Source organism: Branchiostoma belcheri, unplaced genomic scaffold, assembly GCF_001625305.1.
Source record: "Branchiostoma belcheri isolate BF01 breed outbred unplaced genomic scaffold, Haploidv18h27 scaffold28, whole genome shotgun sequence".
Classification (NCBI taxonomy): domain Eukaryota; kingdom Metazoa; phylum Chordata; class Leptocardii; order Amphioxiformes; family Branchiostomatidae; genus Branchiostoma; species Branchiostoma belcheri.
In genome coordinates, this window is record NW_017803887.1 from 2,077,140 (window position 1) to 2,196,083 (window position 118,944).

General features: G+C 41.3%; 13 protein-coding genes and 1 pseudogene across 16 annotated transcripts; 4 read left to right on the plus strand and 10 right to left on the minus strand.

Annotated features, from left to right (window-relative positions):
* Positions 1–2,854: 2,854 nt before the first annotated feature.
* On the minus strand, positions 2,855–12,962 carry LOC109472645 (glutamate receptor ionotropic, delta-1-like). Its single transcript, XM_019772478.1, has 10 exons — positions 12,498–12,962; positions 8,698–8,726; positions 7,776–7,964; positions 7,168–7,332; positions 6,801–6,954; positions 6,196–6,420; positions 5,457–5,599; positions 4,663–4,781; positions 4,150–4,360; positions 2,855–3,586 (listed from the first exon to the last, which is right to left on the minus strand). Exons 1-10 carry the CDS (start codon positions 12,586–12,588, stop codon positions 3,455–3,457), a joined length of 1,458 nt encoding a protein of 485 aa, XP_019628037.1. The 5' UTR covers positions 12,589–12,962; the 3' UTR covers positions 2,855–3,454.
* Positions 12,963–15,049: 2,087 nt separating this feature from the next.
* Positions 15,050–17,577, minus strand: LOC109472691 (glutathione S-transferase kappa 1-like). The gene is made up of 5 exons (XM_019772538.1): positions 17,473–17,577; positions 17,097–17,178; positions 16,874–16,953; positions 16,200–16,315; positions 15,050–15,910 (listed from the first exon to the last, which is right to left on the minus strand). The coding sequence occupies exons 1-5, from the start codon at positions 17,548–17,550 to the stop codon at positions 15,592–15,594; spliced, it is 675 nt and encodes a 224-aa protein (XP_019628097.1). The 5' UTR covers positions 17,551–17,577; the 3' UTR covers positions 15,050–15,591.
* A 1,979-nt stretch (positions 17,578–19,556) lies between these two features.
* Positions 19,557–24,568, plus strand: LOC109472683 (uncharacterized protein C1orf158 homolog). The gene is made up of 5 exons (XM_019772528.1): positions 19,557–19,766; positions 20,977–21,087; positions 22,922–23,102; positions 23,626–23,813; positions 24,218–24,568. The coding sequence occupies exons 1-5, from the start codon at positions 19,662–19,664 to the stop codon at positions 24,392–24,394; spliced, it is 762 nt and encodes a 253-aa protein (XP_019628087.1). The 5' UTR covers positions 19,557–19,661; the 3' UTR covers positions 24,395–24,568.
* Positions 24,569–26,316: 1,748 nt separating this feature from the next.
* LOC109472702 (collectin-10-like) lies at positions 26,317–27,447 on the minus strand. Its single transcript, XM_019772556.1, has 2 exons — positions 27,226–27,447; positions 26,317–26,894 (listed from the first exon to the last, which is right to left on the minus strand). The coding sequence occupies exons 1-2, from the start codon at positions 27,314–27,316 to the stop codon at positions 26,440–26,442; spliced, it is 546 nt and encodes a 181-aa protein (XP_019628115.1). The 5' UTR covers positions 27,317–27,447; the 3' UTR covers positions 26,317–26,439.
* A 923-nt stretch (positions 27,448–28,370) lies between these two features.
* LOC109472686 (galactose-specific lectin nattectin-like) lies at positions 28,371–31,368 on the minus strand. The gene is made up of 3 exons (XM_019772532.1): positions 30,737–31,368; positions 29,642–29,762; positions 28,371–29,341 (listed from the first exon to the last, which is right to left on the minus strand). Exons 1-3 carry the CDS (start codon positions 30,857–30,859, stop codon positions 28,869–28,871), a joined length of 717 nt encoding a protein of 238 aa, XP_019628091.1. The 5' UTR covers positions 30,860–31,368; the 3' UTR covers positions 28,371–28,868.
* Positions 31,369–35,597: 4,229 nt separating this feature from the next.
* Positions 35,598–39,483, minus strand: LOC109472674 (nucleoside diphosphate-linked moiety X motif 8-like). Of its 2 annotated transcripts, none has more exons than XM_019772516.1 (5): positions 39,324–39,483; positions 37,092–37,531; positions 36,678–36,810; positions 36,281–36,361; positions 35,598–35,831 (listed from the first exon to the last, which is right to left on the minus strand). In XM_019772516.1, the coding sequence occupies exons 2-5, from the start codon at positions 37,499–37,501 to the stop codon at positions 35,601–35,603; spliced, it is 855 nt and encodes a 284-aa protein (XP_019628075.1). In that variant the 5' UTR covers positions 37,502–37,531; positions 39,324–39,483; the 3' UTR covers positions 35,598–35,600. The 2 variants fall into 2 exon arrangements, with proteins under 2 accessions (XP_019628075.1, XP_019628074.1); XM_019772515.1 differs by having other exon boundaries at positions 36,281–36,370.
* LOC109472703 lies at positions 38,020–39,415 on the minus strand (annotated as a pseudogene).
* Positions 39,484–39,730: 247 nt separating the features above from the next.
* Positions 39,731–42,542, plus strand: LOC109472689 (glutathione S-transferase kappa 1-like). The gene is made up of 5 exons (XM_019772535.1): positions 39,731–39,805; positions 40,416–40,497; positions 40,778–40,979; positions 41,289–41,412; positions 42,172–42,542. The coding sequence occupies exons 1-5, from the start codon at positions 39,731–39,733 to the stop codon at positions 42,370–42,372; spliced, it is 684 nt and encodes a 227-aa protein (XP_019628094.1). The 3' UTR covers positions 42,373–42,542.
* Positions 42,543–43,032: 490 nt separating this feature from the next.
* Positions 43,033–48,235, minus strand: LOC109472698. Of its 2 annotated transcripts, none has more exons than XM_019772548.1 (8): positions 48,206–48,235; positions 46,253–46,336; positions 45,914–45,980; positions 45,329–45,411; positions 44,824–44,940; positions 44,360–44,434; positions 43,927–44,016; positions 43,033–43,748 (listed from the first exon to the last, which is right to left on the minus strand). In XM_019772548.1, exons 2-8 carry the CDS (start codon positions 46,316–46,318, stop codon positions 43,665–43,667), a joined length of 582 nt encoding a protein of 193 aa, XP_019628107.1. In that variant the 5' UTR covers positions 46,319–46,336; positions 48,206–48,235; the 3' UTR covers positions 43,033–43,664. The 2 variants fall into 2 exon arrangements, with proteins under 2 accessions (XP_019628107.1, XP_019628108.1); XM_019772549.1 differs by having other exon boundaries at positions 46,253–46,331; positions 48,206–48,221.
* A 1,117-nt stretch (positions 48,236–49,352) lies between these two features.
* On the minus strand, positions 49,353–67,745 carry LOC109472615 (malignant fibrous histiocytoma-amplified sequence 1 homolog). 2 transcript variants are annotated; one of them, XM_019772421.1, is made up of 8 exons: positions 65,772–67,745; positions 52,978–55,237; positions 52,623–52,762; positions 52,227–52,489; positions 51,573–52,054; positions 51,299–51,367; positions 50,967–51,167; positions 49,353–50,575 (listed from the first exon to the last, which is right to left on the minus strand). In XM_019772421.1, exons 1-8 carry the CDS (start codon positions 67,575–67,577, stop codon positions 49,359–49,361), a joined length of 6,438 nt encoding a protein of 2,145 aa, XP_019627980.1. In that variant the 5' UTR covers positions 67,578–67,745; the 3' UTR covers positions 49,353–49,358. The 2 variants fall into 2 exon arrangements, with proteins under 2 accessions (XP_019627980.1, XP_019627981.1); XM_019772422.1 differs by lacking the exons at positions 49,353–50,575; positions 50,967–51,167; positions 51,299–51,367; ... (2 more) ...; positions 52,623–52,762; positions 52,978–55,237 and adding exons at positions 60,913–61,464; positions 61,669–61,778; positions 62,119–62,346; ... (1 more) ...; positions 63,177–63,350; positions 63,552–63,604 and having other exon boundaries at positions 63,755–67,734.
* Positions 67,746–72,444: 4,699 nt separating this feature from the next.
* Positions 72,445–85,706, minus strand: LOC109472718 (mitofusin-2-like). Its single transcript, XM_019772570.1, has 17 exons — positions 85,581–85,706; positions 84,526–84,751; positions 83,145–83,280; positions 82,468–82,630; positions 81,534–81,658; positions 80,919–81,027; positions 80,327–80,434; positions 79,564–79,717; positions 79,195–79,262; positions 78,734–78,855; positions 78,148–78,274; positions 77,362–77,569; positions 76,025–76,260; positions 75,513–75,674; positions 74,535–74,731; positions 73,803–73,937; positions 72,445–73,403 (listed from the first exon to the last, which is right to left on the minus strand). Exons 2-17 carry the CDS (start codon positions 84,719–84,721, stop codon positions 73,325–73,327), a joined length of 2,325 nt encoding a protein of 774 aa, XP_019628129.1. The 5' UTR covers positions 84,722–84,751; positions 85,581–85,706; the 3' UTR covers positions 72,445–73,324.
* A 313-nt stretch (positions 85,707–86,019) lies between these two features.
* LOC109472711 (gamma-aminobutyric acid receptor-associated protein) lies at positions 86,020–90,263 on the plus strand. Its single transcript, XM_019772564.1, has 4 exons — positions 86,020–86,226; positions 88,626–88,704; positions 88,946–89,064; positions 89,445–90,263. Exons 1-4 carry the CDS (start codon positions 86,137–86,139, stop codon positions 89,508–89,510), a joined length of 354 nt encoding a protein of 117 aa, XP_019628123.1. The 5' UTR covers positions 86,020–86,136; the 3' UTR covers positions 89,511–90,263.
* Positions 90,264–92,211: 1,948 nt separating this feature from the next.
* Positions 92,212–109,843, minus strand: LOC109472559 (myosin heavy chain, non-muscle-like). Its single transcript, XM_019772342.1, has 26 exons — positions 109,643–109,843; positions 107,926–108,108; positions 107,236–107,356; positions 106,942–107,066; positions 106,062–106,214; positions 105,470–105,596; positions 105,085–105,197; positions 104,353–104,484; positions 103,820–103,933; positions 103,177–103,214; positions 102,595–102,763; positions 101,657–101,779; positions 101,195–101,320; positions 99,979–100,083; positions 99,654–99,723; positions 98,610–98,743; positions 98,067–98,219; positions 97,350–97,487; positions 96,080–96,163; positions 95,740–95,814; positions 95,365–95,492; positions 94,985–95,129; positions 94,219–94,391; positions 93,623–93,787; positions 93,023–93,203; positions 92,212–92,502 (listed from the first exon to the last, which is right to left on the minus strand). The coding sequence occupies exons 1-26, from the start codon at positions 109,667–109,669 to the stop codon at positions 92,278–92,280; spliced, it is 3,327 nt and encodes a 1,108-aa protein (XP_019627901.1). The 5' UTR covers positions 109,670–109,843; the 3' UTR covers positions 92,212–92,277.
* Positions 109,844–112,819: 2,976 nt separating this feature from the next.
* On the plus strand, positions 112,820–115,783 carry LOC109472560 (leucine-rich repeat-containing protein 15-like). The gene is made up of 4 exons (XM_019772344.1): positions 112,820–113,800; positions 113,978–114,250; positions 115,109–115,406; positions 115,767–115,783. The coding sequence occupies exons 1-4, from the start codon at positions 112,820–112,822 to the stop codon at positions 115,781–115,783; spliced, it is 1,569 nt and encodes a 522-aa protein (XP_019627903.1).
* Positions 115,784–118,944: the final 3,161 nt, after the last annotated feature.

Here is a 118,944-nt window from a genome sequence, read left to right on the forward strand (position 1 = left end):
GTGTGAAATTGTTTAGGTACAGTACCGGTACTGAGGGATTAGGTATTTTGGACCTGTACCTAATCAATTTTTCCGGTACAGTATCGGTACTGCGTACCGGTACACAGCTCTACAGGAGTGTATTTATCACGAATGTTGTTATGTGCCAGGTGATTTAAGGAAGGAATTACTGAGTCAGTTTGTGTGTGACAGTATTTTTCCTTAATGCTCGGTTTCAATTACTTCACCTACGAAGCAGTAATCAGAAAGGCCGAATGGAAAGATAGGCTGGTACTAAAATGCTGTCAGAAAAAAGTCCTCAGCCGGCCGCCCATAGAAAATGGTCCGCAGGCTAGATCACTGGATAGGCTGCATGGCACCATGTTGGTAATGAACACCTAAGATAGCGGCTCATCTTTTTCACGTTTGTTGAGATGAAGGCAGAGGCGACGTGATTTCAGCGGCGCACACGGACATTTCATCAAAGTGTCGCGCGACCTTGGAAGGGATTTCACGACCTTCAAGTAGTTCTACTACATCAGACGAATTGGATTTGACCAATCCAGAGGCACTGCTTTGCACTTATTGATCTTGAGCTGGTCGTTGAGTTCGGAAAACTAATTCCGTGATTCCGTGGTTTTCGTACCTCCATTGCTTTCTTGGGACATATAAACCTTTTCTTAGCTACCTACTAGTATTTATGGATTTATGGAAGAGTAGGAAACAACTAACTATAATTTTCGAGTGTAATCAAGAAGTACGAATGTCGTTCTGTAAGATTCAGTTCATAATTATCTTATGTTCCGTGTGCAATATTATCAAGTCTGTGACAACTTTATTCAAAGAGTATAGCAATGACTATGTCTCTTTATCCTTCTTCAGATTTGTGGAAGTCGACTAGAAGCTGGTTCTTCGTGGTGTGATAAAGCCTGAACATACAAAGATGCCAGCCCAACCTTTTTCCACAATGTGGTTCACGGCAATAACTATAGCCGCCATTTTGGATTTGTTCGAATTCGCCGCAGGTGGGCAGTACAACGAAAGGAACTCAGGACCAATCAGCAACGGTGTCTCTGGTGACGTCACGGGTATCGGGACCCTACTGACCAATCACGACCTGGAGTTTCAGACCTGCGTGGTGAACGCCTCGTGTTTTTTCATCGCCAAGGAGGCGATTTGCGACTGCGAGGATTTCTACGACGTCGGGAAGTGCATCGTGCGAAAACTCGCGCAAAAGGCGGAAGAACTGGAGTCCTCAGACACCAGAATATCTGCCTGCTTAGAACGGCCCGTGCCGAACCGTATCAACATCACAGGATACAAGCTCGACTGCCACGTGTTCGGGCTGAGAGACTTTACCTTCAGCGTGAACGTGGCTCTAACGGGGAGGAATTGTACCCAACGCTCGGGGCTGTGTTACACGGCAACGCTAAGTCAGAGACCGTGCACCTTGTACGTGAAGCGGGGCATGGATGTGGGCGACCGGACGCCCCCCTCCCCCATCATAACCGGTATCGGCGTGTTGCTTGTCGGGTCTATCATCACTGCTGTGCTGTGCTCCTGTGACAGGACTGAACAGGATGACGTCTACGTTTTCGACGCCGAGCTGTCCAAGTTCACATTGGCGAAGAACATTGCCTGAGTTTTGACCGCCAGTGATTTAACTTGCGCAGTTACATTCGTCGTAAGGACATCGTACGATTTTGATGTCGTAAATTTCGAGATTTCGTGCAAGCTGTGACACAGAAACAAACAACAACAACCTTTTCAGTCTTGTCAGTCTCTCCAACAGGACAGTTAGTCTTTGTACGACAAATACACGTCGACTATCCGAAATAAAAAAAAAATCAGTTTGTGATGTGGTACGGCGATCGTACGACTTAATAATATGTGACAAGGGCTCCAGGCCTTCTGGAAGACACAGCAGACCGTGGAACTGCCTATCCTTATTGCACCGGTCACTTGGAGTTGATTTACAATTAGAAAGACACACGCAGGAATCTGTAACTTATTCTGAAGTTCAAAACCATGTATCTATGTTCTCACTGGTGAAAACGTTCTCCATGTACTCCCTACAAATAAACTTGTGAGCATGGATTTCTGACAACGTCAATTTAGATAGACAGACTGATAAACGTATAGAATCCTTATAGTAAACGAATCAATATCGATATTGCTCAATATATTGGTATACCATGATGATGGAAAATCGTCTCATTCAAACGACATTGGAAAGGTTTATGGACACGTTGTTAAAAGAGTTTAATGCGCAGCTTCTAAATATTATATTAAACATTCAGTGCCCGTGTAAGTAGATTGTGATGACCAATTGACGTTGTAATTATAATGTCAGGGCCATGGACTAAATTTCCCACTTGCCTTATGTCTAATGTGTCTGTGCATTCGATTGCAAGTATCCTCTCATCAAGGCGGTTCCCTACGTAAGATATGATAAACTGTTACAACGGAGAGTGAGATAGAAAACAAAGAGAAATGCGGCGACATTGAAGTAATCTTTTTATTGGTATGAAAATGTAGAACTTCATAACAAACATTAACATAACAGACGGAACCTCCTTAACAATGACACTTGTGATACGAGTATGGAATTTCCAAGCAGATCTTTCGGTAGCCGCAAAGACATTATCTAATTGGCCAGGCAGTATGGTGGCCAATTGATACTGTCTAGCAAATGGATACTGCCTTACCAATTTGGTATGCTGTCTTTGCGGCCATCAAAAGATCTGATTGGAGATGAAAAAGAATGTATCTGGAACGTCTGTAGATAGTGGAATGAACATAAATTTCTGGAATATACATATCTCGGAAATAAATGGCTTTCGTACCCTCAATGAACGTTTGCCATTGAAAATGGCTCTTCAATGACGAAAAATCATGCTAGCGTCACTTAAGTAAAAACAAACGATGTAGAAATAAACTTCAAATAGCAACAAAGTAAAGAACCAATTGCTTAAAGTTAATCGTTAAGACTATATACAGCGCAAGAAATCTCGCTTTCTTATTTACATAAAGAAAAATTCAAATACAGCAAATCACATATTGATATTTCTTTCCACCTCTAATCCCGTGTTAAAGTATACACGTTAAAATATTTTCTCTCCTGATAGCAGCATAGTTGCACTCTCTGATATGTGGAGATCTTGATAAACATGAAGTCAGGTCTTGACTACTTTTTGTAAATTGTAAAATCGCAAAGATAACACTTTCGCTTCGTTACGCGGCAACGTTGAGCCAGAGACCGTGTACCTTGTACGTTGATCGGGGCTTGGATGTAGCTAACCTTACAAATATACGTGAAAGTAACTATCGCTTCATATGCGAGAGAGAACGTTTCTGACCAGCCTTCGTGAGATGAAGGAAAATGGCAAGATTGAAGAATTGATTACGAGCAGTTTCTCATGAATCAGATGTATTTTACCAACTCAGATGAACTTTCTTTGATGACTCTAACTTCTCATGTATCTATCTTGTCCTCCAAGTTGTACTCCTCCATCTTGTTTTCCCTGAGACACTGCCTCACAACCCTTCTGATCATCTCCTCCTGGGTCTCATTGTTGGTGGGAGTCACTTTCTTCTTCCGCATACTCTGTGGTAAAAACGAGGCACGAGGATGGTCAAAAAGGTTAAACTCGTTTTGTTACCTCCAGGGAAGGAGATATCCTTCTGCGGGATGATTGTGTTTTTTGTCGTGTTTAATCGTTTGTAATACTTGAAACATGCTCTTAAGATGCCTAAGATTACCAGTAGTTAATGATTGTAAATATTATGAATCGCAAACTTCCCGGAGGTTTGAAATCTGAGAATTCTTGTTTTCTTTTGTTTCGCATGATCAGTAAACTGTCTTTAGTCACAAACCACCAAGCTTTGTCCAAGCTGAAAAAATTGATCCGCTCACACCTGGATTGATCCCTAATCTTTTCGATAAGTGTGATACGTCCTTTAACGTTAACGTGCAACGCGTGACATACAAAAAAGAGCCACGAGCCTCATCCTTGGCAAACATATAATATACGTGATATATCTATTTGAAAACATTTTGGAGGACAGGGGCTCATGGAAAAAAAGAGCCGATGATGATGATTAATGATGATAAAAAATAAGAATATCGGGAATATGATGTCGCAAGTTCTGGATTTGATAGACGCCCACCATGTTGAACCAGGCGATCTCACAGGCAGCCACGATCAGAGCGAGGCCCGCCCCCGCTCCCAGGATGCTCAGGATCCCGTAGAACTCGGCGATCACGTGACCCTCCCCGCTGCTGATGGAGGTTGACCCGCCGTGAAGGTCACACCCGGACGCAGGCCACCATTTCTTCGTCAGTTCCTCAATCTCGCCATTTTCCTTCATCTCTAGAACGCTGAAAAACGTACATAAAATAATACATTTCACAATAATGCTAAATGTGGGCTTTTAAAGGTTTAAATCCGGCAGGCAATAAACACTTTGTTCTCAGAAATAAAAGTCAAGCTAAATTTCCTTATTACGTGTCTGTAATAAAAATGTATTACGTGTCTGTAATCAACCATGCAGGGGTAATTGTTTAATAACATATGCAGATTCATCTATACCTGGCGACTTCCAAGTTTAACCATCCAACATGGCGGATGGTACTTACGTCATAGTGTCACGTGAGTACAAATCCCGTGCACTGTAACCTACCTAATGGTGAGTTGCTCCGTGTACGGACTGCCGTGTGGTAAGCCGATGGCGTAACTCCTGTGCAGGAAGGTGTTTCCAACCATCATCAGCTCGCAGCTGTTTGCTTCGTCATGAATCACCTATATATATTAAAGATTAAAACAGCATAGTTAAGATGGAACATTCCAAAAAGCACCCTCTGGTGGGCCTATGATTAGCTGCATGAGCACGTCGGCAGAACGTACTGCGCCTGCGCAGAACCCCGTATTTTCGCGTTTTTCGTTGGGTTTTTGGTCAACGTTGCATCCGAATTTGCCTGTTGCAGAGGATATTCTTTCCAACATAACATTTGGAAACTACTGTCGAAATGCTAACCTTATATGAGTGAATACAACCTTATATGAGACGTTCTGCCGAAATGCTATGTACAATACATTACGGGTTTCGCGCAGGTACAGTATGTTCTGCCGACATGCTAGCTGCATATATTTCTGTCTAGTCATGTGACAATGGCGTAATGGGGCATGATCATCAACATAAAGTCACTTGCTTTTATCGTAACTCACGTGACGCCATTACAACAGGTCTGAGGTCGTGCTACCTTGACATCCGCCATGTTTGTCCGTTATACAATAAAAGTCACGTTAAAGTCACGTCATTGCAATCAGCTAATGGTAAAGCACTTTCAGATGTTTTTCGAAACCTAATCTCTGTATTTTTTTTACGAGGATTGAATTTCCGAATGTGTTATGATTCGGCACTGGAAAGGCACCACGAAAATGAAATCAATGCGAATATTCCAAGATAAACATTACCTCGTACTCCACCCACGGTCCGTCGTGTATGAAGATGTAGTCACCCTGGCGAACCCTGGTCACAGCCTCGTCCAGACTCGTCTTCAGCCCGTCCGAGTGCGTCTGTATCTGCGTCCAGATCTTGTCGTATGTCGTTCCAAGACCTGGAAAGAAGCATTTTTACGATGCATTTGGAACAGTAAAATCTCTCGTGCTATTGTACAGAGCAGGTTTTGGGTTATTTTGTGGACTTAAAAAATTGACGAAACAACTTTAATTTGTACTTTTCAGCGTCTTTTACTGTGGTTACAACTTTCTACGCATCCGTGACAACTATAATAAGATAAGCTGGTTAAATGGAGCTTATTACACAATAAGTGCGAATTTCCCAGAAAACTGTAGACGACAAAACGTGACATCAAAGATGGCGGCAAAAACAAAATCACGTGACCCCTGACGTCATGAACAACGGACCAATCGATATGAGCACGTCGGCAGAACGTACTGCACCTGCGTGAAACCCGTAATGTATTGTACATAGCACTTCGGTAGAACGTCTCATATAAGGTTGTATTCGCACATATAAGGTTAACATCCCGCCTGTAGTTTCCAATTGTTGTGTTGGAAAAAATATTCTCTGCAACAGGCAAAATTCTGATGCAACAGTGACCAAACATCCTACGAAAACCGCGAAAATCCAGGGTTCTGCGCAGGCGCAGTACGTTCTGCCGACGTGCTATCGATATGGTGCCAATCTTACCGTCCTGGTCCTGCAGGAAACTGTACAAGGCCGTGTCCTCCTCTATCCCGTACGTGATCGCCGTCTGCGTCACCAGATCGTCCGGAGAGTTGATGGACGTCTGCAGGGACTTGACGGTGAGAGCGGCGGCCAGGTTGGCGGTGTACGTGTTCACCACGACCAGGGTGAAGATGCCCCAGGCTAGCGCAAGGACCCGGATGGAGATGCCGCCAGGAACTGCGATGTCTGGAACAAGAGATGATGTTAGGTTTGGATTTAGAATCTCTCCCAGTCTGTTTCTCTCTATCCTTTTCAATGCATTTTTTGACGTCATTCTTTGTCTTTCCCTGTCTCTCTCTTTCCGTCTCCGTCTCTCTCTCTCTGTCTCTCTTTTAGTCTCTCAGTCTCTCTGTCTCTTCGTCTCATCTCTCTGTCTCTCTCTGTCTCTCTCTCTCTCTCTCTCTCACTCCCCCCCCCTCACACACACACACACGCACGCACACACACACACACACACACACACACACACACACACACACACACACACACACACACACACACACACACACACTATCTCTTCCTTTCGGAAGCTATGCAGAGACCAATGCCCAGTATTTCTAACTCACCGCCAGTTATCCAGCCTACTGTCACCCACACGGTTGTTCCCAGATTCACGTCCTCATCCTCAAGAGCGCCCCTGGTGAGTCTACTCCGCATTGCAGAGAGCAGGAACATCAGGCCAGCCACGCCCACTAAGGAGCCAAATATGGCCATCCAGACCTGCGTCATGGGTAATGTCATGAGAAGGATGGGCATTATTAGTAATCGGTATCTCATCATATTGTGTAAAAATGAATGAAATTGACTTTGAAGAATACTAGTACATAGGAATTGTTCTAGTGCGATTCCAAAACGCTACATGTATATATTACTCTCTTAATCATGAAAATACAATAAAAAATTTACGGATTAAAAATCTATTTTGCAGCTTACCTCTAATTTGAACGGTTCGAGGAACGCCCATAGGTTGTATGTCGCGTGTACGTCAGGCACCTTCATTAGCATACCGACGCCGTACTCCATATATGGCTTGGTGAAGTCGATGGCGTCCTCCCGGTGTGACGTAATGGTCAGGGCGGCGACGATCATGTCCGCTCTCTGGGACAGAATGGGTAGATTTTTTTTTAGACTCCTTAATTTGCCTTCTATATAGAATTGATAAACATGGCATACAATAACGATTGATTTTTTTGCCATTTAATATTATGGTCAGACTTCCAATCAGACATGGATTAAACTAGAAAACCCGCCTTCCTGAATCAGAATATCTACCAGTGGACCAAGAAACATAACCTTTGGGATGAAAATGAAGTAAATACACGCAAAGTTAACATCATTTCACGTTGAATTCTGGTAGTTAGACTGTGTAGAACTGTGCCTGTCTAGTTCTGTGCCTTAATAGGGTTAGGTTTGGGATCAGGCACGGTTCTGGAAGTGGATTTTTGCCCTAGGCCGGATATGCGTGGGTTATCCAGAAAAGTGCTTGGGCACTATCTGGATGAAGTACGGCTGTGGTACGGTGTAGATACAGCAGTACTGACCCCTTCCACGATGTCTCCCACCGTCCCCGTCCAGCCGGTATCGTGCAGTGTCCCCTCGTGCCCGTCTGACGCCTCTGTCAGGTTGTAGGTGAACTGCAGCTTGTTGGCGAGTGAGTCCAGCATGTCCATACAGAACCCCTGCCAGGTCGTCACGTTGTTAGTCGTGCTTTTTATGGCGAAGGGATGTTCCTGTGGGAGTAAAGCGGTAAGTAGAGCTGTGTACCTAAACACGTTTAATGTACATGTCCGAACCTGAACCTGTATCTAAACATATTTTCTGTACACGTACGCACATGGACCTGGACCTGGACCTCACTGGACGAAAACTTAGATTTACCGATACAAGGAGAGTTGGGTAATGTTTACTCTGTCTTTTTGATAAACACTTCTGAATTTTACAATGGCAGCTGCAGGAAATAAAAGTCCAGTGCGGTGATACCGGACTTAACAAGGGTTGTCAATGAAATTATATTACTGCACTTGACTTTTATTTACTACTATTGTAAAGCCAGATACTGTGTACATAGTAAACATTACCTGAGTTTACAACCTTTGGTAAATCCAACTTTTCAAGCTGTGCCTGTACCTGTAGTCCTGTACCTAAACACATCGGTCAACCATCAGTAAACTGAGTAAGTTATACATCTAGCCAGCTGTCTTTTTTCAGTGATGAATAGTTTTCTTCGTTTCTTTTTTTTATTCTACATGTTGTAATCTGAAAAATTTAAGGTATTCACGACCTTTCCTGGTTTTCAAGTGCTAAATTGTGTGAAGAATATGATCTTCCTCAACGTATCTTTCTTTGTAGTGAAAAAATGTTTTATTTCGCTGTTCTATTTCAAGTGAAAGGATGAAGAGGCATTAAAATGATGACAAAAAGAAGTAGAGAATGTAGCTAATGGAAAAGAGTCAGATGCCTTACCTCAAATGTCACTACTCGAAAGAACTCTCCTGTATATAAAGAAAAAGACAAAGGAGGTTTGCTTATTTCGTTGACACGTTTGGATTACTATATGCATATAGAATAAAATCATGTACCCTGGTGATATCGATATTAAAGGGTTAGGTTTAGAAGAATGTTCTGGGGACACACACGTGCCAGCCTGTTCTAAGGGCGAACTTCTGCGTGCAAAGAATTCGGAAAATAATCCGTTCTGTGGTATTGAACTACAGAGGAGGTGTATACGTGCTGACTCGCCCAACCTTGTCCCTGACGCCATACTTAACGCCAGCCTTCTCAGACCTACATTACCGTGAAAAACAAATGAAGACATGTAACTCTAACACACGGATCGCTTACACACCCTTTCCACTGGAGGCCAAGACCGACCAACTAAAAAGTTGAGAGATCGCTCTACCGCAGTGAAAATTAAATGCCTCAAACTTGTCACTAGCCTCTTAGGAAGTGGCTGGAAAGTGGCCAGCTTACCGAACCTATTTTAGTCTCTCTATCGCGTTTCTTTCCTGTGAAAAGATTTGGTAACCAGGATAACTGCAAAGAGTGCGGCAACTGTACTCCCTTTCCGGACCAACTCCCCTGGCTTGTTATCCGTCTATTTTGCCAATTTCTACTCTTTCTATACCCGCTCTCAAAGCCTGGTAGAGGCTAGCTTAGACCCCCCCCCCCCCCTTAGACCCCCTTTCCACTATAGCTATATCGCCCAACGACAAAAATCCGATGTGTGTGATCTTGACTTTATAAACGGATGTGAACGTAAAATTCAAAGGCCAATGAAACACATGAAACGTTCAAAATGGTCCTTTATCTATGAAATTGCGATCGCTGAGAAACCTCTGAGCGGTCTTTGGTCGCTGAGAGGTTTTTCGCCGGTCGCAGCATCAAGTGGAAACGGGGCCATGGTATATCCTATACGGGGATCAACTTTACATCGGGCCGCTTAGTTTGAAGCGCGACCTGGCATTGGCTTTTGTTCTACCTGAACGCCCGTGCTAGACTTCGCCGCGTTTAAATTTGTTCAGTATTCGGTGACGTAATTTTTGTCGGCAAACAGCGGAACAAGTTTTCTTCGCACAGCTGAAACAAAGACACGCCCTAAACTGGATACCCCGAGACTGTCACACTGTGGCGATCTTACTGACCCCTATTGTTACAATATTGTAACAAATGATTGAGTTTGTTGACTCAAGCGAGATCCATAGGGATTAGAATAAACGCCTGCCTACCTCGTGGACTGAACTACACTTACACAGCAAAACAAAACAGATAAGCAACTGGATAGGTTTTGAAAACTGTCGACGTTTAAAGAAGCGTCCACTACATTTTCGTAGTAGCGGATAGTTCAATGTACTTGAAACGTTTGTCAGTTTTCATAATCTATCACGTTTCTTGAGTATATAATTGTTTTCTTGTTTATCTCATAACCTGGATGCCTAAGCTTATATATCGGCATGTTCTGCACTTAGCTTGGATCTATTTACTATAATAATAGTTTTTTTCCAAATATTTATTAGCGGATAGAAATAATAAGTATACGGCAGTGACTCACTTCAGTTAAGGCATCCACGATTTTGTCACGTTGCCATGACAATTAAACAACTAAAGACAAAGACACACGTATACATACATAGTTACAGATTATCCCTCCCACGGCACGCCTACTAATGTTGCCAAACGTGTTTTCAGATGTGACAAGAATTGTTACAAAACTGTGACAAATGAACGAGGGTTGTTTACTTGTCTAAGAGGGTTCAAAAAGGCGTAGCAGAGTCAAAATCGTCTCGCAGAAAACATTTTTGAACCAAAATAACCCACCAACCCAACCCAACTGAGTTATTCTAGCTCTAAAAGCATTTCGTTTGTACCTGTTAATTGATATTATCGATTATTTTATCATCAGTATTATTGACTCAAAAGATTTTGAAACCTTAAACATGCCAACTCTTATATTCTAACTTGTACACTCAATGGCATGTATGGTGGTTACAGCAAGGAGCTTATTTAGGGTTATTTTTGTCAGTCAAGTTTTACGAAAATCTTGCTTCTTATAAACTTCTACGGTGGTTGCAGAAATATTGTTTTCATGCACATACATTGTCGTAGCTTTAACCAAGAGTGTGCAGTCATCTTTGTCGTACGATCGTCCTACGATCGCAAAACTACTATTCGGGACAGTCGTACATAATGCTGTACAAAATTTAGCTGACTGGCTACAAAAAAAAAGCTGTCGTAGACCTTTGTATTACTAAGTGGTTGGTTCTGTCAACGCTTGTTTGACAATTCTACGGATTCAAAACCGGAATTTCGGACGACTCGGACCATTACCAACCCGGCCCTGCACCCTGGTCAACTCGGTCCAATACCACGGTCGGAGACAGCAGTTTAGGCAGACCGAGTTGGTAATTGTTATATCTCAAAATAGAACGACGGCCTACGTAAAGGAGACCGTGCATCTGGCAAGTTTACAACGCACGACAGAGTTTAGCAGAAGAAATACGCATCCAGCTGCCCTACCCTGTGAAATGGAAGAGCTAGCAGTATGACTAGTATGTATGCGGTATCTTCACAATGTGGCACTACGCCTATTTCGGCCAACAGGACATCAACGCACAATGCGTAGAGCAAGTCACCAAGCCTTTTTAGTTCACGTGAAAGAATTCTAATAACGCTGGGGATGTTTCTGTGAAATGCGCCAGGGATAATGAGGGAATAGTTGCGTAAAAGCGATAAGGACAACTTGACAATTATAGTGCCATGACGACCACTTTTTGTTGTCAAACAAGTTCCAAATTGTTGGAACAGCTGCAGGCTCCAAATTATTGGACACAATAACGCTGAAATAATCGTGCCAAAAGAAAGCAGACTACTCATTGACGACTATTTCCTGGGCAACCGTTTTTTGTTGTCATACCAGCTTCAACTGTTTGGCGTATTTTTGTTATTTTTTCTATTATATGGCAACTGCATATTTGCTTACTAGTATCTAGGTAAAAAAACAACATTTTCAAGCGGTTGTTTGTTAAGTTTTTGAAGTTTTAAGCCCACTCTCTAAAACAAATAGTCTCCATGGAGAGGCATCTTTTGTCTCTACTCACATCCCACCGGATTAAAACTCTAACTGCGATAATCCTAGCTCTTACTGCACGCATAGGTAAACACACGAGAGTGTCAACATATCAGACACGATGGTATACGCATTGTACTAACAAGGAGGTTAACGTGACATATAGAAGCGTATTTTGCATTAAATAATGAATTCATCCGTGATCGATAAATTATAATTTTAACAGATAATGACCTGATAAGCTATGATGATAATGATGACCTTATGAAAGCCCCTGGTCTTTTTTCCGTGCAGATCGTAATTGTTTGTTTGTTTTTTGTCACACATCGTACACTTAAAAACACTTATATTAATGTGACACAAGGTGTGCGTAAAAACACCATAGCCATTACAGCCCTTATACTATATGCACCTACGACTAAGAACAACTTCAGCATTCTAGAGTCTTCCCTGGAACGATTTAGTAGCCTTGCTAATCTCCAAACAGATCATACGGTGGCAAGGCAGTGAGTGACCACTAGTAGCCAGCCTTTAAATTTGAACGTTTCGACTGTCGGCAGAACTTCGCTGGCTAATGGACACTCCTCTGGCTAATGTATACTCCCTTGCCACCGTATGATCTGCTTGGAGATTAGCCTGGCTAGTGTCACGACATATACGGCATTGCACTGTTCAATTACGTGGCTGAAGTGTAACGTACCTTGTACGGAAGGTTGTGCGGTCGCAGTTGGAGTCTGGCCCGCCGAGAAGGCCCAACACGCCGACAGAAGTAGTACGGAAAACCACCACATATCCTCGGCAGCGATGTTTCTACTCACCACTCAGAACAACTGTTGCAGTCTGGGAAAGAGTCGGCGTTACATAGCAGGAAGATAATAGTAGCTCACCCGACCAGTCTGAGATCTCATCAAAAGGACATTAAGTTCGACAGCAGTAAGACCGTCTTTTCTATCAAAACGCGAGTGTAGGTGATCGTAGGTGACCGCAAGCCACGTCCAATTTCACCGGGTAGATGTTCAGGGAAAAGGCACGCCTTGCGACCTCTTGGTGATCAGCGAATTCGTACGAAGGTCGTTTGTACAATACTGTGACGCCGGCGTTACGGAAGGTTTCTGGCGTTGACGAATGTGTGCAGGTGTGACTAAGTGAAGGTGGGAACTTGAGTAACAGGTAATTGTCAAGTGACGGCGGGCGAGCCGACGCGCTTAGGTTACGGAGGGGTGTGTGTGATTCGTCCACAGAAAGCAACGATTGTTTCCTGGACTCTGTTAAAACGGATACAGGAATGTGTTAAAGTGAAGTATGTTTACCAAGAAACCAAAGGTAAATGAGTGCATTGTAGCGAAGAGAATGTTTTGGATCTCAAGTCAATATGCTTGAGCACCCCCTCAATTATAAATAGTGGACCGTTCCAGACTACCAGGGGGTAGAGTATTTGTTAGGTCATTAGACTAAGTATAAGTCGTTATGACGGCGAAGTGAAAAGTGAGTGAGTCTCATCCTTGATGACAGTCACACCTCAAGAACATTTAAGAACCCTTTACACTCTTAATTATCGGAAAGAGTAGAGATCCTTGCCGGTTTAAGTAGTTCAAACCATAGTATAGCCTAGCCTCCATAGCATGCCAAAAACTGGGGGTTCTGGGGGTCTTCAGGGTCTTTGGGAGCTTTTATATGCTATTTTCTGATTGCATATAGACAATATATATATAGCCGGCCTGGTTGAACTACCCCCGTTTTTTTAAGAACTGGGCTAATCAGAAAACAGCCGAAGACCACCAAACCCCCAGTTCTATAAGCCTGCTACGGAGGCTAAGTAAAGCCCAGTTTACGCAGCTGGTACACAACATGTATGTTACCATACCATTACCCAAATTACGACCATAGACCGGTTATTAGAAGCAGTTGTCATATTTACAAGTATACTCCACGGTTTTAAGTGATAACTGATGAGTCATGCCTATAGGAACACACCTTTCTCTTAATAGGTGTAATTATTTGTCTAGAAAAGATCCATAGTAACCCGTCACGGTAGCATCCACACCACAATACAGTAGACCAACATGTGCCGTAACGTGTCCAACATAAAGTTTGTCAGGCAAACACATTATTGGCCCTGCCTGCTACTTCATATTTGTGTTTTGGTCTGTACATTTGATCAATGGGAATCTCTGATTGAGTAGAGAGCAGCAAACTATCCAGTCCGTTCTTTATTTATGTACGCGGTACGCTTTCTGCCGAATCGTAGGAGGACTTGCATGCCTAGTGGATGGGACTGCAGTTCAGCACACGCCGATAGGTGTCATTGGGCTCTGGCCAAATTCTATGAGGTATTCAAAGGCACGAGACTTCTATCAAAACTGGCACTCAATATCTTGAGGAAGATAACACATGTACAGTCACACTGCACGACTACAAGCGCTTTCTTGCAATTGTTGTACTTCTCTCTTCTTCTTTTGTTACCCTCAACTGAGGTGAAGCATGGTGCAATGCGGTGCAATGCGGCTTCGCTACGGATTCAAGTGTTCAACTACGTATACTTGCCATTTCTTAATACAACTTCTGTACAGTGGAATTCGCTGCCAACAAGTACATACAGCTGGGGCATCATTACTATATAGATTTAAACATTGTTAAGAGTTAAGGTAGGGTTTAGGTGTAATAACAAGTCGTTCGGCGTAATATAGCCAGCTGCCGCCGTGCCGTGTGCCTGCGAACCTGGTGTGTTACACCGAGGGGCGGTAATACAGGCTTTTCAGATACAGAACGTTTTTTTCATGTGGCAATGACCTGGCCAAGCCAAGGACGGACTTCTATCTGTTACCTTTCCTTGCGTGACAATGCTACTTTATAGTTATGACTCATATGTTCTCTTTAGGGAGATATTAAACAAGATAAACGCATTTACCACACCCTGTCGTAAAAAGGTCATAAAGCAATAATGCTGAATGGCCAGCATTATGATCTGCATTATTTCCGGATGTACGAGGGGATTTACACGTAGCCCCTTAGAAGATTAATAATCACATTCTGCAAACTTACCTAGTCGGTCTCTGTACCTTTCTTTCCCAACCCAACCCGTTCGGGTATAATTAATGTCTTTGTCCACTTCTTGAAAGAAAACTGTAAAATCTTACGATAATACGATAAAGCCGCTGACACTCATGTCTACACAAATAAATAGGCAATGTAGTACATGTGGCAGGCATCTGTTCGTCTCGTGAGACGCCAGTGTTAGCACTCAGTCCGTGATGTAGCAATAAAAGAAACTGCTTGCTGCTAATAGCTGAATACTCAATAAAGGACAGGTCTGTACATTGTCAAGTTTCCTGGCCATTAAGTCAATACACGACATTATTTTTCTACATTAACAAAATGCGTTTAATTTGGAGTGATAAGACCACAGCAGTCTGCATTGCCGTAAGGACTCAATCTCAACCTCAGTACGAAACTCCCGAGAATTAGAAGTTTAGGCAAAGTTATCTTCAGGAAAATAGGAACTTTGGCAGTTTAGAAATTCGAAAAACACACGCACTGAAATATATTTTATCCGACGTTCGCAACATCTAAGTATGACTACTGTAGATCAACGCTTCTCGTGAAACAATTTAGCAATTTCTAAATGTAACCATCCAATATGGCGGACGTCAGTACTTACGTCATAGCCACGTGAGTGGAAACATCTTTATCTTATAGATTTATTCTATTTCCACAATTCATTAAGGTACACAGTCATTTCTCTGAGTGGCATATCCCTGCTGGTAGCATCCGTTGTTTGTTAGTTTGTTTTCTGTTCAATATTTAGCCATCTCTGTGAGAGGCCCCTCCCACTGTTCCCCCAGAATGTGCGCCAGCAGCGGAAACCTGTCCGACCCCCAAAGCATGACGGGAGTCTCCGTCACGTGTGCCAGTATGGTGGGGGCACCAAAGGCCCCGTAAGACAACGCCTGATTTGTCGTAGCCTTCAGTGCGGCTTTCACGTCGTCATCATTGATTCTACTGAGGAGCTGTGGGGTCGTGTCTGACGGGATGCCTGCAGCCGTGGCTGCGGTTTCCAGGCTAGCCGGCTGGGAAATGTCCTGGTCACGTGACATCACTCGCATCCACAGCTCTCTAAGAAAATAAATTTAATAACACGTATGTCAACCAAAAAGACATTCAAAATATTATAAAGGTGTGTTTTTCTTTCAGCAATTTGAGCCTTACTTTCCGTACTTATCATTCTAAAGTATTCAGCAGTTTTTAAACAGGAATCCTAACCGTTGGATTCGACTTAAAGTTAACAACAGTTGAACTTACGTCAGTTTAAGTCTAATTGTGAGTAAAATGCAACGGTTTTTTTTTTACTATAGGTTTGCGTCTTAAGGCCTCCAGGTGAGTCGTATTAAAGAACCCTTCTCACCTGGACAGATTCTCCAGGTGTTCCGGACAGTCCAGGTTCACGGCTGTGAGCAGGCGGTTAGAGTTCACGTTCTCTCTCTTCATCAGTCTCTCCATGGGGGGCATCTTTACTGGGATCTGCGGGGAGAATGTTTCCACATCGACTTAATTTTATGGATGACATCCTCTGAAGACCCCCAAACTAGAGCGCGCGGGCGAATAAAAAATTCTGGCCAAAAATAAAATACTACTAAGCCACAGGAATACAAAGCTGGTAATGTGAATTTGCGGCAGTACATAGCGAAGTATACGACAAGCCGGCACCTGCTGGCTTTTTGCGGAATGTATGACTCGGCACTGTACCGGGCACTGTACGTATGTACTGAGTCGTAGAGCTTCGGCAGCCTGGCCGGGTGCCGTCCTACAGAGTTACAACCGGCTCCGTACTGTCGCTAACAACCATGCCAGGCATAGAGACAGGCCAGAGCCTCGGAGGACGTGATTTTTTTTTCAGGAGAACAGGCGTTCACAAAATTTAAAAAAAAAGAGGAAAACTAGACAAGAGAGACAAGAGTTTTCTTAAAATATTTCATTTTTTTGTTGTTGTATCTTTTCGACGTTACTAAGACATAGACATAAGGAAAGAGGACATTAAAAAAATGTGTCAAGCTACCCACGACAGGTTACCCGGCTTACCTTGTAAAAGTCCGCTAGTCTCTTCAGATCGTGTTGAACGTAGGCGTATTTTGCCGCCACAAGGCCAGGCGGTTTGTTACCTGTGATAAGAAGAAAACGCACGTGTCCGACATTTGTTCGAATTTTCCCCATCTTTTGAATGACAAGACGCCTCTCTTTCTTCAACTAGACATAACATTAACGCTAATCTATGCCACGAATTTCTGTCATGAGTTGAGCTTACCAGTCTCCTTAAAAACGCCCCCTATGAAGAAAGGTCGGAGCTGCAGGTCTATGTTCCATCTCATCTGGTACCTGCAAAGCACCTGCCGTGCAGTCAACGTAAATTTTAGGGCGATTTTTGCAAAGAACTGGTCGAATTGAATATCATTATTAACACGCAATTGTTCATATAGTGTTTCAAACACAAAGTTTAACTTAAATCTTTTGTCTTATGCAATTTCTAAATGTAAAAACGTCAACGTTAAGGTAACGTTACTTTTATTGCACTTTTTGTTGCACTTTAACTCTCTATATCTAAAAACCACGGATATCGCAACAGGTCTTTTCATTACGCAACATATTCTATAGATAGCCAACAAACAGTAAAAGTTTCTTGCCTCAAAAGCGACCCAGGAATAAGGAGAAATCACGTCGTAAAACAACTCTACGACTTTCCGTGAACGGGTGGCCGCCATCTTGGATGACCCACTGATGACTTCGATCTTATTAAGCAACGCCACTCCGCGGTTCACATTATAAACACAGGTAGCGGACCCTGAGTAAAATAACATTGTATCGTGTTGTATACTCGATGCAGTTGAAGTTATTACCAACTACGCCTTTTCGCTGTAAAATCTACTTTGTACTTCCCGAAAATAAAATGTTGAACAGCAAAGCAGAATTTCCTAACGTTAGCATAGTCATATCACCCATCTTATAACGTTACATATTATCTCCATATCTTTAGGTCTCTAAAATCACAGCCTTTTTAATACAAAAGCTTTATGGGGTGAAATTTATGAGAAAGATCATCTGCAGTACTCAATAAAAAATAATGAAAATCAGGGTCGTTCAAGAAATACAAAGAATATAGGAGCTCGAGCATTTGGTATTGTGCATTGCTACCAATGTCATTTGCAGATGAATCTTTAGTCAGTAAAATAGTTTGAGTGTCTGAGTTTCCGCGTTAATTACGTAGCAACGCCGCACAACGCGAATAAATAGTGGCTAGTAAAACTTAATGGTCGATTTTAAAGGGCTAAAAATGGGACTTAGGGATGAATGAATGAAAGAGCATTCAAGCAGATGAATGGATGGACGAACCCCAGACAGCTTACGTAAACTTCTTCACCCCTAGAGACACTTTAAGAGCTACGATCCCAAGAAAGACAAAGAAATCTCCATCCACTATCGCGTCTTGATAGCTTTGCACCCAGCCCTTAAGTGGAGACAAACAACCAACAACAAACAAACGGTTGAGAAGAGCGGAAAGAAAACTGGGTCATGTTTGGTCATGCAAAGCCATAAAAAGTGGTTAGCTACTACACAATGAAATGAAATGAAATACCTTTATTGTACATTCATGCCACGACTGGCTAGGTACAGGTCAAGACTTAACAGACACATAACAAACGTAATGTAGAAAGGTGGAGACAAAAGATACACTATTTGACTTAGACATACATAACATTCAAGGGTACTATACTAGGCAAGAAAGTGTTCTAGTTACTGAGCTGATACAGAGTGGTCAACTTCTTCTCGCTCTTTGTACAATGGAAAATGTGGAACAGATCATGTTTGTGATGCAGGGTTTCTCTAGACGCATCAAAAATATAAATTTATCGTTTGCATTTAGGTGTTCAAGGTATGGGAACTTCTCTATGATGGTAACCATACAGTTCGTATTCGTAACGTTGATATGTAATCTTCTTCTTTCGTACTGCTCAGCCCAATATAGTATCGGATTACTAGCAGCTGCATATGTGTAAGTTACAAAACAAGTGACCGGTATAAATAAAACAAGGGGAAATGAAGGAAAGGACACTAAGGAACATAACCGATAACGTTAAATAACTGATTTTAATCAGTCTTTTAAAAAAGACAAGTGAATTTAGTGCGTTAGTACATGCATATATACAAGACGTGTATGGGGCGACTTTCAAACCTAGGGGAAAAGTAATAGAAAAATGACACGAAGAGTAAAGGAACAAAAATAAGTTAGCACCTTGCATGATTTTTAAACCAATGAGCTTCAAACTTGTTTGCAGCTGCTTGAAATGTTTTAAAGGAATCGACGATTATCTAACTTTCTGCTTCAATAGTTAAACAGAAAAGGGAGTCAAAAGATTGGCCTTACTGTAGTAATTGGGAGAACCAAAACAATACGCGTACAAGAAACAAAACACGACCAAACAACGCTCGCCCGTAATTCGTCTCAGCATTGTTTACATTATCTTAGCAACAAGTGGCGTGCCTTCCATAGCAACAGGGCGGAGGACGCTGGTGTTCGAATCCGCGGCGTGCAAAGTAGTTCTTCCAATCACTTACCGATGTTTTGAGCATGAAGAATCAAAAGTTTATATTATAACATCTTATGATTCGGGTTTATGTTCAGAGTATTTTTGTTGCATATTTTTTTGCAATTTGATTTGTAAAAGTATGTTATAAGTTCTAAGCGGAGGGATATACAAAGAGTGAAAGGTGCTACAGGTCAAAAGGTCAAGCCGTCAGCTGAGGCGCGACACGAGACTAAACACACTTCCACGCGACATTTGCTGTCCCAATTTTCGCCTTTCTAAGCCTAAAAATGGCGCAGGGAGACCCCAGAAAGTGGAACATGCCCGGTTGGAGGATAGAGCAACGTTACGCCAACAGAGTTCTCATCGGAAACTGGTCAGAAGAGAGATATCAGGTAAGAAATCTTTGGTGAAATTTGGCGGGGCGGAAACTTTGGTTTGGTGATGTTTGTTTCCATCGTTTTTCTGCACGAGTGCATGGATCAAATCGGTTTTAGCGGGTGGGACATTAGCCATTTCACGGCCTGAACACCACGGGTTACCTGAGTTTTAGTTGAAACTTTCTTACTGGCACCCTAGAATAAGATAATGTTGAAGCAAAACAAGCAAAGCTAAGCGTTAAACTTCAACAACTCTAATGAAGCAGTATGAACCGCTTCAGTCAAAGAAAAGAGTCGTCTATAATTTGATTTCGGGACTGTTAACCGATCTTACTAACAAATTAGAGTCAAAAGAAAGGACTCCGACTATCTCAGGCAAGAACAAAACTTTTTGAATAACTATAGATTGTGTTAAGTTGAAACTCCAAAAGATATAGCCGCTTGTAACGTATAACGTTATGGCTTAGTAAATCTGACTTCTATAACAAAATGTCAACAAATTAAAAACTTTCCCATATCTTACGAGCATACATGTATTTGCAAAAGTCAGAATGACAATTCAAAAAGTTTGCGATTTTTAAAGGATTTTTTTCAACAGCAAAGAGAAATTGTTACAGTAACAGTTGTCATTTGTTTTGTTGTGTACCAGATAAACAACGCTTGTTTGGTTGCCTGGTGTAATGTTTATGGCCCACTCAGGAGGGCGCACTGAAGATATAACAGAGAAAATTGACTGTGTAAATTTTTCCTGACTTTAAATACATTAGACGTTAGATGTAATAAAATAACATGAAATTTAAAAGATAGATTTTCAATTGTTAAGAAAAAATTTACAGTCACCAGTCACCTTTCTGTAACGAATGTTATCCTGTGAACCTGTTCTAGAATGTTTGAACAGACTATTTAGACTCTTGATTTACATCATAGTCATCAAGCATAGATTTAAAGTGTTTTTTTTTATCTATTAGTAAATACTGTCTACTTTGCCTGTCTGACATACATCAGCCCTGTGACAATTTAAGAAAAAATTGGCCCTGGTAGTTTAAGGTATAATCTAATATTTTCAAAGAAAAAACAGAATTTTTCTTGTTTTCTCTTTGAGTTTGAGAAGGAGCATCACTGACACACCAGTGTACACAGGCTAGACTTTAGGGTTAGTAAGTTAGTTGAAGTTATAATTAAAACTAAACCTTTGTTGACAGTTGTTTGTTTGTTTATGCCACAGTTTGAGAAGGGGCGTTACCGACACACCAGCACACACAGGCTGGACTTTAGGGACTGGAAGGGCCACAAACCTGACATCACCATCCGCAGGGCAGCGCTACAGAGGAACGAGGTGAGGGGACAGACATGCAGACTGTTTGTTTGTTTTGTTTGACTAGAGTAAACAAAAGCTCAAACTTTGAGCCATTGTTTATTCATTAAATACTCAAATAGACCTTCTGGCCACTTTTCAATGAGGTCAATTGCAAGTCAGGGAAGAGGTCAGGGTCAGACAAAATATGATAAGATTTCAAACAGAGGGCAAAAAGACTTTTGCAAGAGGAAAGAGGACTTGAAAACAGTATTGGCACGAAAACTTGCATCAAACTTCCCTACAACATACTTTAGTCAGAGTGTTTTCATGCAGATCACTATCTTTTCAGTGCATCTCTTTTAAAAAGTTTAATTCTAGAAAAAAAAGGAACAAAATAAGTATGGCTTTTTAAAAAGCCAAAACCACATCTTGCCTAAAATACAGAACACTCAGTCTAGTATCGTCCCTTTCCTTAGTTGACCTATATTGGTATTGGATAAGCCATTTTATACAGGCATAAAAAAGCCTCATGAATAATATATGGCCCAAACCATAAAATTTGGCCCAGATATGTCAGACCAAACCAATTATGCTCATTCTTTTGTATAAACATGGACAGGAAGTATGTTTCCTTTTTATTGGATGATTATGAATAATAGATAAGGTGTTCCCCACCTGCTGAATAGAAACTAATGATCATTTTGCGATGGTTTTATTTTTGCATTGAACTCTACCACACAAATTCATAACAACAAAAATATGCATTTCCAATGTATAAATACTGTACTACACTTAAAAGACCAAAAAAAACTTTCTTTTCCCTCCTTCCACCAAATTAAGTCATCACAAAAATAATTAAATTTATGGTATTTAGAATCTCAGCCTGTAGTTGTCAGTATTTGAAAGTCCTTAATTATTGACAGAAAAATTGCATGATAATCTTAAAGACTGGATGCAAACTGTACTATAACTTCTTCACATATTCCAAGGGGGAATGTTTCACTTCTATAATCTATATGAGTGTCAGCTTTCATGCAGACTGGTACATTCTTTGACTAAAGTTTCCCACAGTGGATTATCCCCAGTGTGAACCGTACACCAGAGAAAGAAAGGGACCCTGTATTTCACAACACACCATAGAAACCACTGGGGTCAGGTGAGGTGATGGGAGGGTACAGAAATGCACAAGTCAAATAAACTGACTGGTTCACCTCTAGCGGGTCATTGGAAAAGAAGAAGAGGCCTTTTTGATCTGACTAGTTCAGTCTGCAGTCCCTTCACTAAGAAGGGTGATATGAGGCACTATCCAAACATGCCAGAAAAATTAGCTTGAAATCCAACTCCACGATACATGTATGGGAAGGTCCAGCCTGCCCATTGTTTCCTTTATGCAAATAAAGGATAGCTTACCACCTGTTCACAGTATACCATTATCAGTTTGCTCAATACCTGCTGTTTGTTGTGAAATCTCGGAAGCTTTAAAACTTTCAAAAATGTGATTTACAAAAACTTTAAAGCACTAATAATGGACATTGCTTGTTTCATTTTTTAATGCTAAATGTTTTGTTTCACGCCTTCAAAATTCTCCTATAGATTGACATTTAACACAATTATAATATATCCCACCAGCATGACTTACAGTGCCATCATGATGATTGAAATAAATGTTTAACCTTCACTTTGCTATTTGGCACCAAATTTGTACTGGCCATGGGGTTATAGGCAGCTGAGGAAGAAGGTTAATACAAAAATTTTCTTTTTTCTCAGGGCCTTTAAAACTTTGGTGTTTGACCACCATAGCAAGCATCACAGACTGTATGGTAACAACAATACCGGTAATTTGACTGACTGAGTTTATGGTTATTTTTTGCAGGGCCTTCCCAAGTCGCTAGTGTTTGACCACCATGGCAAGCACTACTCCAACAACATGATCTCATGGTACGACCAGCAGTTTAACAAGCGTGAGCTGGACGAGGGAACGCTGCCCAAACTCCGCAGCTGGGACTCCCACAGACTCGCCTGGGCTCCGGAGAAGTCTGACTACCCCCTACAAGGTGGGGAAATTTGCCTAATTTCAGTTTTGTAGAGAATAAGATGAGGAGCCCTGAGTGTTTACTAGGATGTTCTAATATGAGTTTTCAATGTTTCCCTTTTGAAGACAGCAAACTTAAGTTAAGTGAAGGTACTCTCAGACCCGAAAGGGTGGGGAAATGACTGAAAAGTTTGCGGCTGAGTGACATTGCTGATGGACGGTGCCATCTTACAGGAGGGTTCTTACATTACAGGCCAACATGTTAGATTAAATGTACATGTATGATAGCCAACCAACAAATTTGATATAAAAAAGCATATTATTATAAGGAAACTATAAACTATAAGTATTGCAAAGAGTTGAATCCTTCACAGTAATGGTACAGAATCATTTAAAATTGTGCAGACTTCAGCAAAAAATATTAAAGAAGTTGTACGTGAAGTTTTTTTTTTGTCTCATGGCCAGTTAAGAATGTTGTTGCACATTGCCCCCATTCCTACCACAGCTAACACAGACTTAAACCTCTTTTTCTCTTTACCCTGCAGGTAACTCCACTAACTGGGGCCTGTACCCGAAGCTGCAGGAGAAGTGGAGGAAACAGAACGAGACTCTGACAGGAGAGTACAACACCATCTATAACTCCTCCTGGGTACAACATCCCACTGAGGCCATGTCATTCCGCAAGTACGCCACTCCCAAACCCATCTCCAGTCACCTTCACCAGCCGAACAAGGTGAGATAGGAATCAAGGAAGGAGTGAGTGAGTGAGTGAGTGAGTGAGTGAGTGAGTGAGTGAGTGAGTGAGTGAGTGAGTGAGTGAGTGAATAAATTATTGAATCAACGAATTAATTGGCATACGAATATATAATTTCATTTGATATTGTATCAAACTTCTTTTTGCCTTTCTATTATAATAAATAATTCATTTTTTGTCTCTTGTTAAGTTTTGGTGATTTAAATTTTGGTGATTTTGTCATATGTCATGCCAAAATACAAATTTCCATGTAATCACTCAGTTACCAATGCAAAATAAATTCTCTTCATTCGGTTGCTCGATGCATTTATTGATATTACCTGGATGTCTAATCTTCATTGATATTCATATTTAAATTTTAATGATGTCTCTAATCTCTTTAGGTCAACAAGGACCTGACACTACGCAGTGTATCGTTGTTACGGAACGGAGCCGCGCCGCCAGAGTCAGCCGCCATGACGGGTTACATCAAACCGATGGCTCAGCCCGCAGGCTTGCAATTGGCAGTCGGATCAGCGATGGGAGACGCAAAAATGGAGCGAGTCGCAACCGTAGCATAAACAATGACTCATTATGTTTAACAGATCAGATTATAAAGTTTTTAACCGTACAATATGACTCATAACGTTGATTTTAACTCTAGAAAAACAACAGGTATCCACATATTTGAATGATTCTAAGCTCATCTGTGTTGGTAAAACCCATAATAGAAAGATTAAACTTTCCTCCAACAACCCAAAATTCATGGCAAATTCCCTTGTGTGTTGGAACAAAGTTTAAACTTTACCATAATTACTTGTAATATTGACATATTTTTAGTCAAAATGATAGACAAACTGTTTGCGCAAAAGTCAAATTGACACCATTGTAGCATTAAAACTTCAATGCTTGTAATTGTTAGATTTTTGTGCAAACATTTTGTACACTGAATATATCATTAAGGTATGGATGATATCTACATGTCAGTAATGTTTGTAACCTTAACTCCAACTTCAGTAAGTGTTGATATGAAATACAGGTCACATTTTATGTACATTAGAAAAACCTCAGGTAGGTTTGCTCTTCATCAGCGTGATTTACATTTATAAAACAACCAGCATAAATTTAGGTGTGATACCATGCACAGGAAATTGTATGCAAATTCCTTATTTTTTGTTGCACAGTAGAGTATTAGACACATAGCCAGTTTTGTTTCTAAATGTGAATCAATTGTAGTTGACTACCTTTTTTTATGAATGGTATCAACCTGATGTTGATAGAGTCATGTGTTCTATGGACTACTCCATTTTAACAAGGGGGTGTATCATCTGTATGACAGTATGTACATAACACGTTGTTTGTAAGTGGGGGTGGGGCGGGGGTGTTCTATGCCAAATGAGATTAAGCAAAGGCTGCTACTTATATATTTTACCAAGAATTTCTCATTTTGTTTTTATTAGTATTTTTACTATTTGCAGTTTTCAGATAAAACCTTATGTTCTCAATGGGCCAAGCAAGTTTCAAGGGTTCAAAGTAATACCATTTTAAGAGAAACCTATAAAGTTTTACTTGTACAATATACAATGTATGTTTGCAACACAGAATAAAATTTTAATTTACCACAATTGTGCACTACTCCCTATTGATAAGTCCAAGGAAAAAAGGTTGGGTCAAAACCTCAAAGTGTTTAACGATGCTTATGCTGCTAATGTTTGTATTTGTGTTAAGTTGGAAGTTAGAACTTTGTGTAACAAACCTTAACTCAGTGAACTTTGCTATATGTACTCAAGAGACACTATAATAAAAGAGTTTGATACCTTCTTGATATGGGTGGTATTCGTTATTCTATTAGTAGTAAACTAATTTTAAAAAAACTAACAATATTGTGTAGCAAACATTGTACATCGTTGTTCATTTATAAAATGTACTTTGTATAATTTCAGACACTGAAAGGGAAAACCGATGCCAAAGAAGTTACACAGAGCCACACATTGGCCAAAAATAATGAAATTGAACCTTTATTCACACCACAAAAGTACAAAGTAGTTTTTACATTTCAATTTAGCACTACTTTCTTCTTCTTTTTTAATCCAGTACATAGGGGCTACGCTAGACCTGTTCTCAAACCACATTAGGTCAGTCAGAAAGTACTAATAGTAATAAGTAATTTTATGGATGACATCAGCGCTTGCATTAATTTTCGCCTTATTTAAACAAAAATTAAGAAATTTTGTTGCCTTCCAAAAGTGGTCAACATGTCGAAAATGGGAAAAGTAGATGTCTGTTGCCATGATGGTGGAACATGGAGGGCAGATAAAAGAGAGGATACAAGACGATTTATTGTTTTGTCTTTTACTTGATGCAGTCGTGCATTTCATTCCTTTTATATGTCATGGTCACTGAATCAAAACCAATTGTATATATGATGATTAAAAACTTTTATTTTCAGTGACAAATGGATACTGTACTAGTTGACAGTAAACATAGACAAGTGTAAGATAGAACGAGCATACATAAAATTTACGGAAAGTGTAGAAATATAAAGTTTAACACAATACATCAGACAATACATGGCATGGAAGTTTTTACGAACTTCAAACCTATTGCCGGCCATCAGAACTTTTGACTATGGTTTAACAGTAGCAGGTTTTTCACACAAATAATTAAAATCATCCGAGCCACACTGTGCATCATTCCAATTGTAGCCATGAAACTCGTCCCAGCAAGCACAAAAGGCGCCATGAAGAGGATTCTGAGGTCGCCCCGCCGCCCAGTTGTTCCAGCCAGCAAGCGGCGTCCCGTCTTCCCACATCCAGCTAGTTCCCATCTCAGATCTGTCGGTGAGACCAATCCAGACCGAGTGGCGACGTCGACCGACGAACATGAAGAGACTCTGGAGAACGCGCGCCAGGAAGTCGTTTGTTTTCTTGTCCTTAGGCATAGCCAGGTGCCCGCCGGCAGCTTGACAGACAGACCTGGCTTCAGTGTAGTTTTTTTTAACATAAATATTAGGGAGGCTGTAGCACCGGTCGCAGATCAGTATATCACCTGCGGGACAGACGTGTGTCTTCTCTTTGCAGGCTGCAGGGAAAATAGAAATAATTATTTTATAGTTTTGTGGTGTCTACCAATGTTTGATATTATCCATTAGATATTTCCTTTCTTTGAATTAAAGATATGTACTAATGTAGCATATACGACAACGCCTATTAGTTCTAAGCTGTTTACTCTTATCAAGGACATTATATTATAATGTAGTATTATATGTACTTGCTTTTATCAATACTTGAATAGAACTCCCAGTTGAGAAGAGTGTTTACAATATACACTTCTGCTTGTTACTTCTTTGTATGTTACGCAGCTGTCCCAGACCTGTCTTAAAACAAGTTGCTCTAAATGCTGTAAGGCTTACCACAGAGTTCTTCGCTCACATCATTGAGTCGCTGCTCCATGTGGGCGAGTTTGACTTGCAGCTGTATGTTCTGCTCCTCCAATTTAGTCATGAAGAGGTTCTGAAAAGAAATGATGGGATGTAATCTAAATGCATCACTATGTTGTATTTGGTTTACTCTTTATAGCTGATGTGTAGTAGTCCACATGTATGTCTAGGTTGATAGGGCTACTGCATTATGGTTCTAGCTGCTACGCATATATACCTTGCGCTCATTATGACGAACTTAGGATCACTACAAGTCCTACATAGCAGATCGAGAGAGGCCGCTTGCTACACATGACTCTTTTTATTCATCATCATCATCATCCACTGTGTTCTGCGTCTTTTTATTCCAACCTTTGAACAGATTTGTTTTACTAATACACAAGTTTAGAATAAAAGGAACATGTGCGAAAGCTTGTGTGTAACGTTACTTGTATGGAGAGGGGACTGACCTGAGCGGCAGCTGATTTCTCCGGTCCTTCAGGCACGTTGACGTTGATGTTGATTGTTTGACCTGAAGTCTCCTGCAGGGACACCAGGACAGCCAGGATCACATACACTGATTTCATGGTCATGATCGGTTCTTTTAGTGCACAAGGAACTGACTTTCGCGAATGCTCTACTGGAGTCACATAAGTCGGAATGGCACCTGGTACTTTCCTTATTGATCTTACCAATGTAGTGCCAAGTGCTCTGTAGTTCAACACCACACCCTGGACAAAAACGTCTGCAACTCAACGCTGCTCTTATTGTCCGACAGGCAAGGTTGGTTCTTTTGGAACATAAAGATCTCAACACGACGTGCACACTGCCGTGTAACATAACGGACGGTGGATGCCTGATACCCCTCCCCCCGTTATATGTTATCAACGGAAGGGCAGGTACAGTGTCAATGACATTATGTACCGTAATAACCACTAAAGTCAAGATTGTAATTATTGCTGCATAACAGAACACCGAGAAGGCCAGGAGCCTGTTTTGTGAAATGACTTAAAACTTAACCATTATGTGCCATGTAGTCAATGTTGGTTGGGAGCTGTCGTCACATAGATTATATACATTTCATAAGGCCACAAACATTGTCAAAATCAGTAAAACTTTTATTGACATCACAAAAGAATAGAGTAGTTTTTGTCGTCTAGTTCAGCCCTAGTTTTCTGTACATAGAGACAAAACCTGTCAAACCAATGATTGTGTTTCTTGCATGTAAGACCACTCCTCATTATCTCACAATGTCACGATATAGCTAGGACGCCAATGCCCTTCCATCTGTACTTCATGTTCTGAGGATATTTACATACTACAGGCTGGGTTTATTACGTTTTGAACTGTATGATAAATGCTCGTCTTACCAAGTTTTTCACAACATGACGCTGCCATACGCATACTTCAAATATCTACCGTAAATAAAACATAATTGTCACAATATACAGGCTGAGTTTCGATACTTCAAATGTCACCCGTATAACGTTTAACCATGGAGTTAAAATCAAAGTATTTAACCTCCTTGGTTTAACACAACACACTTATGAAACATTGCGTAAATCACAACACGAAAGGTTTTATGAACTTCAAACCTTGTACACGCTACGGTTCTTGACCAGTGATCGTGTACTTGATTAGGGGATAACAGTAGCACCCTTTTCACATACATAATAGAATTTTTCACTACACAAAAATTCAGCCCACTTAATGTGATAATTGATTGACCAAGCAGCACAGTCATAATCGGAAACGTATACACCAGGCCTTCCCTTATACCAATCGGACCAGCCGGTCGTGCCGAGTGTTGTCCCGTCCTCCCACACCCAGATTCCCTCCTTCACCTCGTCTGTAAGACCAAACCACACCGATATCCAGGAGACCCGGCCCAGGTGAACTAAGGCTACATAGTTGTACAAGGACGGGATCTGTTTGACCAGAAAGTCGTTTGTTGCCTTATCCTTTGGCATAGCCAGGTGCCCGCCGGCAGCCTGACATGCGGACCTGGAGTCCTTGTAGTTCTTCTGGTCAAGTATAGAGGAGAAGCTGTAACACTTGTCGCAAAATTGTACATAACCGCTGGGACAACTGTGTGTCTTGTTATTACAGGCTGCAGAGGAAATAGAAATAATTCAGCTAGATTACATAGTTAACATTCGGGTGTCTACCAACACTAAAAATTATCAAAGACATGTTCTCCTTGCTCTTTTCCTGATGCAAGACGGCCATGTAGCATATTCTAGGATACGGCGTGCTGTTTCAACAATGCCTATTACTAGAAGCGTGTACGTTTATCAACACTTGAATGCAGAGGTCCTAGTTGATATAGGGGTGATTACAAAATACAATCCTGCTCTTTCTATAAGCTGCCCTGCTGAGAATAATTTTCTATGAATGTTGTAAGACTCACCACAGAGTGCATTGCTCAGATGACTGACACGCTGCTCCAAATTGGCATTTTTAGTTTTCAACTCGGCATTCTCGAATTCCAAGTTCAGATTTCTCTCCTGCAAATTAGTCATGAGAAGAGTCTGGAAAGAAATTGATGGGGTATAATCATAATCTGAATCTGGTTATATCAACTCAGACTACCTGTGAAAGCTGAACCTATAGCTCATGATAAGTCTCTGTCGATCGGAGCTTTCTACTGGATAGGCCTCCATTGATGACAATGGGTTTAAATTGGGATGAACGAAATTTTAAACACGTTGAGAAAAATGTAATATGAATATTTCAAGAACTTGGTTCTCTAATTATTCGGGCTGAGTAGAAAGTTAAGTATAAGAATAAATAAGTAAATAATAACTATAATCGATTACTGGCGCGATGAAAGTGACTTTTAGATCCTTTTTGTCCTAAAGTCGGCCAGTTGGGAGAAACAAAACGATCATGACCATCACAGACCCTAGATGAACATGGTGGCTAATACGATGTTTTAGAACTTGATAGTCAAATTGTAATTTTTTTTAACATAGCCGTTAGTTTGAAACTTGTCACATAAGCTCCTTCCTGCCCCTCCTTATTATGCTCAAGATCAGGCATGACTGTTACTTAAAAGTTGTAGGGGATGTCTACTCATATATACTTGTGTTGCACTGTGCACACCAGAGCTTCTGGTAACAGGTACGTGCACTGTATTAAGTTTGGTTTGCTACATCGTGGTTTTGGCTACTGCTACACTATATTGCTGTTTATTTTCATCACTATTTTGCATTTGGCTTATTATATTACTACATCTATGCCTGGCTGAATTTGTTTTATGGCTTTAGTCACTACGTATACCTCGCGCTAATTATGTGGAACTTGGGATTTCTAAAAAGTCCTACAAGTGACAACAAAAGGCCGTTTTCCATGTATGCCCTCCACTTTGTGGCGATTTAATCTGTTCTTTAGACAAAATTGCCATCATGTCTTTCTCCCTATATATGTATAAGAAAGTTTTAAAACAGCAAAACCCCCGAATAAAGCTTGTGTGTAACGTTACTTGTATGGAGAGGAGACTGACCTGAACGGCAGATGACTTCTCCCCTCCTTCAGGCACGTTGACGTTGATGTTGATTGTTTGACCTGAAGCCTGCTGCAGGGACATCAGGACAGCCAGAATCACAAGCACGGATTTCATGGTCATGATCGGTTCTTCTGGTGCACAACGATCTGAAAACGACTTGTGCGAATACTGTACTGTAGTAAAGTCAGAATGGCGCCTGATACTCGCCTTGATGTTGATGTTACCAAAGCAGTGCGTACTGTGAAGTTCAACACCGGTATCTTACACAAAAACGTCTGCAACTCAACGCTGCTCTTATTGTCCGACATGGATTCTTTCGGAGCATAAAGGTCTGAATACGACTGACGCACTGCCGTGTAATAATGAGCGGACGCCTGATACTCCCCTTGCTTACTACTTCCGGCACGTTAACATTGATGTTGACCGTCTGACCTGAAGTCTCCTGCAGGGACACCAGGACAGCCAGGATCACAAGCACTGATTCCATGGCCATGATCGGTTCTTTTAGTGCACAAGGAACTGACTTTCGCGAATGCTCTACTGGAGTCACATAAGTCGGAATGGCACCTGGTACTTTCCTTATTGATCTTACCAATGTAGTGCCAAGTGCTCTGTAGTTCAACACCACACCCTGGACAAAAACGTCTGCAACTCAACGCTGCTCTTATTGTCCGACAGGCAAGGTTGGTTCTTTTGGAACATAAAGATCTCAACACGACGTGCACACTGCCGTGTAACATAACGGACGGCGGACGCCTGATACCCCCCCCCCCCCCCGTTATATGTTACCAACGGAAGGGCAGGTACAGTGTCAATGACATTATGTACCGTAATAGCCACTAAAGATTGTAATCATTGTTGCATAACAGAACACCAAGAAGGCCAGGAGCCTGTTTGGTGAAATGACTTAAAACCCAATACCATTATGTGCCTTGTAGTCAATGTTGGTTGGGAGCAGATATAATTATAATCAATCAATCAAATGTTGTGCCAACACGGAAAACTACATGGGGTCCAGGACTCCAGGTCACATACATCGTACCTGTACTCCAAGGCTATTGATACTTCGACAGAGGGGGGAGTTGTGCTTCAGTCTCATGAACTATCAGGTCCTGCTAATTCAAGTGCTCAGCTTGCAAAGAGAGAGCTGTCGTCGCATAGATTATATACATTTCATAAGGCCACAAACATTGTCAAAATCAGTAAAACTTTTATTGAAATCACAAAAGCATAGAGTAGTTTTTACCGTCTAGTTCAGCCCTAGTTTTCTGTCCATAGAGACAAAACCTGTCAAACCAATGATTGTGTTTCTTACATGTCTCCTCATTATCTCATAATGTTATGATTATAGCTAGGACGCCAGTGCCCTTGCATCATTACTTCATATTCTGAGGACATTTACATACTACAGGCTGGGTTTATTACGTTTTGAACTGTATGATAAATACTCGTCTTACCAAGTTTTTCACAACATGACGCTGCCATACGCATACTTCAAATATCTACCGTAAATAAAACATAATTGTCACAATATACAGGCTGAGTTTCTATACTTCAAATGTCACCCGTATAACGTTTAACCATGGAGTTAAAATCAAAGTATTTAACCTCCTTGGTTTAACACAACACACTTATGAAACATTGCGTAAATCACAACACGAAAGGTTTTATGAACTTCAAACCTTGTACACGCTACGGTTCTTGACCAGTGATCGTGTACTTGATTAGGGGATAACAGTAGCACCCTTTTCACATACATAAAAGAATTCTTCAAGGCATCTAAAATCAGCCCACTTAGCGAAATATTTGATTGACCAAGTAGCACAGTCACGATAGGTAACGTGCACATCGGGCAGTCCCGTATACCAATCGGACCAGCCGGTCGTGCCGAGTGTTGTCCCGTCCTCCCACACCCAGATTCCCTCCCTCACCTGGTCTGTCAGACCGAACCATATCGATATCGAGGAGACCGGGCCATGCATTAAGCCACTATGGATGTACCAGGACCAGAATACTTTGACCAGGAAGTCGTTTGTTGCCTGGTCCTTTGGCATAGCCAGGTGCCCTCCGGCAGCCTGACAGGCGGACCTGGCGTCGGTGTAGTTCTTCTGGTCATCAGAGAAGCTGTAGCACTTATCGCAGAACTGGACATAACCGCTGGGACAACTGTGTGTCTTGTTATTACAGGCTGCAGAGGGAATGAAAACAATTTAGATAGATTCACACATAGGTAACATAGTTCATTTTCCGATGTTTACCAATACTTGATAGGATTAAAGACATATTTTTCCTTGTCCCGACTGAATTCAAGACATGTAGCACTTACTAGGTTACGGTGGGCTGTTTCAAAACTTTCCATCACGCCTGTCAGTGGTGTACGTTTAGCAATACTTAAATACATGTATAACATAGGTGATTACAAGATACACTCCTACTCATTACTTCCGAATCATCCTCCCATGGCAGGGGCAGCGGCTCCGAATTCCTTCTCCACCCCTTACATCCTCCCATGGCAGGGGCAGCGGCTCCGAATTCCTTCTCCACCCCTTACCCCTGCCGAATAACATGGCATCTTCTACTCGGCGACCCGATTCCAGGGACACGCTCTCAGCCAATCACGTATCACAGAGAAAATCTTCAACGCACTTCACATTAATATTTATGAGATGCGCTAGCTATCGGAACCAATCATGTCGGCTATTCAGTGACAAATAAAAACAAACATGGCGTCGTCTCGGGAAGAGAACTTTTGCGATGCAGGCCGCTGCGGGCGTCGGCGGGGCGCTAGCGTGTGCTGGAGGCTGCGCGCGGATCCCGCCGAGCACGGGGAAGGTGTTAACTCGGTGACTTTGCCCCGCACGGCCTCCCCAACGCGTTAACGGGCTCGTCACCGGGCGGCGGCGGAGTCGCCGGCGGGGAGGGTGACGTCCCTTCGCCGCCCAAGTCAGAAATGGGGTCATGCCAAATAAGGCAAGCTCATGAATATTAATATTCCTGGGGTCGTAGAGTAGAAGATGCCATGTTATTCGGCAGGGGTAGGGGGTGGAGAAGGAATTCGGAGCCGCTGCCCCTGCCATGGGAGGATGTTCCGAATATGCTGCCCTGCTCTAAGAATACTTTGCTGTAAATGCTGTGAGGCTCACCACAGAGTGCTTTGCTCAGATATCTGACACGCTGCTCTAACTCGGCTTTTTCGAACTCCAGCTTCAGGTTCTTCTCCTGCAAATCAGTCATGAGAAGGTTCTGGAAAAAATATGAGAAATAATCTGAATCTGGTTACTAGTATATCAACTTGAACGACTTGTCAAAACATTCATTCATCTCTAATTTTCGCTTGAGACTATCAAATGTAAAGGCTTCTGCTGCATTTGTAGAGGCTGCTACATCGTCGTACATGTATATAAAGGTTTTAAGAAAAGAAGACGACCGAACGTGCGTACGTTAAGTTACATGTATAGGGCGCAGACTGACCTGAGCGGCAGCTGATTTCTCCCCTCCTTCAGGCATGTTGACATTGATGTTGATTGTCTGACCTGAAGTCTCCTGCAGGGACACCAGGACAGCCAGGATCGCAAGCACTGATTTCATGGCCATGGTTGGTTCTTCTGGTGGACAACGATCTGAAAACGACTTGTGCGAATGCTGTACTCAGTGGTTAAGTCAGAATGGCGCATGGTACTCGCCTTGATGTTGATGTTACCAAATAAAGCAGTGCTTACTGTGAAGTTCAACACCGGTATCTTACACAAAACAGTTTGCAACTCAACGCTGCTCTTATTGTCCGACATGGATGGTTGATTCTTTCGGAGCATAAAGGTCTGGATACGACTGACGCACTGCCTTGTAATAATGGACGAGCGCCTGATACTTCACCCTGTTAATGTTACTAACGGATTCCTAAGGGCAAGTAAACATATGCCTAAGACCATTTACCATAAACCCACTGAAAGCCAAGACTGTAGTTCTTGTTGCATAACAGGACAATGAGAAGGCCAGGAGCCTGTTTTGTAAGATGATCTGAAACTCAAGACAGGACCATTATGACCGTTATGTCGCATATAGTCAATGTTGGTTGGAGGCAGACATTAGGAGGCAATCAAATGTGTGTTGTACTAACACGGAAATCTACTTGGCTCTGAACTCCATGTACAAATGTAATATGTGCGGTGTAACTGTACGAACCCCAAGGCTGTTGATACTTCTCTAGAGGAGGTATGACTTCACTGGCAAGTAATAACGTATGCTGTGTTATAACAACAGTCTTCGGTCACCTGGCTGTTCTGTCCCCTTCATTGCCTACCGTAAATCGCCCTAACATGTAAAACGTTGAGCAATATCAATGATTACTTGGGGAGCTACTACTTATTTGTATTCTTATTATATTCTTAATTCTAAATTCTACACCATTTTCATTGAAAAAGATATCTGTGCTTTTATTTCTATTTTAAGCTAAGAAGCGAGTGGAGGTTGAACTTATTTGGAGTTGCCTTGTACTTATCAACTTCGCATATATCTTTAGTGACCTTACTTGGCCCACGGTTGCAAAATCGTGTAATATAAAGTCAAAGTCAGTGTTTAAGGTGGGGCCATGAGAATCCTGAGCTCCTATTGTACTGGTTTTCATAGTGATAAAGAATATTGAACTTTTATTGGTGGGTCAGTTTCTCTCTGACAATGGGAATGGTTCTCCAGAAGTAGATGTGTATGGCCACAAGCTCACAGAAAGGAGGCCTATTCAGTCTCTGATAGCATAAAATTGTGTAACACATGCAAGACAGCAAATATGATCAACATTGCCAAAGAAAAACATGACATTCGGGCTTAGCAACCTTTATTTTGAAATCAAACATAACTGTGGATGTCACCGGCGTTGCCTCCAGCTGGACCTGAGCACTGTTCTGTACCAGTCTGTTGCTATGGCAACGAGTACCTGATCGAGCATGATGGCGGTGAGCCCCCAGACGCGGTGCGGGCCGCCGAGCCAGACAGGCATGGTGTAGCTGTAGTTGTCATGCCGACGCTTCACGGTGGTGTAGCGCTGGTGGGCGGGGTCCAGCAGGTGGGAGAAGGACAGAGTGAACACTTCTGCCACCTGGGTAAACATAAACATAAACAACTGTTTGTTTGGTTGGTTGAGCAGGTGGAAGAAGGACAGGGGAAACACTGCTGCTATGTTTGTCTATGGCAATCACTCGTGATCTTTTATTTGTACTCAGATATAGATTCATGTACAGATACATAGTCATGCACAGATACAGATTCATGTACAGATACATAGTCATGCACAGATACAGATTCATGTACAGATATACAGATACAGACTTTCCGAGTAGGATGACCGTGTCAGTCCCTACACCTGAGTGAGGGTAACAGTTGACACGGCAGCCTTCGCGTGGATTTGTTAAAGGTGGATAACAGTTGTTAATATGTTGGTTAACACAAAAACAGCTGTTTGTTTGCTAGAGGAAAGAAGCAGCAACAGATGTCATAAACAACATCAGGTTTTCATTCCACAATTTGTCAAGACAGTCCTGTACTCACCTCTCTGGGACTGAGCTTGAGTTTTGTAGGGTCCAGTTCTCCAACATTTCCCAGTACAGCCACAACTGTCATGGTGTTTTTCTGTAAGAACTACTGTTATGTCAGGAATACTGCACAACACAGATGCATTTAGATAGACTATAGTCTAGACTATCTTTAGTAGGTAACATACATGCACTAGCCTCTACCAGGCTTAGGGAGGCGCCCAGAAAGAGTAGAAATTGGCCCGGGTGCATCAAAATGTACTCTCTAGCAGACCAACTCCCTTAGCATGTTATCTCTCTCTTTTGCCAATTTCTATGCAGTCCCTACAAATAATGAACAGTCCCCTGTACCTACCCTGTCAGGTATAGGCTTGAGCGGTCCCCACATATAATGAACAGTCCCATGTACCTACCCTGTCAGGTATAGGTTTGAGCGGTCCCCAGACGTCCACAGTACTGGAAGGGATGCCCAGTTCCTCTTCTGTTTCCCGTAGAGCAGTGTGCACGACATCACGATCAGTACTGTCACACATGCCGCCTGGAAAACTGGAAACCATGTACATACAGAAAAGTCAAACGTCTTAAAAGAAAATATCAAATAGATTAGCATAGCTTTATATACTTATTACAAACCTTAGCAAGTGACACACTCTAATAGGTAGGTAGGCATTTAAACTCTTATACATTGCTTTGTAAATTAGCTGATATTTCCAAAGTACTATCAGCCATAGGTAATGTTACAGGCAAAAGCTCTAATTATAAAGTAAACATTTTCTATGTGTTGAATTAAAAGTTTTAAAACATCAATCTGCACCTAAGTCCCTAACCTGACTTCTCCTCTGTGGCTTCTTAGTCTTGAAGACCTGAGAGTGAAGAGCACAGAAGGGACTCCGTTCACCGTACAGAGTGGCACCAACACTGCAGCCCCCACTGTCACTTTCTCGTTAGTAACAATACTCCTCATCTTCGGTATCCGTTCCAATGTCCTGGATTTGTTCTCCTCAAGAAGGATGTTCTGAATAGCAGTCTCCTTTGAGTAAGACGATGAAAGCCTGCGGCATGTCTTATTGGCACCAAGAAACTTTTCTTGAAGTTTAGTTCTGTTTGAGACATGTTTTGTGTGAGTTGAGAAGTTTGTACTGTTGTTGGCTGTATTGTAGCACAAAGTTCTGACATGGGTGACCAAAACTCTCTGGGGTATATGGTTAGTCTTGAGGACGGAAATCCACAGCTTCATAGTTGCAGAATGGCACAAGAAGTGCTTCACCTAGGAGAGAAAAGAAAGCATTTGATAAACCGGGACTTACATGGGCTAATTACTATATACCATAGTATATGAATTGTAGCTGAGGTCATATTCATATATACATGTAAGTCCATGATGATCTGTACTGAAAAATGAACACATATCATATGATTATCATCTATCGCTAATCCTTAGTTTGTATTCTGCTTATCTGCTCTGAGTACCCAATAGAAATCTGCCTCGTTTGGCTGAATTGACATACGTATTGATTAATGCATTGATTAATAGTATACATGTATAATACAAGTGTACTAGTAAATGAATGAATAAAACAGGCATTGCTGATGAGGACTGTGGACCTATAGTCAAGTCGATGAGACGCGAAGAGCACCATCTTACATGACATTGTATTTTTCAGTCAGGCTCATACAGCGGACATAAACATGACTTGAGCCAGCAGAAAGTCACACAACACAAGTACTTGATATTGGAATATTTGGCTTTTATTTCCAAACTTGTATTAATATTCACAATATAATACAGTGTAATATTATTATGAAGGGATACTAGTACAAGTGCATACAGAAGTGAAATAATACTAAACAGCATCATGGTGTTTAAAGTTGTAGCATATAGCGTAACATTTGTCACAAATTCAAAACATACTTCGACTGCACGACAACGAAAACATAATTCTTTTCATGTATGACAGTTAAGTTCTAAGCAGAAAACGAATGAAAACCATTGCCTGTTGACTAACAAATAATTCCATCCTGCAGTTCCAAATTCCATTCCACCACTAGTAAATGTCACTGTTTTTACCATAAATTACTAGTGATATTGCTGAACAGTGCAAATTTCCATCAACAGCCAGGCAGACAGCCAAACTTGCTCAGGTGTGCTGCTCGTTTGGCAGGCAGCAGGGCTTCGTTGTGTACGTAGAAGTCACAAGGGTAACACCAGACGGAGAGGTCAGCGTAACTCAGCACCATACTGTGTCCTGTAGTCTCACCATGCTGTACCATGTGCTCCTTCACAAACCTCCCACAATGCACCTGGTAGCAGTGCAGGCACACCCAGTTCTCGGAGGGGTCACCGCAGGTCACACACGGCGCCGATGCGTCCAGACCGTCGCTAGGGAGGGTTGCTATGGTTTCCAGATGCGGGCACCACGACAACGGGACAACGGCGAACATGTTGTCAGGCACGCCCTCTCCACCAATCAGGTCGCGGATTGTAGATGATGTGGGTTCAGCACCCCCGACAGCACCCTCCTCAGAAGTGGTTGCCATGGTGCCAGAAGAGCTGCTCTCATTGGTGGAGGGCTGGTCATGTGACCTGTCACCACTGCCTGAGGGTTGTTGGTCAGCCATGCTGCTGTATGTTCTTCTCAAAAAGGAATGTTCCTTCTACTTAGGACTGAACCTCTACAATATCTAGGAGTGGGAAAACAGAGGACAAAAATCCCAGTTAGCCTGTGACCGAAAGAAAAGGCTTCTTACACATGAAAAATTGTACCTACAAAAATCTAGTTATTCTAGTATCTGTTTTTTTTTTTATTTACATGAATGTGGTGGATCTAAGGTCAGTGTTTTGCTATTGGTGCCTGGGAAAATGTCATTTGTTTTCACACGCCAGTGTTTGCATGTACATCTAATATAATATATTAGATATTGTTATAAGTTAAATACATCTACATACTTAGCAAATGTGTGGTTTCGAATACGCGAATTCGAGCAGAATGCCCCCCACCCCACGTGCATTTTTTCATAAGCCATAAAACGATAAAATTATAGTTAATTTACTTACCTACCACAAGGTATTTAACTTTTTCCTTTCTCACAGATGAGTACGAGTCTCTCTGTACTCTCTTAGCCGATTTTATGTCACATAAAAGACAGAAATTCTGCGGAAAAGTGACAAACTTTTACCCGAAAAAGTACAATGTCACCCTCAACTTTGACCCGAAAACCTAGGACTATCACAACCACTACTAGGGGCCGTTGAAATGAAAAAAAAATGCTTCACATAGGATTTTGACAGAAAGATGTTATTTCATATCAATATAACTACCCTTAATATAACTGATAGATTTCATATTCTAACGCATGTCCTTATAAAATCCTACAATTTTATATAGTAGCTTTCACAGGTCTCAATCTATGTTCTCCCTATAAAGTAATGGCATATCCCAGGTAGGTCACCCAGAGGTCGTCCAAGATGGCGGCACCAACTCGAAAATCTGTGGAGTTTTTTTACGACGTTTTGTCGCCGTACACATGGCTGGCGTTCGAGGTTAGACAACCACCCTCCTAATTCTCTAAAGCAACATTTTTGCTATTCAACTGCATGCCTACTAGATAAAGACTTTTTTCGTATTTGCCTATAAGCGTAAACTTTGGGGCGGGGTGGGGAGGGGGGCAGAAACTTGCAGAAACAAACTTTTTCGACTCGGTTTTGTTTTGCAGAAATTATTTGCAAAACAACGTCTCTTACTAGGTGTGTCGTTTGTCGAATTAAATATGACTTGAAATTATTGAATATGGTGGCTTATGTTTCCATCGTATACGAAGATGCTTTTTATTGAAATTCAGCACTAGAAAAAGTGTAGAGGCCAAAGTCCTTTCGGAAATATAGGCCATGTAAAAAGTTGTAAAAACTGGCTTATGTAAATTTTGTCATGCAAATTAAATCCAAGATAGGCTGGGAGCTAGTCTGGTTCCCATACCTCCACCCTCAAAAATGTCAGTTGGTTCAAGGGAGGGGGATTTAGAGGCCTGGTACGTACTAGTGGAAGGTCAACAAGAATGTCACACAGGACAGTACATATTTCTCTTCCACAGTTAACAAAATGATCCCCAAACTATAATGATACAAATATATCCTTTGCCCATACCATCCCTAGGTGATGTGTCGTTACCAACAGAAGTGGAACATCGACCTGAAACTGAGGCCGTTCTTCCTGTCAGGGATCATGCAGGGAGCAGGTGGGTGACAAAGGTCAACATTACACACTAGTGCTTTGTATTTATTGTCTCCACTAGCCTTACAACACAGGTACAAAAATTTAAAAAAATTAGCAAAATTTGGGAGAAAAATTGGCTAGAAACAGATCAACACAGATACACACATATGTTTCTAGTTCAACTCTATTGGAAAATACAGGGTTGAACTTGTCAATATTCTATGGTTAATACTATATACTAATGATAGAAAATGATGACGTTGAGTTAATCTGTGTATCTTATGTATACTCCTTTCCCCCAGATAACCGTCCCCCGGGCATGGTCCCTGCTAAGGCGACCTACATGGGGAAGGACCTGAGGAGACTGACAGACATGTACAAGGTGCCCTTCAAGATGCCCAGTAACCCTGCAGAGGTCATGTTCATCAAGGGTTCCATCAACGCAGGCCGCTTCCTCACAGCAGTGGACATGAACTGTGACCAGTACTTGGAGGAGTTGACAAGGTAGTAGTAGTAATATTATAATACATTGTGGTAAAAATATGTACATATATTTACACAGTGATTCAATGCTCTGAACAAACAGGAAAGTGTGCCTACATGTAGCTTCTGTACTAATTAGTTGATAAGCTAGCTAAAACATTATCAGGCAAGATTTCAGCCTCCAGTAATTCTCCTCAAAGTGGTCATGGACATTACAGAAGCTGAGACTCTGATGAGATTTTATGTTTGACTAGTGGCAGAAAAGCCGGTAATTCTAAAACTGATAATTCTTTTTCCTTATACCTTTTCTTTTACCAACCCCTTTACCAGACAGTTGTTCCTGAGGATTTACTACCGAGATGAGGACATCACAGAACCTGCCAGTCTGATGTCAGCTGCAGCTAAAGCAGGCATCCCTGAGGACCTGGCTAAACAACTTCTCTCAACCATCAAGGTGTTTGTTTGATATTTTATTACTAGTAGTACTGTAGATATCCTTCAGAGGAGGATACATCGAATCTAATTTGTCTGGATTTCATCCATAAAAACACAATCATGTATATGCAAGATTATAATACACTAGCAGAACTACAGAACAGCATGCATCCACGTATGTATTGCCTGTTCTAAAAAAATCAACCTCTGGGTGGCCTGGGTGCCATTGTCTGTAGTTCATGGTAGCCAGCGACAAGAGGGAGCTGTTGGTAACTACGGAGGATGGCACCCATACTACCAAGGCTCCATAGAACTCCTAGAAATCAGTACAGTGCCAACTCAGAAGTGGTATACCAGGTCAGCATTAAAAAAAAAGGGAAAAAATTGTACAACAACTTTTGCTGTCAAGGTTTGTTTGGATTGCGGCAAGAGAACATTTGCTTATCGAGGTGCAGTGGGCTGGAATAAATAAACTCCCACCTGGTGTTAGAACTGCACCGTCGATATAGACGTTCAGAACACTGTATGCTCAGTTACGTGGCATCTGACTTCCCTCCCTTATTACGACCTTGCATGACCCTGATTACGAGTAATGGATCACGTTTATGATATTGTTTTTGGTGTATATATTGTCGTATTTCCGTGTATATATGTGTCGTACCCAGGGCCACTCTGTAAAGCAGTGCTATGTCACTGAGTAGTGCCACCCTGGTAAAAGAATACAGAAATAAATAAATAAAATAAATGCTGTCTTAGATCTAACTCTTCAATCCTCCAGGACCAGGCGGTGAAGGACCGTCTTCGACAGACCACCCAGACGGCGCTGGACCACGGAGCGTTTGGCTCCCCCACCATCGTAGCACACATCGACGGGAAACCTCAGATGTTCTTTGGGTCGGACAGACTGGAGCTGATGGCTCACATGCTGGGGGAGAAATGGCACGGCCCACTGACAGAACTGGCCAAGGCCAAGATGTGAACTTGAAGTTGTTAAAATTACCTAGTGGAGAGATTGGGCATCTCCAGTGATTTGACGGTAGAATATAGTAGGAGCCAACATTGTATGGCCTTGTACTGCCACAACTTGCCAATATGTGAAATTTGCCCCTCTCTGTTAATAGTTTCATCAGATTGGTAAGCCACTGAGTAAAGATACTCATTTCACACAACCAAATGTTTTATTCAGGCAATGTTTCAGTGACTGTCTGTCACTTTCCTCAGCATCTATAGCAGCAACAGCAGTGTGCCGTGTACCAGTCAGAATTGCCCTGAGTAAGGTGACAGATGGTCACCAAAATGTCTGTTGTATAAAACACTTGGTTGTGTAAAAAGGTTGTTGATTCTATGAAATTTGCTGTTTGAATGAAGCTGCTATACATATCATGTAAATCTGCAAACTCGTAGGGATTGGCTGGTGAAGTAGCTATTTTGTTCTAAGTTTGTATTGGATAAGACAGCAGAGAGAAGGTATGTCAAATTGGTTGGTTCAAGCCTTTGTTTATTCATGAAATACTCAAATTGGCCTGTTGGCTGCTCAATTAATTTTAGTCTCCACCAGACTCCTTTTGCAGGCTGAATAAATTGTAGAAATCGGTTTAAAAAGAGTATTAATTGGCCAGAGAAGGTAGCCGGCCATCGAGGATCCAATCGGCCTGGGAGTCTGGTGGAGACTAGCTCAATGTCATTGAGATCATGAGGGAAGAGGTAACATGAGATTCAGACAAAATACAAATGTATAAGAAGATACAAGAAACGTTTTATGTACCTGATCATCTAATGATACAGTGTATCACTGTCAATTATTCAAAATGTATGGACATAAATGAAGCCTTCTCAAACTATAATGCTTAATGTAAATGTGAATAAAATGTATTGTGATGTTATTGCTTTCTTCGAGTACTGTTATGTTGTTGGGATTTCAATAACACAAACAGTTTGACACATCATCTGTTAAGTAGGGCTTCTTTACACTATTGTTTGACACATATCAGGGACAGATACATCAGTATACAAAGTTTAACGTTGAATGTTAATTGTACATTCAATTCATGATTTTGGGGGTTAAATACAAAGACTGGCCAAACTCGCCGTGATACATGTATGATCACATAGACAAAGTGACAAAAGGAAATATAAGAGTATTACAAAATAATAGTTGCTGCAAACTGTCAGACACTCATGACAGTTTCAGCAAAAAAAAGGTAAAGCAGAGACGAGTAATTTATTTTTGGAGTAGCTAGTAGTGGATGCAATGCTACTTCGTGGCGATGTCTATAAGATGGCGACCTCGTTGACAGCTTCCTCAGTCACTGCACCCTTGTTTACCACTCCTTCATCCACCTTCTTGGTTTCCATCTAAAAAAAGGACAATAAATAGATTAAAAAAAGTAAAAAAAATATAGGCCTTTGCGATCAACACTGTGTATTAGTTGGTTAGTGACAAAGTGGATGTACACGTGCTTGTTTGTTTTCTAGTAATGTTGCCACATGACATGTGTTAATTCTGTAGTGACGTTAAGGATAAAAACGTTACCTCATGCTCGATAACTGCCACGCCCTCCTCCTTGTCGTCCTCCCCGGTTAAAACTTTACAGTAGGAGTACACAGTCAGGAACGCCCACAGCTGCAATTTTTAAAAACGATGAAGAAAATGTTGACCAAATTTCTCATCCTTGTGCAATAACCTTCGTTTTGTGTCGACGAATGACTTTCCAAAGTACGTGCTAATAAAAAGTAAAAGCTTCGCGCTCATATTAGCTGGTCTCCAAGCCCACAGAAAATATTTGAAATCGAGCATGAATAAATGAATGAAAGAGGCTATAGCAGGCTGCAGTCGCTGCCTTTATGCAAACTGACAGCTAGGTTTTCTTTAACTTTGTCATCTTGAAACAAACCCCGAACAACGCCTATATGTAGATGCCATGCATGAAATTTATTTTATTCGCTCTAGAAGTTACAAAACTTACGAAGATGAGGAGAAGCACGATCCAGGCTACCCAGTGAGGCGCTAGGAGATACACACCCACCCGCATGGTTCCGTCCTGTCAACAAGTGTGTTTTTACAAACATATATTCAGATACAAGACGTGTTAAAGACGATTAACTCTGCAAATATTCATTTAACCTTTGCCAAATATATTGCAAACGATTACTAGTAATAAGATCGTAGAGATTCTATTTATTTATTTATTTTATATATTCTATAGAGTTGCATCCTTAAGCTTTCATCTAGTAACAAACATTACGACCACATAGGATTCTCAAAAGTAATACGTAGTAATTACTTGTATGGCAAAGAAAACCTGGAAGCTGTGTTTGAGGCACTCATTAAGTAATTAGTGCAATCCACCCAGGTTAATGGCAGATGTATATTGCGTTGATCTAGGGGTATGAATAGTTCTGTTGTAAGTAAGTATAAAACATGACTTACATCTGTAGCGACGGCGTTCGGCACCCCGAACACGGTAAAGGTGACGGACACACCCAGCCTGATGATGACGTAAACAGACATGGAGCCCATCCACGCAGCCATGGGCCCAGGCAGGCTCTGGAAACGGAACAGCGTTAATGCTCACAGTTTTCTTCCAATGGTTTTAAGATTAAAGACAGGTGCGTTGTAAAATTTGCAGCGTACAGGAGCATTCAAGATATTCTCGTCCTCACTCCAAAACAGGAGCACAACTCAAATGTCGGGCCTAATTATATGAAGTACGGAGACTTTTGTCCATTTTTGGGACTTTTTACGTACTCCAAGAAGTTGGGAAATCCCAAAAATTAATCCCTTTCTCCAAACAATATGTATAAATTTATTCATTGTTTTAGACCATCAAAGCAATGCGACTGTTATTTATCATCAAATACGAGTATGTGTGTCTTTCGGTAACACAGCGTACTATTTCAGTACTATAACAGGCAAGTTACTAATAAGTACCTACCAGACAGACTCCAATGATCAGCATGATGTTCAGCAGAAAGAGAAGCGCGTCCACCCCGACCGCTGCCAGCACAGCATAGTAATCTGTGGGGAGAAGTTCTGCTTATACCCTCGCACATATGCATTCTAACGTACAGATATAGCAACAATGAAGCTACAACAAACCCATCTCACCAAAAACTTTCTGAACAACGTTGTTCAGTTATCAAATGGACTCTAACACAGCATAACATACGGTGACGGCTAATCTCCAAGCAGATCTTTTGGTGGGGGTAAGAAATGGATACAGACTGGCCAATTTGATACTGTCTTACCCCCAGCAAAAGGTCTGCTTGGAGATTAGGTGACGGCTACCCATAAAGGTCCATAGGCCACACCTTTAAAGTTTAATGGAGAAACTTAGAGAGCATCATGAAAGTGAATGATCATATTCTGAAGTCAGAATCAAACGATTTCGAGTCCTTTGTGAAACTTTGGCCAACACAGTAATGAACGTATTTTTCGGCTACTGAACACAGATACACATTGAGTACACAGTCATTCATGTGTAGGTGGACTATCGCATTAACATAATGGTTCAACTTACTGATGTCTACAGACCGGCCAGACAACAACAGCCACAGCTCAAAACCGACTTCTGCCAAGGACAAGATCTGTAGGAATGATCAGAAAGTTTTACCAGTTTGAGACTTTTCGAGGTTAGAAAAGTAGGGAGAACACAAAATAGACATTACTATTTTTGATTGGTTAGCCTCACTCCAAAATATCATGTATGGAAACAAAACAAAACAAAGCACTGATGCATCCGCTGATGGCAAAAGCATTAAAAAGCATTAAACTTAGACTTTAGCAAGACGCACTCGGAACTCAATGTGTGACGTAGCATGCAGCTTGGCCATGCTTATAACAACAAAATACTACTCACCGACAGAAGGACTCCAGCGGTCACGGCTCCCGCCCGTAACGAACAACAGCAACTTTTCTTCAGCATTTTGGCTTGGTATCTAGTCTTGAAGCACGAAAACAAGTTATTCAAACACCCTTTACGTTCATTTGCCATTGCCGGTATTAAAAGATTGCATTTTATTATATAGACTAAATCCTACTCCCATGTAACTGTGCTAAGACGGAAATGTATTGCGCATGAACTCATACTAAAATCTGAAAAGAACTAAAAGTCTTTCTAGCACAGTATACCACTAGTTTGCCGGACTTTTCTGGTTCTAGTCAACATAATATAATACTCCAGGCCTGCTGTCAAATAGCGTCATTTAGCCTTATATCCTGTCGGAATGTATGAAAGAATAAAGGTCAAATTCTCTATGGTAAACTAAAAGCACAGTGTTGGCCGAAAGGTCATGCCATGACGTCATGTTGGGTGTAACTGCCAGATGTTCAAACATTGCCGCGCCTTCCCTACACACGGGTACATTAAGTACTTACCTTATCCACACCCTGTTTGTGACAGGCCTTAGGATACTTTAGAATAATACCTTTTATCTTCTCCGAACCAACACGGATGCAAAGAACATACACAGGTATTTACTTTAAGGGCAGTGTGCATGTTAGGGTTAAAGATCAGACGTTATGTTATGAGTCTTCTGTCCCCTCGATCACCTCGATATCGTCGAAGTTTTGTTAAAATTGTGTTTTCCTCTGAAGACTACCAATCCAGTATGCCATGGAAGTACATATTTTACTTGCATGTATAATACATGTAAGTATGTATGTATGTATTTCAACACAGTCAGTTAGAATTGATAACTTGAAATATGGATTTTGTTCCCTTAATTCCTTTAATGTGAACACGGACTTGACAATGTTTAGGATAACATTTAAAGTTACACTATGGTGTAACTTTAAATGGGGTGTAACTTTAGCTGTAAACATGCTTACAGCGCTCTTAATTTAGCAAGTTAAATTGCTCTGATTTGATATACTATTATTTGTTAGTCGGATAAAGCAATGAAAATAGTATCGGGGTGCTTTTGGAGGAATATGTACACGTACATACAAAGAAAGGCATGCAGAAGCGCCCACTTTTGCCTGTCCACACCCAGGATTACGTGAGAAGAGCTTTAAAGTCAACTTGAGCGGATAGGTTTTGTTTGATCATTTTAATGGCTCGTTGAGAACTTTCGTCTTTAAATCTGTACTACAAGATTCCACACCGTTTGCTCATTACATGTGGCGCATAACGAAAATGGACACATAAACTCTTTAAAACCAAACGGACCGTACTGTGGGCTTTTTATCCAGACTCAACGTAGCGTGCCCTTCTACATCCATCACTATTGCTATGGCCATGATACCAAACATTGTTACAAACACTGTAGGGACTAGTTTCATCAGGTCAGTGTCAGTGGTCAATGGCTGGGGAAGTCTTCTTTTACGACCAAAGGTTGTCCCATCCCCACAGTAGCCACAGTTAGCTACATGTAGCTAGTCAGTATTACTCTGAGGAAGATTGAAGACAGACTGCCAACACGTTCAGGCAGGTGAAAGCCATTGGTTGTTCACCAGTGACATTATTTGTCTATAGCATTATGTCTTCAAACTGCCTGCTCAGTTTGGTAATACTTACTTATAGACACATGTAATAATGCAAGCTACATCATGATACTCGCCTTTTCAATCGTATACCTTTTTCCGACAAGGAACTCGAGTGTCCAGTGACTATCTCAGTATTAGAAGCAATGGCTGGTGGTTACTTTAAATTTTTTTCATAAACAGAACACAAAGTGGCTGTTCGTGTATTCCAGATCTTCGTTTAGCAAAAAATAACGTAGATCTAAGAACCTACCCTCCTGGACCAAAGTATGAAGTAGAAAACTATTTTGTATATCGTAGTTTTCTAATTATAAGACAAATGACGTACCTGTAAAGAATGGATGAGAGTGACAGAACTACTGTCTTGGTCCGAGCAGGCGCTGAAGTTCCTCCTGGTATTCACAGCAACGATGAGACAGGTGTGCTCAGTTGATACACCTGGCTCTTATACTGCACCACACCCTGTCAATCTTCACAGCGCTGCATGGCAGCTCGAGTTTCATTCGTCCATTCACTCAATGTTTTCATATCGCACGCAATCTTACCCAATCAGATGGTTGTTTACATCGACAACGGAGTGGCCCATTGAGTAAACTTAGCGAGGTTTTTGACATGAGATAATTTGCTTTGCCAACACGCCCAACATAGTGACGCGCCCTGCCTCACGAGGGTTAGCCTGTCAGTGGACTTACGGTCAAAACGTCTCTTAGCCCAGCCCAGCACAATCCATGACTCACTCAGTCACCAAGTGTTCTGGTGGTAGGAATGTCAGAAATGTTGCTGCATTGTACTGTATGGTTAGCCTCTACCGGGCTTCGGGAGACGGCTGGAAAGAGTAGAAATCGGCCAAATAGAGAGATAACATGGGTGCGGCAAAATGTTCTCTCTAGCAGACCAACTCCCTCGGCATGTTATCTCTCTGTTTGACCGATTTCTACTCTTTCCAGCCGTCTCCCGAAGCCTGGTAGAGGCTACTGTATGGCCGTTTGAAAACGCCCTTACGATGGAGAGTTTTCCGTAACGATTTTGCCGTATGTCGTAGACAATTATTCAAGACTAGTTGATATGTTATGTCAAGTACCTTTAGTAAGCAACAAAACACAGATGTTTCAGCCAAATGTGTTTAATCACAACTATGGCAAATTTATGATGTACATATCATTCAAAAGTACGAATAAGATTGGAAAACAACAAAAAGGGAAAACGGACAAAATTCCTAGGTAAGATTGGACTTATTGGACGTTTCTTTCTCAATTCATGTTGTTACGCACTAGCTTACTGACACTAGCCTGTAGCACTAGTACGTTGTTTTTATAGGTTTTGTTACATTCATTCAACATTTCCAAGGCCACCCTAAGTGATTAAAGGTTAGATCATTATCAGGTAAATCAGTCCTCATGCACTGAGAGGAATGGTCAATCTGACTTCCAATGTCAAAAAGAAAAAGTTACTAAAGGTATATACATGTATGAAGAATATTGTCACTTCTGAATGCCGCATTCTTCAAGGAACTTTCTGTGCGACTCTTCCCAGTACTTTGACGCCAGTAGTTTCTGTTTGAGTTCTTTGGCAGCCTTAAACTCCTTACTTCCATTCTCCAGTATCTCCACGATGCGGTTGGCCAGTCTTATAGCGTCTTCCTCATCGTTCCCTTTGATTTTTACAATCGGACGGTCAAATATGACGTCATCTTGAGCCTTCAGGAACTTTGCAAGCCCTGATTGGTCGGAAACGATTGTTGGCACACCTGCCGCGATGGCCTCCAGACCGACCAGTCCGAAGGGCTCTGCGCGTGACGGCATCAGGACGACATGAGCCTCTTTGAAGTCTCTGCTCAGCTGTTTCTGTGTGCCGTACTTCAGAGGAGTGAAGTGAAAAGTACCCTTCGCAATGTTTGCTTCGATTATTTCCTTACTTTCTGGGAAGTCCTCAGCGCTGACACCTCGGACTCGCCATCTTGCCTTAGGGAATCTGCCTATTACCATACTCATGGCCTTCGCGGCAAGATCGTAGCCTTTCAGTCTCTCGGCACCCTTTACCCTACCTATGGACAACACCACTTTGGTTTCTGTTTCGACATAGGTCGGATTCATCTGGCTAAAGATGTCAAACGGACTAGGAAGGAACTCGTAATGTGGCTTTGAAACTCTGATCTCGTTTTTGTAGTAATCATACAGGTTCGGGCCAACTGAAAATACGACATCGGCATGTTCCGTGTCTGTCCGGATCAAGTCGATTTTCTCTTCGATGCCCAGTACTCTACTCTCGCTCTTGTAGTGTTCTGTGTCTTCTGGGATGACGTGGTTGAAGAGTATCAACTTGGCGGCAGGGTATCGCTGTTCTCTGATGTTTCTTGCCGCTCTGCCAGTGATACTAGCATGGCCTATGATGTGCGTTATATCTGGTGGAAGGTTCGGATATCGAGTCCTATGGTCGAATGTGAGCCAGTCAAGAGTCGGTTGTCTTCTGTCCGTTTTAAAGCTTGTTGGAAGTACCAACTCCACTCCATCAACCTTTGCATCAGATGTGTCCTCTTCGGAGGTATTTAAAACAGTACAAAGAACCTCCCCTCCTGACGAACTTATTAATTTTGCCAACTGGCGATTTATTGTGGAGATTCCACCCTTAGAAGTACCATATTCATCATTGACAAGTAGCACAACAGGCTTGCCAGAATACGACGTGTGTTGAACGCCAGCTATGAAAAAAGGAAAGGCAAGCTTTTTATTCATTTGGTCACTTCCATTTTCCACCACTTAAGTGTTATAAATCTTATTCCGCTTTAACAATGGCAATGTGTTGGCGGGTAGTGTAGTATAGCGTGTTAGCATGTACTGGTGCTGAATGGTACAATCATGTATAAAATCATGAGATATCCCAGACGTCAAAGTGGATGACAACGTTACAGAAAAACGGCAATGTTATTTTCAAAAAACATTATGACATTAATAATTACTAAGGTCGCTAACAATGATTCTTCTAAATATTCATCAACAATATACGGTTTTCCCATTTATTTGGATAGAATAAAAGTTGCAAAATGCTGATATGGTGACAGTAAGGTTAACTTTACAGTATTAGATACGTACCTTCCTTTATGCCGCCCGGAAGTCCAAAGAAGCCGGTTATGTGGACCCCAAAGTAGAACTGGCACAGAACGCCAAATATCACGACAATCAATGAAATGGCAAGGGAGCTTGGAATAACAGAAGTGTGTCGTCGTATCCTGGGCGGAGGCTGGTCTGGTCTCGCCTGATGCTGTTCATATGATTGAGTGCGCTCACTCAACTCTGGAAATAGTATTTAAGAAAAAAAACAGCTTACCAATGCTAAAATTGAAACATAACTTGGCACATGTCTACCAAATACAGAAGTGGTAATTTTGAAAGAACAGTTTTCGTCAAAATATGATTTTACAAACCTGTGTTCTCATGACGTTCGAACAAGTCCGGACGCTCATTTTCTTTCTCAGACGCCTCTGTTATCACCACTAAACAACAAGTGGAAAGAAAAATGTAAAGATGGTTGCACGTCTAATATGAATGTAAATCAACCATAAAGCGCGGGTTGTGCGTTGAAGCGTTCAAACACATCGTCTCAACGTGTAAATGTCCAATATTCTAATTTTCTTTAGATTGAGTATATCTTCAGACTATATATGGTCATTCTAAAAATAACAAGACGCACTATCTTACCTTGTTGCCGCTGCTGCAGCTGCACAAATGCTTCGAACTGTTGCCTCCCTCCCTTACTGTCCAGGTTGGATGATCCTTTGGTTACAAACTCGACTTTCCCGTTGTAAACATCCTTTATCGGCACTGATTCCCGCACCACCAGCCTTACCGTCCGAGTTGTCGGTGGATCCGGAGATAGGTGAATAGGAAGGTCCAGGGGATGAATATCGACGTCTTCATGTTGACAGAAAGTTGCTTCGACCCACTGACCCTGTTTCAAGGTGACCCTCCGCTTTGTTCGAGAGTCAAATCTTACGCCTGGCGATTCGAACAAGTCAGTCAAGTTGTCAGATTTGTACAAACAGATGAGGTGCAAAAGTCTTTCTGTCTCCAGTGGTGTGACGATGATGTAGGATTTATCTTCAATGTAGTCACTCCAAGTCCGCTGTACCCAGCTAATAATGTCTTTGCTGCGGTGCCGAAGAACTTCCAGCACCCAATAGCTGAAGTGAAATCATAGGAGACTAATCAGAAAAACTGAGCATTCATATTGTTGGCAAATAATTCATAGGTCAGCCAGCGAACGGATGGACTACAATGGTATGAAGAAAAGTAGAAACGTTATTGCATGAACGTAATAAATAAAAGGAGCCACAAACTCATAAACATACATACCTTTGAAAGTGATCAGTCTGAAACATGATACCACCATCCTCCTGGTGAGCGTCTGTTTGGAAGAACGTCCATTCGTCGTCTCGGCCGTAGTGTAGAACCACTGTTGTTGTTTCCTTCCCCACCACTGATTGAGTCCATGCCCAGGACAGCCTGACGGTGACGGGCCGGAGGAACCGCTGTGGGAAGTCCTGCTCCACAGTCAGGACGGCGGACATGGCCGTGAAGTTGCTCCGGACGTCCTCGGTAACTGGCACGGCTTCAACCTGTGGATGTGTTTTAGAATGATCATGCAAGACTTGCAATGACAAGAAAAGCAAAATACAGAGAGAATTTTAAAAAGAATTAAAGATGTAACACATGTGACTGATGAAATGAGTTGTCAATGACAACATTTACCTCGACAGAGATGAACCGTGTGTCTCTAACACAGCCTGCGGGAAACTCCAACGTCACACCGCCGTGCTGAACAGTACAGCCCAGCGGTCCTACTTCAAACGTGGGGATGATGGACGCGACTGACAAGGTCTGCTGGTCCCCTGGTACGTCGAGGAAAGAATTGCACATTTAAAGCATCGATACTAGCGCTAAATTCTAAAAATAAATATTGCAAAATTTCACTCTTACTATCATTAAGATCATAAGCTCGCTACAAATGTAACTTAAATCTTCAATAAGTCACTTAGAATAACCATGTTTACCTCCATGGAATAACAATGTACAGAAAGTGTAATTTGAGAAGAGAGTTACTCACCTTTATGTTTAGCTTGCTGAGTAAACGTGGAATACACCAGGCGGTAGAGCAGTCCGGGCCACTCCTTCAGAAGTGTAGATAGTTTGTCTTTCAGAGGTCCGATGACGTGCCAAATTACTTGTGTTCCCTGGACTGCTTGGGCTGGAACAATGAGCCTCACTACAATGTTGACATGTTCGTCTTTCTTCTCGCGGTAAACAATCACGGGGAAACTATCTGTCACAGCCTTGACTAAGTCTTTCCAGTCCTGTCGGGACTTGATCAGTTTGTTGATAACAACGCTCAATCGCTCAAACAATCCCCGTGGGCAAAAATGGGCAATCTCACACGTTACAATAAATTCCTGCCCTGTGACATTCCTGTTAATGGTCCCGGGTCTTTCCTCCTTTATGTACCATGGGATGTAGTATCCAACTCGTATTGAGGTCTCTCCGTTCTGTTCATCTGACCATTCCGTGTAGCACAAGCCAAAATGTTCCATCAGTTTAGTGATCACATCCACGTTTCCTACTGGTGTGGCGTGTGGTCCTAACAAGGCGATAACCACTTCTCTCGGCAGAAAGCCTTGGCTCCACAGGTTTTTCTGAATCTTTTTCAGGTATGTATTCGAGAAGCCCTTGAGACGTGGATTTTTTTTGGTAAAAACCTTCTTCAGGTCGTGATGAAACAGCTCTTTCATGACGTCTATCAATCCTGATGGATCATGAAATACTAGATCCTTGAGTTCCGGTATGTCCGTGTACCTGAGGATGGTTCCCACCTGCTGCAGGTAAGATAGGACTGGCTCTAGTCTGTCTGCCGTGAGACCTGCCAGCTGCCCTTGCTGAAGACATTCTTCCCGCGTGAGCCATTTAGACTTGATACTCTGAACGGGGCCAACTTGAGAAGTTGATCTTGCAGATTGATATTCCTCAGTACCATTGCCACGCATGTCGCGCAGGTGCTGATCAAACTCCACCCATGTCCGCGGGAGGATCCTTCGGAGTGATGGAAACAGTGATGTATTATTTGCTGTTTTCAGTATGTGACTCTTTAGTTTGTCTAAACCAGATGTTGGTTCTGCCGAACTGACGCAGTACGCACCTGTGAGCCGCAGCGGGCGTGTCAGGAGATCCCGGGTACGTTCTAACTGTCGTTCTATTTCCCCCTGATCGGTCCCTTCATTGGTCGCCCTGTTACTTTCCAACTTCTTCATTTGTTGTTGTATGGTACGTTTCCACAAGTCATGTTGCTGTGAGAATCTTACTTGAATGTCCCTGGTTTTCTCCTCTATTTCTGTATCGCTGCACATGTCCGTCTTACTACACACTAATGTAACCACCGCCCCCGGCACGCGGGCGTTCAGTGTGTCCAACCAAAACCCCACAGCTTCCGTGTAACTCTGTTCAGTACACCTGTATTCATGAAGATTTACTGTCAGTAGATTCAGGGCGCTTTGTGTCAAGAAGAACTGATGAGTGAGATGGTACACGTCATGTCCACCAAAGTCGTACACTTCAAAAGTGATATTGTCTTCAGGTGCCCACTGAGTTATCTCTACACAGTGTGTGCGGTCCTCATTTTCTGTCAGGCTGGACTGGCCCCTGTTTAGCGTTTGTACCAAACTTGTTTTTCCCGCCATCTTCTTTCCTAAAACTACAACTTTCAAACGAGCGGATACTTCTTCCTCTGAGTGTTCAAGTTCGTCGAAGTACAGTCTGATTGCATTGATCCCCTGGCGACAAACTTCAGCTGGTGGTTTTATGAGTGGGTTTCGACTGACGTCAATGTAAGATACGTTTGTAAGCTGTGCAATTTCCACAGGTAAAGCGTCAAGTGAATTCAAACTCAGGTCCAGCCGTCCTAACTGTGTCAGTCTCCCCACTTCAGATGGGAGTGTGCGCAGTTCGCAGTTATCCAGATCCAAGTGTTTAATGTTGGTGAGTTGTCCGATTTCCGCGGGTAACTTCTGGAGTGGGTTAGATCTCAGGTCCAGCCGTCCTAACTGTGTCAGTCTTCCCACTTCAGATGGGAGTGTGCGCAGTTCGCAGTTATCCAGATCCAAGTGTTTCATGTTGGTGAGTTGTCCGATTTCCGCGGGTAACTTCTGGAGTGGGTTAGAGCTCAGGTCCAGCCTTTCTAACTGTGTCAGTCTCCCCACTTCAGATGGGAGTGTGCGCAGTTCGCAGTTATCCAGATCCAAGTGTTTCATGTTGGTGAGTTGTCCGATTTCCGCGGGTAACTTCTGGAGTGGGTTAGATCTCAGGTCCAGCCATTCTAACTGTGTCAGTCTCCCCACTTCAGATGGGAGTGTGTGCAGCTCGCATTTAGACAGATCCAAGTGTTTAATGTTGGTGAGTTGCCCGATTTCCGTGGGTAACGCCTGTAGTGGGTTAGATCTCAGGTTCAGCCATTCTAACTGTGTCAGCCTCCATATTTCAGATGGGAGTGTGCGCAGCTTGCAGTCGAACAGATCCAAGTGTTTGATGCTTGTTATCTGTCCAATTCCCGCTGGTAATGTCTGTAATGGGTTAGAGTCCAAGTCCAGCCACTCCAATTTTGTCAATGTCCACACTACCGGAGGAACTGTGACCATGTATGTTCCCCTTAGTTTCAGTACCCGGATGTTGGTGAGTGCAGACAGCTCATCCGGCAGGTGGATCCCGCTGTTCCAGCGGAGGTCCAGTTCCTCCAGCTGGGTGAGTTTCAGTACTGCTGGCGGAACCGTCGCCAGGTTAGTATCACTTAGTCTCAATACTTTTATGTTCTGTAACTTGTACAACTCATCTGGCAAGGAGATCTGATTATAACTTAAAAAATCCAGTTCCTGTAGGTTTGACAGTTTTAGCACTACAGGCGGGAACGTGTCCAGGTCACAGTTATATAACTCCAGGTGGGTGAGATTGACGAGACTGGACATCTCATCTGGCAGTTTGATCTTCTTGTTGTTACAGAGGCGCAATCTGTTCAACTGTGGAAGTTTCGTCACGGCAGCGGGAACTGACGGAAGGTTGCAGTTCCCCAGGTTCAGGACAGAGAGGTTGATGAGACTACACATCTCATCAGGCAGGGTTATATTCTCGTTATTACTAAGATCAAGTACTTCCAACTGCTCAAGCTTCATGACGACAGCAGGAACTGTGTCAAGATTACATTCATATAATGACAACACTTTTAGATTGGGCAATCCGATGAGATTGTCAGAGAGTCTAATGCCCTTGTTCATTCCTAACTCCAAAGCCTCCAACTCAGTTAATTCAAAAAGTTCATCTGGTAACTGGCTGAGGTCTTGGTTAGACAAATCTAATGTCAAAAGAGTTGTCGTTTTCCCCATGATGTACCATTTAGTAGGTTGTAGTTTTGCTCTAAAGCTTTGTGGTGAAGCCATGATGATATTCCTGATATTTCTGCAAGGAAAGCCCAAATATGTGTCATGAGATGTTTTTGCAATATCAACCACGTGTAATGTGTATAATAATACACTGCTTTGTATTATGTTGATGTTGTGCATATTTTTTTTTATCCCCATGCAAATGAAAAAATAAGAAAGTATGGTGAAAGTAAAAGCAAGTAAAGGTGATCTCAGTGGACTTAAATGAAAGTCTACCTACTCTTCCACTAGTAACAGACTTCATGTACACTGTTTTAACGAGACCGATACATGTATCTGAGAATAGCATGCTTTAGAATATTAGTGGTAGTGCCATGTTATACACAATGTATTCCCTGTCTGCAAAGAACTGACAAGCTACAAGTGCGCACAGGTTATAACATCACCCAGTATCTTATTGGGAAACCCTACTTAAACATTAGCTCTAAATGTACACAAACATCTTACTCGCTAGTCATTGACCTTTGCTATAGCTATGGGTCAGCAACATAAAATTTAGATCGTTATCAGCCACACGAATGTATGGCAATAGTAGGCGAATGGCTCTACTACATGTACATTTGTATACAACCGGCCTGTCACGAGTCTGTTGCCATGGTGAGGAAAACTGTTGTTTACACACCTGTCAATCAGAGAACTAACCAAACTTATTCATTTATTTGTTTCAAATGCAAACAATACATTACACAGACTTACAGGCAGCAAAAGCTGACAAACGTAAGTCTACATAGAGGTTAACAAGTACATTACATTTTATACACAGGTACGCCTTGGGTTGGGTTGGCATAATAGGCATGGTACGTACTATTGCACAGTTATATTTGTCTACGTCTCCGCCATCTCTGATGATTTGTACTGCCTATGAATTTGGGGACAATATTAGATGTAGACTTATCGCGGTGTACAGATGGGCCTAAACATGAAAAGGAAGACGTGTAATATCTTCCGATGACAACAGACATCAGTAGTGTATGTTGGACACGGTCGTTCACAATTGGAAAGTATGTTGATTTTGAAAAATCCAAAGGAATTTTTCATCAGCTCCAATATGACAACAGGGAGCCATTTTAGGCTTGTCACAAGAGATTATCACCATGGAGACGAATACTCAAGTAGCTGATAACACATAGACCTGTTTGCACCAAACGGCAAAAACACCGATGGACTTCAAACCTCAAACATCACGAGAACATGGACAGCGTTGTATTAACATGATTAAGATGATATTACAAAACCGGCGCTATTCTGTTCAAATGAATGAGGGCCTGCAATGGGGGGTAGTGGTTACGAATTACGCAAAATTTTCGCCGCCTGTTACGAATTACGTTAAAGTCTCAGAGCTGATTACAACTTTACGATTTGCGGCTAATGTCCAATTACGAATTACGTTGATTTTTGCGGAGGCTGCCTACGAATTACGAAGTCTAAAACGGCCTGATTACGCCTTACGAAAAAGGGCTTGCAGGCCCCTATGAATGGTTGTGTACCATTGTCACCTGTGTATGTGCACCACGATGCATCATTTTCGTTAACATCATACCAAAGACTTCTACCCTGGCTACTGTTATCGTCAAATAATGTCACCTGTAAGTGATCATTCAAGTTTAGACTACGAGTTATACTGACTTTTGGGATTTCTCTGCATATGTAGTGTCTGCGAGATAAACACGTGCACGTGACAATGATACAATGCCAGAAGGAAAATGGTTTCCTTTGGTTTTAAACTTGAGATACCGGGAACGAGAAGGTTGATAACGGTATAACAGCTCAATAATGCATGCCTGGTCTAACCAATCAATTTCAACATGCGGCGCATCAACGCTTTTAGCTGAGAGTCCATAGCAACTACATGTATTCTGATACATTGACTTCATGAGAAGTCAACACTAATCAGACGGCTGAGCCAAGTTAAAAGGCATCTCTACCCCCTCCCCTTCAAGCTCAACTGGCCGCCGGGTGAGTGTTACGCCTTTATGGCCTTTGCTAATGGAGTTTTGCTCGCCATGAGTTGATTGGCCCCGGGGAACCTAGCTGAGTCGGGCGGCGAAGAGCTCCCGTAGCCCCGAAGATACATCCCACACTCTAACGACGATAGACTGAACACCAGGCTAACTTCTTGTTGACAAAGTACAAATATTGCATTAATTGGTTCATATAATTTATACGACCTGCCCCTGCGTACGTCCTAATGCAATCGTATGGGACATTGCTATTTAGTACACAAAATAATACATATAATAATATTATGTAAGACATATGTACAGATCTGATGATTGTATTTATGTGAATTATCAGGACTTACCTTCTATTTGATGCAGTCAGAAAGATGTCAGTTGAGTTGAGAAAGCTTCACAAAGTCTACAGTCTCTCAGGATGATATCTCGATAGGGAAAAAACGTTCACTGAACGCGTAATACACGTCGGGTAGTAGTTAATCCTGTCGGAATGGTCTCGTTATTCTCTTGCCGTTTTCGCGAGTTTTTAGCAGGAAAACCACAAGAAAAAGTCATGGATTCTTACTCAAAACTGAAATCCTATTAGTACTCAATAGTATCCAGCTCAGTTGGAGCCCGGGTGGTAACAGAAAATCCACTCAAACATCCGTAAGAACACGTCCCTGTTCAGTCCGCCGGCCCGGGGCCGGAGCCCCGCCGAACTGACTCCAGCGCCAGGACTCAGCTATAGAACCCGCCTGTCACATCAGGCCGTTACCATGGTGAGGAAAACTGTTTTGTAATACCTGTCACTCAAAATGGTGATAAAACCTCCAGGTGGGCAGACTTGTTTGCACCAAACGGCAAAAATAACTTGTGGACTTCAAACCTCAAACATCACAAGACTGTCAGCAGACTGTCACTTACAAAGCTCTAACTAAACCTTCACCCTGTCATGATTTTATGTTGAAAATTTTCTCTACCCTTTCCCTTTTCTAATCTCAATTCTCTGTGATTTTATATGTAATGACAAAGCTTGTGTTTTTATGTTATCACAATTTTATTAAAATTTCCCTGAATTACCAATAGTCAGTTTTATTATCCCCATTAAGAATTTGCATTTAAAAGCTTTGAAATTTCCTTTATGGTTGGTTTCATTTTCATGTAATTATAAATAAAGTGTTTCTCATCTCTGTAGACATGGTAGGTGGGTCCAGAGCATGACCAAATAAGGCTGGAGGTTGATGTGGAGTTACGTGTCCGGTCAACGTCCGCTAGGACATGTCTGACGTCATACGTAAGTCAACATCAATACGTGCATCTGATAAGTTCTGGCAGGTGTGGAAAGTTTCAGATATTGGACACACTGAGATTGGCCAGGCAGGATAGACGGTTGAACATTTTTCAACATCTTTTGCACTTCTTGTTCTGACGATTCTACAGGTCAACTATGTCGTACATATTTACAGTTTACAGTTTATTATTCAATCAACAAAATCATACAAAAGCAGGGAATGCTGCATGCCTCACTGAATTGCGTAACTGATTTTTACAATAAGTTAAAAAACCAAGACAGGACAGGTACACAGAAAAACACACTATATACAAATATGTACAAACACCATTCACTCTGCTATATGCATGCAAATAGCAGGCATAGGTTTTCAGATACATGTATCAGCCATTGTCACTGGCATTGAAGAGTCTTACTGCGCAGTGAATGAAGGACTGTTTCAGGCGCAGGGTCCTCGCCTTGGGCAGAGTGAACGTGTTGCTGTTCCTAAGCTGTCTCCCTGTAGCCGTTGCACGTTCAGGGGGAACAAGGTCGTGCAGAGGGTGATCAGGGTTCAGCTAATACGCCTAGTTAATTATATAATATGTCCCGACAATGGGTTTTATGTGACAGTTATCTCCATAGGTCCTGGACTTCTTTGAAAACATAGCTTTAACTCAAAGATGAGGTCTAGTGTCTGTTCGATATTTTCTTCTTCTCACAACTTTTGTACAGGGAACTCTGTTTGTACATCATATACAAAATAACTCATGGACTTGCGGAAGTATAAAGTTTTGTGTAAAATAAACAACGTTTAAAAAATGCCAGGTGTCTCCACTGACAGGTTGGGCATACTTAGATTGATTCATAATTACCGCAGGGTTATACCATGGTTTATATAGAGGGGTGGTTAGGACCTTTTTAAACTAAGGGGGTTTGTGAAGATAAACGGCTTGTGGAAATATTTATATCAAGTGGATTAATTTCATGTAATGTCCCCCTGATAAGTATCAGAATATGATTTTTAGTCAGAGTTGTAGAGTTGAAAATTTTCCTGATTAATCCGGTTTACGGTTGTCCTCGAACTCCCCATACACAGCCCTTATCTGGCAAACTATCTCCAGTATCCACTTTGATAAAGAAATTCGATAATCGAAATTAATACGATAATCTAGAGTTTGCTGTTTTATGACTAATTGTATCTTGTGGTTACTGTTTTATTACTAATTATATAACAATATCTAGAGCTTACTGTTGTATTACTAACGATAAGGAAGAATCTGCTGAAGTAAGCTCATGACACGCAAAAGAGGTCTGTACAGATTTATGGATTTATTTACAAACAAAATTCTTCTTGGAGCAATTATGACATTACAACACAGATTCAACATCCTTCGACAGTCTAGATTCTTCACATCCTTTCTATTTGGCTTGAAATTTCCATGTCTTTTTATATAAATTATCACTGTACATCGACGCCTTGACTGCTTTGACATGTTAATCGAAAACGTAGCAACATGCTACAAACAATGTCCTCCCATATGCATTGGATGCTTAATTAGATGCTAGACAACAGCGACGTGTTGTGTAGCATCTAAAGTGTGTGAGCTACTACTATATGTGACATACTTATGGTCGACTATGCCTTATATAAAGATATTTGAACTTGGGAATCTTCGAGATCATATTTGCCTGGGCTGTCAATCCACACCATGTCATGATTTACAGTATAGATATTTCAAAGTGCGGGTCTTTGTTACATTGTTAAAATGTGAAAGTTGAAGTTACGGATTCTATTCAGCTACAGCCCGAGGGAAGAAGTAGAGCTTCTTGCGTAGGGTGTGCGTCACTTCCGGTTGCTGCTTGTACTCTTGGTTTTGAGTTTTGAAGTCTGCGACTTTGGCGTTTACCTGGTGGATGGAAAGAAACTGTCACTATAAGTTTCAATAATGAGCCAGTCGGTTTACATGGTCAACCAATCAGTCAACAACCTATGGTTGTACTCAGACAGTGCTTAAGAACCATATAAAACAGAATCACAGCAGAGGACACAAGAAGGCGATTAATTGCAACCGTGAGTGTACAATATGATAGAGAACACGACGTTAGCTCACCCTTCTGAGCATGTCTTGTAGCTCTTCCGTCTCGGCGTGTTCTGTGATGACGTCAGCAAGGACCTGGATCAACCACGTGCCTGTGTTGGAGTTCCTCCAGGACACGTGACCTGTAAAACACGTTATATTGGGTCGATCAATTCCACACAGACATTCCACGTTCGGAGCATGTTATTGATCAATGTACAGTAGCAACATGAGTGACATAAGCTGTATAGCGCTAAAGATTCCACTGAAAAAATAAATTTCATGAAATCTTGGAACGGTTTAGGAATGACATGCAAAAGATGATGGATGTACTCCATATCTACATTGAGTTTTTATGTTTGAGAACATGTTTTGGTTTGGAAAAATATGTGCATTTGCTCTTAGAACGTTGTCAGCTGTTTAAGAAGATTAGTAGCATTTCCGTGGATAAACACTATCCGGGTTGCGGGGTTTAGTACTCACCATGTACTGTAGCGTACATCACCAGCCGGTCACTCGCTGTAGGTAAGGTTCTTTCTCCGGCATCAGGACTCTCCACAGGGGCTGGAGGTGCGGGTGGTGCGGCTGTTGGAGGAGGAGGTAACTCGGTGGTTTCAGCAGTTCCATCTGATGCTTCTGTCCCGGCTTGTGAGGTGCTGCTTGCTTCACCTGGGGTCGTGTCTGCATGATCCACACCTTTGTCCGTGTCAACTAGAAAAGTTTGGATGACAAGTCCACGTTAACAAGGAACCCCAACGTCGCCATTTTTGTGCAATGGAACTTTTATGTTATTGCGCTCTTAAATTTCACAAGGAATCTCTAAGTACTAAGTGCTGAAGAAAAATAATGTATGAAGATGATATAGAAAACGTATGAGGTCATGTGCTTTCCTATACAGGGAAGTGTTATGTTCGCCTTTAATGGATAATGATTCAAAGAAGCACTTGTAGAGATATTTCTGTGTCAATCATCTGCCTATAATTACTTTATCCCGGTCGTTTAGTAACGGTTTCCCGTAAAGAATTCTCACCTCCTCTGCAAGCCTGAATGAAGAAAAGTTTCGGTTTTCCCACAAGACTCTTACATGCCTGGAAACTAGAAATGATGCTGTCCACAGGAACGTGCTGTCCGTCAGTACCCGACACTCCTGCCTTTACACCATGGGACAGCAGGAACAGCACGAAGCAATCGTAGTTGCTGTGATCTCTTTGGGAGACCTCCTTTGCTACGGCTGACATTTCCTGAGGGTTTAAGAGAAAAGTATAGTTCAGTTACGGCTGTATAAACTCTTCCACATTCAGGATGACTTCTGGTGGCACAGTATCATCTTTAGAACGCAAAAATATGAGCTTTTAGCAACGGTTTCAAAGAAAATCTAACAACATCCTAAAATGTAAATGTCGGGTAAAATGTCTATTTACAGGTAGTACATGATTAGATTTTAAAGAGCCTTTCAATTCCAAATTGAACAACAAGCAACCAAAAATTAGATTGGAAAAAAGCTATTATCATAAATTAGACCGTCACGATGAATAACCCACCTGTGCTGTGAGGTCCTCTCTGATCTCCTGTTGCAGCTTAAGTTTCTCACAAATCTTTCTGAGGTTGTCCAGATCCTGCTTCCCTCCTGGTCTGTTCCATGTCTGATCCGTAAAGTTAGTGTTGCTGATGATCAGTGCGACACCGAGCGGGTCGGAGGTCATCTTGTAGCAATCCTGATCAAGAAAACATTTACCAAAACGTCGTCAGCCCTAAAGATGAACATATTCTGTAAAGGGGAATCAAAAGAGACTAGCCGCAAAATTTCTATAAAGTTGGACAGGTGCAACATCTAATAAAATTACATATAAACAACTACTAGAATGCATCATTTAACAAATGATACTATGTCTACTATCGTTTTCTCCACTACTTACATTTCCATGTGAAGGCGGCATTATTTCAGTCAACGATGCTCTACGCTCGGCCACTACGAAAAGGAAAGACGTCATTACAATGGGAATCAGTCCAGGCATTGAGGTTACAAGACATTTTAATACTTGGAATAAAGCTAAATGGTACACTATGGTTATAAGATTCATATGGAACGCTTTCTATCAAATGCAACATCCAAACATACCTGATAATCTGCTCGGTCTGTACACAAGATCAGCCGACGTTTTTGCTGTATGCATGACCCCGGGACACCTGACGTCACGGCCGTCCTCTGCAGTCCGGTCCCTCAGGTCGTACTGGTGCGGCTTCTCCAGTCCTGCCTTGATGCAGTGCGCACAGGTGACGTGGAGGGAGTATAGCACACCTGGCCACTCCTGCAGCAGCTGGACCAGCACCTCCAGCAGTGGGTGGACCACGCCCCACATCTCATCTGCCTGGTCAAGCCTGCCTCTGGTTGCCATGGTAATGTAGGTGTCATCTGCACCACGTTTGGAACACACCAGTATGGGATAATCCCGGTGCTTATGGTAGGCCATGACACCGTCTTTCCAGTCAACCCTGTCCTTGACAAGTGGATGGATCCCAACACTGAACCTCTGAAACAGTCCCCGGGGACAGAATCCTCTGATATCACACATCAGCGGCAGCTGTTCCTGATCTTCTGGTACGACTTCAGGCCAGACATCCTTCAACTCCCCTGGCATTTGATGGTCCAAATACCAAGGGATCTTGTACAGACTGATGTGTTTGGAAGGGTCCGTTTTGTCTTTAGCCTCTATCTCAAAGCATAAGCCAAAGTTCTGCATCAGTGCAGTAACAATGTCCGGGTTGATATTAGGTGGTAATAAACATGCGATCACTTCCTTCTTGATAAGTCCGCGGTCCCGGAGGTCCGATCGGAATCCGACCAGCTGAGGAGAAGTGAACCTGTCTAGTTTTGAATTTGCTGCGGAGAGAAGGGTGTCGGTATCATGGTGAAACAGGTCTTTGAAGATGTCTATCAATCTGGGAGGGTCATGAAAGATAAAGGCCTTGAGTTCCGGTATGTCCGTGTACCTGAGGATGGTTCCCACCTGCTTTAGGTAAGACAGGACTGGCTCCAGTCTATCTGATGAAAGTCCAGCAAGTTGTCCAAGTCGTTCACAGTCAGTTACTTTCAGCCAGTATTTTCGGGGCTGTTTGACTTTCTCCAGTGACGACATTTCGGCATAAGTTTCATCAGCGTCTGTATTCGAGGCTTGATTTTGAAGCAAACGTTTAAAATCTACCCACGTCTTTGGTAGGATTCTTCTCAGTGTGGGAAACAATGTTGTATTCCTCGCTGTTTTCAAAAGAAAGTCTTTCAGTTTAATGTAAGATGAAATTGTGAATATTGCGAGAATTGCCGCCTTCTGTTTCACAGACACACTGTGCACATCTTCAATAATACGCAATCTCTTCGAAAGCAGGTTATTAACACGTGTTAGATGCTGGGTTAAATCTTCCACAGACTTCGATGAACCTGGTTTCTGTAACTGCCGTACAAGCTCAAGTGTTTCGATTTGTTGTTTTAAATGTCTTTCCCACAACACCTCTTGTTGTTTGACCCTTTTCTGGATGTCGTGCGTCTTTCTTTCTACGTCTGCAGATGGACAAAGATCCTTCTTACTTCCAATCAATGAAACCACCGCCCCCGGCACGTGAGCATTCAGTGTGTCCAACCAAAACCCTACAGCCTTCATGTAATCATGTTCAGTGCATCTGTATGTCTGAAGATTCACTACCAACAGGTAAAATGCATCTGGAGTCAAAAAGAACTGATGAGTGAGATGGTACACGTCATGGCCGCCAAAGTCGTAAACTTCAAAAGTGATGTTGTCATCAGGTGCCCACTGAGTTATCTCTACACAGTGTGTGCGGTCCTCTTCTTCTGTCAGGGTGGACTGGCCCTTGCTTAGCGTTTGTACCAAACTTGTTTTTCCCGCCATTTTCTCTCCTAAAACTACAACTTTCAAACGAGCGGATACTTCTTCCTCTGAGTGTTCAAGTTCGTGGAAGTACTGTCTGATTGCATTGATCCCATGACTGCAAACTTCAGCTGGTGGTTTTATGAGTGGGTTTCCAATGACGTCAAGGCCAGATACGTTTGTAAGCTGTGCAATTTCCACAGGTAAAGCGTCAAGGGAATTCCAACTCAGGTCCAGCCGTTCTATATATAATAACTGTGTCAGTCTCCCCACTTCAGATGGGAGTGTGCGCAGTTCGCAGTTAGACAGATCCAGGTGTTTAATGTTGGTGAGTTGTCCGATTTCCGCGGGTAACGTCTGTAGTGGGTTAGAGCTCAGGTTCAGCCATTCTAACTGTGTCAGTCTCCACAATTCAGGTGGGAGTGTGCGCAGTTTGCATTTAGACAGATCCAAGTGTTTGACGTTAGTGATCTGTCCGATTTCCGCAGGTAACGTCTGTAGCGGGACAGAGCTCAGGTCCAGCCATTCTAACTGTGTCAGTCTCAACATTTCGGGTGGGAGTGTGCGCAGTTCGCAGTTTGACAGATCCAGGTGTTCAATGTTTGTGAGTTGTCCGATTTCCGCGGGTAACGTCTGTAGTGGGTTAGAGCTCGGGTTCAGCCATTCTAACTGTGTCAGTCTCCACACTTCAGGTGGGAGTGTGTGCAGCTCGCATTTTGACAGCGTCAAGTGTTTAACGTTGGTGAGCTTTCCGATTTCCGCGGGTAACGTCTGTAGTGGGTTAGAGCTCAGGTTTAGCCATTCTAACTGTGTCAGTCTCCACATTTCGGGTGGGAGTGTGCGCAGCTCGCAGTTAGACAGATCCAGGTGTTCAATGTTGGTGAGTTGTCCGATTTCCGCGGGTAACGTCTGTAGTGGGTTAGAGCTCGGGTTCAGCCATTCTAACTGTGTCAGTCTCCACACTTCAGATGGGAGTGTGCGCAGTTCGCATTCAGACAGATCCAAGTGTTCAATGTTGGTGAGTTGTCCGATTTCCGCGGGTAACGTCTGTAGCGCGTTAGAGCTCAGGTCCAGCCATTCTAACTGTGTCAGTCTCCACATTTCGGGTGGGAGTGTGTGCAGCTCGCTTTTTGACAGATCCAAGTGTTTAATGTTGGTGAGCTTTCCGATTTCCATGGGTAACGTCTGTAGCGCGTTAGAGCTCAGGTCCAGCCATTCTAACTGTGCCAGTCTCCCCACTTCAGATGGGAGTGTGCGCAGTTTGCAGTTAGACAGATCCAAGTGTTTAATGTTGGTGAGCTTTCCGATTTCCATGGGTAACGTCTGTAGCGCGTTAGAGCTCAGGTCCAGCCATTCTAACTGTGTCAGCCTCCATATTTCAGATGGGAGCGTGCGCAGCTTGCAGTCGAACAGATCCAAGTGTTTGATGCTTGTTATCTGTCCAATTCCCGCCGGTAATGTCTGTAATGGGTTAGAGTCCAAGTCCAGCCACTCTAATTTTGTCAATGTCCACACTACCGGAGGAACTGTGACCATGCCTGTTTCCCCTAGTTTCAGTACCCGGATGTTGGTGAGTCCGGACAGCTCATCCGGCAGGTGGATCCCGCTGTTCCGGCTGAGGTCCAGTTCCTCCAGCTGGGTGAGTTTCAGTACTACCGGCGGAACCGTCGCCAAGTTACAATCACATAGTCCCAATACTTTTATATTCTGTAGCTTGTACAACTCATCTGGCAGGGAGATCTGATTACCACTTAGATCCAGCTCCTGTAGGTTTGACAGTTTCAGAACAACAGGCGGTAACGTGTCCAGGTCACAGTTATCTAAGTCCAGGTGGGTAAGATTAACTAGACTGGACATCTCATCCGGCAGTTTGATCTCCTTGTTGTACCAGAGGCTCAATTCATTCAACTGTGAAAGTTTCGTCACGGAAGCAGGAACTGTCTTAAGGTCGCAGTTCCCCAGGTCCAGTAAAGATAGGTTAACTAGACTACACATCTCATCCGGCAGGGTGATGTTCTTGTTGTAACTGAGATACAGTACTTCCAACTGCTCAAGCTTCATGACGGCAGTTGGAACTGTGTCAAGATTACATTCATCTAAACTCAACACTTTCAGATTGGTCAATCCGATAAGATTGTCAGAGAGTTTGATGTATTTATTATTCTCTAACTCCAAAGCCTCCAACTCAGTTAATTCTAAAAGGTCATCGGGTAGCTGGCTGAGGTGCTGGTTAGACAAGTCTAGTGTCAAAAGAGTTGTCGTTTTCCCCATGATGTACCATTCAGTAGGTTTTATCTTTGCCCTAAGGCTTTGTGGTGAAGCCATGATGATATTCTTGATATTTCTGCAAGGAAAGCCCAAATATGTGTCATGAGATGGTTTTGTAATATCAACCACGTGTAATGAGTATAATAATATACTGCTTTGTATTATGTTGATGTTGTGCATATTGTTTTTTTATCCCCATGCAAATGAAAAAATAAGAAAGTATGGTGAAAGTAAAAGCAAGGTGATCTCAGTGGACTTAAATGAAAGTCTACCTACTCTTCCACTAGTAACAGACTTCGTGTACACTGTTTTAACGAGACCGATACATGTATCTGAGAATAGCATGCTTTAGAATATTAGTGGTAGTGCCATGTTATACACAATGCATTCCCGGTGTACAAAGAACTGACAAGCTACAAGTGCGCACAGGTTGTAACATTACCCAGTATGTTATTGGGAAACCCTACTTAAACATTAGCTCTAAATGTACACAAACATCCTACTCGCTAGTCATTGACCTTTGCTATAGCTATGGGTCAGCACCAAAAAAAATTAGATCGTTATCAGTCACACGAATGTATGGCAATAGTAGGCGAATGGCTCTACTACATGTACATTTGTATACAACCGGCCTGTCACGAGTCTGTTGCCATGGTGAGGAAAACTGTTGTTTACACACCTGTCAATCAAAGAACTAACCAAACTTATTCATTTATTTGTTTCAAATGCAAACAACACATTACACAGACTTACAGGCAGCAAAAGCTGACAAACGTAAGTCTATATAGAGGTTAACAAGTACATTACATATATACACAGGTACGCATTGGGTTGGGTTGGCATAATAGGCATTGCCATTGTACAGTTATATTTGTCTACGTCTCCGCCATCTCTGATGATTTGTACTGCCTATGAATTTGGGGAAAATATTAGATTTAGACTTACATAGGCCTAAACCAGAAAAGGAAGACGTGTAATATCTTCCAATGACAACAGACATCAGTAGTGTATGTTGGACACGGTCGTTCACAATTGGAAAGTATGATGATTTTGAAAAAATCCCAAGGAATTTTTCATCAGCTCCAATATGACATTAAAAGGGAGCCATTTCAGGCTTGTCACAAGAGATTATCACCATGGAGACGAAAACTCAAGTAGCTGATAACACATCGACCTGTTTGCACCAAACAGCAAAAACACCTGGTGGACGTCAAACAAAACATCACGAGACTGTGGACAGCGTCATATGTGATTATTAGGTGATATTACAAAACCGGCGCTATTCTGTTCAAATGAACGGTTGTGAACTATTGTCACCTGTGTATGTGCACCACAACGCACCATTTAAATGAAGTAGAAAAATTAAGATTTCTCATGAAACTTGACAAATCATGTATTATTGGTTCCATATGCTCGTACATCTATAACTGCGTCAAGAAGCGAGAAGACGTTGAACATGTAAATAGTAGATCACATTAGTATGTATAGTTTAAGTGTAATTGCTGTATCCTTTTCCTTGTCTATCCATGACCTGTACTTAGCTTGTTAGAGCACAAATGTACAATAAAGGTCGTTCATTCATTCATTCATTATACCAAAGGAGAGACACCTATCCTGGTTTAGTGCCCGTTATCGTCAAATAATATCACCTGTAAGTGATCATTCAAGTTCGGACTAAGGGTTATATTCCTACACATGTATCTGGTGTCTGGAAGATCACGTGAGTGACGATGGTGCAATGCTAGAAGGAATTATCCCTTTGTTTTGAAGATATGAGGAGCGGTAATAAGGATAGGAAGTACACATGACAATTCAAAGGCTATGCCCCCAGCTCGATAATGCATACCTGGTCTAAGCAATCAATTTCAACACTTCAAGTTGACCAGGTGACCACTTCTCGTGAACCTGGTGCCCAGTCTATCGTGGTTAGGGTGGGTGTCTTCGGGGCCAGTCTTTAAGACCACCCCCCCCCCCCCCCATCCTCCAAGCTCAGTTGGCGGCTCGGTGAGTGTTACGCTTTTACGAGCTTTGCTAAATAGAGTTTTCTGCGCCAGGAGTTAATATTAGCCCCGGGTATCCTAGCTGAGTCGGGTGGCAAAGAACTCCTGTAGGCCCGAATAAAGACTGGACACCAGGCTAACTTCTCGTTTACAAATCAAATATTTCATCGGTTCATAACATGTACGTCTCCTACTTACATATATGTATTGTTCTGTACTAAATAGCATGTGACATACAATTTTCTTAGGACGTACTGAGGGGCAAGTCACAAATTCTATGAACCGATGAAATATTTTTATTCACAGATGATAATATTTATGTGAAATATCACGGCTTACCTTCTATTGATGCAGTCAGAAAGATGACAGTTGAGTTGAGACAGCTTCGCAAAGTCTACAGTGTATCGGGATAATATTTAGTCTTTGTAATGTACGTCCACTCCACCTGTAATACCACTCGGGTGGCAGTTAATCCTGTCGGAATGGTCTCGCTATCCTCTTGTCGTTTTCGCGAGGTTTTAGCGGGAAAACCACAAGAAAAAGTCCTTAATTCTTACTCTAAAATTAAAGTTCAATCAGTCCTCAAATCCAGTTCAGTTCGACCCCGGTGGTAACAGAAATCCACAAAAATAAACGTCCGTAAGAACACGTCCCTGTTCAGTCCGCCGGCCCGGGGCCGGAGCCCCGCCGAACTGCCTCCAGCGGCAGGACTCAGCTATAGAACCCGCCTGTCGCATGACGCCGTTACCATGGTGAGGAAAACTGATGTTATAATACCTGTCACTCAAAATGCTGATAAAACCTCCAGGTGGGCCGGCTTGTTTGCACCAAACGGTAAAAATAACTTGTGGACTTCAAACCTCAAACATCACAAGACTGTCGGCAGTCTGTACAGAGTTCACACAATGGTCTTTTATCCTGCAATGATATTTCGTAGCTTTTTTCTTCTAGACTTAAGCTTCTTAGTTTATTAGCTCGTGCGTAGTGATATTTATACAATTGTTCCTTAAGTCAATTATCATGTATATATTAGATTCTGCTGATAATCAAAAGCAATCCATGCAGTTCCTATATGGTTTGGCCATTATCGTCATCGTCATATTCGTTCCCTACAAGATATATATATATTCAATTTTCAGTATCCTGAAAACATCTTTATGGTTACTTTACTTTATTGTCCGTTTAAAATTTAGAGAGTACGCTAGAGAGTACAGTTTGTCGCTCCCGAACTGTACTTTCCATGCAGCAAGTATACTATACAATTGAAATGAGTGCTAATGTTGAAAATATAGGCCACTTCACCTGCTAGTCAGAAGGGTTCAGCAAAAGTTTCAACAGACAATAAAGTCAACCATAAAGATGTTTTCAGAATACTGAAAATTGTAAAAAAAAGAGTACTAATGTTGTAAACAACGAAAAAGAGCCAGCCTCTTGCATCTGCTTGAAAATCACTCCACAGCATGACCAAATAAGGCTTGGGGTGCATGCAGTCAGGTGTCCTGTCAACGTCCGATGGAGCATACATGTAGGTATGTATCTGACGTCACAGTTCAAATGTATAAGTCAACATAAATACGTGCATCTGATAACTACACTGTTCATGAGGACAGATGTTATAAGCCTCATTATACACTTAGATTAAGTGTAACAAGTCGTTCGGTGTGATATAGCTAGCTGCCGCCGCGCCGCGTGCCTGCGAAGCTGGTGTGTTACGCCAAGGGTTATACCGGCTATACTGATACAGAGGTACACAATTACAAGGTAACATGCCTGCAGGTTAATGTTATTTGTTTTATGACTAGTATGTAATTTCTATTTTTTGAGAATGTAAGCCCCTGAAAACAGGGCTTCACCAATTTCCTACATCTGACGTCAAAGTTCAATGTATAAGTCAACATAAATACGTACATCTGATAACTTCACTGTTCATGAGAACAGATGTTAGAAGCCTGATGAAAGGCCTCACCAATTTCATCTTGGATTTGCCTGCTTCATTTTTTTTCTCTGATTAAAAAATCAGCTTTTGAATTAACTCCAAATGCTTTTGGCCTCAACAGTTGAAGGAAGCCCTTGTCTTCTAATGTCATGTTATTTATCAATACAGTGATTTGATTCAAAGTCCAAACTTCATTGTTTGAACCAGCCTGTCATGTTGACTTCATGGTTCCTATTGAAGCATTTGGAAATATCATAGGATGCCTTAGACTGTTAGTTTGTCTTTGATACTTGACATGTTTTCTGAAAAAATCTGACAACTAACAAATTAAATTGGTGGGAAAATGTAAAGGCATAACTACAACTAACAATGAACTCACACACAGTCATATCAGCAGCGGAAAGGCCAAATTCATTGTACGTTTACAACATCTCCAAATTTTATCACATGTACATAACACTGACTGAAGCAGGGGAACACAGAGCTCACAATGTTTCACTTAGTTCTGTGGGAAATAACATAACATCATGTGTAATCAACATACATGACTGCTATCCTATAACCTCAAAGTTTTGCAACAATGTTTATGGTTACCGTATCTTCTTGTTAAGTCTCAACTAGACTCCTTTCTAGGCGAAATAAATAAACAAAATTTCCCAAAGCAGTGAACAAAGATTTGTGGATGAATGTTAGACATTCAGGTAATGAGATACATGAGAAAACAGTCAGCAATACTCAAGCAACTGGATACATTTTGAAAGCTGTCAGATGTTGCAAGTAGCATCAACTACTTTTTATCAGTTTTCAAAATCTGTCCAGTTGCTTGAGTTACAGCCTTCTTCTTCTAGTGAAAAACAAGAGCATGCATATGCTACAGATGTATTCAGTCAGGGTTTTGTGAATATAACCTCTGCAAATTTTTCATCCCATTTCAGCCAACTGGTATATTTTCTCTGTTTAGCCTGAGAAGAGTCTACCTAAGGCTAGCTAACTCTCCTTGAAAACCAGTAAACTACCTTCATATTTACATGTACATGAGACTCTATGAGTTAGACACTTTTCTGGGATGCAGTCTTCTTGTTCTAACATTTCATCAAAGAAATCACCCTATAATTTGAAACTGTTGGTTTCAATTCATGGAACGGCTAAAAAAACAAAATCTGTGTCAAGTGAAGCCTATGTAAGAGATGTTAATAGTAAGATATACCCCTTTTCCCTGAACAATGATAGGTAAAGACTGACGCATGACTCTTATAGTACTCTCCCAATATGGTAGATGTTGCCACTTACATGTGTTTCCTCTATAGAGATATGTGTCACCATGATGTTAAACCTACATGTACACCCATTGGTTATAACCCTTCAACCAAGTTTCTTCCGTGGAGTTTCTGTTAGCCTATCCAGTATTTTTAGACTCCGTGGAGCTACTGCTGCTCTACCCACTCATGTTGCCTTTGCAGAAATACATTATACATTGTAAAGTGTTGTTTGAATTTGCCATCCCCCTATTTCCTCTGTGGAGTTTCTGCTCTGTTATATGACTCCATGGAGCTACTTCTGCGCTACCCCCCAACCCGAGTTTCCTCCGTGGAGCAACTGCTGTTCTACCCACTCATGTTGCCTCCATGTAGGTACTGTTGTACAAAGGAGTTCAGTTCACTGTCCAGCCATCCTGCCTTGTTCCTGTCAAGTAAAAAAAAACACACATCTGTCAAGATGACTTCTTTCTCATTGTGTAAACATAAATCTTACCATGAACATTACATTGTATTTTTTCAATCTGTTAAACCTTCAAAAATTTTTTTATTGCAGTCGCAAAACCCACAATGTACATTTGTGAAATGAATGAGCAATAAAGTGATTATTGACTATTCACCATATATACATGTACTGCCTCAAAAAAAGGAGTGAAACCCCTCATAAATGTATGTAGAAACATCAAACAGATCTATAGACTAAATTTTCTTGACCTCATTTAGATATGGTGAGTTACCTTGCAATTAGCCTTCAGGCATAAGTTTTCAAATAAATTAAGAAAACATTTACATTACATCATTTACATATATAAGCTGCAGTACTGACCTGAGCAGCTTGGCGCGCTGCTGCACCTCCTCCAGCTGGTCGATCTCCGTGTTGAGCTGGCTGATTTCCCGCTGGAGCTCCTCCTTAGCAACGTCCACCTGACGACACAGCCGGGCAAAGTTACCAGACAGCTCCCTGTGGGGTGGAAAGGTCATTAGAACTTTTAAGGACACACATGTTCAAGGTCACCCCCCTCCCATCTAGTCTTCACATGGAACAGGCATTAGAACTTTCAAGGACATATGTACATAATTATACATTGTACATCTCCAAGGGTGCCCCCCTCCCATGTTCCACCTGTACTGCATTGCAACACAGCCAGGCAAAGTTACTGGACAATTCAATGTGAGATGGAAAGGTCATTAGAACTTTCAAGGACACACACTTCCAAGGTCACCCCCCTCCCCCATATTGTCAATATTGTCAGACACAGTATACGAACTAAATCAAAAACAGGCATGTACAAAATGTACAAATCATGTAATATGAATTATGGTACATACCAAAAGTAACTAGGTGAAGCTGTCAAAAAGGTCCCTGAATTGTGAATTTTTCATTTTTCAAAGAATACTGCCAAGGTCACCCCCCTCCCCACTTTCATCACCTTTCATACAAGCACAGCAAAGAACAGGGCAAAGAACAAACACAGCTGCCTGCTGAGGTCACACTAATATACCAGTTTGTACTGCCTCAGCAGGAGTCTGTAGTGTGAAGGTTAACAGTCTGACTTACTGTTGAACTTGATGACTGATGTTCTGACTGGTGAAACTGACGACCAGTTGTAGCTTGTCCGAGGCGTAGTCCACAAACTGTTTTTTGAAGGTTCGCTCCTTGGCCTTGTTAGTCCAGGTGAGACGTTCGTACAGGTAGAGTAGTGCGTACAGTCCTCCTGTCACCGCTATCAGCCGCCAGCCAACAGCCTTCCAGATCTGTAGTTAACATGCAGACGATGATACATTTTAGAAATTAAAAAATTCACAATTCTGTACTATAGTTTACTGACCTGTTCTATTGGCCAAGGCAATGTGCAGCATATATCTCTACAAATATGTTATATTACCTAATATGCAGTTTATATGCACACGCTCACAATCAATAATAGCAAATTGAAGCTGATTTAAAAAGTGCCTAGATAGCTACATTGTATTATAAAGGATAATACAATGTGGTTTAATGCTTTATTTGTATGTGCTGACACAAAATTATCAGTTCCAAAATTGACTTATTAAATCAGAGGACAGTTTCTCCTGAACATTTCTCCCACAGCTTTTATCCTAGCACCATCAAATTCTACATAATTTTATACTATAGGGAGATTCGCCAAAAAGCAGTTACTCAAGTCAAGCAACTGGATATGATTTTGGAAACGGTCAGACATTTCAGCTAGTATCCACTTTCGTCAGTGACTTAGAGACCAGAGGAGAAATGCAGGTTTATAAGCACAAACAATTATAGTAAGGGCAATAGTTGCAATAGTTAGTGCTTATAAACCTGCATTTCTCCTCTGGTCTCTGTCCCTGACAAATATGGATACTAGCTGAAACGTCTGACCGTTTCCAAAATCATATCCAGTTGCTTGAGTAACTGCTTTTTGACGTATCGTATTACCTGGATGTCTAGCCTTCATCGACATATAGGGGGATTATCTGCCCTGTTTCTACATGTACCACAGATCCTACAATGTAGCTGCTCTTCCTGAGTACTACTCACCACCCCTGTGATGACCAAGACTCCCACAGAAGAGCGAGAGTAGATAGAGGCGAGGTTGGTGATGAACCTGGCCATGATTTCTGCATCCTGAGCCATCAGGTCCTGTACATGGGGAGCTAACACCACCTCACCTACCTCTGCAGGGGGCAGCGGGCGGGGGACCTGGGCAACAGAAAAGAGCAATAAGCATGACAATGCAGTTGTGTTATTACACAATGTATTGTACTAACCTTTGGAGGAATATGAAATTTAGATTTGGAGATCTTCATGTTCTAAACCTCCCTACATGTGTCATTCTATTGCAAATCAAAATGACATTAATCCAAATCAATATGATGAATCTAATATTATATTCTTACACACAGATTTATCAACGGGATGGATTTTGAAAACTGTCTGACATTTCAAGACAGTACAGATTCTGTTAGTCAAAAAGTAGTGGATGCTCCTTGAAATGTCAAAATCTATCCAGTTGCTGGAGTTACTGTTTTCTTGTAATATTTTCTACATACCGTGTCGTCGTATCCCATGAGCGCCCGTTTGGCAGTCTTGGGTCCGAGGAACCTGCGTACGAGCGCCTGCCAGCCCAGAGAGAACTGGAACTCTATGTTCTCCTGGAAGTCTGCACACAGGTTGTGGATGTCCAGGTGGAAGTTAGCTTCAAACGGCTCCCTGCGGACCAGGACAGCTCCGGACTGATCCATACACTGTTGTCTCACCTCAGGGGGGAGCAGGGCTTCCATACGCTCTGTGGACGTACAGAGGATAGGTCAAATATGTTAGTTTTGTCACTATATAGGGTTGCATGGGTATTGTTTTTGGTCCAGTGTGCATTTGTGTAAGTGTATGCGTGTTTGTGTGTGTGTGTGTGTGTGTGCATATGTGTGTGTACGTGTTTGTGCATGTGTGTGTAGAGTGTGTGTGTGCACGTCATGTGTGTGCGTGTGCGTGTGTGTTTTTACAATAGAAGAAGTCAGAAGCAGTTCTGCATGTATCCTGTCTTTTCCCTTTGAATCTAAAGGAGAAAAAGGAAACACTCTCCGTCTGACATCATTTACCTGTCATTTCAGTCTGTACGTACCTCTAGTGTCTGACTGAGGTTAGGCATACAGCGTGTCGGCCAGGTCCAGGTGTGTTACAGGTGTAGTTAAAAGTGTGTTACAGACACACTCACCTGTCATTTCAGTCTGTACGACCTCTAGTGTCTGACTGAGGTTAGGCATACAGCGTGTGGCCAGGTTCAGATGTGTTACAGGACAGGTGTGATACAGGTGTGATACAGACACACTCACCTGTCATTTCAGTCTGTACGACCTCTAGTGTCTGACTGAGGTTAGGCATACAGCGTGTCGCCAGGTCCAGGTGTGTTACAGGACTGGTGTGATACAGGTGTGATACAGGTGTGTTACAGGACTGGTGTGATACAGGTGTCATACAGGTGTGATACAGGTGTGTTACAGGACTGGTGTGATACAGGTGTGATACAGGTGTGATACAGGTGTGTTACAGGTGTGATACAGGTGTGTTACAGGACTGGTGTGATACAGGTGTCATACAGGTGTGATACAGGTGTGTTACAGGTGTGATACAGACACACTCACCTGTCATTTCAGTCTGCACCACCTCTAGTGTCTGACTGAGGTTAGGCATACAGCGTGTCGCCAGGTCCAGGTGTGTTACAGGTGTGTTACAGGTGTGATACAGACACACTCACCTGTCATTTCAGTCTGCACCACCTCTAGTGTCTGACTGAGGTTAGGCATGCAGCGTGTGGCCAGGTGTAGGTGTGTTACAGGTGTGTTACAGGTGTGTTACAGGTGTGTTACAAGTGTGTTACAGACACACTCACCTGTCATTTCAGTCTGCACCACCTCTAGTGTCTGACTGAGGTTAGGCATACAGCGTGTGGCCAGGTTCCTGCCCAGCCCCTGCTCCAGGTGAGTGTGCAGCTCCTTCTTGTACACCTTCAGCACCATGGGGTTGGGGTGGAACGGCGTGTTGAACTCATCCATCAGAACCGAGAGCCGGCGGATTTCTTCTCGCATCGCGCTGGAGACCTGTGACAAGAAAATTTCACAAAAGTCAGGAAAAAGAAAATTTCATTTAACCTCTTAGGATCTAAAATTCTACGCGTATGGAGAAATACAAAACATATTCATGGATTTTATTTTACAAAAACTAAGGGTTATCTCTTTCACTGTGAGTGTCACAGTAGTTTAAAAACTTGGAGATAACCAAGCAAATGACTTCTCACAGCAGTATCTTACATCTAAACCCTGAACTTTGATCCCTGAACCTTAACCCCTGACCTATAACCCACCTGTTTCTCCACATCCTCGGTCATGTCCCTGATCCTGTCCTTACACTCCTGGGTCATCAGGTCCAGCTGTAACCCCTCAACCTTAACCCCTGACCTTTAACCCACCTGTTTCTCCACATCTTCAGTCATGTCCCTGATCCTGTCCTTACACTCCTGGGTCATCAGGTCCAGCTGTAACCCCTGAACCTTAACCCCTGACCTTTAACCCACCTGTTTCTCCACATCCTCAGTCATGTCCCTGATCCTGTCCTTACACTCCTGGGTCATCAGGTCCAGCTGTAACCCCTGAACCTTAACCCCTGACCTTTAACCCACCTGTTTCTCCACATCCTCGGTCATGTCCCTGATCCTGTCCTTACACTCCTGGGTCATCAGGTCCAGCTGTTTCTCTGTCACGTCCAGACGGTCACTCTGCTCCTTACACTGCTCAATACAGATGGCTCTATAGGAAGGAAAACATTCACGTGTTAGTTATTTCATCCCTTAACTGCTTTGTATGCTACTGGAAAACACATAGAACTGCTTGATGCAGAATGTAAAAAGATGTAACAGTTTCTTATTGTGTTGGGCATCTCAAAAACCATATTATCTTTTACATGTTTGTGTTAGCCTGCATCCAAACTCATGATCACACAAATTAAACAGCTAACAGAATAAAGTGACTGTCTTGAAGTCCTGCAATTATGGCCAAACCATTATCATTAACATGATGATTTCCCAGGCTTAAAGCAACTTTTTTTGGAGCACCAATTCCTTCTTCTTTCCGACGAGGCAAAAATTGATGCATATTCACACTAGAACATGTGATACATACTAATATGTAAGATGAAATTTTTGTGGACACATGCAAGACGAAGCATATCTTAACTACTTGTCAACAACAAAATTTGGATACCCTGACCTCTGCTGAGAAGACCTGTGAAAGACGTCTTCCATGACCTCCTTGAGAGCGCTGGAGATGGTCTTGCCTCGCTTGGCGTGCTGGTCAAACTTAGTCATCACTGCGGAGTGTGAGATGGTTTCCTAGGCAACAGTAACCATGGAGAGTCATTAACAGGATTATTGTTGTTGCCACTAATTTAAAATGAACTTTTGGTATCAATCCTTCTACATCTAATTGTATACACATTTTCCAATTTTAGTCTTATCTAAATGCCATACATTATACATTTTTATATCAATATAAATACATGTACATATTTGCATATCCATAATTACAGAGTCTGAATCAAATAGCTTAGACACTTTGGTTTTCATATACATGTAACAGTCCCATAGCCAGTCTTCAGCCAAAGGTCAGTATGATGAAAGTAACATCCACATGAACTTGTCTGTCACAACAGTGTGCCCGCTAACACTTACCTCAAATTTTCTTTCAAAGTTTTCAAACTCAAACAGTCTTGCTTGGAAGCCTTCCGCCAGGGCACCACCTAGAAAAACACGAAAACAACAGCTGCCAGTCTGATCAACTCATGCCAACTTAACTAAGGTGGATTGGCCTGTATCAGATATACATGTGTACTATAATCTTGTTAAGGGAGGTCGTGTCGAATATAACTTCAACAACTTACATTGTACATGTACTGACCTTCCTTGGGCAGTCCTATTTGTTTCTGCACCTGCTTAGATCAAAGGCTCACGTTCTATAGTCATGTAGCTCTTAGGTTTCAAGACTGCAGTGACCACTGCAGTGACCTTGACCTTATGATCCTGTGACCTTGACCCACTGACCTTCCTCGGGCATGCCCTGTTGTTTCTGCAGGCGAGACTGCAGCGCCTCCTTAGCAGACACAAAGAACACCCTGTCCTCCGCCTGCAGTCTGTCTACAACTCCCAGCTCCTCCACCAGGAAACTCACACAGCGCTCCAGGTGCTGTTTCTTCACCTGTACAAACAAACAAACAAACAAACATCAGACTCACGCACAACAAACTCACACAGCGCTCCAGGTGCTGATTCTTCACGTGTACAAACAAACAAACAAGCAAACATCAGGATCACTCACAACAAACTCACACACCCCTCCAGGTGCTGCTTCTTCACCTACAGGACACACAAACATCAGACTCACTCACAACAAACTCACACACTGTTATAAGTACATAAGTACTAAGTGCTGCTTCTAAAAAGTTGATGAAAGATCTAAGACAGAACACATCAATTTGTCTAGAAGCAATTTGTCGCATGAGCATATTTTTACCTCTGGCTATGGATGTATACTTTTGGGTGTGTTTATCTCTCTGTATGTGTGTTTGCTTCTGTCCAGAAGTATTTGAATACAGAAAGTTTGGTGAAAGATCTGGTTGCCATAAATTGGCCTTTGATTAAGTTCATCCACACAGTAACGGGAGTATACCTATTCTCGGTTTTCAACCTCCAAGGTTCCTGCTAGGTCCATTGAACTTATAGTTATATCAAAGTATCTCTCTCATAAGTATTGATTGATTGATTGATGGATTGATTGATTGATCAATTGGAAAGATGTAGAACTCACAGCCTCCATGAACTCAGGTTCACTGGCAGAGGCGTCCCAGCGGTTGTTGAGGATGAAGATGTTAGGTTTGGACAGTCGCTCGCTCACCGTGTGGAAAAAGTTCTTCTCCTGAAAACATAGAATTCACAAAGTCTGAGTATTACTCTTACTGTAACAGTAACAATTCTAATCTACCTATTCTAGGTGCATCTAGTACTAGTATGTATTGTATTGTACACTGTAACTTGGGCTACAGCGTTGTATTCTTAAAGTAGACCTTTCTTATCTGTCAACCACAATTATCAGTTCAACCAATGATAACATGACAATTAGCAGTTCAGCCAATGAGAGAGTGGCTACAAGTTGGAGAGTGGCTACAAGTTGGACAAGTAAGTGTGTTTTGACGGAGGTAGGTGGGTTTAGTCTATAGGAAAGGCCTGTTATGATCAAATAATTAACTAGTTCTTCTTCTTCTTCAGAACAACAGTACAATGTACGTAGTTATTGATTTATCCTTGCCAACATACAATTATAAATATATCATTAGTGAAATCTAATTGGCATGTATTCAAAGAAGAAAGAAACTAAACTACTGTTACAGTAGAAGACTTACCGTTCTCATGAGTGTAGACTCAGAGTTTGCCACCAACACAAACACATCTGCATCCAGACAGTGTTCATCTATCCAGCTGTCCAGGTCAGGGGTCACGTCTATACCAGGACTGGAGGGGAAGAAATACAGTCAACAAGGAATGTTTAGTCAAATACTCTATATGTCACACTCACAATTCTATCTATCTATGTGTCTATCCCGTAGTTGAGGCACACAGACAATCCAACGATCAGTTTTCTCCAACCTTCTCAAATTCTGTTCTTCTCAGTTTTGGTTAGTAGTAGTAGTAAGCCTTTATTTAAACTCGAAAGCTTGTTCCGTTACTCTACTCTAGTACCGATGATCTGATTCAGTTGTCAGTTTTTACTGTGACAGTTGTTTGTAGGTCTATGTATGGATATATGACTCACAATGCAACTTAGGACAACTTTTCAACATACTTGTAAAATTTAACTTAAAATTATTTAAGTGTTTAAGCTTTCTTTCTTTTACTCTTCCATCTTTCCTTCCTTTGTTACTTCCTTCCTTCTTTCTTAACTCAACCTGCATTGCAGAGGTAAGTTTTGTACATGTCCTCTGACTGACACAGATACAGCTGTCCCCCTCATGTCTCACCTGTCCAACAGCACGACATCGTCCCTCAGCAGCGCACACCTGCCCTTGGGCCAGAACACCTTCACCAGCACACTGCTGTCCTCCAGACGCTCCGAACACAGGGCATGGGCCAGCTGACCTACAGACTAGAGAATGAATGAATCTTTATTGCATGTTCTTGCCCAGATGGGCTAAATGCACAAGAGGATATCCAGTATGTAAAACATGAGTATTTCATACTGGTACACTATATTCTAACGCAAAGTGCTAGGAATCTATACATTACAATAATACTATAAACTACCTATCATCTACTGTTAGTTGCCCTTTCTTCTCTCTTTTTGAAACATTTGGAAACATAATTACATATTAGTTTGTCTACTGTACATTCGTCCTTGTATGACATCAAGTGTTTAAACATGTCCTGCTTTGACATTTTCTTACATATCTTGTCTAGTTGTAAAGTATTAAATAGCTCTTGGCATTCATCTTTATATAATGTACAGTCAAGTAGAAAGTGCATAAGTATCTAAAATATAAATCTACAATTTAGAAAGTTAAAATTTGCAAAGCAAATGCAGAATGTTTACTCTCACATGGTCTAGACTAAGAAGCTACTGCTTGTTCATTCTTACTCAAACACATCCATACATATTTTCTATAGTGACCAGCCCCTTCAACTCAGTCCTGCCACTTGCTACATAATGTAATCCAACACCACAGGGTGTCTGCTACAGCAACAGTTACCATGGTGAAAGACGTCTGGTCCTGTCATCAGAACTGTGAGCAGGTACACCTTGCAACTCTTGCTGGCTCCATGTAGTAAACAAACAAACAAAAAAGTCACCTGTACAGTTTTCTTGTCGTCAGACTCAGAGTCAGGAGTGAGCAGGTATGCCTCGAACAAGTCACTGAGAACGTATAATACACAAACAAACAAACAAACAAGTCCCACCTGTACAGTTTTCCTGTCATCAGAGTCAGGTGTGAGCAGGTAAGCCTCGAACCCATCACTGCCCTCCACGTTGATGAAACAGTTGGTGGTGTGTCCGATCCCGCTGGGCAGGATTTTATCCCTCAGCATGGCGTTCACTACTGTGCTCTTTCCATTACTTGTTCTGTAACAACATTGAAAACTACATGTAGTACTCTTCAAGTACAGGTTTCAGTTGAAGTTTGTTTCTTCATTTTTTTTATTGTATGTTCCCATTGTAGTAACCATTATTTCTTCCATTTTCTTCTTCATACTAGGGGAACATGGAAAGAAACAGAGAAAGAAATCACAGTCACTGTATTTGGAAGAGAATGTGATACTCCCCAACACAAGCTGAGGTTTGAACCATTTTTTTGGGGGGGAGGCTTTGCTTTGATTCTATGTTTCTCCAGTATTAGCCATAATTTCTTCCATTTTTCTCTCATTTACTACTAATACTAGTACATGAAAATGCACTGTCCTGGCCTTAAAAGGATATCACTCAAACAGTCACTCATATATCCTAAAAGAGATCAATTATCCAGTAACATGGCAAAATTTCGACATAGATTATTGATCAATGCTACATTGTATATGCTTTCCCAACTCAGGATCGATGTCATCCAGAAAATCAACTCTGCTTGGCCTGATGTACTGACCTGCCGAAAAACGCGACCTTCATCTTGTCCCGTGAGATGACCTGTGCGATCCCTGCGACCTTGGCCTTGTACTGCTCTACCTGGTTCACATGGTTCTCGTTAACGATCTCCAACCCATCGCACTTTGCATTGGATTCTGGAAAATTCAAACAGAGTCAACACACATTCTTTCAACATAATCATTGTAGGATTTGAGCTAACAAAATAAACTACAGTCAAAACTGCCCAGTTGCAACAAGACCACCCAGAGAACCGATCAAATTTGGTGACTTGAGACAGAATTCTTGAGGCTTGAGTGTCAATAAAAAAAATTATCGAAGAGGCAATAAAAAATGGTCACCACATTGTACTTCCTTATGTATGAGAGACGGTCAGTTGTACATGTACAGGTTTGGCTGTATTTCATTGCTGCATTGTACTGTATAGTGGATTTGGAACAGACTGCCTATATCTTAATTTTCAAGCAGATCCTCCGTTGACAAGGCCGCAGTAGCCATTGGCCAAGGAGTGACCACTTTGTGGCCAATGGATACATGCCTTGCCAGCGTTGCCACTGTAGGGTCTGCTGGGGAAAACCATACATGTATGTATTACGACACTTACAAATGTATATAGTAAGCGTGTTGGTCTATAAAAAGAGAAAAGTGACAGCATGAAGCAGTGGATTGTGTAGCAGTGGGCACGGTGAGAAAGAAGCTGTGAACAGACAGAGAAATTTCAATCAGACGATGAAGTCATGGCTGGTACTTACGGAAGTTTTCTGCAACTGCAGGAGGTGGTTAAGGAAGAGGAAAGAGAGACATTAGAGGTACAAAAGGGATACATGTACTAGTATAGTACATTGTATGTAGAGAAGGGAAAAAACAGCAGTTGTTGTGTTGTGATGTAATTGTACATTTTGTAATAACCACTACTGATTACTTTCCAAAGCTGGTGTGTCACATGGAAGGGTGGTAAGATTGGGTTTGAAATATCACCTGCATTCTGTATATATGATAATATGTACTAGTACTACATTGTAGGTGAAATCTATGTGGTGAAGAAATGGCTTCCAAACCAAGCCCCACTGGTTGATTCTCACAATTGTGAGCCACTCCTATGAAACTACTTGTTTCTTCACTGAAAAGATTTTTTTAATGAAATGTATGTGGATACAACAACAACAACAACAAATTTCAAACTTGAGCAACCAACAATGACTGGCCATTGTAAACTTGTGCAACCATACATCATAAGTTATTAACAAGCACAATCAGCTCATTCAGCTGGCATCAACATTGCAATCAATGCATCACACATAGAAATTTTACTTTGTCTAGGAAACTTGGCAGAAAAGGGAAGGTGCTATATATATATATATACTTATATATCAAAATCTTACCTTTCAGAAAGTCAGAACTTTCGTCAATGTACCCAGAAATCTGCTCAAATATGCCATTTATTCTCTTCTTTGCGGTGACGAAGTGTTTGAGCGGGGAGCCGGGGTCTTTATCAGAGGTTTTCTTCTTCTTCTCAGCTCCGAGCGAATGCATGGGTGTGTTCACTGTGGAGATGGACCGGATCAGACTTCCAGACATGGCAGGGCTAGGGCGCAGGGGTGCAGAAACCTGTAAATAAACAATAAATAAACAAACAAACAAACTTTGGACCTGATCAGACTTCCAGACATGGCAGGGCTTAAGGACGTTAAGGTGAAAACCTGCAAAATAAACAATAGATGATCAAACAAGGTTCCGAGCCAAATGCAAGGCATATCTTATTACCCGGATGTCTAACCTTCAACGACGTTTATGTAAGTACATTATTAGTAGTACATGTATATCTGTATATCTGGTATAACTGCCCTTCAGCGTAACATACCAGCTATCAAAACACAATGTATATAAATATATCCTTTTTATATGTAACTGTAATTACATGTAATGTTGTCTGAGTAGATTAATAATTCAATTTCAATAGGATATATTTTGGGTGTCTGCAAGTGGGAATCAAAAGAATTACTGGTCAACCTAAAATCATCCCTGATGTAGCAACCATGGGCAGTACTACATGTAGAAATCTAAACGTTGTTAAATGCCCCCCACCCCACCACTTGTGACACCAGACGCCCTTGCCCTTGGCGTTGCGACGTCATAACACGCAATTTTACCCTTCAGCAAATCAACAGCATATCTGTGATAGTGCTAGGTTGTTTTTGTTTGTAATGGATGTTCAAAACAGACGACGTATAAGGACATACGCACACGACTTTGGGTACAAGAACCTCCGTTTGCCAAAAATGTAAGTAGGTCGAAGCCGTTAGGCACATGCCTTTTTCTTTTTCGGGCACGTCACGTAACACAGGAAGAACATAAACAACAGTAATTTAGTCTAAATGAAAAGATTGACATGATCAGTAAACATTAACGGGCAATGTATCTGCGTACTTTGACTCACCGATTCTGATTTGTGATGTTATGACGATGAAAATTTGTTCTTCGATCTTGTTCACCGGATTTTTTTTCTAAGCTGCCGCCATCTTGGAAGTGGGATGTTCTATTCAGTAACAGGGGTGATTTGTGCGAACCACGCCCTGCAGTTCTTACATTTTCCGCCAGATGTCGTCACTGAGTGGTGATTTCCCACGGTCTTACCATGACGTCACCATCTCCGTGAGCCAGTGTCATGTGATACTGTGCCTGTTCACAATAACACCACCATGCTAAATCAAACCGCACAACAATAAAACCTCATTGGTTGTTATACAGAATTTCTGCAGTAGTAAAATAGAAATTTATAACTATGATATAATATTTAATGTTAGAATATATGAACAGTGATCCAGAATAACGCATTTAAAAGGAAAACCTAGATGGAACTATTTTCTGTTCTGCCTTATTGCGTCACTCCAGTGACGCAGCACCACAACAAAAGCGGCCATCTTTGCCAACAGGAAGCAGAGGAAAAAGAAGTGGGAGTCTGACCAAAAACACTTAGAGTTTTACCTGTCAAAATGAAGTGGGAATACAAGGACGAGCATCCTTTCGAGAAGCGGAGAGCCGAGGGAGAGAAGATCAGGAACAAATACCCCGACAGAGTTCCGGTAAGCTCTATTTTTGTGTCAAGGTCTTCAGAGATATTTTGGTGACCGATCCTCCAGTTGTGACCAGCTGCCATTTTTGTGTTGCAGTGTTTGTTGACGTGTCCTTTTGTTTTTCACCTCGATCGTCCTTTGCAAACTTCTCTGAATCCATTTATAAATGTCAGACATAGGCTTTTACGCAGAATAGAGGCAAAACGGGAGAATATGTGTCGCGTATTCGCGGGAAAAATATTGCAGTATGTGACGTAACTTGTTTTGTTTACGTTGTTGTTCTAGCTAAGTATGGCAGATTTTTGCAGCGGTTTTTAGGGCATGTAACGTTATACCAATACCAAGATATCTTTGTGCACCAGATTGATCATGTTTTATGGTTGATTTCTTGATATTCCTTCAAATTAAAGCATTTAAGGGGTGTGTTGTGTTCTATTTCTGGCTATCAGAACTGGGCCTATCCCTTTTCACAGGGCAGGCCTTGTCCTTTGTTTATTTGCTAACTGATGCTCCAAATCTTGCAGTGCTTTGTTGTTTCACTAATTAACGATCAGGTCACAGCGTCCCTGCTCTCTATGTTGGATGAATATTGTGTTTCATTCAATCAAGGTATCCATTCTGTAGTTGTTGCTATAAATACCATCCCACAGTGACTGTCATCCAATCAACATACATGTACTACATACACAAGTTTAAACCTTAGCATCAAATTGGACTGTTCCAAAAATGTAGAAGGGGTTGAATAGATCATCACAACCATATTTTTTATGCCCCCATCCCCATCTGATCCAGATTTCTTTTCTACGACCTCCTTTCCTATCTGATCCAAATTTCTTTTAGTTTTACCCAACCCCTCCGATGATTCAGATTTTTTTTGAAGGCTTTGTCCAAAATTATCCAACCTCACGACCCCTGTCCATCTTTATTTTTGGAACAGCCCAATAGGTTATTACAATAATTGATCCACAAAAATGCTGACATCATCTTATTTGCATATTTATCAAAGGTGGCAATAAATGTTAAAATAACAAAAGTACAAAGCATCACATTGCTTTGGGTGGGAAAACTGGACTAGATCATGATTGTGGTATTGTTCATGTGATTGTGAAGATGACCTTTCTGTCCCCACTTGTTTATTGGCTAACCAGTGTAACCACATTTGGGTGTAACACCAACCTCACAGACACAGTGCTGACTATTAGTGCCTACAATTTTAACCTGCAAGTTATGAAGTTAAAACTCTGCATTTCTGCCTTACAGTAATTGTTTAAAGCTATTTGATGATAATTCTAATTTCTAAATGATAAAACCATAAGTGGTCCTTTACAGTAAATATAGTTCAAGGGAATAACACTTCTTTAATACATGAACACATCTGAAATTGGTAAGACTAAACTAGAGTTATTCTTGTTCTTTTCTTCATTTCTGGGCTGCCATAATCAAGATTATCTTCAAAATGGTCCAGATTGGACAGTTTATTTTGTCGGAGAGTATTAGTTTCGTTTCGTCGAGTGTCTATGATTCACTAATACGACAAACAAGATTTCACACTACGCTTGTTGTGCATCATGTGGTGGTGACTTGAATGTAGCGTGACCATTGGGTGCCTTACTGGCCTTCTGCAAATATCCAGAGTTTGTTCTTACTCTGTTTGTTTTGGGTGTTGGTCACTGATAAGGATCACAACATGGTGTTATTCAAAGGAATAGATTCTAAAATGTAAGCTGTAACAGTATTAAAGGTTCTTGATTTTATTTGTATCATCACTATGATGTAAGGAGAAGGTTTTGATGTATGATGTCTTGTGTTATTTTGAAGCACAGTACAAGCTTATGTTGCAAGAAAACTACTTTTTCTGTGTCATTATGGGATCTAGTAAAACCACATTATTTCCCCTCCCTTGGGACAACATTGACAGATTGTAGGTACCTTCCCTTCCAAACAAAAGATCATTCCACAAGAAAGCCTGCAGGGTAGGTTACAGTTTACTTCACCGTGAGGGTTTACAGTGAACGATGTTGGACCATTTGGTACTTGTAGAATGCATGAATGGGACTGCTATCAAGGACCAGTAAAAACCTTTCAGATGCCTTCCATAGTTCTTAGTGTGAGACCACACCCTGGCATATTAGAACTAGCCTCTAAACCACCCATCTAGCTCTAGTAGTCACCCCTCTTTAGATAGAGACACTAGAACTAAGTAGAAGACAGTATAGCAATGTATTTTGTTTGGGCCAATTTGTATCCACTCTGTCTTTGGTTATGCTGCTTATTTTGATGGCCAGTAGGTTCAGTCTACATGTATTATTCATTTATTGTACTATGTTGTACATGTAGAACTTACCTAATAAACTAATGACACCTATATTTGACCTAATGACCTGCCATTGTTCCATCTGTTGTTCCAGGTGATTGTAGAAAAAGCCCCCAAGGCTCGCATCGGAGACCTGGATAAGAAGAAGTACCTGGTTCCTTCAGATCTCACAGGTAAGCTTTAAGGAAACAAGTTTCCTTTCACCATGTCTTTTGTTAGATATATTATAACTCAAAGGTCAAATCATGCAAGGTCAAGGAAAAATACTCAGTGTAACATTCAAACTGCATATGATATATTTGCATGAAAGCACAGTGCCTGATTGGATTTGGTATGTGATGTTCAAACATTAGATAATTGTTTGCAGTTGGTCGGGCCTTTATTGATTCTATACGTCTGCTGTTTGTTCTTCAGTTGGTCAGTTCTACTTCTTGATTCGGAAGCGGATCCACCTGCGTCCAGAAGACGCACTCTTCTTCTTTGTGAACAATGTCATTCCCCCCACCAGTGCGACCATGGGCTCCTTGTACCAGGTAAGGGAGACATGCCTTCAGATTTACATAGTTGCATTGTATTTCAGCCCTAAGGAAGTGATTTCAATTGTTATTATGGGCTTGTTTACATGTACAGTGTGTGTGTATACATCTGTCAGTGTGCATGCACATGTGAACATGTATATGTGTGAATTTGTATACGAGTGCGTATTCACGATTCTGTCATTGTATGCATGTGTGCACTTGTTTTTTATTCATTAGCTTACAGAATACAGCATTGCCATACATTTACAGTGTGTGTGCATGTTTGTGTTTGTGTTGGATTCCCAACATACATACAATGCAATGCATCACTCCCCAGTGTTCCTATTTGAAGTTTGCTATCTCTGACCGCCGTGTTGTTTTATTATCTATTCCAGGAGCATCACGAGGAGGATTTCTTCCTGTACATAGCCTACAGCGATGAGAGTGTTTACGGCATGTAGGCAGCCGCCCCTCAAGTCACTCTTAAGACACACGCTAAGCAGGGCTTACCACTGCTTAAGAACATTAGCATAATAACACCATCTTCTTTAAGAAATTCTCTAGGTGTAATATAAGAAAATCGAGCTATAAAAAATCTTGAGAAATTTGCCGCGTCGTAGAGAGATATTTGCTGGATTTGTGTATGACTCTGAGAACGGCTGAAGTTTTTTTTTGCTGAATATGTATCTGGTTTTACATAACACTTTCCCTTGTATAAAACTTGTGTTTCCGCTTTGTTTAATCGTGTAGATCAAAAAAATAAAAAGAGTGGAGTAGAGAAAAATGAGAAAAGGGCAGTTTGTTATTTGAGTATGAGAATTGTATTTGGTTTTAGTTTTAATTGGGGACTGCATTGTAGTTTTGTCATAAAACTGAACTTGCTGGAGCACGGATGCTTTGGTGAACAAGGGTTAATCTTGGTATTTGTAGGTAAACATATTTATGAACCAGTAAATAAACTTTTATGTAATATGCATTACCCATTTCTGTAATAGTAATATCTGGGAGGGCACTTCAATTTTTTTCATTCAGTAAACCTCAAGTTGACAGTTTATGCTCACAAACGATTTGAATACCTGCTTTTGCCTCTGATTCTGTTGAGTTGCAGTATAAACTCTCTTATTACAATATTTTATTGTTATAATAACTTAAATAAAACACAGAAGGGTGTAAAGGACACTTTGGTGACACGTATCAATAAAATCACGTGTACATAGATGTGGTGTGCTTGTGAGAGGTGCTGTGTTATGTTTAAATTAGTAATGGGTAGAGAATAAAAACACACACACCAGAAGGAAGAACACTATACAGTTTTCACCACAGTTGATGATATTTATATTCTAAAACAGTGGAACCCTGAGTATCTGACCATATATGTACATACAAATGTACTAAAAATGTACATTGATGGCTGTATAGGCAGTGTACAAGAAACATATAACTGATAATTTTTCACCAGTTGGCCAAGCAGAGTTAATGCTAAAAACATTTTGTACTTTACCTTTCCTTCATTCTCTTGGTGGTTAACAGAAAATATTTTTTCTACTATCCACTAAAACAGTTTCTCTGGCAAGGACATATTTTTACTTACAAGTGGGCACTGAAATTTTCATGTACAAAATCTTGATTATTTGCCTCGTATTTCTTAGTCAATTGCTCAATTTTTGTCCCTTTTTCTCAGACATAGGACTGGTCTTCCATATAGATTTCCTGTTAACTGGCCAAAATTCATGATTCACAGTCCTTGTAACAATTCTGTAACAAGTAGCCAACCCAACCCGATCAGAAAATATCACAGTTTTACTTCACATGGCCAAGGAATAAGGCAAAGGAACTACCAGTAGTACACACTTTCTTAAATTTCTTCACCAATTTTACATGTACATAAAACATTTTGCAAAGTCATTTTTGCATTAAATAGAAAATTCACTGACAAACCTGAATATATACAACTAAAATACTTGTTATAATCATCACATTGATAGTTTACAATCAACAATAATACTAGTAATTGGTTTAAAACTTTTAAATAAAAAACACCTGAAATATACATAATACAGTCCTCTGGTACACTAGGTAGTTCAAAATTTGACACCATTTGCTACATAAATTGGCAAGACAAATAATATGGTTTCACAAACAAATCTTTCTATCTGTATTATCATAGATTTTCAGTTAAATCTTGAGTAAGCTTTAGAACCTGCACTCTGATTACATTGAGAAGTCTTCAAATTTTCACTCCTATTACAGGTTAAGTACTGTTTGTCTCTCAATGTGAGAAGTTTTAAAACCTTACAATTCTCTTATACAACTCTAACTTACTCTAAACGATTCAGTGGAATGGACTACAAAATGTTTAAAGTTTTTGCAACAAGCTTTTAGGACGGTTACAAGTATTGCCTCTGCAAGAATAGGGGTGCCTAGTAAGAATTCAAACAGACTTTTCAGACTTTGTGAACCATCCTGTTACAGTACTTTTGAGAACAACCCTTACCAAATTGCTGGACCACTGCATTGTTATGTGCTGGTTTAGTGACTTAGCAAAGTTGCTTCCCAGTACTACATTGTATTCACTGCCAGTAAAAAATCTGTAGAATACTCACAGGCAACCCTGAAAAAAAAAGGTTTGACTGGCCCCACCACACCACAATATATAGTTGCAGCACCCTGGCAAGTTCATTAATGTATACAAAAATACCTATACTGGTAGACACTTTTAGGAGTCAGCTCTTTCTCTACTCGACTTGGTGTAATCATCTGATATGGAAATGCCACAAGACTGGATCACATCCAACTTGCAAACCTGCCACGATGCTGAAGCCAAGGCCTGATGTGAACAGGAAGGATTTCATTGAATCTGATTAGAGTATGATGAAGATGATTCAATGTGTTCTACAGCTCTGAGTTGTTGAAAAAGCCTCTGGCTGCAGTCAGTCTTCCTTCATTTCGTTCCACCCTGTCTTCTTCCCCACAAGCAATCTAAGCTCTCAGTCTCAGCGTTTCTGCGAAAACCTTAGATTTCCTGATCCTTTGTTTTGTACAGTGTGGACTTGATGAAACTTTTAGTTGTGTCGTTAAAGAGGTTCATCAGTCACGTAGTATTAACAGTTAGTAGAAATTTTTCGATCAGTAACTGTATTTTTGTAAGAATTCGTAAGGTACGTAATCTACCTTACAAAAATACAGTCACTGATCGAAGAATTTCTACTAACTTGTAGTTGTGTGTTCTCAGTACGTGGAGTTATCTAGGTCCTCCTCTGTCCCAGGTGAGTAGTTCATCTGACTCAGGTAACTGTTTAAGATGGGTGAGGAGTGGTGGTAAGGTGTGCCCAGGTCAGGCTGCCCATCTAAGATGTGTGAGCTGAGAGATGTGCCCAGACCACTGCTGGGGCGCGCCGAGACAAACTCTGAGTCCAACGACTGGGGAATGGACGTCAGGGATCTGGTGATGGCCTGGAAGAAACATTTTGAAAATCATTTCAATCAAGTAATAAATGCTTTTGTGAATGTTGACATATTTCTATTATCTGAGTGTTAATTTCTTTTTGTTTTGTTGTTAGGTTGGTTGAAAAGAAAAGAAAGAGCTTTTATTCTGAATACAGATTTAGTGTATATATAAGTTGGGAATGTAAAAGGCAGTGGAAGGGGAGGGATGTGCTATGCTTTTCAATACCCGCTGCCTCTACAGGTGGTCCTTCACATGGTCTAGCCCAACAAAATGGTGCTCTGTTTATTCTTACTCAAACACATTCATTATTGATTATTTATTACATGGTGTGACCAGCCCCTCCAACTCTGCCCTGCTACTTGCTACATAATGTGAGCCAACACCACAGACTGTCTGCTATAGCACCAGTTAAAATGGCAACAGCCTTCTGATCCCGGTCATTGACCTTGTTTGTTTGGGATGGAAGAAGAAGAAAAAGAGTAAAAAACAATATGATTTCCTCCTGCGAAGGTAAACATGACAAACCTCTCTCTGTTTCTCTATCCTGTAGTCGCGCACCAGTCTGTCCAGTCTGTCCTTCTGTCTGTTCAGGTTGTCCAGTCTCTCCTGCATCTGGGAGTTCTCCTGCTCCAGGAACCGACACCGGTACTCTGTCGATGACACAGTCCTCTTCATGTCACGTACACTTTCATCTGCCTCTGTCAATCTGAAAGGAAAAGAGGGAACAAATGAATGAATGGACAAAAAGAAGTAGCAGCCCACATTGCTGGTCTAGCGGTATTCCGTTGAAGACACTGTTCGTTTCATGTTATATACACTTTCATCTGCCTCTGTCAATTTGAAACAAAAGTCAACAATATATTAAGGTTAATCTAAAGACAGAGAGAAGGAACACACTCGTCTGGTGAATGGATATGTGAGTTCTCTTGCTCATGATTCTGAAAGGAGATGTTAACCTTGATACACACAGCTTGAAGAAGTAAAATATGTTATACCTGAGATTCCAGCTTTCCTCCTTCCGTCTTCCGTTTACATCTTGACGGCTTGCTAAATTTTTTTTTTCATTCAAAATATTGGCATAGCAACAATTTAAAAAATATCCCCCTTTCTTGTCTCCACACATACCTGGTTAACAAGTCTCTCTTGTCCTGCAGGAGTTTCTTGTGGTCAGCGTCCAGACTTTTCTTCCAGTCCAGTTCCCTCTGTAGCTGGGACTTCACTCTGCTCAGCTCCTCCTCTGTCGAGTGGACCGCTTCTTCTCTCATCCCCTTCTCTCGCTGGATAATGTCCCTTAAACAAAAAAAAAAAAACATACAAACATCAGTCGGTTATATCTGGTATAGACTGGACTACTTCTTCTCATATCCCTTTCTCTCATCGGAGAATGCCCCTTCAACAAACAAAACAAACGTCAGTGGGAGATTTACTTTCCAACTTCTTACAGTTTTCTTCTGATATACACTGTTACTTCTTTTGCTGTATGATTGTCTTTTAGATTCTTTTTCTGGCAAAATCAACCCAAACTGAGACTGAGAGATTTAACCTTTTTTATCACCAAACTGCAATGTAAAAAAGTGACATTTCAAAGAAACTAATTTAAAATTGAATGATTATCAGAAAACCATGATTGCGTTCCTTTGCTGACTTTTTTCAGCTTCTTCTTAAGATGTCAAAATTACAAGACATTGAGAGAAAATATATCTCAGATTCCATGGCCTTACTTTGCCCTGTTAATCTTGTTCTTGTACTTGAGCTTCCTCTGGTCGTATCTCCTGATCTGCAGGTCAAGTTTACTGGTGGCCTCCACGAGCTGCCGCTGCAGGGTCTCCACCTCCTGCTGCAGGGTCTGCACCTGACGCAGCATCGCCTGTTTACCCAGCTCAGACAGCTGGTGCTGCAGTAAACAAACAAACAAGTAAACAAGCAGGGTCTAGAGAGCAAAACGTTGTGTGCAAGTGTACATGCAGCTATCCATTGTAATGTGATGGTTGACCAAGTGCACTCTTTTAATTTGTGTATAATACAAGGACATGGTGAATTTTATGACTGTATTACAGTATTAGAGAACCATAGTAGGACCATCAGTTTGAAGTGTTTTATGATTTCTACTCACTTTTCCTGAAGACTGTTGTGAAATGCATGGAATGATTGTAGAGGCAGAAAAGATAAATATTAACTTTGCATTAAAAAAAACTAGTACCCAGATCCAGATCTAGATTCAACTCCTTCTCAAATTGAAACTATTCTTCCTCAGGCTTAGGCCAAACCACAAGGAAAGCATATCACAATTCATAACATAACAGGACAAAACAGTCTACCTGGCAAAAACATAACTGTTACAGTAACATTCTAAAGACTGTAAAAGTTTGCCATGCCTGCAAAAAAAATAGCTCATTTTTTCCTGTCATGACCTTGACCTAACATTTACATGACCTTGACCTGGTACATGAATGACCTTGACCTGACATAAGAACGACCTTGACCCACCATGTCTGCCACAGACTTGTTCTCCTCGTCCACTGACATGACCTTGTGCTGCAGTTTAGAGTTGGTGACCTTCAGCCTCGCTTCCATGTCCCTCAGCTGACCCAGCTCCTGCCGCGCGCTCTCCAGCTGCTGGTCTGTCCGCACCCTGTTGCCATAGCAACATAAATAACAATTTCATCAATGTTACAGCAGCTATGGCTATGGCTTAAAAGCCTGCCACACGTACAATGTACATGTACCTTTCCCATGCCACTGTGACCTATCTTTCTACACAAATTTAATAGAATTTCAGTTACATGTAGATTTAGTCAAATTTGACCCCTAGACATGCCCCAAACACTGCTGAGCAACTACTACAGACAAAAAAGTGCTTTTCCGACCTGTCCATCTTCTCTTCTTGAAGCTGTCTCCTCAGGGCTGAAAGGTCGTTGTTCTTCCTCTCCAGTTCGTCCTTGGACCTCCTGGCCTCCTCCGCCACTCTCTGCAGTTTATACTGAGCTTCCTTCACCTGTCAATCAAACTGTGGGGTTAGCCAGGAACCCCTGTCATATTTAAACACTGTCAGCCTAATCATATCAGGACTCAATCCAACACAAAGAATGGTTTTCTGTGTTGATGTCACACCTCGCACTTCAGAGAAGCCACGTGACAAGCCTCACTGGGTGACTATCTACTGAGGAAGGATTCAGAGAGGGAAGCTCTAGGTGAGAAAAATTCTTTGTCTTGGAACAAAAGTTTTAACTTTGAACACTAACCTGTCTCTCAGCCTCCTCAGCTCGAGTTCTAGCTGTCTCCATGTTCTCCCTGTTGCTGCCCTGTCTGCTCTTGTACTGGAGAAAATGACATACAACAGGCAGGCAGTTTAGTTTATCAGGCAGGCTTCAAGGGTACAACCAACTTACATTAATCCTGGAATTGTTTCAAAGATCTAGAGATTTTTTTCCAAAGAATCTTGAGATTTTTTCCAAACAGTCGTGATATTTTCAAAATTCAGGGTTTTTTTTTTTACAAAATTTGAGATGTTTTCACAAAACCTTGTGATTTAAAAAAATTGTTGAGATTTTCTAAAACAAATTTTTCTGATGATGTTCTCACCATGTCTAACTGCTGCTTGAGTTGGTCCCTCTCTGACTCTGCACGTGAAGATCTCTCCAAACCCTCCTTCATCTGTCCCCAGACCTGTTCATGAACAGACAGTACTCATCACTTTATCACAAAATAAGGCTAGCATAAAAATGCATCCATGACAGTGGACAGTGTTAAGTCCTTTCCTTCAATAGAATTACAAATTATGACCCAAGTCAACAAATTTGTTACAATATTATTGACTCTTTTTTGCTGTTATTTATACAATGTATGAGAAGAATTCTATGGAGGGTTATTACTTAATTCAAGAAGTGATATGACTTGTGGAATTATGAACAATGTGAATTAGTGGCAAAGGCAACACAAAGTTCATTTTTATGAATGACATCGTAATGTGTCTGATGTAAATCAGGGAATGTGACGGAAAATTTCACAATAACAGCGGTGCAACACCAATTTGTAAAAACTCGCATATTCTAAGCCAAGCACACTGGATACTCCTTATAATTACATGTAAATGTACATTGTACCTCTTCTCAAAAAGTTCACTGTGTTCTTTTACATACATTTGACACCTAAGACTAATAGCCCATTTACTATATAGGGCACATCCCTGTCCAAAATAACAAAAAACTGACCACAATCAAATGTGACTTTACAATATTTCTGTAACAGTTGTAGATGTCATTCATAAATTTAAGACCAACTTTGCACAGCCTTGCAGACGTGATCACTGGTTAACTTTAATATCATTAACTGATGGTTAATATTAACAACTCACCACACACAAGAGAAGAGAGATCCATGGAGATGTGGGTTGTGTTATATGGGGATGGAGAGGACATGTGGGGTGGAGGGAAGGCAAGAGGACATAAAATAACATGAAATGTTGTATCATGGTGATACTAAATCTTATGTAAAATAATGCTTTACCATGCAGTAGTAGTCAGTTAGCAACAATGCCAGAATTTGTAGTGTTCAATTTTGGCAAGCAGTTAATACATAGTATTTACCACAATATTTAATAAACTTTACTTTCTTGTTTACTTTCTTGAGTTTTAAAATTCTCAACAAATATAATGGCAAACAATTTTTCCTGAATAGAATTTTTTAAATTTGCCTAATAGAGAAACATTTTAAATTTTTGTAATGAGAATATTAGAGCCCTGAAGACACAGCCTGCCTGAACACCCCAACTACTATGCCCCAACCGGATAAGATGGCTACCAGGCTATGAGAGTCTTGTAAGGACCTCCCCTTAAGTTCCACCTAAATTTACCTTTGTGACCTCCTGTTCCAGCATGTTGTTCCTGTCCTCAGTGTCCTGTCTCAGACGTTTCTCTGCCTCCAGTTTAGCCTGAAGTGAGGAGGTGTCAGACTGAACCCTGCCTGCCTGAACATGGGCACTCTGCAGCTCCTGGGGACAGAAACCATTGCTTTCAGTTTCCGTCAATTGTTACATCTGGTAGGTAAAATTACTGGTGAACAACCAAGCTACAGTGCAATGTAGAACCAGTCGGTATTGCCCTGAGGAAGGTTTTAACTTTAAACAAGAGAGCTACATGCTGTATCTTAAGTATAAATAATAGGCATTTTCCTTTGGATAACATATAAGTTTATACTAGACAAGTCTATCAATAATGTAAATCAATCATATTTCCTGATATTTCATATTTCATGAACATGTAATGAAAAAACTATGTACAGTAAAAAAATGCAACAGTGACTAAATTTGAAAATAATTGTCATACCTCAGTGTATGTTGATTAAAAGTTGATACAGTTTCCAAAACTGTAATGTGTCAATAAATCTATTTTATTCTTGGTATAAAGCTGAATTCTCGATTCAATGAATTTTCTTTTTATCCCAAAGATGATTGATTGATTCATTGATAGATCGATTGATTGATTGATGGATGGATGGATCGATTGATTGATTGATTGATTGATTGATTGATTGATTGATTGATTGATTGATTGATTGATATAAAACAAACCTGGTTCTTATTGTCCAGCTGACTCCTGAGAGACGCACACCTTGACTCAGCCTCCTCCAGCTGTGACTGTACGGAGCTGGTCTCCAGTTTGGACCGGCTCTTCTCCCTCTCCAACTGGGACTGAAGGTCAGCGACTTCAGACTCCAGATGGGACTGCATAATGTAAAGAAGTGTTTAAGTTACAGTAACTGTAAATCTTGAATTGTTCACAGTGCCTTTATTTTTACAGTGACCTATTCACTGAGTTGAAGTGTAGCCATTGAGTGTAGTTGTAGTGACATTACTCAGGACTATAGCTACAGTAACTACACTTACTCTAAAGTATCACTTGATGCACTTCTTAAATACAGGAATAAAAGACTTGGCTGTAATACAAGGATTGGTTGCTTCAATAATTAATGAATGCTACAACTTTTATGGTCTCTACTTTGAAATTTCAGGCACCTTGCTATTTTTAATGCTCTCCAAAGATGTCACAACCCATAAAATCACTTGCTGCATGTGGCCTTGATGAAACAACAAACAGAAGATACGTGTACACACCAGTTTGTCCCGTGTTTCGTCCCTCTGCTCCAGTAGCTGTCCGCTCAGACGGCTGACCTGGTCCCGTAGGTTTGCCGTCTCCCGCCGAGCGTTACCCGCCCGCTCTGTCGCCTCCTCTAGCTGTGTGGACAGGTCTGCACAGGGACAGGGACACAGACATACATGATGTACATGTAGAAAAGTATGAACTGGTCGACATACATGTTTTACTATAATTCTACAAAATTTAATATCTCTCCAGAAAAGAACAAGAAATAGTCATGGCTTCACGTATCACCATTACCAACCCAGGATTACAGTGTAACAGTTCAATCAAAAGATGTCACTTAGAACTACCATACAGTGGTACCAACTACTGCTTGCAGCTACATTGTTGTAGATTGATTTAGTGCCACCTGTAACCACCTGTTACAATGTTACACCTGTGTCACCTGTAACCTCCTGTTACAATGTGCCACATCTAACCACCTGTTACAGGGTTACACTTGATACATGTAACCACCTGTTACAGTGTTACACCTGTGTCACATGTAACCACCTGTTACAATATTACACCTGTGCCACCTGCAACGACCTGTTACAATGTGCCACCTGTAACAACCTGTTACAGTGTTACACCTGTGCCACATGTAACCACCTCTTACAGTGTTACACTTGCTACATGTAATACATGTAATCCACCTGTTACAGTGGTGCACCTGTCACAAGTAACCACCTGTTACAGTGTTACACATGTGCCACCTGTGACCACCTGTTACAATGTTACACTTGCTACATGTAATCCACCTGTTACAGGGGTACACCTGTCACCAGTAACCACCTGTTACAGTGTTACACTTTTGCCACCTGTGACCACCTGTTACAATGGTGCACCTGTCACCTGTAACCACCTGTAACAGTGATACACTTGTCACATGTAACCACCTGTTACAGTGTTACACTTGTCACATGTAACCACCTGTTACAATGTTATACCTTCACATGTCACCTGAAACCACCTGTTACAGCCTTACAGTGTTCCCACACCTGTCACAAGTAACTCACCTGCATTGACATTTTTCTGCAGTTGCACTGTGTCCCTGAGGTCATCACATGACTGCTCTGAACTGGCAAGCTGCAACAGACACAATACCAGGTTTATCAGAATTCAATAATCATCAATAATATGTCCTTTTACTGTAAACAGCAACCATTTCCAGCACAATAAACTTCACTTTGTGCGGCACAACCATCTGATAACCATACATCAACAAAGTACTGCATGTTGGGGTAAAATTCTGTATGGGGACTAATTTTAAAAGCCTTCTTTGACAAAAATGTATAGTATGCAACATAATGATCATAATCATCAACAATATTAAGTACAAACCTTTTCCTCCAGATGCTTGTTTGTATCCTCCAGTAGCTGACTGGTCCTTTTCAGACCCTCCCTCTCTGTCTCCATACCCTGTAGTCTGGCTGAGAGCTCCGACACCTGGACAAAATAACAGAAAGTTTGAATCTTAGTTACTGTAGAGAACAAATTAACGACCATTAGGTTCAGTGTAAATACAAAAAAGAATACAAATCCTAAGTATCCATACAAGAAAACAAAGGCACTGAAATACCAAAACCTTTACCTTAAGTTTACAATTATAATATATAACTTAGATCCTACTACAACTGAAGTATTATACTGGTGGACAAACACCAAAAACAGACCATGAAAAATTCAATATGTTCTAATCATAAAATGTAGAATGAATGAGGATAAAGCAAATTGCAAAACTTCATAAATTCAAAGGATCAAAAAACAAAGGCGTCCCTGGCCCACCCACACTGCCAAGAGCTGGACTCACAATGTAAGTTTTTCTCTCACAGTTAACAACTCCAGAAATAAACAACATTCCTGCCAAAACAATGCTGTTCTACCTGTTTGTTTAACTGTAAACACTTTCTCATAGTGTGTTACTGTACACAGAAGTGATGACTACAAGACTTAGTAAACAGTACTTAGTACATATCCTGAAAAGCAAATTAACTGTCTAAGGCCATTTTGGGTTGAAATATTAACCCTAGCCTTCTGTGGAAAAGTTTCAGAATTCACCCCTAACTGTTCATGCCTAAAAATGAAATTTTAAGGCAAACAATTATGTTAAAATCTATCAAAATTATAAATTAAACCTAAAATCAATTTTTGATTTACAACTAAATTTATGATCACGATGTTGATTCTTGGTAATCAAAATCCCATTAATTTGTTTCGGAATCCATGAACAACATTAGATTGCAGAAGTTGAAAGGTGAAAGGTTATGAGTTGAAGGTGACTGCTGGTTGTCTAGCACGTCAGCAGAACGTACTGCACCTGCGCGAAACCCGTAATGTATTGTACATAGCATTTTGGCAGAATGTCTCATATAAGGTTGTATTCGCTCATATAAGGTTAGCATTTCGACAGTAGTTTCCAAATTTTGTTTCGAACGAAATATCCTCTGCAACAGGAAAAATTCTGATGCAACGTTGACCAAAAACCCAACGAAAAACACGAAAATGCGGAGTTCTGCGCAGGCGCAGTACGTTCTGCCGACGTGCTTGCTTGTCTGACCTTGTCTCCCTGGTCATGTGACTTGTGTTGGATGTGTAGCAGTTCTTTCTCCCGATTGGCTGCCTCCAGGGCCAGCTGAGCTTCTCTCGTCTCCTTCTTCTGTTTCTCCACTTTGCTCTGCAGCTCCTGAAGTTACGGAAAAAAATCAATAAAATTTCAATCCAATTTACTAAAATTGATAACATTAGTCCTGCCCCCTGTACTGTAAATTGTGAAATATTTGTGACGTTTTTTTTTACAGCAATGCACCACAGAAAATTTGCATTATGGTTATTTCAACTAAAAATTTGCATTATGGTTATTTCAACTAAAAAAAACAACAACAGAAAACCCCTTTCCCTCCACCAGGAAAATAAGGTACGAAAATCTTTTAATTTACATCATTGCAAAATTAGGATCAGATAAAACTACTGAACATTAACTGTCAAGTCACATGTCAGAGCATTTCAAGGTGATTTGAACCATTTTCTCCTGCTGAAACTGTGACTTGAGATCGTCCAAGTCTCTCTGCAGCTGTTGTCTGTGTTTGGACTCCTCGTAAGTCTTCTCCTGTAGTAATGTCTTCTCTGTCTCTAAGGAGTTCACCTGAAGTTAAGACAGTAAAATATGAGTCACTCTTCTCTTGTTGCAGCATCTTTTCTGTCTCTTAGATCACCTTCAAGGAGAGTAACAACAGTTACTTTAAAATACATTTAAACAATATAGCATTTAGACTGATGGTTTTATTTCATTTCTGAGACAATGTGGCTCATTCATTCATTCCTTCACTCCTCCCCTCTTCATTCATCCCTCCCAGTCACCTCCTTCCAGACTGTGCAGCTTCTTCAGCTGTGCCTGTTTCTGACACCCGAGTGATCATCTCTGAACTCATTCTTTCATCCCTTCATTTACTCACTCCCTTATTCACTCCTTCACACGCTCCTTCATTCACTCCGTCTCACCTCCTGTCGACTGTGTAACCTCTCCAGCTGCACCTTTTTCCAACACATGTGGACTAATCTTACAAATCATTCACTCCCTCATTCCTTCATTCCCTCCTTCACTCATTCCCTCCTTCTGACCTCCTCCTGTAGACTGTGCATCCTCTCCAGCTGCAGCTGTGTTTCTGACACCTGTGCGCTCATCTCTCAACTCATTCATTCACTCCCTCATTCCCTCCTTCTCACCTCCTCCTGTAGACTGTGCATCCTCTCCAGCTGCAGCTGTGTCTCTGACACCTGTGTACTCATCTCTCAACTCATTCATTCACTCCCTCATTGCCTCCCTCTGACCTCCTCCTGTAGACTGTGCATCCTCTCCAGCTGCAGCTGTGTTTCTGACACCTGTGCACTCATCTCTCAACTCATTCATTCACTCATTCATTCACTCATTCATTCACTCCCTCCTTCCCTCCCTCTGACCTCCTCCTGTAGACTGTGCATCCTCTCCAGCTGCAGCTGTGTTTCTGACACCTGTGCGCTCATCTCGCGGCTGCGTGTGCGTTCCCTCTGCAGGTCCCCGCGGGTGTCCTGTAGCTGCCGCTGCAGGTGCTCCTTCTCACTCTGCAGCTCGGATATCTGGATGTTCAGCCTGGGGAAAAACAGGACAATCAGAGATGGCAGACTTCACACCCTTTACTATTCCACTAGCTGTGCACTTGGGGTGCATTGCAATGCTACATTGTGTATACATTTGTACAGGTATTGGGAATCATGTACACACACTCAGCCATGCCAAAAGCAATTACCTTAAAACACAAAACTAGTCCAACTGAAAGATGTTCAAAGGATATAATTCTCAAAAATGTAAATTACGGTAATAGCTACATTTTTTTCTAATTTCCATGTTATACAATGGACCTGTCAATTTTCTTGCAGAATTTCAGTATAATAAGCTGTCAATACAACATTTCATCTTTAAGTTATCTTATTTTATAACCAGTTCTCTTAGTCTTCTGCTGGACCCCAGAGTGCTTCCTGAATGTAAAAAAACTCCAGACCTACCTTCTCTGTGCCCCTTCACCAGATGATGCCAAACTCTCCTGTGAGAAACAGTGGATTCTCTGTTTATATTTTACATATTTACTGTCAACAAAACTGTCACACTTCAGGGGTGCTCAATAAGCTTAGTAATGCACAGCAGAAACTTTTATCTACAGTTCTGGGTAGTTTCTGAGCTCAAGTATTTTCACACAATATGGAAAATCATGAATGAAAATATTTCTGATCTTCTGATCAGAAATAAATCTAAATTCTTTACACCTCATAAAAATATTTAAAAGTTTGGGAAAAGCTGCAGGATGCCCAAATTGTTACATATGATAATCATCTTTTCCTTCCATCAGGTTCAACCAACCATGCAAAAAGTTTGTACAAATGTCAATCTATAATTTCGCATTTTTTCTATGGACAAGCAATAATTACCAAGAAAAATATGACTTTACCTGAAAGGGGGGAGAATCAGTTTTGATAATTTTTTTTCTATCGATATTAAAGCCTACTTTCATAATGAAAGTACCGGTATATAAACATGTATAAAACTTGTGACAATATCAAGCTCACAATCTTACAATAACTTCTAATTCAGATATAATTTATCGCTGTTGACATACATGTACACATCATTTAGTACATGTACTATATTTACCTTTTGTGTGACAGCCTGTCTCTCTCTCTCTTTCACTGCTTCCAGGTCCTTCTTCGCAAACTCTAGTCTCATCTCCAGGGATCGTTTCTCATCCTCTAATGTCCGACAGGACGCCTGGAACAAGCCATAATTAATACACAGTCGTGACATCAGGATTGGCTTCCCAAACACTGCAGAAATTCCCCCTACCATAGTTAGGAGTAGGTCTGGAGCAAGGTCGGCTGTGGTTGGCTAGTGTTTGGTGAGGTCAGCTATTGTTTGGCTGCACCAGCCAAATGTTTAAAAAACAGGAGCTTCAACCATGTTTGGTTGGTGCTCAGGAGTATATTATGTAGTTCAGAGTGCGTTTTGCAGTCAAGTTCACTTAACTTAACCTAAATTTCATTGGATACGTATAGAAAGGTAGGCATGGCCTAAATCTGGTCAGACTGCTCCCAAACTTCATCCAACCTTGTTTAAAGGTGGTCAGAGGAAGGTTCTGAATGTGTGACAGGTTATTTTTTGTGAAAGTACTTCAAGATTTCTGGCCGTACCTGTGAGTCGCTGAGTTCTTTCTTGCTCTTGTCCAGCTGTTGTTTGAGGCTGTGTGTGTTCTGGTCCAGCGAGGACACCTGTTTGTCCAGTTTGGTCCTGTCTTCTCTCTGTTCAAGCTGTAGTCTTGACACCTGGGGGAAGGGGAAATGGGAAGTTAACCCTTACACAGCTGAGGACATTCTAAGCAGCTTTGGAGCTGAGGGTTAACACAGTACTACTGCTAAGGGTGTTCTCATCCAGGCACTGGGAGGATAACCTCGTGCTTTTGACCTTGAACGGCCAGGACTTTGAGTATAGGACTATGACTCTGTTTTGACGAATAAGACTTTTATGTTTACTGTATGTTGTCTCACTGTATGTCTTGTATAATTTTGCTGGGCCCCCTTGGAAAACAGCTGATACAAGCTGAATTGGGGCTACCCAGCCATCTTGAGATCATAAATAAACCTTTGCACTGCTAATAAAAAGTGTTCTCATTCAGGATGAAGCTGAAGGTTAACCTTCATGTTCCTAAGGTGTTCTCATACAGGATGGAAATGAAGATTGACACGTGTAAGGGTGTTCTCAAACTGGCTGGGAATGGGACGTTAACCCTTACACTACTAAGGGTGTTCTTATCCAGGATGGAAATGAAGATTAACCCTTACACTAAGGGTGTTCTTATCCAGGATGGAATTGAAGGTTGACCCTTTCACTGCTAAGGGTATCTCAACAAACGTCCCTACATGTACCTCTTTCTGCAGTGCATCTCTCTCCTGTTCAACCCGGCTGAACCTGGCCTGTAGCTGGTCCAGATCCTGTTGTAGGTCCTCCCTCGCAGTCTCCAACTCTGCTGTCAGTTTGGCTGCAAGGAAACATTTAATATCTATTTACTGGTTTGGCTGACATTCATGCAGTTAAGGTTGCCTAACCAACATGTAGTATCAGACCAAATGGTTGGTTTTATAAGCAAAAAGCTGATCTGGAAACAACAGTTACTGCATCTAGGCTGTTTATAGGTCGTTTGAAAGACTTTTAGCAAAACATAAATATTTAGCAAAACATAAAAAAGATTGCAGCTTTGACAACGTTGAATAAATCTTTATCAAGAAAAGGAATATCTTAAGTTCAACACACCTGCATCAAGACTGTCTTGGTCCATCTTGAACTCCTGAGACTTAAGAAGCTGACTCCTGGCCAGACCAAGTTCTTCCTCTAACTCATCTTTGGACCTGCTCAGCTCATGTAGCTCATGATCATGAACCTGTGGGAGATGCAGTAATAATGTCAATCAACAGGGGGCACTCATGTATGGACCTACTCAGTTCTGCAGCTCATGGTCATGAAACTGACATGAAATGAACCTGCAATAGTTGCAATTTATATGTAAGTCACTAGGAGGCAATAATGATGTATGAACGGTCTCTTTTTACACACTTTTGAAACCCCCTGAATACTTTTTCAATGCAATAGCACCTAAAATAAAATCATTTTATTTATTCATATTCATATTAATAAATCCAGCCATCCATTCTACCATCCATCCATCAATTCATTTATTCCTTCATTCATCACTCTTTTATTCTCACATTTACTGCAACCCTGTTTATTTTGCAGGTTGCACTTAAAATCACTAAGTTGCATCTCTCTGTACACTTCATCATATAATTATCCTGATCCTATTTTCCCTTCATTTGTAACACTTCTATACACAAGAAGATGTCTTGACCTTGGTGAGGCTCTCCTTGACCCTCATCATGTTCTCTCTCTGCTGTCTCAGCTCCTCCTCGTGGTCAGCCCGCTCCCTCTCCAGCAGCTGTCTCAGCTGGTCCACGTCAGCACTGCTGTTCATCACGTGTGGCTGTCTCTTCTCTGCTGCCGTCTAGGGAACAGCACACACACACAATAGTGCTGCATACCTAAACCTACATTTAGGTTCAGGTTCGGATTCAAGTCCGGAGGTTTAGGGTCAGTTCCGGACTCGTAAGTCCGGACTTAAACCCATGGCATATACAAAATTGCATGTTTGCAACCTTGCAATGTTGTCTGGGTGAAACATAACATGGAGGCCGACACTTGACAATGCTCGATGGCAATGTTTTCTTCATTTTGCAGCAAAGTTTTTGCAATCTACGGAAGGTTTTAGGTGGTTTGGAGAGAAAAGGGGTATGTGAAATGGTCTTTTATGGTAATAAGTCCAGACTCGGTTCTTGACTTTTAGTTTTTTTTGGACTTGAACCTAAACATTCTTACAAGTCCGGATCCAAGTCCAATGAACTGGTATGCAGCACTACATACACACACAGGTAAACATTTAGCAGTGGCAAACTTTATATCCTCACAGGAGGTTAAGTACTGGTCCAGTAGTCTTGCAGCTGGGATTAGGACTTTCTAAACTAGCCCTTTGGTACCTTACAAACTTTAAAGACAAAAGCTGAGAAAGGAAAGAGTTGACTATTGCTGTCAATCATGATTTTTTAAAATCAGTTTTTATATTTGCAATTTTTGCGGTCACTAATCTGTACCGTGATCTGATCATTACCACAAATAAATAATTCGCCGCCTTTCATTTTGCTGCACCTGCCACAAATTAGCCATTTGCTGCTTACCTCGAGTTCATCCATTAGCCTGGCTCTCTCTACCAGCAGGTAGGCCACCTGTTCACTTAGCCCGGACTCAGCCACCTGCTGCAGGCCCTCTTGTTGTAACATCTCTCGTACTTCTGCTATGGCATCTGCAGAAACAAACAAGAGTTAGTCTGGTTCTACAGCCACCTGCTGAAGGCCCTCTTATTCACATCTCTCATACTTAAGCTATGAGGTCTCCAGAAACAAACAAGACTTACATGTAGTAGACTAGCTCTACAGTATTGTTTATGAGAAATGCAATAAAAAAAAACTTACCACACTCTATCTTGCGCTGCTCCAGTTCGTTGCGCAGAATCTCGTTTTCCGCCTCGAACTCGCTGGTGAGCGCCTCTCTCTCCTCAGACAGACTCCGGATGTGCTCCACATAGTTCTCCACCTGAAGACATCAACAGCTGATTCCTTACACCACACCTGTCTGATTTTTAGATTATCTATCAGATTTCAAACTGTTAACTCATGTTAGCTAATGTCAATGAGGAGCCAGTGGTAACTATGAATGATGGCACCCAGCAGGCTACTCAAATTACCACAAAAAGATAGTTATTACATTAAATTTTGCAGTGTCATGATTTGTACTGAAAAGGGCCAGCAAAAACCATGAAAGTAAGCCACTGGTGGGACCATGTCAATATAATGTTGATCAAGATCATGAGAACAGAGTCTGGTGGAAAACTGTGCCTTGGCCTCAATCTTTTGGGACAATTCTCCTTCCCGACATTAAATCTCAACTCCTTAAAACATCAAAAAGACATGTAAATTAAGACATCTCCAGCTCCTACAGAAATTATCCTCATTTAAGACATCTCTAACCTTACAAACACAGCTAAAACCCGCCAAAAACAGTTACTCAAACAACTGTAGTTAAAATCCTTTCAACAGTTCTTTTAAGACATTTTCCACCTTTATCTTAGTTTAGGACATCTGAAATCCTTGAAGACATCTCACCTCCTTCATCTCCTCGGCCTGCTGCAGTTTGAGGTCCTGGATGTCGGCAAGGGCAGACTTCAGGCTGACCTCTGACCTCTGGTACAGGCGCCAGACATGGCGGAGCTTCAGCTCATCGTCCACCTCCGGGTCCAGCCCATCGTCATGGAGACGGCGCCCGATCTCCTCCAGCTCTCCGCTGTCCTAAATAAACAAACAAATAAACATGATGATGAGCCTAATGCTGCATGGAAAGACATATGATATTGTCTATTTACTAAATAATGTTTACCAAAGGAAAGTAATGTAAACTAGATATGTAACGAATAGGTTTTTATCAAATATTAAAGAATCTTTATCAAATAGCTAATCTATAACTAGTATAAGAGCATTTTGTGTTGTGTTTTAATTTAAAGCCTTCCCAATTCAGCCAAATATGGCTGCTTACAGGCTTTGGTGTGTACTTTTTGTAAGAAACAAATAAACCAGTCTCTCTCTCTCTCACTTTCTCAAAGACTGTTTTTGCTCTATTTCCTCTTCTTCCGTTCCAAACAAATAAGGTCAATGATTTCAATGAAGTCAATGAGGTCACCTGCATTAGGCAGGTTTTAAAAAATTGGAGCTGTGCAGGTGTTTCAGATGTCTACCTGCCTGCACCAAACATACACTGGCCCTTGATAAAACCAGCTTTATTTAATGTTAAGTTTGACACTGGGGTGACAGTATGCATGCCCATGGGATTATTGCAACATAAAACAAGTGTATATTAAGAGGATACAGACAGTACTAGTGCAAGTTAACAATGGTGACAAGTGGAACATGTGAATATTCTAAGAACTGCTAGTACTAAATAAATATAATCTAAGCTTAAAATTGGGTTTGACATATCTTTTTTTGTAAGCAACTAAGATGAAATGTCCCACTTTTTTCAGTAATAAGTGAGTTCTGGGAGGTTTATGTTGTAGTTTTCTTTTTCATCAGTATAATGCAATGTACAGTATAGTACAATAAAGAGAACAAGAAATAGCCATGCCTTCAAGTACCAGACTTATCAACCAAGGATTGAGGTGTTGAGAACTATCGTAGGGTGGAAAGGTGGAACTCACTGTCACCTGAAGTACTGAGTAGGGGCAATTGTCATGAGATAGCTTTAAACTTAAAGCTGCGAAGCTGGTGTGTAACATACCAAAAGGCTATACAGATACAGAATGTTTGGAAATTGACGTGATAAAACACAGGTGCAGGTTTGAGTCCCTTGAGATAATGCTTTGTTGTAAGTCGTGCGTTTTGATAGGGGTAAAACAATAGCTGTGAAAACAACTGAATTTTCTAGGAAGGTCACGTAAAGGTCGATTGAAAAAAAATGCAAATTACAGAAGAAACGGTGCAGCTGGCACTGGATCTGTCGTTTGCGAAAATATGTCCGTGAAATTTTTGGAGCGCCGTTAAATTTTAATTTTGTTTCGTCCGCTGAGCTTTGCCATACCTTCTGACAGGTGTAAACTGTCAATTTTACAAACCTGCAAAAATTCAACGGTTAAAACAGGTAAATTCACATTATGTGGTGGTAAAATACGCCCCTTAACACTACATATACACTCATAATTGCTGTATGTACATAAAGATATATATATGCACTTAAGCGGCAACATTGAACTTTCAAATCGAACAGGTGGTCATATTAACATTGCTGGGTACGCTACGCCCCCCTCCCCCTTTCCTAAAAACCAACACTTACCGTGTCCAAAACCACGGGTTTCGCCATGTTGTTGGACGATTTATACTGCTAGAACACTGCTAGGATGTTTCCCTTGTGTTGTGTGGGTTTCCCTCCATGGTTTCTGTCCGTTTTGGCTGCATTTTTGTAGGTTTACATGGTTGTTGTACTAGGTTTTTAGCTGGTCCGGTACACTTTGTTTGGGCGAATCACCTCCAACCACGCGTAGCGTCACAGGTCAAAGGTTAATCATTCCAAATATGCAAACTCTCCATTGTTTAGCTTTGGTAAATATTTTCCTTTTAGTACCAACAATATGTGGATTTATATGTAAAGAGAATCTGCCATTTTTTGTCTAAACTGAACTACTACAGTACCGTACTATTTTCTTAGCCGGCGGATGCATACCATACCATCCGGTCTTGGACCGAACCATGGCGGTTTGTAGGGGGGACCAATTAAGTGAGTACAATTAAAAGTCACATGTCGGATAAGAAAAACGCGAAAAAAAATTGAGAGAAAAATCCAGTACAAAGTAGAAGTTGAAATTAATGTGAAAGGAGCTACAGGCCTACTTACATGTAGATATTGCTTGTCTCACTGAGACACAAACAACTTTATAAATCTTCTGTATCTGTATCTGTATAGCCGGTATAACCGCCTTTCGGCGTAACACACCAGCTTCGCAGGCACGCGGCGCGGCGGCAGCTGGCTATATTACACCGATCGACTTGTTACACCTAACCCTTGAACTTCTAGCTCTAGACATTGTTTAAAGCTATCTATAGACAGTGCCCCTACTGTACTTGGTGACAGTGAGTTCCACTCTGCAATAGTTCTAGGAAAGAATGAATTCTTGAACACCTCAATCCTTGGTTGATAACTCTGGTACTTGAATGCGTGGCTATTTCTTGTTCTCTTCTGGGCTGGTATTAGGTACTTAGTAGTTGGGACATCCACCAGTTTATTAGTCATTTTGTACATCATGCATAGTCTAGACATCTTTCTTCTGTCTTCAAGTGAGGTCCACTGTAGGTTTCTTTTCATTTCCGTGACACTAGCACCTCTTAGTAGCAATAAGTGGTAAATGTTTTGCCATCCGGTTTAAACTATGAATAATTTAAGTTTAAAAACGTTGTAAAAGGTCACATTTTATGATTTTCATGCTTTTCATGCAGAAAATTTCAATCATACAAGTTACCAATCTGATACATTTAAAAGTAGCGGGTTGGAAATCCGTATTGAACTGGTGACTAAAACAAGAAAATAATTTCATTTTATGCATCTCTGGACCTGCGCATTATGATTAGAATTTTCATCATAATCATAGATATCAATGTTATTCAAAAAGCCAGCTTCAGACAATTAACTCCACCAGGCCCGATCCTGGGTTGTTTTTCACACGGCGTTACGTATCAGCTATATGCAGAAGGAGGCTTACACACCCTTCAAGAACAACAGCAACCTGTGCCCGAGTTCCTGTCAAAAAGTGTCAACTGAAGCTATTCTAACCAACGTAAAAGGTATGTGTCTGCGAGTGAATAAACAATTAAGGTTAAATTTCTTGTAGGCAGTTTGTCTGGCCTACGCCTATGCGGCTAGGCTGGCAATCAGATAGATTTTCAATTCTCTAAGTAGATGTGACGAGGGAAGATTTGTCGTTTTTGGACTGTCGGCAATGGTAGATAACTGTCAGAGAAGTTAGGACATCAGAAAAAGTTTAACAATCAAGGGTTAATGACCCGCCCCGAGGTGAATATGGTGTGATAAAGCCTTGTCAATTTCTATATTTTTGCCATGATTGTTTTATTTGGTGCAGGTGACGTGGCACTATCGGTAAAAATTGCACTGGAACCAGAAAATACTGACTGATAAACCATCATGACACTTTGCTAAGCCACAGTCTGTTTAAATGTTTTAGGCTTGAAATTACGACCATTTTGCCATCACAAGGCTTTATAAAATTAACACAGTAACACAGCTTATCGGTCTACACTTACCAGGAGATATTCTAAAATTGCATTATTCAGTACAGAGCACGTATTACTAACTAAGAAATTCAGTCCTATAACGGCTATCTTAATGACATTTCAGAAAAAGGATTTGTTATCTTTTTAATTAAAAGAAGTGCACAATTTTCTACTCTTCTGCTGATTTTCTTGTTTGGGAGGTCCAAACAGGGCCTTACGCAGGAGTACACAATATCAATATTCAAGCAGCAAGTCTCAGACAATTAACAGGTATATATACGTAAAACAATGACAACTGAAAATTACCTTCGCATATATATGGTCTGCTCTGTTGATTCTTACTTAAACACATTCGTGTATATGGTCAGACAGCAGTCTGAAATCCCCCCTGCTATAAAATTGCAACATGATGCATCCCAATACTACCATGGTAACAGTCTGGTTCAGGTCATTGACCTTTTTGGTTGGGAGAATAAGAGGAAACGGAGCATTATGTTTTCCTTCGGTGACCATAAATAGGGGCCCCGCCGGTTAGTTTACGGGCTGTTTTTCTTCATTTTCGGGCGCGGCCTCTTTTTTAACGGATGGGGACGCGGAACTTTTCATAACTGGGGGATCGAGTCAGCATGAACTCGGGTCCTAGTGACAAATCTAAAATACACCGTATCCTAATCGTGATAACACCGGCAGTACCCCTCCCTGGGCGAAATATGTACCAGAGCACCCCAGCGCCACTAGTACTGTGATTTGTAATGCTCTCTCTCTCTCTCTCTCTCTCTCTCTCTCTCTCTCTCTCTCTCTCTCTCTCTCTCTCTCTCTCTCTCTCTCTCTCTCTCTATCTCTCTCTCTCTATATATATATCCCTTTACAGGGATATATATCCCTTTACAGGGATATATATTCCTAACCCCCAAAGCCACTCTCTCCCAATCCTACGTACTAGTATATAGACAGCAGCAAACAAGGGGGAAACGTACAGTCACACATGGTTTTTGTTCTATGACATTTTAGAGGAATTTAGAATTTAGCAAGAGGGCAAAACAAGAAAACTAAGTCATGGGAGGACAATTGGAGTGTAACAATTTTTCTCTTGTACAAACCAAGAGTTTAACCTGGGACTTAATGTCTATATTCAAGGTATCGTTTTGTCTTTAAACTTTGAGGTCGAAGATAAAGTTGGAATGGGCATACTGAGGTGATTCCCGTTCTATTCAGGTGGCAGGACACCATGGAGAGAAAACTGAGACGCGTGCTGATTTTCCTTCTCATCATCCTGAAGGAACCCAACATGCCAGAAGCTGACTGCGACTGTAATCCACCATCACTCTGCAAAGAAGACGAAGGCCTCACCAGCATCCCTCAGAACCTCCCAACATCCATCTCTAAGTTAGATTTAGGATGTAACTGTATTAAAACTGTAGAGCAGTCTGAGCTGTTACGGTATAAGAATTTGTGTAAGTTGTGCCTGGAAAGAAACTTGATAACAAAGATTGAAGCTGGCACATTTGCAAATCTATCACGGCTAGAGTATTTGTCAATCAAGGCAAACAAGATAGCAGAGATTCAGTCTGGTTCAATCACAAACCTACCCCAGCTACAACATTTGGACCTGTTGAGCAACCAGATAACTACCATCCCTTTTGGTACATTTGAAAATCTGCCCCAGCTACAAAAGTTGATCCTGTCCGACAACCAGATAACTACCATCAATTCTGGTGCACTTTCAAATCTACCCCAGCTACAACATTTGGACCTGTGGCGCAACCAGATAACTATCATCCCTTTTGGTACATTTGGAACTCTTCCCAAACTACAAACGTTGACCCTGTCCCGTAACCAGATAAAAACCATCCCTTTTGGTACACTTTCAAATCTTCCCCAGCTACAAAAGTTGATCCTGTCCGATAACCAGATAACTACCATCGATTCTGGTGCATTTGTAAATCTGCCCCAGCTACAACATTTGGACCTGTGGCGGAACCAGATAACTACCATCCCTTTTGGTACATTTGGAACTCTGCCCCAACTACAAACGTTGACCCTGTCCCGTAACCAGATAAAAACCATCCCTTTTGGTACATTTTCAAATCTGTCCCAGATAAAAAAGTTGTACCTGTCCAAAAACCAGATAACCATCATCGATTCTGCTGCATTTGGAAATCTGCCCCAGCTACAAGTGTTGAACCTGTACGATAACCAGATAATTACGGTCCATTCTGGTACATTTGGAATTCTGCCCCAGCTACAAGCATTGGACCTGTCCTACAACCAGATAACTACCATGCATTCTGATGCATTTGCAAATCTGCCCCGGCTAAGTTGGTTGTGTTTGAACAACAACAACATAACTACCATCCATTCTGATACATTTGCAAATCTACCCCAGCTAACAAATTTGGACCTGTACAACAACCAGATAACTACCATCCACACTGATACACTGGCAAATCTGCCCCAGCTTAAATCCTTGCACCTGGGCAACAACCAGCTAACAACCATCCCTTCTGGTGCACTTGCAAATCTTTCCCAGCTACAAAAGTTGATCCTGTCCTTCAACCAGATAGCTACCATAGATTCTGGTACATTTGCAAATCTGCCCCAGTTACAACAGCTGAGGCTGAACGATAACCAGATAACTACCATCCATTCTGAAACATTTGCAAATCTGTCTAAGCTACAAACGTTGATCCTGTCCTTCAACCAGCTAACTACCATCGATTCTGGTACATTTGCAAATCTGTCTAAGCTAAAAATGTTGATGCTGAACGATAACCAGATAACTACCATCCATTCTGAAACATTTGCAAATCTGTCTAAGCTAAAAATGTTGATGCTGTCCTTCAACCAGATAACTACCATAGATTCTGGTACATTTGGAAATCTGCCCCAGTTACAGCACCTGATGCTGAACGATAACCAGATAACTACCATCAATTCTGGGACATTTGGAAATCTGTCCCTACCAAAAGATTTGAAACTTCAGGGGAACCCCTGGCAGTGTGACTGTAGGATGGTTCCCGTCAGACTAATTCCTGAATTTAAAGACCAAATAATGTGTGCCAAACCCGCCAAAGTTCAGGGAGAGAAGCTTGCACATGTCGATCTTAAAGAATTGATATGTGAAGAGCCAGCCCCTCACTGCCACTGGTTCTTTAAGTTCGATGCTGTCCCAATGTTCGATCCTGACTCAGCATCAAGCCCTGCAGGCGCAGCAACAGCAACACTAACTTCGCCCCTTGCAATCACTTTAGACAAACCAGAATCTGCTCCCAGTCCCCCCCTACTTGTTCTCTCTATATGTGGTTCACTTGCTGGTGCTGTTCTGATTGGGACTTTCTTGGCTGTAATTTGGAACAAGAAGAGGACCAGGAATCCTCCATTAGGGCTGAATCCCGGTGTTGTTGGGAGCAACACAAACACAGCAGCGTCTGTAATGGCCAGTGGTCATGATCAGAGAGGGCAGGGTCAGTCTCAGGCTATCACTGCATCCACCACACACACAACAGCTACTGTGATGGCCAGTGGTGATGATGATCACCAGTATGAAGATATAGACAAGCCCCGTGTTAAAACAGGGCAGGGTCAGTCTCGGGCTATCACTAAATCCAACACAAACACAACAGCTACAGCAATGGCCAGTGGTGATGATGATCACCAGTCTGAAGATATCGACAAGCCCCGTGTTAAGGCAGGTCAGGGTCAGTCTCGAGCTATCACTGCATCCACCACAAACACAACAGCTACTGTGATGGCCAGTGGTGATTCTGATCACCAGTATGAAGATGTAGACAAACCACGTGTTAAAACAGGACAGGGTCAGTCTCAGGCCAATCCAAGCACAGCTTCTGTAACGTCCAGTAGTCATGATCGAACAGGTCAGGGCCAGTCCCAGGGCATCACTGAATCCCTGGATGAGAGAAATCTATCTTATGGCACAGGGCCGACTGCCTCACAGCTAAATTCTTTGTACAAAGCAGTGACCCAGTCTCAGACCATCACAAACACAGCTATGGTAATGGCGAGTGGTCATGGTCAAACAGGGCAAGGTCAGTATCAGGCGATCGCTGAATCCGTGGATGCTAGAAATCTGTCTTATGGCACAGGGCCGACTGCCTCACAGCAAAATTCTGTGTACACAAAAGAGGAAATAATTGAATCCACATTCCCACATGCAGGAAGGTTGGACAATTAATGATTAAAAGAAAATTCGGTCTTGCAGACCACTGAGAGATTATACATGTATATTGGGAGAACTTGAAGATGATTGATTTTTAGGATTTTGAAATGTTCAACCAATTGTACATATCATTGAAAGGCCTTGCACTACCAATTTTTTTTAAATTTTCTTATGATGATATATTGTTTATATATATATATATATTATATTTAATAATATTATGATAATATTATATTTACATAATATTTTCTTGTCAAGGGGAAAATTCAAGAAACATTCTTCAAGGCTTTTGTATGTTGATTCTTACACAAAGAATTTGATTCTTCTTTATTCTATTCTATGGCGCAGCTGCAAAAACAAAGTAGACATTGGCAACCTGGAATTTGCAACAACTTCAACGCTTGCAACTTGTACGCACGGAAATTCAGCAAAAAAATGAACATGGTACATTATGGTCATTTTACCCATCCTAAAATTATGAAGTTTTTTCTTAAAATAGTTCGTGGGTTGTGGAGACTTGTAGTTCAAAACCTGTTGTTGTTGTAGTGTGGCAGGAGGGCAAAATATGATATGTTTAATATATTTGAAGAATCACTTTAATTGTAACATTGTAACTTTACACTTCTTAAGACTTTAATCTATATAACGTTTCATGTTCATTTTATGCGCTCTTACATGTATATAAGACGTTCTGCCTAAGTACTCTGTACAATACATTACGGGTTTCAAGCTGATGCAGTACGTTCTGCCAACGTGCTGGTATCATTGTACATATTTATTATCATATAGCCAGATGATGTCGACCAATCGGAAGACTCCATTTCCCCCCCATAACCCAGCAGGTCATTAATATCCGATATATTGATCAGCAGTTTGAATGACGTCAGAACAGAGGTAGACGTTACCATTACATGACAGGGTGGTGTTTTCTTCTAACCTACTTCTTATTCTTAAGAATTTTCTGAAATAGTCAGACTTGTTTATGTAGAATGGAAAATTTCCATTTCCTGTAACTTTCAGCTTTAAATAACTGGTTTGTTGTGATGAGGATTCACTTCAATGCAAGATTAAAAGATGTCTATGTTACATACAGGAGTTGTTTCCATTATGTGTCAACTTGATATAGATGCATATGTGATAATGTCTATATGATAATGTTAATGACCCGCTTTCCTTCGGTGTATACGGTGTCATAATTCATGATCGGTTCCTATAACCACCACATTTATTCGGTGGTTATGGGAACCGATCATGAATTATGGCATCGTATACACCGAAGGAAAGCGGGTCATTAACCCTATATTACATACATATATGGTTGTTTTTCTATAACATGCTAACGTAAACAATAGCCTGGGTTGTAAAAAACACTCTTGGCTAATCCTTGGTTTACAGCAAAGTTGCAAAGTTCTAGTTGCATGCAGAAGTCCTGGTGGTGGAGAGAAGATACCGGTGTACTCTTGTTTTGAATGACTGGATGTTGTTGTCAGTGATCAGGCCGACCACGTTGTCTGGGACACAAATAATGTTTATTCTGCATGACAGTTCTCCTATTGATCCTGTTGTTTGTGTATACTCTGTTGTCCGTCCGTGGATGAAGGCCGGGCTGCCAGGTGTACAGAAGAGGAGGCGCCGTCTGGCTCGGGTCGAGGCGGGCTGGGATCGTCTGGGGAGTCTGTGGGGCGGGTAAAACACAATACAATCAATTAGAAACTTGTATTAAGGTGTCCTCGATATTAACTATTTACCCGTAGTAATTAGAGAATAACTAGATTTCAATTAGGCTATTAGGTTATTCTCTAATAACTACAGGTAATTAGTAGATATCAAGTTGTGCAAACGTACGTTTGTAGCTTTGACCATTATGCACATGAAAATCATACTTTTATTGCAGTTATTTATACCAAAGTGCTGTATTATAGCTTTAAAGATAATTACATTTTGGGCAATTAAATATGATGACGTCATCCATATGGTCCATAAAGTCATATTCACAACCCTTTTGTACCCAGGTATCAATATTCAGTACAACTACAGTTCTTTCTAAATTTCTTTGTGACAAAACGATGAAAAGTTTAGAATGCCAAATTAGCGTGGGAGGACACCTTAATTGCCTACTTATTCTACATATCATATTCAAAGTGAACGTACGAAGGTCTTGTTTTTGTTGTGTTTATTAGTCTTTCTGTTTGTTCGTTGGTTTGAATACGGTATAGTCATGGGAAGTGCAGGGGAAATTATGCAACCACAGACTGAGTCAGATCAGTACAAGGTATCGGTCAGTTAAGGGGCGGGCACAGATAAGTACAGACTTAGTTTTACCTCCCGTTCAGTTTGTTTATCTGTTTGTCCAGAAATTCACAATCAAATAAAATCAAATTCAACTTTATTGCGCAACAACTGTAGCTGGTACAATGTATGGCAAAGAAGAAACAACAGGGGTAGATACAAGAACTATACTAAAATATAATTTTAACAGAATTAGTCCATAATGATACAAAAGCTAATCTATTGTATTTTCTTAAGGAGAGTATTATTACGTTCTATAGTTCAGGAGATTTGTCACATGTATTTGTTACATGTATTTACAATCGCGTTTGTACTGATTCAGATATGAATTTTCCAACGTACAATGATATCTGAGTAGGGCATAAATGATATAATAGATAATGAATAAAACAGGAAATTTAATACGTAAAAAGTACTAGTACTAGAGACGCGTTTGTTTAGATACTCACGTCTCTTGTTCTTGCCTTTATCTTCCGTTCTGTCGTTCTGAAACTGCGGAAAGATTTTCCTGGTGACGGAGTTACGAAAGCAGAGCAGCAGTCGGCGCATCGGGTTATTCCTGTGGGGAAAATATAAGTCTTGAAATCGTGGCTAGGGTGCCATTTTTGACCCGTGCTTAGCTCAATACATTTTGTACATGTGTGCAAAATGTATTTTGTTAGACGTGTAACCTCCTTGGCTTAGACATTGGTTGTTTGGCGGGGAAAAATATGTGTAATATAGGACTAGGCCACACCAAGTAAATTTTATGGATGACGTCCTTTGGAGACCCTAAATCTAATGCGAGAGGGCGAAAAAAAAACAAGAAGGGCCCTAAAAAACAAGATTCCTAGATTAGAAATATACTAAGAGAGGACAAATGTTAGGACACAAATTGAATGAGGTGA

What these genes read in the sequence shown, in the direction of transcription:
- LOC109472645 (XM_019772478.1), bottom strand. Translation starts at nt 12,588, where the DNA reads ATGTGGTGGTTTTCCGTACTACTTCTGTCGGCGTGTTGGGCCTTCTCG. An exon ending in GACCGTGGGTGGAGTACGAG is followed by an intron (nt 4,782 to 5,456) that starts GTAATGTTTATC and finishes TAATATATATAG; the next exon opens with GTGATTCATGACGAAGCAAA. An exon ending in AGATCGCCTGGTTCAACATG is followed by an intron (nt 3,587 to 4,149) that starts GTGGGCGTCTAT and finishes TTTTTACCACAG; the next exon opens with AGTATGCGGAAGAAGAAAGT.
- LOC109472691 (XM_019772538.1), bottom strand. Translation starts at nt 17,550, where the DNA reads ATGGCGGCCACCCGTTCACGGAAAGTCGTAGAGTTGTTTTACGACGTG. An exon ending in GGGCGTTTTTAAGGAGACTG is followed by an intron (nt 16,954 to 17,096) that starts GTAAGCTCAACT and finishes TTCTTATCACAG; the next exon opens with GTAACAAACCGCCTGGCCTT. An exon ending in GACTAGCGGACTTTTACAAG is followed by an intron (nt 16,316 to 16,873) that starts GTAAGCCGGGTA and finishes TTCTCCCCGCAG; the next exon opens with ATCCCAGTAAAGATGCCCCC.
- LOC109472683 (XM_019772528.1), top strand. Translation starts at nt 19,662, where the DNA reads ATGGCGCAGGGAGACCCCAGAAAGTGGAACATGCCCGGTTGGAGGATA. An exon ending in CAGCGCTACAGAGGAACGAG is followed by an intron (nt 21,088 to 22,921) that starts GTGAGGGGACAG and finishes TATTTTTTGCAG; the next exon opens with GGCCTTCCCAAGTCGCTAGT. An exon ending in ACCTTCACCAGCCGAACAAG is followed by an intron (nt 23,814 to 24,217) that starts GTGAGATAGGAA and finishes TAATCTCTTTAG; the next exon opens with GTCAACAAGGACCTGACACT.
- LOC109472702 (XM_019772556.1), bottom strand. Translation starts at nt 27,316, where the DNA reads ATGACTAAATTGGAGGAGCAGAACATACAGCTGCAAGTCAAACTCGCC. An exon ending in TGTGAGCGAAGAACTCTGTG is followed by an intron (nt 26,895 to 27,225) that starts GTAAGCCTTACA and finishes TTTTCCCTGCAG; the next exon opens with CCTGCAAAGAGAAGACACAC.
- LOC109472686 (XM_019772532.1), bottom strand. Translation starts at nt 30,859, where the DNA reads ATGACCATGAAATCCGTGCTTGTGATTCTGGCTGTCCTGATGTCCCTG. An exon ending in AGAAGTCATCTGCCGTTCAG is followed by an intron (nt 29,763 to 30,736) that starts GTCAGTCTCCTC and finishes ATTTCTTTCCAG; the next exon opens with ACTCTTCTCATGACTAATTT. An exon ending in TCTGAGCAATGCACTCTGTG is followed by an intron (nt 29,342 to 29,641) that starts GTGAGTCTTACA and finishes TTTCCTCTGCAG; the next exon opens with CCTGTAATAACAAGACACAC.
- LOC109472674 (XM_019772515.1), bottom strand. Translation starts at nt 37,501, where the DNA reads ATGAAGCTGTGGATTTCCGTCCTCAAGACTAACCATATACCCCAGAGA. An exon ending in TCAAACCTATACCTGACAGG is followed by an intron (nt 36,371 to 36,677) that starts GTAGGTACATGG and finishes ACATAACAGTAG; the next exon opens with TTCTTACAGAAAAACACCAT. An exon ending in TCAAGCTCAGTCCCAGAGAG is followed by an intron (nt 35,832 to 36,280) that starts GTGAGTACAGGA and finishes ATGTTTACCCAG; the next exon opens with GTGGCAGAAGTGTTCACTCT.
- LOC109472689 (XM_019772535.1), top strand. Translation starts at nt 39,731, where the DNA reads ATGGCGGCACCAACTCGAAAATCTGTGGAGTTTTTTTACGACGTTTTG. An exon ending in ACACATGGCTGGCGTTCGAG is followed by an intron (nt 39,806 to 40,415) that starts GTTAGACAACCA and finishes TACCATCCCTAG; the next exon opens with GTGATGTGTCGTTACCAACA. An exon ending in AACTTCTCTCAACCATCAAG is followed by an intron (nt 41,413 to 42,171) that starts GTGTTTGTTTGA and finishes TCAATCCTCCAG; the next exon opens with GACCAGGCGGTGAAGGACCG.
- LOC109472698 (XM_019772548.1), bottom strand. Translation starts at nt 46,318, where the DNA reads ATGCTGAAGAAAAGTTGCTGTTGTTCGTTACGGGCGGGAGCCGTGACC. An exon ending in CCGCTGGAGTCCTTCTGTCG is followed by an intron (nt 45,981 to 46,252) that starts GTGAGTAGTATT and finishes TCATTCCTACAG; the next exon opens with ATCTTGTCCTTGGCAGAAGT. An exon ending in TGATCATTGGAGTCTGTCTG is followed by an intron (nt 44,941 to 45,328) that starts GTAGGTACTTAT and finishes TTCCGTTTCCAG; the next exon opens with AGCCTGCCTGGGCCCATGGC.
- LOC109472615 (XM_019772421.1), bottom strand. Translation starts at nt 67,577, where the DNA reads ATGAAGCTTGAGCAGTTGGAAGTACTGTATCTCAGTTACAACAAGAAC. An exon ending in GCTGCAGCAGCGGCAACAAG is followed by an intron (nt 51,368 to 51,572) that starts GTAAGATAGTGC and finishes CTTGTTGTTTAG; the next exon opens with TGGTGATAACAGAGGCGTCT. An exon ending in CGAACGTCATGAGAACACAG is followed by an intron (nt 51,168 to 51,298) that starts GTTTGTAAAATC and finishes TACTATTTCCAG; the next exon opens with AGTTGAGTGAGCGCACTCAA.
- LOC109472718 (XM_019772570.1), bottom strand. Translation starts at nt 84,721, where the DNA reads ATGTCTGGAAGTCTGATCCGGTCCATCTCCACAGTGAACACACCCATG. An exon ending in AGTCTACACTCATGAGAACG is followed by an intron (nt 80,435 to 80,918) that starts GTAAGTCTTCTA and finishes CTATGTTTTCAG; the next exon opens with GAGAAGAACTTTTTCCACAC. An exon ending in CACAGGTCTTCTCAGCAGAG is followed by an intron (nt 78,275 to 78,733) that starts GTCAGGGTATCC and finishes TCCTTCCTATAG; the next exon opens with AGCCATCTGTATTGAGCAGT.
- LOC109472711 (XM_019772564.1), top strand. Translation starts at nt 86,137, where the DNA reads ATGAAGTGGGAATACAAGGACGAGCATCCTTTCGAGAAGCGGAGAGCC. An exon ending in AATACCCCGACAGAGTTCCG is followed by an intron (nt 86,227 to 88,625) that starts GTAAGCTCTATT and finishes CTGTTGTTCCAG; the next exon opens with GTGATTGTAGAAAAAGCCCC. An exon ending in CCATGGGCTCCTTGTACCAG is followed by an intron (nt 89,065 to 89,444) that starts GTAAGGGAGACA and finishes TATCTATTCCAG; the next exon opens with GAGCATCACGAGGAGGATTT.
- LOC109472559 (XM_019772342.1), bottom strand. Translation starts at nt 109,669, where the DNA reads ATGGCGAAACCCGTGGTTTTGGACACG. An exon ending in GGCTAATGGATGAACTCGAG is followed by an intron (nt 106,215 to 106,941) that starts GTAAGCAGCAAA and finishes GCTGTTCCCTAG; the next exon opens with ACGGCAGCAGAGAAGAGACA. An exon ending in TCAAGGAGAGCCTCACCAAG is followed by an intron (nt 105,597 to 106,061) that starts GTCAAGACATCT and finishes CATCTCCCACAG; the next exon opens with GTTCATGATCATGAGCTACA.
- LOC109472560 (XM_019772344.1), top strand. Translation starts at nt 112,820, where the DNA reads ATGGAGAGAAAACTGAGACGCGTGCTGATTTTCCTTCTCATCATCCTG. An exon ending in ACGATAACCAGATAATTACG is followed by an intron (nt 113,801 to 113,977) that starts GTCCATTCTGGT and finishes AATCTACCCCAG; the next exon opens with CTAACAAATTTGGACCTGTA. An exon ending in CCATCCATTCTGAAACATTT is followed by an intron (nt 114,251 to 115,108) that starts GCAAATCTGTCT and finishes GCTACTGTGATG; the next exon opens with GCCAGTGGTGATGATGATCA.